Source organism: Muntiacus reevesi, chromosome 13 (genome assembly GCF_963930625.1).
Source record: "Muntiacus reevesi chromosome 13, mMunRee1.1, whole genome shotgun sequence".
Lineage (NCBI taxonomy): Eukaryota > Metazoa > Chordata > Mammalia > Artiodactyla > Cervidae > Muntiacus > Muntiacus reevesi.
Window position 1 is genome coordinate 1,226,998 of NC_089261.1, and position 121,896 is coordinate 1,348,893.

Genomic DNA, 121,896 nt, shown 5'->3' on the forward strand with positions numbered 1-121,896 from the left:
GCCTTGCCGCCCTCCCGACCCCCCCAGGGCACCCTTGGGAACGAGGGTGGGAGCAGGTGTGTCCCCCGGTCCCTGGGGCGGGGCTGGCAGAGACCGCGGCGTGAGGCGGTTGGGCCCCGGAACCACAGCAGAGCAGTTGGCAGAGACCTCCCCCCCGGGAGAGGCCCCCCCAGGGACGGGGCGGTGCTGGGGGCAGGGACAGAGGCCCTGGCAGAGGACGGGCCCTGGGACGGGGCTCGCCGGGACGGCCCCTGCCGGCAAGGGGAGGCGGGGGCACTCTCGACCCCCTCCCAGGAGGAGCCCACACCAGCGCGTCTGCCCAAGGTGCCCTGGGCCCTGGGGCACATGAGGTCCAGGCCAGGCCAGGGGGCCCGCGAGGCCCCCAGGGGTCAGCGCGGTGGCCCCAGGCAGCCCTGGCCTCTCATCCTGCTAGGCCTGGCGGTGGGCGCCCACGGCCTGCTGCCCCCCACGGCGGCGCCTCGGAACACAGCCCCCAGCATGGAAGCCCCGGCAGGAAAGAGCCCGTGGAGCCTGTGGGACAGGTAAGGGCCGGGGCAGTCATGGGGGGCGTGGGGGTCCCTGTCCCCAACCCTGGGGGTGAGGACAGAGCCGCCGTGAGGGCAGATGGCAGAGTGGGGAGACTTGGCCGGAGGGGGGGCCTGGCAGACGGAGGCTTCGTCTGCAGCCTTTGTCTGGGGTGGACTTGCTTGCATTAATTGCTTTTATTGCATTAAAACATCATTTTTCTGGATTGCTGAGTTTCTTGGCCTCCCGCACCTTTTGCACCCAACACTAGTGTCTCCCCCTCCTCGTGCGGGTCCTCCGAGTGGAATAGCATGGCGAGGCAGGGGCAGGAGGTCTCGGGGTCACTGCCCTCGTCTTGGGGTCCCCGGGGCTCCCCTAGGCTGGCGAACCACCTTCTTGCTCTTCCCCTCGCCGGGCAGGCGCTGGTCCCTGGAGCACCAGGGCGCAGGCTCTCCTGGCTGATGGGGGGACCTTCCCCGGTGTCCCCGGGCCCCCAGCCAAGGGCCACCTCCTGAGACTGGCCCCCAGGAGGCCGAGCCCACCAGGGTGCAGGCGCTTCCATGGGAAAGGTCCAGGCGAGGGTCTGGGGGTCCACAGTCTGCCCCCCGGCCGTGTGGCTCCAGTCCCCTCCTCTCTGCGTGTGGTGGGGGCCCTGGACAGAGCACTGACCACCGGGGCGGTCTGGGACCATCAGTGACGCCGCCGCACGATCGTCGTGGGCTCTGACCACGTAGGGGCACAACCTCCTTCTCAGCGGCCCCACAAGGCAGGTCCCACTGTCACCCCCAACTTACGGACGAGGACGGGGGCCCAGAGAGGTGAGGACACACAGCCGGCGCTGACTCCCAGTGCCCGAGCCTCCAGCGGCGCCGTGCGCACCCCTCTCCCCGACGCTGGCTGGGCTGACGAGTCCACTCCCCCGGGCCCCCGTTTCCCCCCTGCAAAGTGAGGGGTGAGAGCTGGACAAGAGCCTCGCAGCCTGCCGCCTGCCCCGGAGAGGCGGGGGTGGCCGCGGGAAGGGCCGGGGGCGGGACGCGCAGGGCCTGGCATCAGCAGTGCCGCCACGGGGCAGCGTCAGCGTCTGAGCGGGTCAGGTGGGGGTCGGCACCGCCACGTCCGGCGGGGACGGCAGGGTGAGGGCAGGATCCAGGCCACAGGAGGAGGGCGGGAGGAGGGACAGACCTCCGTCACGCCAGGCCTCGTGGTGGGGCCGGCAGCCCGGGGCACAGGGGCTGGGCCGGGCAACAGCCGTCACACAGTGCGATGCCCGCAGGACCCAGGGGCCCGCGGGGGTGGAGTTCAGGTGGGGGGTCAGGGGGCCCCCAGGGGTCCTCAGGACTGGAGTCGGTGGGTCTGAGAAGAGGCTGGCGGGGTGGCCAGGCCCAGACCTGAGGGCCCGTCAGGAAACGGGACCAGAGTGGGTGGTGGGAGGGGGCGGGAAATCAGAGCCGGGGGGACCTCGGGGAGGAGGGCAGAGCGGACAGAGGGCAGGAGAGAGGCAGGAGGCCAGCGAGTAAGAGGAGGAGGAGCCGGGACGCCCCCTTGGCTTTCACTGGACAGTGAAGAGAGTGCTGGGTCCTGCGTTTTAAGCGATCGGTCCAAGAGAAGGGGTGGTCTGAGAAGGGGTGGCTTGCAGGCGGTTGGTCTCCCCCAAGGGTGTCCATTCAGCCGTTGGACCACTCAGGGTCACCGAGAGGGAGGGTCTGAACCGAGGGGTCACGTCCCGGCGTGGGGCAGCCCTGTGGCCAGTTTAGGGGCAGTAGGTGGGGGGGGCCGCTGCCTGAGCGGACCTCACGGGTCCAGGGCATGGACCAGGCTAAGGGAGCGGGGGCCTGAGGCGGGCAGCGAGGGGCACAGGCCCGAGGCAGCTTCCAGAGCCGGGTGGAGGCGGTTCAGACCACGGGGGTCTTGTCCACCCTGTCCGTCACCCTGGGGCCCAGGGGGAGGCCTGAGGGACTCGAGGGCGGGGCTCTCGGAACCGCGTGAGGCCAGATTAGAGGTGGGAGAAGAGGCAGTGGAAAGGCACCCGGGAGGAGGGGCCCGGCCTTGGGGACCCGTGGAATCGGCAAGTGGATTCACAGTGACATCGTCAGAGGGCTGATGGGCAGGAACAGACCCCATCAGGCACTGTCAGTGGGAGCCTGAGATTCTGGAACAAACATCACCACATACCAAGAGTCATAACAACGTACATTCTGTTTAATCAAGCATTTCCACCTCTAGACGTGTCTCTTAGGACTTCCCTAAGACTCCGAACTTCCACTGCAGGGGGCCCAGGTGCCATCCTTGGTCAGGAATCTAAGATCCCACATGCCATGTGGTATGGCCAAAAAATTAAAATAAAAAAAGAGAAATTTATCTTGATGGTATATCAGAACTTTGACTGTATGTTCTTGGGGAAGAAGTAGAGACAACCTAGATGTCCAATGAGAAGGGAAGGTGAGATGTGAAAATGAAAGTCGCTCAGTCGTGTCCGACTCTTTGCGACCCCATGAACCGCAGCACGCCAGGCCTCCCTGTCCATCACCAACTCCTGGAGTCCACCCAAACCCATGTCCACGAGTCGGTGATGCCATCGAACCATCTCATCCTCTGTCGTCCCCTTCTCCTCCTGCCTTCAATCTTCCCCAGCATCAGGGTCTTTTCAAATGAGTCAGCTCTTTGCATCAGGGGGTCAAAGCACTGGAGTTTCAGCTTCAGAATCAGTCCTTCCAAGGAACATGTGCTAATAAAACCACAGAGTTGTGTAGCCCCCACTCCAATCAAGACACAGAACATTTCTACCAAACTCCCCAAATTTCCCCAGGCTCTTGTGTAGTCAAGTCCTCTTTCTATTCCAACCATTAAAAGCCACTGAGTTCTTTCTTTGATTTGCCATGCGGAGCGGCATGTGGTATCTTTGGTTCCCCCACCAGGGGTTGAACCTACGGCCCCTGCAGTGGAAGCTTGGAGTCTTAGCCACTGGACAGCCAGGGAAGCCTGATCTCTTTCTGACCCCATAGTTTTGCCTTTTCCAGATATCAATGGCATCACGTTGTACGTAATCTCTTTTTCAATCAGGCATTTTATTTGGGGATACTTGTAGATTCACACGCAGCTGTAAGATGTAATACAGGGGTCCCATGTACCCCTCATCTCGTTTCCCCCAATGGTGATGTCTTGTAAGATAAATCACGGCCAGGGAATGACCGGGGATGCCGTCAGGTACAGAGTATCCCCAGAGCCCTTCCTGGCCGCGCCCACTTCCTTCCCTCCCGAGCGGGGACAGACGCGATGGCAGCTACTAACCTGGTCTTATTTTCTAACTTGGTCCCCTCAAGATAATTCTATAAATGGAACTGTACTGTTTGTAACCTTTCGGGGACCAATTTTCTTTTGAAAAATTTTTTTATTGGAGTATAGTCGAGTTGCTTGTTTCTGCTTACAGCAAAGTGAATCAGTTATACATAGACATATATCTACACTTTCTTAGATTCTTTCCCCACGTAAGCCATTTCGTGACATGCTCAGTCACGCCTGGCTCTTTGAGACCCCACGAACGGTAGCCCTCCAGGCTCTTCTGTTCGTGGGATTCTCCAGGCAAGAATACTGGAGCGGGTTGCCATTTCCTTCTCCAGGGCATCTTCCCAACGCAGGGATGGAACCCATGCTTTGTAAGTCATTACAGAGCATTGCATAGGGCTCCCTGTGAGATACAGCGGGTCCTTATTAGTTGTCTGCTCTATATACTGCAGTGCGTATAAGCCAGTCCCGATTTTCCAATGGGTCCCTCCCCTCCCCCACCCTTGGTAACCACAACCATGGGAGAAGGAGGCGGCGGGTGAGGTGGTTAGACAGCATCGCCCAGGGGTCCCTGGCTGTTGGAGGGCTGGCTGCCACACCCACTCCCCCAGGACCCAGCCCCGTGTCCATCACGCCCCACAGGCTCCCGCTCCGGCCCGGCCCCCGGGCGACAGGCCCCAGGTGCTGGCCTGGCGTCTGGGCTGAGGCTCCCATGCCGTGGTTCCTCTTTGGCGGCGGGACCAAGGTCACTGTCCCAGGTAAGTGGCTCTCGCCCCTTCCCCAGCCTGTCCTACCCTCTGCTCTCTTGGGAAAGTCACTTCTCTCTGCCTCCCGAGGTCAGGGGCTCCATCAGGGATGCAGCCGCGATGACCGTCCGTCTCTCTACCACCTGCAGGTCGGCCCAAGTCCGCACCCTCGGTCACTCTGTTCCCGCCCTCCAAGGACGAGCTCAGCACCAACAAGGCCACCCTGGTGTGTCTCATCAGCGACTTCAACCCGGGCAACGTGACCGTGGCCTGGAAGGCAGACGGCACCCCCGTCACCCGGGGCGTGGTGACCAGCCCGGCCTCCAAACAGAGCAACAGCAAGTACGCGGCCAGCAGCTACCTGACTCTGACGGGCAGCGACTGGAAATCTAAAGGCAGTTACAGCTGCGAGGTCACGCACGAGGGGAGCACCGTGAAGAAGACAGTGAAGCCCTCAGAGTGCTCCTAGGGCCCTGGGCCCCCACCCTCCTGGAGCCCCGGGGTCTCCCCTCCCACCGTGGTCCCCTGCATCCCTTCCTCCTGCACCCAATCTGCTTGCAACAGAACGTCCTCATCGTCATTCAGAAATCCTGCTTGCTGCTTGTTTTTTCCTTGTCTCGTGTTTAAGCGGCAACCTCTCCAGCATTCTGGAGATTCAGGAATCCCAGGCACCAAGGAGAAAACACCCCAAGGGGAGGGAGAGGCTCACAGTGTCGGTGTGGGGGGCAGGCGTCGCCCAGAGACTGATCTGGACCCACCTCCACCCACTTCTCCTCCTCCAGCACAGGGCCGTGCCCAGCCCAGCTGCCCATGGCCGGACACAGCTGCCTGTGGCTGGTGCCATCCAGATGAGTGCTCCATCCCTGCCTGGTGGGGACCCCCACACCTGCCTGCCCCCGGCTTGTCGTTTCTCTGCGGTATGAAGGCTGTCACCGTAACTGTCCTGGGACCTTGGCTGGCATCCATCTCTCCATGTCCTGCCGGGTCTCCGGGCTGGGCCACTCCTGGGGGTCTCCCAGCCCCGGCCCCCCCTTTCTCCCTGGCCTCTGGGGGCCCCTGGCCTCCTGGGCTCACGGGGAGGGGGCTTGGACGTTAACTTCGGCTCTGGGGCACCGCCCCCCTCTACCCTAAGCGCTCCGAGCCCGCCTAGACCCAGGTCCCTGGCTCCCGGGACCCACGGCCTCAGGGTTGGAGGGGCTGGTTTCCTCACGCCCGGGAATCAGGGTCCGGGCATTCTCGGGGAGGGGCCAGGAGAGGGTGGCCTCTTCCTGGAGACTCTGCCCCAGTCCCAGTTCCAGACAGGGGGTGGGACGGGGGCAGGGGCAGGGGGGGAGCGGGACGGGGGCGGGGGGCGGGGCCCGGGGGAGGGGGCTCCCTGCGCCCTGCCACCAGAAGGGTCCCCAACCCGGCACAGGGCTCGCCTGGCCCAGCGGCAGCATCTTGAGGATAGAGTTCAAAGGCCAAGCCCCAGGACGGGTCCCTGTGGTCCCTGACCCTTCGCCAGACCCGCTTTCTGCTGCCTCTGGCCCCCCAGCGCCAGCTCCCTCCAGGCCAGCTGCTTCCACCCCCGAGGCCACAGCCTCACGCTCCCCGCACTCCGATCCTGCTGGCCCCTCCGCTGGGCTGACCGACTTGGTCCCCACCCGCCCACCGGACCCGTCGCCTCCCAGCGCCCCGAGGTCCGCTCTCCCGCCGTGACCCTCCTGGGGGGTCCTGAACCCCGGCGATCTGGACTGACTGCGCGTGTGGGGGCTGAGAGGAGCAGCTCCCCACCATGCCCCCCACTCTTGACCCCGGGTCCCCAGGGCTGCCAGAGGCGGGTTCTCACACCTCCGGTCAGGATCGGGGACGAGGCCCGGCCCCGCCAGCTGTCGGCCACTCACCCGCTCAGCACAGCTGGGAACAGGTCCTTGGCCACCGGGAGTCCAGGGCGGCTGGCTGCACCGACTCCAAGTCCCGGGGCCCCGTTGGGTGCTGGCGGGCGCCATGGAGCCCCTCGATGACGCCGGCCAGCTTCGTGCAGCACCGGCCCCTGCTCCGCCCGGCCGAGGGCTGACAGGCCCGGGCTCAGCTGCAGGCGTCATCTCTCTGCCGTGAGGATGGGGCTGGCCAGTGCCGCCCGGGGGTCCTGCCCTCCCTCCTGGGTCCCCAGGCCACCTCGGGAGAAGGGCGCTCCCCTCATGGTTGAGGACATGAGGTCCCCAGAGCCGAGGCAGACCCCTGGGACCCGCCCCGAACCACATACCCGTGGTGGGCACCCAGGGCCTCTCCCGGGGTCACCTCCATCCCCAGGAGCCAGGAGCCAGGAGCCAGGCCACGGCCCCACAGCCCCTGGATGTCAGCAGCCCCCTGAGGCTCCACGGTGTGGGGGTCCCAGGTTCCTCTATCTGTGCGGACTTGGTGCAGGGTAGGGGGGCGGGTGGGAGGGGGTCATGGACCCTCTGAGTCCATATAGCAAAGCAGGGTGGGTTCTGTGTGCCCACTTCACAGAGGAGAGAACAGGTTCAGACAGTAGGGGGGGGTTGGGACCTGCCCCGGGTCACGGGGTAGCTGCTGGCTGGCCGGCTGCACCCCCTCACCTCACCCCACCTCCCACTCTTTCCATGGCCCCTTAGCCGTGACGGGTCATTCATTCACTCACTCACTCATTCAGCAAAGCCTCAGTGGGCCCCACTGTGGGCTGGTGCTGAGGGCAAGGAATCAGGACCACCTGTTCTGGAACTGCCCGTGCACTGGGGGGATGGCCAAGGAGCCCACCGCTGACACCACCACGTCCCCCAGCCCCTAGGTCAGCTCCCTGCCCCCCCAGGGAGAATCACCCCACACATTTGGGGCCTCGAGGTGGCCAGGGGCCAGGACAGCCCTGATTCAGGGTCCCTTCCCTGAGACTGGGGCTGGGGATAATGGAACCTTACTCACTCCCTGGAGGGCCGGGAGGGCCGGTCAGGTGGAAAGTGAACGTTTGTGGCCTCTGGGGTTGACAGTTGCTGCTGCCGTTGGCGACCAGCTGCTCGGGGCCCAGCGGCCTCGGGCCAGCACCCCCAGGCTCCCCACAGGCCCTGCACCCTCACCCCCACGCAGCTGGCTACCCCTGGGAATCTCCAGGCTAAAGCTAAGTCTAACTTTGCCCTAAACAGAACTCCAGGAGACAGCAGGGAGCCGAGAGGGGAAGAGAAACCACGCCCGTGGTCGGCAGGGCATGGGACGGGGGACAGACGGCAGGGTGCAGCCCGCACGGCAGGACGGGCTAGGTTCAGGGCTGACTCGGGATGTTTGTGCAGCTCGCAGGTGGGGGTAGCGGAGACCCCTGCCTCCCCCAGTCCCCGTTCAGCCCTGGTCTGGGCCTGGCCCGCCCCACCACGTCCTCCCCATCCTGGGTCCTGGGATCCTGGAAGGCCCGACCACAGGGATTCTCACCTCCCCCTTCAAGGACCCTCACTGACAAAGGAAAAGCTGCTTCTCCTGTAAAGGCGACCCAGCTACACACGAGAAGATGCTCAAGTCATTGTTGTTCAGTCGTTCAGTCGTGTCCACTCTCTGCGACCCCATGAACTGCAGCACGCCAGGCCTCCCTGTCCATCACCACCTCCCGGAGCTTACTCAAACTCATGTCCAATGAGTCGGTGATGCCATCCAATCATCTCATCCTCTGTTGTCCCCTTCTCCTCCTGCCCTCAATCTCTCCAGCATCAGGGTCTTCTCCGATGTGTCTGCTCTTCATATCAGGTGGCCAAAGTATTGGAGCTTCAGCTTCAGCATCAGTCCTTACAATGAATATTCAGGGTTGATGTCCTTTAGGATGGACTGGTTTGATCTCCCTGCTGTCCAAGGGGCTCTCAATATCATTAGCAATTATTGAAAATGACAATTACCACCACAATGAGATGCCACATCACACACCCAATAGGATGACTGTAATGTTTAAAAAATGTAAAATCACCAGTGTTGGCAAGAATGTGAAGAAATCAGAAGTTTTGTATATTGAGGGTGGGAATAAGAAACGGTGCAACTTCTGTGGAAAACAACTCGACAGTTTCTCCAAAGGCTACGCATAGAATCACCATATAGACCAGCAATTCTACGGCTAGTCATGTACCCCAAAGAATTGAAAACAGGTGTTCAAATAAAAACTTATCATTCATGCTCACAGTAGCACTATTCACCGTTGCCAAAAGGTGAAAAGAACTCAAAAGCCCATCCCTGATGAATGGATAAACAAATGTTGATATACACGGAGAGGAATTTCATTTGTCCATTAAAAGGAATGGAGGGCTGATGCAGTACGGATGAGTCTCAAAAACACACTGCGTGCATGAAGCCAGACACAAAAGTCACCCATTATATGATTCCATTTACATGAAAGAGCCAGAATTCAGGGAAATCCAGAGAGACACACAGCAACGTTAGCGGTTGCCAGGGTCTGGAGCCAGTGGGGATGGGGAGCTAGCTGTAATGTGTTCAGGGTCTCCCTCTGGGGTGATGACAGTACTTTGGAACTAGATGCAGACGGTGGCTGCAACATACACGATGCATGTCCCAAATCCACTGAATCCACTTCAAAATGGATAATTTCATGTGATGTGAATTTTACCTCAATTAAAAAAAAGAATACCAAAAACCTCTACTGACTCTCTCCCCCAGGGGATCTTCAGTCCGCTGGTTCATGAACTTGTGCTGACAAAACCCACACCAAACAGATGGAAACGGAGTGTGTCAAGGCAGGTGTGAGCTGGTTCAGCCAAAGGACCTGCGGAAGGAAGGATCGGGCCCGGGGGCGGGGCCATCCTGTCCTGGCAGATGTTTGGGTGGCGCTGGGGCCCCAACTCCACTTTCCTTCCTTTTACTGAGCACAGGGGCCAGTGACGGTGTGAGGATGGCCCCGGGTCCGCTCAGCAGCAGCGCTGACCGACGGTCTAGTACACGTGTGGCTCCGATCTCCAAGGCCCCACCTTTGGCAGGATAGGTGGGGGTGAGGGCGGCCCCTGAGATGCTGAAACTGCGGGTCGTGATTAGTCAAAGCCATTCCGCCTGCCCGCATTAATCAAGGGCCTTTTAAGACTCGCACGTCCTCCAAGCACGAAGCCAGAACCATGAAATACCCGCCGGGCTGTTCTCTAGGAAGCCGGACTCAGCGGCGTCTAGCTGGAGCTGGGCTCTTAGGACCGGATGGACCGCTGACCCGCCCACTGGGCGTGGCCGCGAGCCCGCTCCCTGGAAGCTCCGCCCCCAGCCGCGCTGTGAGCGCAGAGGCGGGGCTCGGGTCCCCCGCGCCGGCCGCGGCCCCGGGCCTGGTCCGTCCCTTCCCCGGGCTCCCCGCGCCCCACACCGCCTGCTGCTTGCTCTTCACGCCCTGAGCACGCAGCCCGGTGCCCGCGGGGAGGCAGCTTCCAGAGCGCCCTCTGGGCTCCCTGCCTGGTCGCCTTGTGGGTGAACCCGCGCTTTGCCGCGAACCTCAGCATCTCGGTGTTTGGCTCTGCTTCTTGAAGGGGAAACAAATCAAAACTGGTTTAGTAGCAACAGTAAAACCGTTACACGTAGCACTCACCCCTCCATCCCCCACAGATCACTGACCACCCAAGCTTTTCTTTGAATCCCTTCAATAAAGAATCTTGGAGAAAGCTTCTGTCTAGCCCAGGCCTCGGTTTTCCAGATCCCTGGAGGGCAGAGGGGGGAAGATGATAATTCAAACAAAAGTCCCGGGGCCAGGTAGAACCCAATCACCATTCACTAAAGGGAGAAATCCGCGCCTCCACAACAGATGAGGCTGATTGTCTGAGGTGGCCTCTATTGAAGGTTTCCTGAGGAAACTGCCTTCCGGGGACACAGCCCAGTGTTTTGCCTCTGGCCCCTCGAGACTCCGGGGCTCACCTCCTCTCTCCACTCCCGTCCTCTGGGCTCTGACGGGCTAGGGCCCGCACCTGCAGACCGCCAGCGGCCCAGGGAACAGCAGGAGGTTGGTGGGGACCCCAGGCCCGGCCACCCACATGGGGTTAGACCAGAGGGGAAAGACCAGCTGTGAGGTCACAGGCAGCTGCTCTGGGATGGCCTTGCGGGGTGGGGAACACAGAAGGAGGCTGAAGTTCTTCCCTCCAGCCCGCGCTGTGCAGGGCAGGGTCTCCAGGATTAGTGAGCTTCACCCCCAGGACAGTGCGGCCGGAGAGGCCTGTCCAGGGGTGTGTAAGGGAATTGTGTGTTTCCCAGGGACCCAGAAGCTGGGACGGGTTGGGACCACTTGCACACGCCCTTGAAAACCCCGCAGGCACGTCAGCAAGGGGGGAGGCCAGCTTTGCTCCTCCTCACCTCTCCCAGAGGCCACGTCTGTGACAGGGAGGCTGCACACTCAGTTCTGCGTCCCCTGAACATTTCCCACTTCCGAGTGGCAGGAGGGGAGGAGACCTGGTCCTCTTCCCACACCTCTCACCACTGCTTAGAGGGCAGACGTGCTGGCTTCAGGAGTGGCCCCAATGTTACGTTTTTGAAAAATGACTATCCTTCAGTTTAGGGCTTTTCATAGAAGAAAGCTCATGGGAGGTGAGCTGACAGCGGAGGTGAGGCCTGATGTGGTCAAGTCCAACCTTCCAGGACAAACTGCCCCCAAGGAGGTCGCATTTGGCTTTTTCTAGATCCTTCATGTGTAAGTTAAGGATGATGGTCACAGAGCAGATAGTTGAGCTCCACGTGGCAGCGGGCCCAGCCCAGGAGGGCCGGTCACAACTCTGGAGTGGACGCAGGATGATGGGCTCTGGAACCGCTGGGTCACAGGCTCAGCAGAGGGCTGGGGAGCTGGGACACCTCCGATTAGATCAACTCTAGTGGCTGTCCTCTGCTGGAAGGCAGTGGGTGGGGACAGACGGGTCTGAGATGGTGGGAACCCCCACAGGAGGGGGTCAGAGCTTTAGGCCCTTAAGGTCTGATTGTAAAGCAATTGTCCCCAGAGCAGCCCCTCTTGCCGGTCACGTCACTGCTGACCCGCAAACCTGGGAGGGGGCGGTGCTGAGAGGCCCCAATACATCCTTTAGGGCGCGCCTACATCTGCGGAGACCGCTGCACAAGTCCACAACCAGGAGGGCAACGCTGGACGCTGACCTGGGAGGGACACGGGGCCAGGGACTCGAGGAGCCCATGTCTGGACAACCCACAACTGACCCGGCCCAGGGGGACGCGATGCCTGTGGGTGCCATGCAGGCTAATAGCTCGGCCCCTGAGCCGACACGCCCCAAACGTGCCTCCTGGGAAAGGACCATCATCGTCACCTGGTCACTAATAAATACCGCCAGCTGTGCGAAACACTTATCTCACACGCTAGCAAAGTAATGCTCAGAATTCTCCAAACCAGGCTTCAACGGTACATGAACTGTGGACTTCCACATGTCCAAGCTGGATTTAGAAAAGGCAGAGGAACAAGAGATCAAATTGCCAACATCAGCTGGATCATCAAAAAAGCAAGAGAGAAAAAAAAAAAAGCAAGAGAGTTCCAGAAAAACATCTACTTCTGCTTTATTGACTATGCCAAAGCCTTTGACTGTGTGGATCACAGCTGTGGAAAATTCTGAAAGAGATGGGAATACCAGACCACCTGACCTGCCTCCTGAGTATCTGTATGCAGGTCAGGAAGCAACGTTTAGAACTGGACATGGAACAACAGACTGGTTCCAAATAGGAAAACAAGTACATCAAGGCTGTATATTGTCACCCTGCTTATTTAATTTACATGAAGAGCATATCATGCGAAATGCCAGGCTGGATGAAGCACAAGCTGGAATCAAGATTGCTGTGAGAAATATCAATAACCTCAGATATGCAGATGACACCACCCTTATGGCAGAAAGTGAAGAACTAAAGAGACTCTTCTTGATGAAAGTGAAAGAGGAGAGTGAAAAAGTTGGCTTAAAGCTCAGCATTCAGGAAACTAAGATCATGGCATCTGGTCCCATCACTTCATGGCAAATAGATGGGGAAACTGTGGAAAAAGTGGCTGACTTTACTTTTTTGGGCTCCAAAATCACTGCAAATGGTGACTGCGGCCATGAAATTAAAAGATGCTTACTCCTTGGAAGAAAACTATGACCAACCTAGACAGCATATTAAAAAGCAGAGATACTACTTTGCCGACAAAAGTCTGTCTAGTCAAATCTATGGTTTTTCCAGTGGTCATGTATGGATGTGAGTTGGACTATAAAGAAAGCTGAGCACCGAAGAATCGATGCTTTTGAACTGTGATGTTGGAGAAGACTCTTGAGAGTCTCCTGGACTGTAAGGAAATCCAACCAGTCCGTCCTAAAGGAAATCAGTCCTGAATATTCATAGGAAGGACTGATGCTGAAGCTGAAGCTCCAATACTTTGGCCACCTGGTGGGAAGAACTGACTCTTTAGAAAAGACCCTGATGCTGGGAAAGATTGAGGGCAGGAGGAGAAGGGGACGACAGAGGATGAGATGGTTGGATGGCATCACTGAGTTAATGGACATGAGTTTGAGAAAACTCTGGGAGTTGGTGATGGACAGGGAGGCCTGGCTTGCTGTAGTCCATGGGGTCACAAAGAGTCGGACGCGACTGAGCGACTGAACTGAACTGAACGGGAAACACCTTTCAACGCTAGAGGGCGCGGGAGACCGTGGAATTCCTTCCAGGCTTGGGGGACGCCGCACAAAACCGGCCTGCAGGCGTGGGGGGCGCGGTGTGAGTGCTGGGCGCGGGCCGGCCCTTCGCGGTCCCCCTCGTGCACTTACGGGCACAGACAGGTCCAGCCCCAGGAGGACTGTCTGATGACTTCTCGATGTTACGGGTGCTCTTCACCGCAAAGGGTTAAAAAATTACAACGCAGAGGGACCAGGGTTTTAATCTGTAAACTGTGTGACCTGCAAAAATGAAGTAATATAAATAAATTTTAGTTTTTTTAAAAGGTGTGTTATAGAGTATGTCCCGTGCAGTGTTTGGGACATACTTATACTAAAAACTCATTCACTGGGCATCCTGCGGTCTATCTGCAGCCCTATTCATGAGCCATGAGAAAGGGAGAACTGCGGAGAGTGCAGTTCTTTTTTCTTTGCCCCTTATTGCGGGTGTATTTGCATTTATTAACCACAGTCTCTTCTTCTCAGGTTTGTTTTATATAGAGTGGTTGGAGGCTAGCACACTTACTCCGTCCAACTGTGAGTGCACTTGAGGAAGAATTAACACAGTTAATTGACTGTGATTACAATGACCCTTGGAGGCAGGCGTCCTTCCTTTTGGACGGAGGGGGCTATTTCGGGGTCAAGGGTGGGGCACCCAAACGGACACCGAGGTTTCTGTGCAGCGGATGCCATGCTCGGCTCTGCCAGCAGATGGTGATGGAGGAACGGGCAAGGCCACCGCGGCCAGAAAGCGCTTTCCCCGCTCTCCTTCCTTTTACTGAGCACAGGGGCCAGTGACGGTGTGAGGATGGCCCCGGGTCCGCTCAGCAGCAGCGCTGACCGACGGTCTAGTACACGTGTGGCTCCGATCTCCAAGGCCCCACCTTTGGCAGGATAGGTGGGGGTGAGGGCGGCCCCTGAGATGCTGAAACTGCGGGTCATGATTAGTCAAACCCATTCCACCTGCCCGCATTAATCAAGGGCCTTGATTAGATTTAATCGAGTCTTTTAAGACTCGCACGTCCTCCAAGCACGAAGCCAGAACCATGAAATACCCGCCGGGCTGTTCTCTAGGAAGCCGGACTCAGCGGCGTCTAGCTGGAGCTGGGCTCTTAGGACCGGATGGACCGCTGACCCGCCCACTGGGCGTGGCCGCGAGCCCGCTCCCTGGAAGCTCCGCCCCCAGCCGCGCTGTGAGCGCAGAGGCGGGGCCCGGGTCCCCCGCGCCGGCCGCGGCCCCGGGCCTGGTCCGTCCCTTCCCCGGGCTCCCCGCGCCCCACACCGCCTGCTGCTTGCTCTTCACGCCCTGAGCACGCAGCCCGGTGCCCGCGGGGAGGCAGCTTCCAGAGCGCTCTCTGGGCTCCCTGCCTGGTCGCCTTGTGGGTGAACCCGCGCTTTGCTGCAAACCTCTGGTGTTTCAATGTTTGGGCCTGCTGCCCATGGGGAAAAAAGATAAACCCAGGTTCCGTAACAAACGTAAAACCATTATTACATAGCACTCCATACTCCCACCCCACCCCCCCAAAGATTGCTGACCACCGAAGGTATAACGGACTTTCTGCAATAGGGAATCTTCTAAAGGCTCAGGCCTCCGTTTTCCAGATTCTGGACGGGCAGTGGGGGGAAAGGTTGTTAATCCACAAATAAATCCCCGGCTGGCTGCCGTTTCTGCCTTCCTGCTGCCGCTGCGTCCTCAGGCCCCGTATGCGCACGCGGAGCCGCTCCTGCCCAGCGGACGCCCCCACACCCCCGCGGTGGGGGCCCTTCCAGGGTCCAGGTCTGGCCCGCCCCGTGGCCAGTGGCTTCGCCCCTGGAGAGGGCGCAGTCTCAGCCTGTGTGAGTGGCTTTCCTCACCGTCCAGCCTTCCTCTCCCTGGCAGGGCTGCGTAGAGCGCGGTAGGCCTCTCAGCGCCCTCTGTTACCCTTTCAGGCGTTATCTACCCTCCATCGGGAACGTTTGGGTCTCGCATCATTAGTGTGGTTTGTTTTCTGACTCGACCCTGATTGACACGACGCAGCATCAAAAGGTGGCCTAGAAGCAGGGGTCATCTCCAGACTGTTGCTGCCATGGACCTAAAAACCAGAACTGGGGCTTCCTTGGTGGGCCAGTGGCTAAGACTCCAGCTTCCGCTACAGGGGGGTGTGGATTCGAAATAAAAATTAAAAATATGTATAAACTTGCCAAAACCAAGCATAGGACATCTTCCAGAGGGAAGTGGGAGATGGGAATGGGAGGTGGCATGAGGTTATGAGCATTCTTCACCCCAAAGGGCTCAGAAAGTTAAACTTCAAGGTAACAAGAGTGTTAGTCTATAAACTAATATGTGACCAGCAAAAATAAAAAAAATTTAAATTAAAAAAGAAGATAGGTTTGACTCACTAGGAACGTCTAACCTCAAGTCTCCCTGTTCCTTCCCAACAGTCCTTTAAGCATCCAGTTAGGGGTCCACTTTTGGAATCTCAAAAGCCCATTTGGAAGGCGCACAGTTCCCATTCTGAAACAGCATGAAGTGAACCACAGACTCACTCCCCAGCGAAAGTGGTAAAAATTATTTTTTAATTTATTATGGTGTTTAAATATATTTATTTGTATATTTAGAATTACCTGTTTATTATATACAAATAAATGTTTATAATACTATATACATTTATTTATATAGTTATATATTTACATAACGTATAAATAAAGGTTTATGGTTGTGTATGTATAACAATATATATTTGTTTGTGTTTATTATTTATATATTTTATATCTATACATACAAATTTTAAGAAATAATATGTTATTTCTATATGGAGAAGGAAATGGCAACCCACTCCAGTACTCTTGTCTGGAAAATCCCATGGATGGAGGAGCCTGGTGGGCTGCAGTCCATGGGGTCGGTAAGTCGGACATGACTGAGCTACTTCACTTTCACTTTTCACTTTCATGCATTGGAGAAGGAAATGGCAATCCACCCCCGTGTTCTTGCCTGGAGAATCCCAGGGATGGGGGAGCCTGGTGGGCTGCCGTCTATGGGGTCACACAGAGTCGGACACGACTGAAGTAACTTAGCAGCAGCAGAAGGATGTTATTTCTATGTAAATATATACCATATATAATACCAAATATATACCATATAAATATAATATACAAGTATATTTATTTGTGTTTATTATTTATATATTTAAAATTTATACATAAAAATTTTAAGAAATATTATTTCTATATAAATATATACCAATCTTTATATACATGTAATGTCTCTATATATTTAATGTCTCTGGAAATGAGCCTAAAGGCATACAGAAAATGAAATATTTATTCAAGAAAATCTACTAAAGCTTGGCAAAGGCAGTGAAAGCCTGTAACATTACAACCGTGACCTATTTCCTCCTTCCCCCCACCAGTCCCACTTGATGGCACCTCCACTCCACGAGGGTGCAGGCAAGGTCACACTCAGGGCACCCTCCCGACCCCGCTCCAGACCAAAGTGACATCTTCCTGAGAGGAGCGGTCTTCAGTGGTTTCCATCCCACCCTGCCACCCCTCGCCACCTGCTACCGAGGCTACATTCCAGGTGAGTGAGGTTTGTGATGTGGAGGTTCTGCACGCCGAAAACACCAGGACATCCGTCAGCCTAGCCCAACTCGCCTGTGAAGTGTGCATTCCACGCTGGAAGAAGTCAATCAAGCAGATCAAAGGCACTCAGGTGATGGCCACCTCCTAAAACAGGATTGTCATCCCGAGAGACGACACCACGGCTCCTGCCCCAGCCCCAGAGCGGTGGGTGGCTCTGAGGTTTTGTCCAGGGAGAGAGGAAGGACAAAACAACTGTTCTAAGCCCTCCCATAAACGGGCCGACTTTATTTGCAACAGAGTGTAAGGAAGTTCAAAACAACTGAGCTTGAGGTCAAGAGCGATTAAAAGGAGACTGTGGTGTCTGTAGGTACAGGTTGAATCACAGGCTGCTAATCTACCGGAGAAAAAGGGACAACTAAAAGGTCAGAATGAATTTCCAACACTGACCTCAGAAACGATCCTTGCAAACGAGCCCAGATTTAACTGGATCAGTCTGGGAAGTAACCCATGCCCCAGGGTTTTGTCGAGATGCTAGAGCAATCAGCTGCAATTAATGAAGCTTATTTCCAGCTCATATGTCCAACAAGGGACTTGTGTCAAGAGCATTACCATTAGCTAGAAATGGTAACAATGTGGGCAAATAGACTTCTAAGATTATTTACATCTCTTTAAAGGATAAGAAGCTGTTAAGAGAAATAGTACCATTTATAAATAAAAACGCATAACAATATATGACAAAAACATTGCAAAGCCTAGGAGGGGAGAGATGGAAGTATACTATTACAAAGTTCTTTTTCTGTAGCCGGCGTGGGATAGTATCACTTGAAGGTTCGCTTGGTTAGGTTGAAGATGTATATATACTATAAGCCCTCTTTAAAGCAACCACTGAAAACATGATGAAGAGTTATAGCTAATAAACTGGCAAAGGAAATGAAAACACACACGTGTGTGAGTGTATGCACACACACATACACATGCACACACATACATCGATTAATGAAAAAAAGAAAAAGACCGAAAACATGGGCCAAATAGAAACCAACATGATGGTATATTGAAACACCACCACATCAGTACTCACGTCAAATGCAAGTGGTCTAAACGTGCTAATTAAGAGTCTAGTTTTTCTGATTAAATAAAAAGCAGGACCCAGTTTATACTTTCTACAAGAAATCTACTTTAAATAAAACAGTACAGATAGGTTGAAAATAAACTGATAGAAAAAGACATACCATGCAACTCTAAACAAAAGAAAGCTCAGGGAGGTTATGTTAACATAACTGACTTCAGAGCAAAGAATATTGCCAGGTACAAGAGGGGTCGTTTCATAACCACAAGGGATCAATTCATCTAAAGGACACCATGTTTATGTGTCAGCGTGGCAGATCCGGACTTCCCTGGTGGCGCAGTAGGAAAGAAGCTGCCTGCAATACGGGAGACCCGGGTTTCATTCCTGCGTGGGGCAGGTCCCCTGGAGAAGGGCATGGCTACCCACTCCAGTATTCCGGCCTGGAGAAGTCCATGGACAGAGGAGCCTGGTGGGCTATAGTCCTTGGGGTCGCCAAGAATCAGACACAACTGAGTAACTAACACGTTCACTTTTTACTCTTCATGGTAGACATATTTGTTGGGTGTGTGAAAAATAAAGATAATACAGTGAACACTAACATAAAATTTTTAACAACTACATAGTGGATTTGATTTTTTTAATGTTTGCTCTGTGGTAAATATATATATATATATATATATATATATATATATAAAGTTAGTTGCCTGGAATAAAAAACAAATGTCCAAAATACATTGTGATGATTTTTAACAGAATTTGAGTTTGTAACTTTGGCCAGATTTAAAATAGCCTGGAATCTTGCACTAACAACAAAAACAATTTAGATGGAAAGATGACAAAGGGAATTGTTTCAGTTGTGGAAATTTGTTAGGAAATTATGAGGAAAATACTATTCAAAAGATATTTTACAAAAAGTGGGAGATTTTTCAATTAAAGCCTCAAAACAATTGCCCATGGAATACAAGGTCTTTCCAATAACACCAAAAATGGATTCGAAAATTTAAAATTTGCAAGTATTTCTCTTTAGTTTTAGTTGAGTCATGTGACATGAGACCCTGCCCAGTTAATATTTTGAATACCTTTTGTCTCAAAGGACATCCAGACCTATGAAGAAGTGTTGCCAACCGATGACCTAGAAGATTGAACTTTGGGAATTCCCTGGTGGTCCAGATGTTATGTCTCCCTGCTTCCACTGCCAGGAGACTTGGGTTTGATCCTTGTTTGGGGAACTAAGATCCCACAAGCTGCAGAGCAAAAAAAAAAAAAAAAAAAGATTCAATTTGTGGCTTGGATCTTTTAAACCTCTGACGTTGTCAAAGAAGAATTTCAGCTAAATCTGAAGGGAAAATAGTTGCTGTATTGTTTGTTTGCTTTCATCATGACAGACACTGTTCTACCATTGTTCAGGTTAAAACTCCAGATTTATTGGGATTATAAAATACAAAAGATAAACTGCTTTATTAAAATTTGTGATATATATTTAAAAACTTTGTGGTTTGTTTTTATAGCAGACTTTATGAAAAGCATCATAGGTAGGCACAATTGTTTAAGTCACTTGGTGTATATGTGCAACTGATGCAAGCCGTCACTGTTTATAGAGCTGTTGAGAGAAATAGAAGGCTATGAATTCGTTGATGTGCTTTTGCCAATGCTAACTGGCCGAATCTTGGAAATTTTATGAAGAATTACTGTAATGTCAATTTCAATTCAAGATTTTCTAGAAATGAAAGGAATGTTTGTTGAATATTCAATAAGCAAAGGTCCAAAAATGGCAGTCTGTGTTTATACATACTTATACTCACTAACACATACTGTATATGAATGAGATAAATTTGAATAGTCGAAAACAGGAAAAGCTTGTTTGTAAGCTAGTCTTCTGTGTCTCTCAGTCGTGTCCGACTCTTTGCAACCGCTTGGACTGTAGCTCACCAGGCTCTCTGTCCATGGGGTTCTCCAGCTAAGAATGCTGGAGCGAGTTGCCATGCCCTCCTCTCGGGGGTCTTCCCAACCCAGGAATGAAACCCTGGGTCTCCTGAATTGCAGGTGGATTCTTTACCGTCTGAGCCACCAGGGAAGCCCATAAACCAGCTGGTATACGAATTTGTTCTTGGGAAGCTTCATAATACAATCAATAATAATTATTTTACACATTCTTCTGACACAAGTCAATATGTTACAGATTTTAATTTTAACTGGCTGTGTTATGTAATTGGTAACAAAAAAATCCAAGAAAAATTTGAATGAAGAATGCTTTGTGATATTGATCAATTTAGAGATACTTTTCAAATTATATCATGCCTCTGAATTCAATGTTAAAAGATATTCAATCAACAAGAGTTAGTGAATTACTTAATTTGGAAAGAATAATTTTGAAACTGATGGGCTTTTGCATCAAAGTCAAATCAATTCATCTAAAAAGATGAACTCTTTTTGTCATCAACAAGGGAAAATGAAATTTTGGTACTATATTCAGTTACTGGAAAAGTTTCAAGTATATTTAGAACAACTTAATAAGTGAACATATTTTTTTCTTTTTTGCTTTTCTTTTTTTTTTTCCTATTTTTTTCAAATGTGAATTTTGTTAAATCTAAAGACAGATCAAGTATTTCTGATGAAAAGGTAGCATGCAAATTGAGGTGGGCTGTAACTGTAAAATATACACCAGATTTCAAAGACTTAATGTGGAAATATATACTTAAAAAATAGTCCAACAATTTTTACATTGACTGTATATTGAAATGTTAATATTTTGGCTTATTGGACATATTGGCTTAACTAAAATAACTTTATTATTTAGATTATTTTCACCTGCTTACTTTTTAAATGTAGCTACTGGAAAATTTTGATTTTTACAGCAAAGGAAACAATACACAAAGTGAAAAAACAACCTAAAGAATGGGAGAAACTACTTGCAAACAATATATCCAATAAGGGGTTAATATCCAAAATGTATAAGGAACTCATACAATCAATAGCAAGAAAAGAACAACAACAATCCAATTAAAATCTGGGCTAAGCTCCTAAGTCACAGTGAGATATCACCTCTCGCATGTTCGGATGGCTTCTAACAAAAAAGTCAAAATATAATAAGTATCAGCAAGTACTGGAAAAAGGGGAATACCAGTACACTGCTGATTGGAATATAAACTGGTACAGCCACTATGTAAAACAGCATGGAGTTTCCTCAAAATATTAAAAATGGAACTATCCTATGATCTAATAATCATATTTCTGGGTATATGTCCAAAGAAAATAAAATCACTATCTCAGAGTGATATCTATACTCCTTTGTTCACTACAGGATTATTTACAGCAGCCAAGATATGGAAAGAGCTAACTGTTCATCAACAGATGAATGGATGAAGAAATTAAAAATCCTGCCATTTGCAACGATGGAGAGGCACTTGGAGGACATTATGCTAAGTGAAATAAACCAGACACAATAAGACAAATATTGCATGATTTTACATGTGAAATCTTAAACAAAACAAACAAAACCTTCATAGTAACAGAGAATAGAAGGATGGTTGACTAGGAGCATGGAGAAGGAAATGGCAACCCACTCCACTATCCTTGCCTGGAGAATCCTATGGATGGAGGAGCCTGGAGGAGCCTGGTAGGCTACAGTCCACGGGGTTGCAAAGAGTTGGACATGACTGAGTGACTTCACTTTGACTAGGAGCAAAAGGGAGATATGGATCAAAGGATACAAACCTTCAGTTATAAGATGAATAAATTCTAGAGACCTATAGTACAGCACAGAGATTACTCTGCTGTTAATAACATATTGTATATCTAAAATTTTCTAAGAGGGATCTCAAGCGTTTGCGCTACACACAGGAAAAATGGCAACTGAGGTGATTTATATTAGTTGATCATAGTAATTATCTCACAATGTATACTTATACCAAACACTGCATCATACATCTTAAATGTACAACTTTTGTCAATCATACCTCAATCAAGCTGGAAAAAATGAAGACCCGTGCGTCACAGTTCAGTTCAGTTCAGTGGTTCGTCGTGCCTAACTCCCTTGTGACCCCATGAACCACAACACACCAGGCCTCCCTGTCCGTCACTAACTCCCGGAGTCCACCCAAACCCGTGTCCTTCAAGGTTATATATCTTTTATATATCTTTTGAATAGTGCTGATCTAAGCTAGGACACAGAGTTCTGCGCAAGAAGCTCAGGCCATAGACTTCTGACCAGCTGCAAGGCTCATGCCCTGTAGTCCTAGACACAAACTGACTGGTTTTGGGGGAGAATCAAACAGGTTAATGGGCTTCCCAGGTGGCAGCTAGCGGTAAAGAACCTGCCTGCCAATGCAAGAGACTTAAGAGATGCAGTTCCATCCCTGGGTGGGGAAGATCCCCTGGGGTAGGGCATGGCAACCCACTCCAGTATTCTTGCCTGGAAAGTCCCATGGACAGAGGACCCTGGCTGGTTAGAGTTCACGGGGTCACAAAGAATCGGACAGGACTGAAGCGACTTAGCTTGCATACAAACGGGTTAATACATATAAAGTGCATAGAAGTAAGTCTATGTGTTAGCTCTTATTATTGTTACTGTTGTTTGTATTATTGACCAAGATTTCTAGAACTTCAACTCAGCAGAGCAGCACACCAAGGACAGTGAGGCTTGGCCCAGCTTGAGAATTCGCATATCACCCATAAAAGATCAAACTGAAGAGAGCTGAGGACCCTCTGTGATCAGCTGGTCCACTAAGGGCCATGACCTGGGGGAGGCGAGCAAGGCAGTTTCCTCGAAGCAGAATTTAAGAGGAGGGGGGAGCCAAGAAAACTCAGGACTCTGGATACATAAAGTTCAAATGCAATATTTTAATAAATCCAAATCAATGTCCCAAACCCACAAGGAACAGAAGATCAAAATGGTAAATAAAGACAGGAGGGTTATTGCTGGTTTCCACCACCCCAGGCTCCATGTGGCTCGGTAGCCTTGAGCCAGCCCCACCCCACGACCAGCTCTCGGTCCAGGGGAGAGCGATTCTGGCCACTAGACAGACGGCGCTGTGCCTGGACTGGCAGTCAACGGGCTGCCCTCGAAGAGCGGCCTCCAGAAGGTAGGAATCAGGCCGCGTGGGGCCTGCCGGAACGCCCAGACTGCACCGCGGCTCTTCCCGGCGTGCCCCGCGGCCCTTCCCGGCGTGCCCCGCGGCCCTTCCCAGCGTGCCCCACGGCCAAGTCGCCAGAGTCCCACTGAGGCCGTTGCAACCTTCAGTCAGCCGGTGGTGCTCAGTCGCTGGGACGCAGCACCATGACATCCGCTGGGCAGAGCTTCGGCTGGACGGCTCAACTCTTTAGCTCCAACAGTACCCTGGACGTCCTGGTGATAGTTTCGTACTTCCTTTTGGTTCTGGGCATTGCGCTGTGGGTAAGTGGGGCTTGGAGTGGGGGGAGGGGAGGAACGAACCCCAGGCCGATTCCCGACCCTCATCTGCCTGTCATCTGGTCCCCACCTCGCCGCCCTCTTGTCCCTGCTCCTGCGCAGCCCGTTGCCGGGAACTCTCCATCCCTGTGCAGCCTCCTCCCCGCCAAGAGGGAGGACAAGTCCAAGCCCAGCTTCCCTACCCACCCCCAAATAAACAGGTCAGAGGGACCTGGGACCCACGCTGTGTGTAGTACGGAGTTGCTGTTGCGACGGTCTCAGTAGTGACCCCTGCCCAATAGTGACCACAGGCCCCTACAGGGCCGGCTCGGGTATTGAGGGCTTTAAGTGTGGCACACCCTCATAGCCAGGCTGTGGATCACAGATGAGGAGAAACAGATTGGAAGAGGCTGAGTAACCACAGGGAATGATGGAGTGCGGCTTTGAACCTAGAGCTGCCCCTTCCTGAGTCATGAGGGTAACCACGCAGAGGCCCTAGCTGGCAAAACCTCAGAGGTCACATGTATTTCAGGGCCCTGAGTGTTCCACTGAATTTGAATTGAGCACTTATATACTCTCTGGTGTAAAGTTCTCTTAATAGGTTGGATACCGGGTCTCCGGTACTGCCATCTGCCTGCTAACGCTTCGCCTGTTGCTCAGTCACTAAGTCGTGTCTGACTGTGACGCTGTGCGCTACAGCACGCCAAGCTCCTCTCCCTCGGAATTTGCTCCAGTTCTTGTCCGTTCAGTCAGTGTTGCTGACTAACCATCTCATCCTCTGCTGCCCCCTTCTCCTTTTGCCTTCAGCCTTTCCCAGCATCAAGGTCTTTTCCAGTGAGTCGGCTCTGGCTCTTCGCTTAACCTGTAAGCACTCACAGAGATGTCCCAAAGATATACCCTCAGAGCCAGACAGCAAAAGGTCAGAGGGCAGGGCAGAAGTCTTTGGCTTTGGTTATGGTGTGGCCCCTTGGCTAAGCTGTTATCGGAAGCCTCTCCCTGGCTTGCTTTATGAGCAGGATTACCTGGTGACAGTGTCACTGTTTGCTGACTGGGGGAGATTTCATTCTGGGCTGCTCCCACCCAGCTGGAGCTTTCCTGCCCCTGTGACCTTTAATCATAGTGCTTTGTGAGGTTACGAGCAGGATCTTAGTGTGCAGAATCTGGCCCTTCCAAGCAGGATCTTTGGACAGGCTCTTGAGGGCTCACCATGTAGTGTGAGTGGGCAGATAGAGTAATGGAAATATGGTCTCCATCTTCTTAAGATAATTTTTTTTTAATCTCTTCCAAGTGGAAAGAAGTCTGAGATTTATCTAGATCATTCAAATGAATGACTTTTTTTTTTTTTTCCAAATTGGCTTCCATTATGAGAAACATTCCAGGTGACACAGTGGTAAAGAATCTGCCTTGCCAGTGCAGGAGATGCAAGAGATGAGGGTTCAATCCCTGGGTTGGGAAGATCCCCTGGAGTAGGAAATGGCAATCCACTCCAGTATTCTTGCCTGGGAAACTCCCATGGACAGAGGAGCCTGGTGGGCTACAGTTCATGGGGTCACAAAGATTCGGACATAACTGAGCACACACACACAGAGGAAACATCCTTCTAGGCAGCCTAGGCTGGGCTCTAAGTAGTGGGCACTTGTTTTGGAACCCTTCCCCCAACTTCCCTTAATTAGGAAGCCCCCACCCAGTTTTCTTCTGGGCCCGTTGGGGCCTAGGTCTGGCCAAGGTCAGAGGACGTGTAAACCATCTGGATGCTTCCAAAGGAAGCTGCTGCTCCTTTTGTTCTTCTAGGAGCCAAAAAAATGCACTGTTGTCCAGAATGCTTTGATCTTTTTCCTTCTTTGTATTGTTATTTTTCCTTTGATCTTCTTTAAAAAATCATATATTGTTTTTAATCACATGTTAATTGCAAGAAGTAAAAAGATGCATTAAAAAAAAAAAAAAAAGATGCATTAACTGTCAAAAGCAGTTACTGTTCTTTCCTCATCCTTTCCCAGCCCCTGAGATCCCCAGGAGCCACGTGTCCCTCCTCCCCTTTCTCAGTGCTTACAGAGACATACCCCTGAAAGGGAAGTGGGACCCACTCTAGTATTGTGTGGAGAACCCCATGGACAGAGGAGCCTGGCGGGCTACAGTCCATGGTGTCACAAAGAGCTGGGCATGACTTAGTGACTAAACAACAACGCAGACACACAGGTAGAGTTTTTGCATTTTGTTTTTACAAAAATGTGATCATATCATACACATTACTCTGCAGCTTGCTTCTCTCCCTTACTACATGATGTGAAATCCTTCTGGGCTATGAGTAGAGATCTAGCTTGTGTTTTTATCTGCACGATAGTCAGACAAATGTGTGTGATTCAGTTCTTCCCTACTCACTGACACTGAGATTATTGCCAGGTTGTTGTGTTTAGTGTGTTGTGCTTTTAATCTGTGTAGCATCGATTCCTGAAATTGGAATTGCTACGTAGCATATGAGCACACCCTTGCCCCAAGCTCTGACTGACCTGGTGTGTTACTTCTCATTTAATTTTGGGAAGGAGACGGGGGCAGGCTGATGAGTGAATAGTGATAAGTCACCGCAGCTTTGATTTGCACTTTCTAGACTCAGCCTCCTGTGAAGCTGACCACCTCCTCACGAGCTTGTTGTCCACTGATTTTCTTCTTCTGTGAATAGCCAGGTTATGTGCCCATTTTTGAATTGGATTGTTCAACCTTGCATTTATCAGCTTGTCTGTCATTTGAGTTGCTAACTTGTTGTTCCCAAACTATCATTTTTTAAGCCAGTGGTTCTTAGCCTCAGGACTACTGATGTGTGGGACCAGATAATTCCTTGTTGTGGGGGTCTTTCCTGCATATCATAGGATGCTTAGAAGCACCCCAAGCCCTACCCCTTAACAGCCAGAAATATCTTCAGACAATGCCAGGTGTCCCCTGGAGGGTGGGGTTGAGAACCCTTGGTCTAAACTGTTACTGGCATCTTTCTGACACTTAATAAATCAAATATCTCTCCTTTCTTTTACGTCTAGATTTCATTCCTGGCTTGCTCAGGAAAGTGTTCCCCACTCCAAGGATATACAAATATTATTCTAAGTTTCTTCTAATATTTTATGGATTTTTAATTTAAATTTAAATTTAAATCTCTTGAGCATCTGGAATTTGCTTTGTATATAATGTGATGGAAGAATCGAGCTTTATTTTCTTCTGGTTATTAAGCAAACCACACTTACTCACTGATAGGAATGGCCCGCATTTGCTCCTTTCTGAAATCATTCATCAGCTTCTGTCCATGAAGCCCCACAGGGAAAGCTTGTCTTTGTTGCTGGTGTCTTGGGTCCTTTAGGATGCTTAAGGGGAAAAAACTTACATATTTGTTTGTTTGTCTCTGTTATCAGTCTCAGCCTGAGATCTTTGAGAAAGTGGTGAATGTGTCTTCTGCCCCAGCAGCCTGCCTGCCGTGGTCAGTGGATCATTCTAAAAGGAGAGCAGGGAGGAAGGAAGGGGCCGTGGTTGGTGGATAATTCTAGAAGGAGAGCAGGGAGGAAGAAAGTGTGTAACCACTTTCTTCCCAGACCTTCTCTCTCCCTCTCTGGTTCTTTGTTTAATGGAAAGAGAGTGATTTTATTCATCTTAGAACATTTTGTAAATTCCTTCTGAAAGTTCTAATGCACAAGTCCCTACATCCTGCTGATGCCTTTCTTAGGAAAGGCCAGCTCTGAGCCTCATAGGCTCTTGATTAGCACTTAGTGGATGGACGAATGAGACTGACTTCAAGTGCCTGACTTAGAGAGCTTTTCTTTGGGGATGTGAGGGGACTTGGTTATAATACAGATACTCCGATGGCTGTCATAAGTTCACTCCTTACACAGAAACGCATTTTTGTCAACCAGCGGTCATCCTTGGGTCCTGCTGTTTTAGGCAATCCAGGAAACCCCGGGATTGTCCCTTGACCGTATTGGAGTCTGAGGATCAGAGCTGAGTCCCGTAGAAGAGAGCCTCTGGGTGCGTGGGGAGGACACCATAATCTCAGTAACGTGACTGCCCTCCTAGAAGAAGTTGGGCTGTGTTCACCTCACCATTCCCAGTTGATTAAGGCATTTGCAAACCACTCATCTCCCAGATTCTGCTGGGAACCACGGCACTGGTTAACCATTTGGGGGTGGGGAAGGAAATAAAACAATATTGTTGTCACAAGAGTAAAGAAGTGGATATGCCCATGCAGTCTCACAGCTGGGAGGCACTGTGGGCCCTCCTCTAACGCAGTGGGCAAAGACTTCTGTTCCTAAAAAACAAACAAGCAAAAAAAAAAGGAAGAGGGGAATGGGATCTCTGCAAAGGACATTTTCCTGTAAATGAAGGTCATCACTGGTTACTTGGATTCCCCCCACCCCATTTTAAGGTTATCGTGTCAAGCAGTCGTGCGACAGTAGAAGACTTCTTCCTGGCTGGACGAAACCTAGTGTGGTGGCAGGTGAGCATGCCCCCGTGTGGTCCACTGTGGAACTGCGTGTGGATCTGTTTATTGCTTTCATGTAGATGCTTTTTACCGCACATAATTTAAAGTTGCTAAATCAGGAAAGTTGTCTCATTAGTAGTTCCCTTAGCTCTCAAGTAGTTTCTTACATAAGTGTTCCCTTCAGCTCAGCTTAATCCAGCAGCCATCGCCAGGTGCCTGGTAGGTACAGAACCTTGCTCTGGGTTCTGGGACCCGGACCAGGTGTAGTGCGTCCTGCTCTCTGAAGTGCGCAGTGCAGAGTGGGAGTTGGATGTGACTTCTGTTGTCATTCTTAGAATTACTGCTGGTATGGTATTATTAAAAGGGATTGAAATAAAAAAATAGTTTTGCCACGCCAGCTTGCTTTCTTCTCTACTTCTGCTTAGTCAGTGACTGTCCAGTGGGTGTGAGCTGTGCTCACCAGGGCCTCCATGGGGCTTATTCCTGGCGTGGTGCTCAGGTCTCCTCTTTCCTGGCTCCATGGTGGTGAGACTGAAACTCGGTGCCCCTCCTGCCCCGTGTTGCCTCTGGGCTTCCCACCTTTACTGCTGCTTCACCAGCCACTCACTTGAGGCCCCCTGGCTGCTTCCTCCCCATCTCCCTGGCTTCTTAACACTTCAGTTACACTCCCACACCTGGCGACTTGGCATTAAAGACCACTTGCTGGAATGCTGGCAAGCCCCGGCTCTCTCCAGTCCTGTGTGTCCCTCCGCCCACCTGACCCTTCACTTGAAAGGCCTGTCAGCTATTGCATCCGACATGTCCTCTGCACGGTTGCTCCCCCCGCTGTCTCTTGTCCCTGAACGGCAGCTTCAGCCTCTAGCTGCTCAGGCTGACTCATGGGGAGTCGCGTCAAACGCTTCATTCTCTCTTGCCCCATCTTCTAGTCCATCAGGAAGTCCTGCAACTCATTTAGAAAACAGATTTGAAATCTGACCCCTTCTCATCCTCCTCCATGCGGATTCATTGTAACAGCTTCTCTCTGGACTCCCTTCTTCCACCTGCTCGCCTCCACATCCAGCCTCAACAAGACAGCCAAGGGGTAGGACAAGCCGCCTTACTGCTTTCAGCCCTCTGGGGGCTCCTGTGTCCCCCAGAATGAAAGCCAGTCTCTCTCAGGCCACAGGTGGATGACCTGCACCTCCTTACCTCTCTGACCTTGAGAGGTTTAGCCGTGCTTCTGCCTCAGGGACTTTGACTGCTGCTCCCTGGGCCTGGAGGCCCTCCACTCTCCCAGGCACCCTGGGCTGCCTCAGCCCTCCTCAGGAAGGTCAGCCCTGCCTCGCCCTACAGCTCGGCACTTCTGTCTGCTTTCCTGCCTTCTCCTCCTCTGTAGGAACTTACTGCTTACCCCTGGCTACTGTGCTGCAGAACAGTCCCCTGTTATTTTGTTTTTACTCTTGTTCCTAACAGAATGTTAGCTTTGTGAGGGCAAGGATCTGTTCTACTCACTAATGTCTAGTTACTTGCAATGCTGTCTGGCACATAGTTCGCAGTGGACATTTATTTATAGTTAATTAATAACTGATGACTTTTTGGTCTACCTTTTCATTTAATTGGAGAAGGGAATGGCATCCCACTCTAGTGTTCTTGCCTGGAGAATCCCATGGACAAAGGAGCCTGGCGGGCTTCAGTCCATGGGGTCACAAAGAGTTGGACATGACTGTGACTAACGCTTTCATTTAATAATGTACTAAGGTCTCCGTAAGTCTGTATAAATGTTGGTAGATTGATAGACTTTTATACACAGTTGCCTAGTGATACATCATATGGACAGCCCACTATTTATGTACCATATTTTTGGGCAATTTAAACTGTATATAGTTTTTCATTATTATGATAAAGGTAGCAAGTAAAAATAACTACTCGAGTAATTATTTTGCGCCTCTCCTAAGGTTTGTTTGCCTTATATTCATTGTTGCTAACATGTTTGGTGCCTGTATATTCTCAATTGTGTCTTAACTAGTGCATTTTACATTTTGTGGTTTAAAAAAACAAATAAAACCTCTGTCATATTTAATGCTCTTGGTATTGAATGCTACTTTATCTTATGTTAATTTTGTCAGTGCTTTTTTTGTTTTTACCTAAAAGGCCTTGCTGTTTTCAGCCTCTCTTAATAATTTGGTTTTAAGTGATCTTGTGTCAAATACAGCACAGTATTTGGGTTTGGATTTTGATGGCTATCTCTACACAACTAAAAAGCTATTATTGGGTTAGGAGGGATTTTATTCATTTTAAATGCCTCTGGGATTTTTTTATTTTGAAAGTAGCAGATGCTGGTTGTAAAAAAAAAACACACACACACACAAAGTTACAATCCAATTATAGAACTTGAAATTTTCTCCCTATTCTATTTCTATAACAGTGATTCCAGTCCCCAGAAGTATTTTTTATATATGTACTACCAGAATCACACCCATCTGTATACAAACACAAATGTGCACAAGTTTACATGCACACAATAAATTTTAATAAGATTAAATTATAAATGTTGTTTACCTTATTTTCATCACTTGATAGAGCTCCTTTATTCTTTCTGTAGGCTACATTGTATTTCATCATATTTACTACCTTAGTATTTTCACCATTCTCTTATAATCAGCTCAGTTGTTAAGTATTTCTAAATAACCTCAAACAGTGATGAAATTACACTCCTGCTAATATTTCTGCAGTTACAAGTCAGTCGGGCGGCGGGGGGGGGGTGGTTTAGGGCAGCACAAGAACAGCGGCACTGCTTTTTTCACTTCATCCCTGTTTTTGCTTGGCTTCTAATTTATGGTGAGGCTTTTGTATAGAAAAAATACAAATAGGAATTCTGCCCAAAGTGTAATCTCTTTTGAGGAAATGTGAAATTCAGTTTGAGGTTACATTTGTGAAAATTAGTTTTTGGAGTTGGATAAGAGTTCTGATCTGTAATTGTCTTTTGATTTTCAGATAGGTGCTTTTCTTTTTGCCTCCAATATTGGCACTGGCCACTTTATGGGTCTGGCTGGAAAAGGGGCATCTTCAGGGATTGCTGTTGGGGCCTTCGAGTGGAACGTGAGTAGTGCCTTTGGTGGCAGCGAACCTCCACTTCTATCAGTGTCCAAATGAAATTCAGAAAGGCCTAAGTAAATGTGAAAGACTCCTTGGGAAGTCATGGAAGAAAGGAACCAAGAGTTTCATTTCTCGAAAAGATTGTGAGACAGGGAATGTTTTTATTCCAGGGACCATAGGAATACAGTTAGGAGACTGGTCAGATAGGATCATAGTAACTAATAGATACAAACGTAAACATTTGTGTATATATACCTACAGATACATGTGTATACATGTGTGTATCTTTATCTGCATGTATACATTTCCAGTGTACATCTGTATATATGTGTGTGTCTTTATCTGTGTATATGCATTTCCAGTATACATCTGTGTCTTTATCTGCATGTATACATTTCCAGTATACATCTGTATATATGAGTATACATGTGTTTATATGTGTGTCTTTATCTGTGTACAATATGCATTTCCAGTATACATCTGTATATATGTGTATACATGTGTATATATGTGTGTCTTTATCTATGTATATACATTTCCAGTATACATCTGTGTATATGTGTATTCATGTGCATATATATATATATGTGTATATATGTGTGTGTCTTTATCTGTGTATATACAGATACAGATATGTGTATGTGTATATATGTGTATATATATGTGTGTGTGTGTGTATATATATATATACACACATACAGATATGTGTATGTGTATATATGTGTATATATATGTGTATACATCTGTATATATGTGTGTGTCTTTATCTGTGTATATACATTTCCAGTATACATCTGTATATATGTGTATATATGTGTGTGTCTTTATCTGCATGTGTACACTTTCAGTATACATCTGTATATATGGGTATACATGTGTATATATGTGTGTGTCTTTATCTGCATGTGTACACTTCCAGTATACATCTGTATATATGTGTATACATGTGTTTATATGTGTGTGTCTTTATCTGTGTGCAATATGCATTTCCAGTATACATCTGTATACATGTGTTTATATGTGTGTGTCTTTATCTGCATGTGTACACTTCCAGTATACATCTGTATATATGGGTATACATGTGTATATATGTGTGTGTCTTTATCTGTGTATATACATTTCCAGTATACAGGTGACCCTTGAATAGCACACGTTTAAACTGTGCAGGTCTACGTATACACAGACTTTCTGTAAATACAGGACCTGTATTTTTATTTCACAGATCTTTACATAGACTTAAGTGGGGACAAGTTTGTGTTTGGTTAGAGATCACCGTATGTGGAATCAAAAGAACTAGGGTTTGAGTCCTGATTCTGTCCAAACTCTTTCAGCTTCGCCCTTGGGTGAGTCATTTTTCAGTTTGTTTTTGAGACAGATTTAGCATTATGCTTATTTTTTACTATATGGGAATTGGTCAAGGGTCAACTGTACATTGAGAATAGGGTCAGCAGAGTTCTTTGAGATATTCAAGTGATTACTATAAAACCTCTAATTGATCTATGAATACCTGTTTCAATTATAAAACTTATAAAATGGGTTATTTATTTTTAATCTGTGGGATATATTTGTTGTAGGATGTAGAGTTTGTTCACCGAAATTATAAGTGAATTTATAAGTTTTGGGTTAATTAACCTATATCTATATAAATCACCTGACCTTTTTTATAAATCAGAAAGCTCCCTCTTTCTGGGTCTCATCTTTCTCCTGGTAGATTACAAAAAGAAACAACACTTCTAACAGAGTCAGCTCCAAACCTAATAAGGAGCCCTGGTCTTTACCACAGTTTACCTCTTAGAATTTACTAGCATCTCCTTATATTCAGCTTATCTCTTCTTTGTAAAGAAGATTGAAGTGAAGTGTATTACTTAATTTCAATAACCTGTATAAATTTTGGTATAGTTTCTCTACTGTTTCTCTGAATGGTTTCTGATTTTTTTCAATCTGTCTTTCTTTGTTTAATGATCAGTTATCTTCGATCCTATCTGGAGCTAAGCAAACATAAATTTTAATAAATACCTTGAAAATTGGCTCAGTTAAGCACCCCCCCCCCCCGAAAAAATTAAGAATGCACCCTTATAGGCAAAGATCAAGTGCCTATAAGTTAATTTTGTTCCCCTAGAGGGTTTATTCTTGGGCTGTTGCTTGCAAGGTTCCCAGTGGTGATGCATTTATTGGGCTCAAAACAGTTAGTAACTGAGTTTGCATCTCCTTTAAGAGCCTGGTTGAGATGGGACCCTGATGTAATTGCTCTTCTCGTCTTGGTTTCAGGCTTCGTTTATCCTCTGTGTTCTTGGTTGGGTGTTTTCTCCTGTTTACATTAAGTCTGGGGTGAGTATCCATGATCAGTTAGTCCAATCTCTGCAGTATTTTTTCTTACAAATATTATAGTTGTACATAAAAACATTTTAGAGGACAATTAAACTTCTCAGTCTTCTGATCCTTGTACTGATATCCCTAAATCCTAAGAAATGGCTGAAATAATACCAGCTGACATGGATAAACAGGAGCCAGTAACTGCCAGTGTTTCATTCTGCATCTTATTCAAGGGTTCCCCTCTGAAAGCTTTTATAGAAAACATTTTAAAACTTTGTTAAAAAATAAGACCTAAATTAATGAAGGGAACAACTCTGTTAACAATTGGAAGACAATAGCCTGACAATGTTATTAGAACTAACAGTGTTCAATTCAGTTCAGTTCAGTCGCTCAGTCGTGTCTGACTCTTTTCGACCCCATGAATCGCAGCACGCCAGGCCTCCCTGTCCATCGCCAACTCCTAGAGTTTACTCAAACTCATGACCATTGAGTCGGTGATGCCATCTAGCCATCTCATCCTCTGTTGTCCCCTTCTCCTCCTGCCCCCAATCCCTCCCAGCATCAGGGACTTTTCCAATGAGTCAACTCTTCGCATGAGGTGGCCAAAGTATTGGAGTTTCAGCTTCAACATCAATCCTTCCAATGAACGCCCAGGACTGATCTCCTCTAGGATGGACTGGGTGGATCTCCTTGCAGTCCAAGGAACTCTCAAGGGTCTTCTGCAACACCACAGTTCAAAAGCATCAGTTTTTCGGCGCTCAGCTTTCTTTACAGTCCAACTCTCACATCCATACATGACTACTGGAAAAACCATAGCCTTGACTAGACGGACCTTTGTTGGCAAAGTAATGTCTCTGCTTTTTAACATGCTGTCTAGGTTGGTCATAACTTTCCTTCCAAGGAGTAAGCGTCTTTTAATTTCATGGCTGCAATCACCATCTGCAGTAATTTTGGAGCCAAAAAAATAAAATCTGACACTGTTCCACTGTCTCCCCATCTATTTCCCATGAAGTGATGGGACCAGATGCCATGATGTTAGTTCTCCCTAAATCCAAAAGAGGATGTGTGAGGAAATGACAGGAGGATTCTAAAGTGTACACAAGAGATCAGGGGACAAAGCCGTGTCAGTGCCTGGCTGAGAGGGGACAGAGAAGAGAGGGCCAGGACTAACGTCCACAGGGATGCCTGGAGTGATGTCACCAGCTTGGTAGGTAGAGCTTTCTGTCAGAGAATTCCACTTCAGACAGTAACCACAGACAGGGGGGCCTTTTTGGAAGTACAGGAGTCATGCTTTTGGAATAAAAAAGGACTGGATGCACTGAAGAGGGTGAGGGGGCAGGTCCACTTTACCCACGTCACCAACCCCCAAGGTGGCACAGTTCTTGCCAAGAGAGAGTGTCTCAGCCTGAGGTTCCTCCCATGAGGGCAGTGAGCACGTGACGGTGCTCAGCTGCGCTAGCCATGCAGTGTGCTGCCAGAAGGACCTGCTTGGCTCTCCCTCCCTCCAGAATACTGGAGTGTGCCGTGTGACCAGGGGATGGAGTGACTTGGAGAGCTGCTCCCAGGGCTCTCAGACGCACCAGAAACACAAAGACCCCTCACAGACTCTCTGTCAGGAAGGCGCCAGCGAGCTGCTGGGGGCTCCTCACCTGCAGATCTCCCCAGCTGCCCACAGACATCCCTGCCGTGCTGCACGCATCACCCACGCATGCCCCCTCCGTCAGCCAGCTGCCTTTGCTTTTCCCCAGTGGCGCCGTGCTGAGCCCCGGCAGAAAGCTAGTGGCACATGCAGAAAACCAGCCTGACCTGTGGAGCTGGGAAAGCCACAGATGAGCATTCACCCACCCTCGGGAAGGCTGTCAGCACACAGCCTGGCTTTGTGGGATCAAGGAGGGCATGAGAAGCCAGTGCGTCCATAGACAAGATCTGAGAAAGTCTCAGAACCCCTCGCAGGACTGATGGAAGGTGTCTCTCTCCAGAAGCAATCGGGGGAAAGAGCTGGTGACTGCTGCCTCAGTGCACAGAAGCAGCACAAGACTACGAGAAACATGAACAATCAAGAAAATGTGACACCACCAGAGGAACACAATAGTTTAACATTGATGAACCCCAAAGATCTACCTGATAAAGAGGTCAAGATAGCTGTCTGAAGGAAACTCAGTGACCTACAAGAAAACACAGAAGGACAATTCAACAGAATGAAGAAAACAGTACATAATGGAAATGAGTTTAACAAGAGAGAAAAATCGTAAAAATAACCAAATAGACATTCTGGACTGAAGATTACAGTGAATGAAGTGAAAACTGCAGTTGAAAGCATCTACAGCAGACTTAGCAAAGCAGAAGAAAGATTCTGTGAACTCAGTGACAGGTCATTTGAAATTACCCAGTTAAGGAGAAGCAGCTTCCCAGTGGCTTAGTGGTAAAGTATCTGCCTGCCAATGCCAGAGACACAGAAGATGTGGGTTCCATCCCTGGGTCAGGAAAATCCCCTGGAGGGGGAAATAGCAACCCACTCCAGTGTTCACGCCTGGGAAATCCCATAGACGGAGGAGCCTGGCAAGACTACAGTCCATGGGGTCGCAAAGAGTCAGACACAACTTGGCGACTCAGCACGCACACACAGTCAGAGGAGAACAAAGGAAAAGGAACGAGAAGCAGTGAAGAAAGTCCGTATGAATGACGGGGCACCATTAAAAGAAACAGTCAACACGTTCCTGGAGTCTCAGGAGAAGAGGGAGAAGCAGGCAGAAAGGTTACGTAATGATTGAGAACTTCCCAGATCTAAGCAAAGGTTTGACTCTCCAAGATCATGAAGCTCATAGGTGCCCCCCAAATTTTAACCCCAAACATTATTTGAAGAAATAATAACTGGAAATACCTCCTCTGGTGAAAATGCTAATTTGCAGATTCAGCAAGCTTAGCCAGCACCAAATAGCGTAAACACAAAGGAGACCACACACAGGCTCACATCCTGGTCAGAATGCTGAAAGCAGAGAGGAAGGAAGGTTTGAAAACGGTGAAAGAGAAGCCACACACTACACGCAGGGGAGCAGTGATGCACTTAATAGATGCCTTCTGCTCGGAACAGTGGAGGCCAGAAAACATCAGAATGATGCAGTCAGATGCTGAAAGGAAGAAAAAGCTGTCAACCAAAAAATTCCATGCCCAGCAGAAGTATTTTTTAAAATGAAGATGAGCAAATTCCCTGGCGACTCAGTGGTTGGGACTCTATGCTTTCCCTGCCCAGGGTCCAGGTTCAATCCTTAGCCTGGGAACTAAGATCCTACAAGTTGTGTGGTCAAAAAAAAAAAAAAAGAAAAGAAAAGAAGATGAAATATATGCAAATATTGAAACATTATGTTGTACACTTGAAACCAATATAAGGTTATATGTCATTTATACATCAATTTAAAAAAGAACCGTTGCAAAGATAAAAATGAAGGTTATTGGTAAGGTGTAGATTTCTTATACAAACCATAAATGGAGAAATTGATATATTGGACTTCAAAGTATAACTTTAACTCTTTGAAAGAGATTTTTAAGACAATGAGAAGTCAAGCTAGACACTGTGGAGGATTATTTGTAGAACACATTCATAATGAAATACTTATATCCTGAGTATACACATTTTTTAAAAAACTCTTTTAATTTATAACAAGATAGCATTTTCCCATACATTTCACCTTACAAATGATAGATAATGACGTGAAAGGATGTTCACTGTCACTGATTGTTAGGGAAATGCTACTTAGGATCCCACGCAGACACACTGAACCGCTGAGATAAAGAGGGCTGATGTGTCAAGAGCAGGAGACGTGGTGGTGCTTCGGGGACCCCCTGCCTTTCCAGAGCGAACTCCAGAAACAGGTTGGCAGTCTCTTGCCCAGTCACGCCTTAGGACCCAGCTGCTCTGGTCCTGGGCATGGCACTCCCCCCTCACCCCACCCCAGAGACATGAAGGTGCATGTACACACATAGACTGTACGGGAAGTTCTAGGCATGACGTCTGAACCTATAACCTGAACTGTGTGGGGGATGGACAGACAGCCCGGAGCATGGTACTCGGTAGCCCTAAGGAGTCAAGTGCCGGCATGGATGACCTACAGGGCGTGGCGGCAGGTGAAAGGAGCTGGACAGGGTTTGAGCTCCAGGGAAGGTGAGCTGGACATCCAAGGATCAGGGGTGGAGAAGGTCCCAGACCCACACCCTCGGGGGCTTTGAGGGGCGTTGGAGATGCCTTACATCTTGAGTGTGGTGGTGACCACACAACTGTGTACATTTACCCAAACTCCTCAGATTTTAAAATGGGATCATTTTACTGTGTGTAAACCATGCCTCATAAGACTTAAACATTTAAAATACTTGTGGAGAGGGCGTTAAAATTGTGGAAGGCTTGGTTTGTCTTGCAGTCTCATACTTGCAATTATGAAGTCGTAATCCCAGGAAAATCACCCTAGATTGTGACGTCTTTTGAGATAAGGTTTTTAAAGAAGTAATTGAGTTAAAATGAGGTCATGAGGGTGGGTCCTAATTTAGCATGACTTTATGAGAAGAGAACATTGGACACAGACAGGTACAGAGGGGAGGATGAGCAGACACAGGGGAGACGGCCTCCGCCAGACAAGGAGAGGGGCCTGGTCACCCTTCCTCGCGGCCCAAGGAAACTGGCCCCTGACCCTGCGCGCTTCTGGCCCCAGAGCTGCAGGACAGCATGTGTCTATCAGGCGAGCTGCTGCGGCTCACCTTGTGACGGCAGCCCTGGGGGCGAGGCGGCTTGGGGCCGACTGAGAGAGTCAGCGGAGTGTGTCAGGCGTGATTAAGGGCCGGGCGGAGCGGAAGCGAGTAGAAGCTTGGGTGTCACGTCCGCAGCCAGGACTCGCACGTGAGAGGCAGGGGGGGTGAGCGCACAGGAGCACACTCAGTTGCCGGGGGCGTCTTCACCTCCGTGACCCCTGTGCTGGAGGCCAGGCGTCTGCTGAGCGAGGGGGGTGCTCCTGCCCCTGGGCACGCGCAGCGTGAGATGGTGGAGGCAGACAGGGGCAGGACGGCTCGGGGCACCCCCACACGCACCAGGAGCGTAAGCACGGAGGACCGGGAGAGCTGTGGCGTCAGGTCGTGTATCCCCCAACAACGCGGTATGCTTTTGGTATCTGATAAAACATTTGATTTTGCTGTATGATTATTTCACGAAAGTCATTTGTTATCATAGACATCATCATTACTTCTGCTTTCCAAAGACTGGACAGGAGCTAGATTCCAAGCTTCTTGAAGACAGCGATATCGCCTCTCCCTGATTCCCCTTGTCTTAGCAGTGTTCATGTAGAGCAGCTGAGAGTCCTGGGCTGTGTCTCCGTGCCAGCCAGCACTCCGTGAGCCCTCTGCCTCATGGGGCCTCTCTTACTGTTCTTCAGGTAGTGACGCTGCCCAGATACTTGAGGAAGAGGTTTGGTGGCTACCGGATCCAGTTCCTCCTGGCTATTCTGTACTTACTCATCTATATCTTCAGTAAGATCTCGGTGAGTTGTGTAAAGGCAAGTCCATGGAAGGGAAACAGAAAAATCGATAGGCAGGACTAGATGTGCCCCAGGAGTTTACTCTGGGGCTCCCTAAGCTACGTGTTGGCCTCCATTGTTTAAACTAAAGCAGAGAAAAAGTAGCTGAGTGATACACAAGGTAAACGGCAGAGCGCCACGTTTGCCTCCCGAGCCTGTGTTCCCAGAGAGCCTTGGGCTTATTCCTGTGATGTCATCAGGAGGCGCCCCTCCCCTCCCCTCCCCTCACATCCTACCACCCTCACAGAGACCGGGACCCCCAGCTATGACCTGTGAGGCCTTCCAGCCTCTGACATGGTCTCCTTTCCGTACTGTTTTCCAGATCCTACGAGCTTATTCCCACCTGAAGCCCTTGACACCTGCTCTGTACTATGTCTGGAATGTTCTTCCCCCAGATCTTTCAAATATCGCCTCCTAGGAGAGGGCTTCCTTGGATGCACCCATTCATTCTCCATTACTCTTTCTGTTTCCTGATACACGCCACGATGTGCGAAGACTGATCTGTTTCCTTCCTTACTATCGTTCTTCACTCCAGGATGAGCTTCTTGAGCTCCCAGGCGTTGCCTGGCTTGCTCCCTGCCTCCTCAGCCAGCTTGGGGGCCAGAAGCTTGCTGAGAGCATGGTTAGCACAGAAACACTGAGAGAAGTGTTCTTTGAATGACTGAATGAGTGTCACTTATCACACTGCATGAAAATTGCCTGTCTGGTGGTCTGCCTCCCTCCTTGAGCATAAGGAGGGAGTCCTTGAAGACTGGCTGAGTTTTGGTAACCCCGGGCCCTCTGAACCCTGCCGAGTGTCTATCATGTGGTTGGTACTTGGCAAACAATCAGTGTGTGAATGGATTTGTTGGGAAGACCTCTACGATCATGCCTCTGGGCGTGGTGACCAGACGAGCAAGGCAGGAGGCTAGCCCGGAGGTGAAGCGCACGCACTGCAGGGTCGGCGTCAGCACAGCCCACGAGCAGCAGAGCTGGTCTGCAGGCCGTCAGCCTAGAGGTCCGCTTAGTACAGCGCTTGACCCAGAAATGGTCTTTACCATTCAGAGGGCCATAAAAACCAGAAACAGTCCATGTCTTGCAAAGCCCACAGCGTTCAGCACCGTCCCTTTACAGAAAAAGCTTGCCAGTCCTAGTAAGCTGTCCCCTCTGCCTGCCCCACTGGTGAGACTGTGGAAAAAGCCAGCTCTCTGAGTGCACTCCCCACTCTGAGGCTCCAAGTAGGAAGAGGCTAAGTTGCATTAACTGGATTAACCCAAGCCTTAAAAGTGCTGACCTTGGCTGAACTTATGGCCACCAGCCATGTTGCCCAGCAGGACATGGAGAGACCTCCCCTAGTGTCCACTGGGGATGGAGTGGACCTGCTGACTGAAGATGGCCTCTAGATCAGGGTCTTTCTGGGAAACGGAAGTGCAGCCCACCGCCTTTGTACTCATTTCAGGTGGAGATCTGCACGGGCGCGGTGTTTATGAGGTTGGTTCTGGGGCTGGATGTTTACCTGGCCACCGTGATCTTGCTGTCTGTTACCGGCATATATTCCATCACAGGTGAGGTCACTCTAACCCCATAGGTATTTGTGTTGCCGCAAAAGCTCTGCTTCTTAGTGGAAACCTGAAGACATTGAGATGGGTCCAGCTTTTGCATTTTCCCTGAGACTCTCAGTCACGTTGCTGAGGCCTCAAAGAGCCAAATACTGAAAACAAATGAGGGAGGGCTGCCCGAGTGGTGCCCTGCTCCTGGAAATCTCATCAGACCGGCGGGGGCTTTCCAGGGGGCTCGGCAGGGCTAGCAGTGGTTGTGTTTGGAGTGGGTCGGGCCTGACGCAGCTGGCTGTGGGGTGACTTGGTGGGGGCGCAGACGGGGGAGAAGGGACACACCTGCTTCAGGTCGTCCTGGTTGCCTGGTGACCTGGGCAGGCCATCAGAGGAGACCTTTTAGGGGGATGCTTCAGTTCTTATTATTGATTCCATCTTGGGTTAACAACACGTGACATGATGCGGTCATAGTCCTGGGTGGCAGCCACTCCCCATCAACCACAAGACCATGGGGTGAACCACCATCCTCTGCCCAGACAGCCTTCAGGATGGTCTTCAGTAAATTACCCGAGATGATCAGCATGCCATTATAAAATAGGTTCTGTTAATGATTTTGCCCAGCTGTAGGCTAGTGTGTGTGTTCTGAGCACATTTAAGGCAGTCGAGGCTAAGCTTTGATGTTCAGGGGGCGAGATACAGAAAATGCGTCTTCAGCCTAGTGATCCCTTTAACTTAGGAGTTTCTCACGATGTAACCCCATCTAAGTCAGAGAAGACCTGTGTACTTTTTTGCTTAGGAAAACTACCAGGTTTTCATCCAGGAAATGGGAGTAAAAGGAAATTGGGATACAGATGGGCAGAGTAAGAGTCCAACAGCAGATCGCAGAGGCTGTTCAAGGGAGAAAGCAGCGTGCCCCTGGGCACAGGCAGTTGTCAGGCCCAGTGCAGTGAGCATGGAGGTGTGGGTGTGGAGACGGGCACGAGTGTGCGCTGGGCGCACAGTGACTCCCCTCGGTCAGGCAGGGCTGCCCTCTCCCCCTCTCGCCCATTCAGGTGGTTTTGCAGCTGTGGTTTACACTGATGTCTTACACGCTAGCTTCGTGGTTCTGGGCTCTGTCTTGTTAATGGGCTATGGTAAGTAAATCTAGACTGCCGGGCACCGTGGTGGGGTTGGGGGCCCTGACTGCTGCCTGGGCTGCTTCAGCGCTGCCCTCTCACCCACACGGACCTGAGGCCCTCAGGACCCACGAGTGAGCGCTATCTGAGCTTATGCTGGCCACCTGGGGTGGGAACTTCTGCTCGTGGAGAAAGAGGGGTCGAGGAGCAGGGGGTGATGACAGGCTCCAGGGCTTTGAGCAGCTGTCGGGAGTGGCCTGCCAGGCCTGGCCCTGCCCTGAGCCACGCCCTTCCTCTCCATCAGAAGCCCTTCTCCTTCTGTTCATTGAGTTAAATCCATCTGTCAGGGTCAGCGGAAAACCTGCCCCCAAACCTGTGACTCCATGATTGCCACACCTCTGCATCCTTGTTCTCTGGACTTGCATCACTACCAACGCAACATGACACTTGTTTTTTTTCCAACATGACGTTTTTTGTTGGTACTTAACCTTGATCATTGATTGTGTTACATAAATAAGTCGTACCCCCAGATCCAGAGCTTCTTGAGAACCAGAGCCGTCATATCCTTCACACGATGTGTAGTCTGATGTACACAGCAGGTGCTTAGTGAGTAACACGAAGGAGAGCAACAGCTGACACGGACTGAGAACCAGGTGCCAGGCAGGGGTTTGTGCCGTCTCACTTAACCGTCACGGTCACCTTGAGGCCTCGCTGCTTTTATTTTCCTTAATTGACTGACGAGGAAGCCGAGTTACTCTGTCTAACAACTTGCTGATGAAACACCGAGAGTAGAACTCCGAGCTGCGTCCCTCAAGCCCCTGATAACGTAAATAGCCTCTAACGGTGCCTGTACCCGCCCACTAGGGGGAGCCTCTAACGGCGCCTGTACCCGCCCACTAGGGGGAGCCTCTAACGGCGCCTGTACCCACTAGCTAGGGGGAGCCTCTAACGGCGCCTGTATCCACCCTCTAGGGGGAGCCTCTTGCGGTACCTGTACCCGCCCGCTAGGGGAGCCTCTAACGGTGCCTGTACCCGCCCGCTAGGGGGAGCCTCTAACGGTGCCTGTATCCACCCTCTAGGGGGAGCCTCTTGCGGTACCTGTACCCGCCCGCTAGGGGAGCCTCTAACGGTGCCTGTACCCGCCCGCTAGGGGGAGCCTCTAACGGTGCCTGTATCCACCCTCTAGGGGGAGCCTCTTGCGGTACCTGTACCCGCCCGCTAGGGGGAGCCTCTAACGGTGCCTGTATCCACCCTCTAGGGGGAGCCTCTAACGGTGCCTGTACCCGCCCGCTAGGGGGAGCCTCTAACGGTGCCTGTATCCACCCTCTAGGGGGAGCCTCTTGCGGTACCTGTACCCGCCCGCTAGGGGGAGCCCCTTACGGCGCCTGTATCCACCCTCTAGGGGGAGCCTCTAACGGCGCCTGTACCCGCCCGCTAGGGGGAGCCCCTTACGGCGCCTGTACCCGCCCGCTAGGGGGAGCCCCTTACGGCGCCTGTACCCACTAGCTAGGGGGAGCCTCTAACGGTGCCTGTACCCGCCCGCTAGGGGAGCCTCTTAACGGTGCTTGTACCCACTAGCTAGGGGGAGCCTTACTGAGCTTGGCACTGGGTCATAGGTTTGTCTTGCAGAAACTTAGAAGGAAAAGCTCTGGGCTCAGGTACTGGAAAATTATTGAAATGATATTCAGATTGAGTTGGAGGGTCATGGCTCCGTAGAGCAGATTGTTGAGCTCCGTGGAAGGAGAACATGTAGGCCCACAGGGTCACACACCTCGGAGCTTGGAGTCCCAGCCTCCAGAACTGTGGGAAGTAAGCCACCCACTATCTGGTGTTACAGCAGCCCAAACAGACTGTGACATTTTCTGTAACGGGGTTTTTTTTTTTAATTGGGGTATCCATGCTAGTTCTTTTGATAAGTAAACTGTTGTGGGGGCTTGTTTTCTTTTTAAAATACACAAAAATTTGTAGTTAGAAATGTTGTCTTCAAACCAGTCACTGGGAACTGATGCACATACAGCTTTTTTTTATTTTTAACTTTTAATTAGTATATACACAAGATGGGCTTCCTGGGTGTCACTAGTAGTAAAGAATCTGCTTGCCAATGTAGGAGACATAAGAGATGCAGGTTCAGTCCCTGGATCGGAAAGATCCCCTGGAGGAGGGCATGGCAACTCACCCCAGTGTTCTTGCTTAGAGAATCCTACGGACAGAGGAGCCTTGTGGGTTATGTCCATAGGGTTGCAAAGAGTCAGACACGACTGAAGCAATTTAGCATGCATGTATGCGTGCATACACAAGGTAAACAAAACAAAAGGGTGCCAGGTGAAATATTTATCACTCTCATTTTCTTGGTTTGACTCCCTAGAACCAACCAGTATCCTAAGTTTTGTGTACATACTTCCAGAGATAGTGTACAGGCAGACCTTGGATAGAGTGTGGCTTGGCTCCAGATTACAGCAATGAAGCGAATACCACCACAAAGCAAGTCACACAAGTTTTTTGGTTTCCAAGTACATATGAGAGTTATGTTTATAGTGTAGCATAGTACTGTATTAAGTGTACAATATTAGTATATCTAAAAACAAGGTACATGCCTTTTTAAAAAATAACACTGTTAGAAAAATGGCACTGATAGACCCGCTCGTTGCAGGGTAGCCACAGACCTTCCATTTGTAAAACACAGGCAAACAAAAGCAACACAGTATCTACAAAGTGCAGTGAAGCAAAACACAAAATGAGGTGTGTGTGCCTGTACAAGCGTACGTCTGTGAGATATGCATCTTAATAGAATGAGAACGTTTTGCGTCTTATTTTTCACCCCTGGAACTGTATCCTAGCCAGACTTTTATATCAGTGAATAGAGATCTACTGCATCTTTTCTGTGTTTGTATTTGTTCTTAACTTCTTACTGAAAAGGGCACAGATCAAAGCAGGTAGTGAGATGAAGTGTCACAGAGTGAACACACTCTGCATCCAGCACCCAAGAAGAGAGTGGGCTTTTTGTTTCCTTTTTCAGACGTTATACCTTTTGTGTCTTTTTCTTGCCTCTTTACCCTGGCGAGTACTATGTACATACATAGTGCAAGGAAGACACTAGGCCTCCCTGTCTCTTTTCTGATTTAGCGGTAAAGTTTTGGCTATTCCATTAAATGTTAAATAGGACCATTAAATATTTGCTGTCACTGTTTTGGTAGATACTTTTTGTCATACTAACAAAGTTCCCGTCTGTTCCTAGCTTGCTAAGATGATCATGAGCAGGTTTTGAACTAAAGTGTTTTTTCCACATCTGCTTAGGTGATCAGATTATTTTTTTCCTTTTTCTGTTAACATAGCACATTAGCTTGGTTAGCTTGGTTTTGCATGTTAACCTTGCATTCCTGGATTTGTCAAGAAATCCCTCAGCTTCCTCTCCTAAGTGGCAGTTCTAACTACACTCTCAGAAATGTATGAGAATGTGTGTTTTCCACCCTCCTCTGTAACAGCTGGTGTCTTAAGACTTTTAAAACATGCCCAGGGACTCCCCTGGGCTAAGACTCTCCACTCTCAATGCAGGGGGCCTGGGCTCCATCCCCGGCCAGGGAACTAGATCCCACATGCAGCAACTAGAAAGACCACACATGCCTCAGCTAAGACCCAGTACAGCCAAAGAAATAAATAAAATTTAAAAATAATAAAAATAGGCCTAATAGGTGAAGGGGGGTGGAAGTATCTGATTTTTGTTTTAATTTGAATTCTCCGGACACTAGTGAGGTTGAGCATCCTTTTACACACTTAACGGCCATCTGTATTTCTTGCTCTGTGAATTTCACGTTCACATTCACCACCATATTTCTTTCCAATAGTTTTCCTTGGCTGTTGATGTGTGAATCCTTCATACATGGTGCAAATCTCTTCTTTTAGTCTTAACACATTTTTTATTTGGTTTCCGTCATATAAGTTTGAAAATTTAACGTCACATTTATCAACCTCTCTTTTCTTTCTTTCCGTGCTTTAAGAATGTTCTGCTTCCTCACCCAAGTTCATAAAGATACTTTCTTGTTTTCTTCTAATATTTATCTCTGTGAATTTGTAGCTCACCTTTTACAAATCCACATGGAAATTGCTTTTAGAAATGCCATGAGGGGTCTTACTCATTGTATAGTCACTCTGTATCTTTCACTGACTTGCCTTGACTCCAAATGATTCTGGATCCATTTCAAAATTCAAAGGAACTTGGTTTATTATGCCAAAGCCCTGGGTTAGGAAGGTCCTCTGGAGAAGGGAAAGGCTACCCACTCCAGTATTCTGGCCTGGAGAATCCTGTGGACTGTATAATCCATGGGGTCGCAAAGAGTCAGACCTGACTAAGTGACTTTCATTTTCACAAGGTGTTTTTTAGTTATGTAGGTGGAATTATGTGTGTTTTAGTGCCTTTTAAAAACATTTTTCTTTAATAGTAAGGTTTTACACGGGTTAGGATACTGAGGAAGAAATGCTTTGAGCATTGAGGAAAATTCCAAACATGAAGTCTCACAAACATTTTGCTGGGATTGCAGGAAAATGAATTTTAATATCTGATTTAGTCGAGCTTCTTTGAGTCACTTGTGATGAAACTTTAGTTCAAAGCTAGTTGAAGCAATAAGTACTTCCTTGACTCACAAGACTGGAAATTCCAGGGCATCTTACTTTTGAGCATAGCTTGACCCAGGCTTCCACATGAGCCAGGTGGACAGGAGGACCTCACGCTCCCTTTCTTGCTTAGCACCCCAAAGCAAGAAAGCAGGCATTCTTGGTACCTTAAGCAGAAGGCTCCTGGGCGAGTTCTGTGTAAATTAGCTGGGCCTGGGTCTCTATTCCATTCCTGACACGTCAGCCGCCCAGGGACAGGGAGCGCTGGCCAGGCCGCTGTCACATGCCAGATCAGAGTGTCCCGGGGACGGTTAGACGAGGCCCACCTGAGCCATGAGCTGGAGAGAGGGGTCTGCCCCAGGAGCAGGAGGACGGGGGGCCGGGCACACGCGCTCTGCTCTGCGCTGGCCTTGGAGGGGAGGGCCTGTCTGCCAGCACGCGCAATGTCAGCTGTCTGACATCCTGTCGTGCCTCACGTTGCTGTCTTGGCTCCTGTGCAGCTGAAGGTACTGACCGACTGTGTGGTGTTTTCAAGCCTTTCACGAGATAGGCGGATACCAGGAACTGCAGAGCAGGTACCCGGAGGCCAAGCCAGCCCTCACCTGGGAAGGGAACTGGACTGCCCCGATGGAGTGCGTCACGCCACGCGTGGATGCCTTCCATATCTTCCGAGACCCCGTCACTGGAGACATCCCCTGGCCTGGGATCGTCTTTGGCCTCTCCACCATCTCCTTGTACTATTGGTGCACCGACCAGGTAATGCGACTTGCGGCGCTGATGGGTCTATGCCGGGGGCAGGGGTCTCGAGACCTCTGCAGCCACAGGCGGGCTTCCCTCCCAGCCTTGTGCAGTGCCCAGATGCCGCAACACCACGCTGTCTAAGAGAGGCCTCTAAAGTTTAGAAAAAAAGTTTGACGTGGCACATTTTAAAAAAAGGTTGGTGGGGGGGTACTTCCTGGTGGTCCATGGTTGAGACTCTGCCTTCCAATGTAGGAGACATGAGTTCCATCCCTGGTTGGGGAACTAAGATCCCACATGCTGTGGGGTATGGCCAAAGAACTTTTTAAAATGTAGCATGTTTAAAAAATAATAATAAAATAAATTTTAAAAAAGGGGTCTCCCCCCCAGTCCCATCTGCAGCACAACACCTGTTTTCATTTTTTCTTCCCTCTCATTATCTGCAAAGCACAGTTTTTTGCTCGTGAAAAATGTCAGTTCTCCAAAACCAAGTCTAAAAATTAAATGCTGCTAATCAGTATTTCAGTTGGATTTTTTTTCAGGAGTCAAAGCTTATTCTAAAGATGACATGGTTCTATCAGTGGCCGATCACTAAATTGTGAAATAGTCATACAGTGGAAAGGCAACAAAGAAAAGGAGGTACAGCGGCACACCATGACATGAAGGAACCTTTAGAGCGTGATGCCAAATAAAAGAAGCCAGACACAGCAGGCTAGGTGCTGTGTGACACAGGCAACGTCAAGTTACGTTCAGTCCACACAATTAAGTAGCAGAAAATTATAAAGAAAAGCAAGGAGGAAATAAACGGTCATTAAAGCAGTCATTTTTGAAGCAGGGGGAAGAGTTGAGGTTAAAAAGAAGCACACGTAACAGCATTATTGACAATCGTTAAAAAGTGGAACTGGCCCAGATGTCCACCAAGGAGTGAAGGAACAAAGCGCGTGTCTGCGTGTGGGAACATATTCAGCCAGAAAAAGAGATGAAATCCTGTCACATGCTGCGCGTTTGATGAATCTAAGAGCAGTAGGCTCGGTGAGAAAGCCAGGCTCAGCAGTTCACCTGCTGTGTGATTCCTTCTACATGAAATATTCAGAACAGGCAAATCCATGGAGACAAAAGTCCAATTAGTGCCTCCCCGGGGAGAAGTGGAGGAGGAATGGAGAGTGACTCCTTTTGTGTTCCTGGGTGCTCTTCTGGGTCATGAAAAGGTTTTGACATTGGAAAGAGGTGGAGATTGTGCAACACTGGGGATGCACTAGACACTAGTGAATTGTTCACTTTAGAATGGTTCGTTACAGAGACTTCCCGGACAGGCCAGTGGCCGAGACTTCTCATTTCCAACACAGGGGGCACAGGGTTGATCCCTGGTTGGGAAACTAAGATCCCACGTGCTGCACAGCATGGCCAAAAAGTAAAAGATAAACGGATAGTTACACGTTATGTGAATTTTACCTTGATATTTAAAAAAACAATCATGGAAAGAGGCTTCTGGGGTTCCGCAGAGTTGCACCTCTTGAATTGGGTGGTGGTTCCATGGTAATGGAACTACAGCGCTCCGTAATGTGCTACAGCATACGTCCATGTGTTACCTCACAATAAAAAGGGCCTAAGCCTTTTATGAAGGGAGGTGTCACAGATAGCTAACCTGAGGTTGAAAATGAAGAACAAAGTGGGAGATATTTAAACATCGACAAAGTTGCAGTAACGCAAGCAATTTGAAATTCCCAGGAATAGATATACAGACCAGTGGAGCAGAGTAAAGAGCTCAGAGGCAGACTCACATACTTGTAGGGATTTAATGTATGCTCTGGAGGCTGCACCAATCAACAGGGGAGACTTTGGGTGAATTAAAGAATTAACTGTGAAAGGGAAACCCATACTCTAATAAGGGAAGGTAACGCTGGTGAATACTTTCTTAGTTGTGGGGAGTGTAAGTCATAGCGATTTGACCACATTGCTCGGCGGGCATTTTTAACAAAGATGCTCTAGACAGAGTTGATGGATGACGGGCTAGAGGAGACCATTAGAAATGTTTGCAATGAGCAGGAGACTAATAGCAAACGCACAAGAAAAAGGCACTCCAGCAGCCACGGGGGCAAAAGACAATGACAGGCAATTTGTAGAAAATGAAATATAGCCCAGTATTATCAGGGGAGTGCAATTTAAAACCACAATGAGACTGGCAAGAGTCAGGAGGCGTGATGACGCCAAGCCCTGGGGAGCACGTGGACGCGTGGGGATCCTCGTGCGGTTCTGGCGAGAGTGCAGACGGGCTAGCCTGCTCTGGAGACTGAGTGTTCAGTCCGGTCCAGTATGCTGTGCTCTGGGACCGAGCAGTGACGTTCCCCAGAATGCACCCCCAGTCCTCATCCAGGTTCGCGAGGGTCCACACGTGAGGCCTTGCTGACAGCATCGAGCGTGCCGGGTGCTGAGGTGGGCGGATGAGACCCGGGCGGGCGGCGGGGGGAGCGGACACTGAGGCCTGCGAGCAGCCGCGGGGCCGCCGTGCCCGGAGCAGCACTGACGAGCTCCGAGTGTGCTGAGTGGAGGGCCGGCGGCTGGAAGGGGAGGGCCGGAGGCCGGAAGGGCGCCGGGCCCGCGGGCTCGGTCAGGCGGGGCAGCCTTGTTGCTTGTATTCCTGACTTTGTGCTGATCACGTGTCTTGTTATGCTGCCTTGCCGCGAAGACAAGAAAAATCCTTCTGTAAAATTAGAAAACAGGCTGGAACCTAGCCACCACAAGCAAGAAACCTCCGCACTTCAGAAAACCGAGGTGTTAAGATACCAAACACAAAATACGCGTATAAGGAAGTAAAAGTAGACCTGAAAACATGAACACAATTCCGTCAAAAATGACCAGTTAGATTTAAAGCTCAAACTTCTGGAAATGCAAAATATCCTTGTTGAAGTGTAAAATTCAGTATCTGTTAAAATAACAGATTAAACGTACTTGAAGGAAAGAATTAGCAACCTAGGAGAGAGAACTGAAGAAATTGCCCTAACAGCACAAAAAAGTCTGAAAGAGAGCCTATGTGACATGGATAACAGAATTGAAATACTTCCTTGGATTCCAGGAGAAAAGAGGAGAAGCAATATTTGAAGAGAAAATAACTGAGAATTTTTAGTTGTTGAAAGAGCAGGACTCTTTAGATTCAGGAATCACAGTGACTCCTGTGCAAATCTGCACAGAGTCACCACTTGGGGAAGTTTCAGAACGTGAAAGACGAGGAGGCTGAGAGCCCCTGAGATAAAAGGTCACTTGTGGAGGAAGACGGGCACCCCCACAGACGCAGAAGCAGCATAGCTTGAGGGAGAGGAAGAGAGCTTTCCAAGTCCTGAGGAAGATACTCACTTTCCAGCAGGTGCCCCGCTAAGTGTTACGCAGAAGTGAGAGCAAAATAAAGTCGTAACTGGGACTATCCTGGTGGTTCGGCGGCTGAGACTCCACTCTCCCAAAGCAGGGGGCCCAGATTCAATCCCTGGTCTGGGAACTAGATCGCTCATGCTGCAACTAAGACCCGGCACAGCCAAATAAGTGAATAAATATATTAAAGATAATAAAAGTAAAGGCATAACCTTCCCTAGATACTGAACGAGGTGCATAAAGTAAAAGGAGGTCCTGGAGAGCAGGAGGGACGGTTAGAGATGCTGGCCAGCACATGCACAGATCTGAAGCAGTGCCTGAAAGTCATTGTGATTGTGCACACGAGAAGTAAAACGCAGAGCAGAGCTGAAATACGAGACCACAGTTGGAGTCAAATCTGTCTGTGCACCTGAAATTGAGGAGTGTGCGAATACTGGTTTTCTTTAGGTCTGAAGTTGTATCCATGTTAAAATGTTAAGGGTAATTATTAAAAGCTTTAAAGTAGAATCTCTAACTTCCAAACTAGTAAAGAAAATGATTTAAGAAAAAATTTTATTGAAAAAAGAGGCAAATAAACTGACAGAAGGAAAACTATTTTCCTTTGCCTACTGCTGTGGATGGTGACTGTAGCCAAGAAATCAGAAGGCTCTTGCTTCTTGGAAGGAAAGCTATGACAAACCTAGACAGTACGTTAAAAAGCAGAGACATCACTTTGCCAGCGAAGATCTGTATAGTCAAGGGTATGGTCTTTCCAGTAATCATGTACAGATGTGAGAGTTGAATCCTAAGGAAGGCAGAGCGCCAAAGAATTGATGCTTTCGAACTGTGGTGCTGGAGAAGACTCTGGAGAGTCCTTTGGACAGGAAGGAGATCCAACCAGTCCATCTTAAAGGAGATCAGTCCTGGGTGTTCATTGGAAGGACTGATGCAGAAGCTGAAGCTCCAATACTTTGTCCACCTGATGGGAAGAACTGACTCACTGGAAAAGACCCTGATGCTGGGAAAGATTGAGGGCAAGAGGAGAAGGGGATGACAGAGGATGAGGTGGTTGGATGGCATCATTGACTCAATGGACACGATTTTGAGCAAACTCCAGGAGATGGTGAAGGACAGGGAAGCCTGGTGTGCTGCAGTCCATGGGGTCGCAAAGTCAGACACAGCTTACTGGCTGAAGAACAGTGACCATCGTTTCAAACAAGAGTTCGTCCATCACCCTGCTTAGTGATACATGGCCACCTACGCGAGTGCTGACGGCTTTCTGCATGCAACGACTTCATGCCCCACGACTGTCCTGGCCTCAGCCCCCCTCCCACCCTCCCTTCGAGCCCGGCTCCTCTCTGCACAGGGCTAAGCAGGGACAGGAAATGCCGCCAGACGGCCGCCTGCTCAGCAGAGACCCCCAGGGCCCCGGGGGGCGGGCCACAGGTTGCCGCCTGGCCCCCTGGGAAGCAATGCCTGTGGCATGAGGCAGGACCACTCCGGGGTTCTTCCTCCTGTTAATAAAGTAATGCATTTGGGAAAAGCGAGAGAGCATTAGAGAGCAGGAGAGCCCTACCCGTCAGGACTGACCACCGTCGTCACGCTGGTCCCTTCCTGTGGGCTTTTTCTGAGCACAGAGTCACGGTGTCAGTGCTACTGCTGGACTCCGTGCCTCTTAGTCAGCATCTCGCTCCGAGCATTTTCCCATCATTTCAGTGCCTACAGAATACTGCCTCCGTGCAGTGGGCCACGTCTGCGTGTTCTCTCTCACGTGCTTCCCCATCTGCCCGCGTGTGCTCCTGCTCGGGCTGAGTGCACACGGCCTCTTAGAGCGCCGTGCCATGGGCCGTGACGTGCCCCCAGGAGACGTCGCGTGTCAGGGTGTACACTGGTTGGTTTCTGCTGAGGTTGGCCTTAGCTCTGAATGCCCATTTGTTGTGAGGGACACGCCTGTGCTGGGATTGATGTTGTGGACAGAGGTGCTCTGTGTCCTCTGGGAGGGAGTCTCGTCCTTGCCGGGGGCAGCTCGTAAAGCGCCGCACCGCTGTGCTGGGTGTGCGGCTCTAGCAATGAGGCCAAGGGCAGGCCGCCCCCATCCGTTCGGGCAGCCGCTCTGAGCAGGACGTGCTGCCCCGTCACACGTGTCTCCTGAGGCGCTGCATGCCGGGGGGCGCCGGGGGAGCGGGGTGAGCGGCCGGCAGGCCCCTCCTGCCCCAGGGCACCCCCTGCTGCTGCCGGGCCCAGCCGTCCTGGCCCGGCAGAGGCAGCCCAGGCTCACAGACTCTGAGAAAGCCCCCCCGCCCCCACCTGTGTCTCCTCTGCAGATTTTTGTCCAGGGCTGCCTGGCAGGGAAGAGCTTGTCCCACGTGAAAGGCGGCTGCGTCCTCTGCGGGTTCCTGAAGCTGCTGCCCATGTTCAGCATCGTCATGCCGGGAATGATCAGCCGTGTCCTGTACACAGGTGCCTCCTGCTCTGCCACGCTCACGCTGAGCGACTTCCCGGCTCTTTGGCCTCAGGAGGGCCTGGGGTTGTCAGGTCTCCCACGGCCTAGTGGTGTCAGGGTGCCCCACGTTGCTTTCTTGGGGGCCGATGGGTTTAGATGAGGGACGTGGCTGAGCAGAAATCTGGCAGAGACCGTGGAGGTAGGTGGCAAGAGAGAAATCGCAGAGGGGCAAATCAGCAGGGAGGAAGAGGCTGACCCTCCCTGCGGCCGCTGCTGTGTCTCTGTGTGGGGCTGAGGCCCAGGCCTCGGGGAGCTCACCGCGGGCATCACTGTGTGAGCGCTCCCGGGTGCCGTCACCCCCTCACAGCCCAGGGGCCACATGTGGGTGGAACCTCCAAAACAGCCCATTATTTCCTTTCAGCACTACAAAAACGTTCCCGCTTCCCTGAGCGAGCCGTCATAATTTTGCGATGTCCGTCACCCCCGTTTCAGCTCCGTTTTACTGGCCCTACTGCCTCTCGGTGCTAGATTTGTTTATCCCTTCGGCCTTTACGGGTAGACGGGCAGGGCAGCCCACTCCAGTGTCCTTGCCTGGAGAATCCCACGGACAGAGGAGCCTGGTGGGCCACAGTCCGTGGGGCCGCAAAGAGTGGGACACGACTGAGCGACGAACACGTTCTGCACCTCCATGGCACACGTGCTCTGATGGTGCGGCCACTGGGGCAGAGCGGGCCGCTCCCGTGGAGTCGTCTGCCGCGGTGTCCGCCAGGCCCGGCAGGCTAGGGGCACGTGCAGGAGACGTGGCCCGGCGTAGCCCAGCCGCCAGTCTGCCCTGGAGACGTGCTGCTCTCACTGCTGACCCCTTCCAGTCCCAGCAGAGAGGCGTGCTCCGCCTCAGCATCCCAGCTCTGCGCTCTGGCTGTGAGGTGGCTCTTTCTGGAGCCTCACGGGCGGTGCCTCCTCCGAGGTTAGCAAACAGGCCCCATGGGACTTGCCTGGTGGCCCAGTGGCTAAGATTCTGCCCTCCAGCTTGGGTTCGGTCCCTGGCCAGGGAGCTGAGATCCCCGGTGCCTCTCAGCCAGAAAACCAAAACGTAAAACCGAAGCAGTATCATAACACATTCAGTAAAGACTTAAAAAAATGATCCGCGTTAAAAAAAAAAGTCTGTAGACTGTATAAAAAAAGAAAATAGTCCCCTCCTGCGTGCTCTCCAGGCCCCCAGAGTGCCCTGGGCTTGGCGGCCCTGCCTCCGCAGCCCCCCTGCATGGCGCAGACCACCCCACCTACTGAGGAGGGAGACTGGGCAAAGTCCCGCGACTCCTGGACTCTAGAGGTGGCTGGGGTGGTGGTGGAGGGCGGCAGGACGCAGGAAGAGCCGCCCGCCCCCGCCCGCCCCCCACCTCTCCTCCCCACCAGGTGAGCAGAGCTGTGGATTGCCCTGGGGCCTGCACCAGGGTGGGGAGGCGAGGGGTCGGGACCACTTGTCCTCAGTCCTAGAAAGAGCCAGACCTCGTGATGGCATCCACACGCCTGGGATTTGAATAAAGCCAGAGAGGTGCTCAGCACAAAAGCTGGGCCTCTGCCCGCTTCCTGGGAGAGGGTGGCTTTCCAGTAAGGCAAAGGCCTCTGGCCTGGACTCTGGGTCTCAGGCGGCCTGAGCGGGGTTTGCACACCCCACGTGCTGGTCCATCAGTCTGGTCTGCTGTGGTGGCCCTGTGTTAGCTCGGGCTCCAGATTGGGAACGATGAGCGTTTTAGCTCCTTCAGGCTGGTGTTCTCGAAGTCTCTCTGCTGTGACCAGCGGAGCCAGATTTCCACCCTCCAGCCCAGAAAGCCCCGGGAAGAATGCTTCCTTTCTGCGCCTGGGCATAAATGCCAGGGGAGTCTCAGCAAGCCCACTTGAGCGGCAGGGACTGGTCCCTGTGGGGGAAGGTGTGTCCAGAATGGCCAGGGTCCTGGGGGCTCTTCTCGGACCACACCGATGGGGGCTGGGAGCCTGCTCGCCCCGGGGGGCAGGGGCTGGGCAGAGGAAAAGCTGCTCCTTGGTTTTCACATTCTCTCCCGACCTCCCTGTGAAACTGCTTGCTCTCCGAGTAAACCCAGGCCTGCCTGCCTCGTTCTAGTCCACGCTGACCCCTTGTTCCTGCTTTTCTCCCAAGTGGTGGCATTTTATCCGTCATTTAAGCTCTCGATGGCCTATCACTTTCCCCCATTTACTTGCCTCTGTCCACATCTCTCCCCAAACCCTCTGAAACAACAGTCCCTGCGAGATGAAGGGAGTCAGGTCAAGAGTGGCCCTTCAGTCAGTGTGAGGTTGAATCATAGTTTGCTTTTCCAACGCCCGACTGGGTCACCAGAAGGCTTGCTGGGGTCGCAGGACTGGCTTCGAGTTAAGCAGTGAACTGGCAGAAGCCCCGACTCCCCGACCTCCACCCCAAGCTCCTGGTGAGCCGGGGCCCCCATGCTGGTGTGACTGTGTGTCTCTTTGCAGATAAGGTGGCGTGTGTTGTGCCTTCAGAGTGTAAGAAGCACTGTGGCATCCGCGCCAGTTGCACCGCCATCGCCTACCCCCTGCTGGTGGCAGAGCTGCTGCCCAGCGGTAAGCTTTGGAGCTGCGCCCGGGCCGGGAGCGGGCGGTCCGGAGTGAGGGCCCCAGGGGAGGCGGAGGCTGTGGCAGAGGCCCTCCGCGTCGCTGGAGCCTCGGGGCCTCCTCTTGCTTCCTCACTTGAGCTCTCCGGTCTCACCAGCATTTGCACAGAGTAGGGGGTGGCCCTCTGGGAGCCTTCCCCGCTGAGCCTGTACCCTCCCCACCCCGCCACTGCGGATGGTTCGTGGAGACACAGAGGGGAGCAAGGCGGCATCCTGCTCGCAGGGAACTCGGGCCAGTGGGACGGCAGAGGGGTGGCTCTCCTCTCACCTTCTTCCCCACCTCCAGAGGAGCTGAGCCAAGAGTACAGCCTTCTTAAATTCCACAGTAGCTTTGTGTACCAGCAGGCCAACAGCAGGGAGACGTTGATTCCCCTAAAATACAATGTAGACGGACTCCCACTGAGGAAGCAGCAGCCGCCCCACGGCTCAGGACGCACATCACCTGGCTTCTCCACCTGCGCCTTTGTCTGCGCCCCGGGGCTGCGGCCTGGGCCGTGGGGCGCCGGGAGGGCTGCCTGGCCTGGCCCACGTCCCCGCTGAATCGGCGGGGGCGGGGGGTGTTACCCCCCACCCCCAGCCTCTCCTGACTGCACGAGGGCCTCGCTCACCAAAGTCCCTGCCACTGAGCAGCCTTTCCGGTCAGAAGCTGAGCTTGTCATGGTGACAGCTGGCGTTGTCGAGTACTTGCCCAGTGTTGGGCCTTGTCTTCACCTTCCCAACAGCCCTGTGTGGGAGGTGCTCTTAAACCTGCCTTGCAGATGGGAACGGTGAGGCCCGGGAGCTGTGTCACGTGCTTAATGGTCTGGTCCGCTGGGTCTCCTCTGTTAAAGGGGACAGCAGTGGTTTCTTTTCCACAGGGCTGCAGGGGGGTCGTCAGACCAATGTCCAAAGTGACCGCCCTGGTTACTACACGGGGACTCAGCAGGAGACTGCGAGGCTTGTTACGGAGCAAGGGCAGACGTCGTGCACCGATCCGTCTTAGATGGGCTGCCACCCTGAGCACAATGCAGCGCGTGGGAGTGCTCCTCAGCAGGCCTTAGGCACCTCCTGGGCGGCCGGGGGCGCTGGTGGCCCAGGACGCGTTCCTCTCTTGCAGGTGTTCGAGGCTTGGTGGTGTCTGCCCTCTGGGCCTCGCTCATGTCCTCCCTGACTGCTGTTTACAGTGGTGCCAGTGCTGTGTTCACCATGGACATCTACCCCCGTATCCGGCCGATGGCCACCGAAAAGGAGCTCATGATAACAGGAAGGTGAGGTATTCCTCTCATCTCACGAGTTTCTGCCGTCAGTGAAATGATGCCCCCAATAAGTCATTACGTGGCACATTTAGGCTCTCAGAACTGGCTCAATAGAAAAGGCCCTGATGCTGGGAAAGATTGAAGGTGGGAGGAGAAGGGGACGACGGAGGATGAGATGGCTGGATGGCATCACCGACTCAACGGACATGGGTTTGGGTAAACTCCGGGAGTTGGTGATGGGCAGGGAGGCCTGGCGTGCTGCAGTCCATGGAGTCGCCAAGAGTCGGACATGACTGAGTGACTGAACTGAACTGTGTATAGAGTTACGTTTTTACATATGGTATGGTGCTGTTTGGTTTTTGTTGCAGTTGTGCAATGAAGATGTATTGTTTTTATAATCACAAAGGAAATTGTTTCCACTTGGGAGAAAATTTAAGTGGTGAGCACAGTGATAATGAGCATAGTTTATTAACATACCCCCAAAGTAGTCCTTATGAACGAGTGTGTGTTCATTATTCCAGTATCTCTTTCAGTCCTCAGGACAGCCTTTAAAGGTAAATTTTAGTTCTTGTTCTTACTATACAAATCGGGGATAGTGACTCAGAAAAGGGAGCTGGTCTGCCTGACCACGTGGTAAGCAGAACTTACCCATCTCAGGGCTACACCATCAACCAGGAGGCCACAAATGCTGGGCATAAGACGGGTACGAACGTGTAGACCTGGGCCTTGTCACCTTGCATAGCGTGACCCACCTCGAGCCCCCACACACTGAACTTGGCCTGCGTTGAACCTCAAATGCTCTCTTCATTCTGCGCCTCTTGCTCACTGTCTTATCTGTGTGACCCCTGCAAATTGAGTTTGCTGTGACATTTTGATTTCACTCTTTAAAAAGCACTTTTGTGAGAAACTTTAAGAAACAGATATTAGTTTTATGTAAATTGTTTTGGAACATGGGGAGAAAGAGAAGACATATTCATTTTATAAAGCTCAAGATATTGATGTCAAAACCTAACAAGTACAGCACAGAAGAAATTAAAACTAAAGCCTCCTCTCACTGTTAAATACCAGTGCAAAAATAGTAAAATAGTGGACACAAATCCAACAAAATACTAAAAGAATGCTAAAAGAATGACATCTCATGCCAACTGTGATTATTTCTCAGGAGTGCAAGAGTGGTTCAATATTAGAAAATGTGGTAATATAACTGACTATATTAATAGATCAAAAGAGAAAAATCATATATATTCAGATGATGAAAAACTATTTCATAAAATAGGTACCTTTCAACCCAGTAAAATATGTCTGTATCATCCTAAAAATCAAGTCGTGTCTAGTGGAGCTAGAAAGAAACAAGGAAAGAGTGTCCCTCCTTACCACTGTTTTTATACGACCATCTGTGTAAAGTCAAATGTATCATATAAATAAAAGTAGACCTACAGGTGAAGCTAACGAAGACTTTGAAATAACCATGATTAATATGTACAAGAAAATAGATGGAAAGATGTACAAAATAGATGGAAAGAATTGGGAATTTTCCTAAAGAATTATAATTTGTAAAAATGAGAAGGTCTAGAATTGAAAAATAAGTGTCTGAAATTAGGAACTCGGTGGTGGGGACTTCCCTGCTCATCCAGTGGTTAAGAATCCCCCTCGCAATGCAGGGGAGGCAGGTTTGATCCCTGGCCAGGGAACTGAGATCCCACATGCTTCAGGGTAGCTCAGCCCATGTGCCATGAAAGGTCCTGCGTTACGCAGAGATCCTGAGTGCTGCAGCTAAAACCTGATGCAGCCAAACAAATGAATTAAAAAAAAAAAAAAAATCTGGTGGGTTAACAAGTGATTGGCTGAAGCAGAAGACACAGTAAGTGGCTTAAAAATCGACCAGTCAACAATATCCAGAATAAAGCATGCAGGAAAAAAAAGAAGATACAGGTGGAACACAGATGAATATAATATATTATGTCATTGGAATTATATATGTGTAACTGTAGAAGCAATTTTGAAAATATAACAACCAAGAATGTTCCAAATATCTGGACAACTATCCAGAGATGCAGGAAATTGCACAAATCTCAGGCAGGATGAATGCAAAGGAGACCATACCCAGACCAGAGAGTGGTGGCACTGCTGCAGGTGGAGCAGAAGAGCTTTAGAGCAGCCAGAAGGAGGTGAAGCTCATCACCTTCAAAGGAGCGGCGAAGAGACTGACAGTGGAGTTTTCAACAGAAACTGTGGGAGCCAGGAGACAGTGGAATGACATTCTCAAGTGCTAGGAAGAGACTGCCCACCTGAGATCAATACCCGTCAAAACAGCCTCCGGAGTGAAAGTGAAACCAACATGTCTCCTGGTAAATGCAAGTTGAGGGGATGTATTACATTGGAATTTCATGAGAAGAGATACCAAAGGGGAGTCTTAGGCTGCAGGAAAATAACCTGGATGGAAGAATCGACCTTCAGAGGACGATGGAGAGTGCCATAAAGGTAAGTGTATGGGGAATGAAGAGAGCGAGTGCTGACATCGGTAAGGAAAAGCGTCTGTGGGAACAGCAACACGGGAGCAGAACACGCACCATGGACTGTAAATAGTCTCAAGTTCTCTGGTACCAGACTGCGGCATGTGCGGCCTCTAGATTGAACAAAAGAAGGACAGTTCAAGGACGTGTAACAAGTTAGTAAAATATGAAGTAGCCAGTAAAATATTTGATTAGCCCAAAAGAAGTCAGAAGAGTAAAAATTAAGTGAAAGGTAGGTTGAACAGAAAACAAATAATAGAGTGACTTCCCTGGTGGTCCAGTGGTTAAGACTCTGTGCTTCCAATGCAGGGGGCTCAGGTTGAATCCCTGGCCAGGGAACTGAGATCTCACATGCCTTGAGGTGTGGGAGGAAAAAAGAAAAAAAAAGGCTGTGTACATACCACATATTCTTTATTCATTCATCTGTTGATAAACACTTAGGCTTTTTCTGTGACTTGGCTATTATAAACAGTGTAAAGTGTACAGTGATGTCTTCAAGATAGTGGTCCATGTTTCCTTTCAATATATACCCAGAAGTGGAATTGCCAGGTCATGTGGTATTTCATGCAAAGATGGGGACAATAAAGGACAGAAATGGTATGAATCTAAGAGAAGCAAACGATATTAAGAAGAGGTGGCAAGAATACTCAGAGGAACTATATAAAAAAGATCTTAATGATCCAGATAACTGCAATTGTCTGATCACTCACCCAGAGTCAGACATCCTGGAATGTGAAGTCAAGTGGGCCTTAGGAAGCATCACTATGAACAAAGCTAGTGGAGGCAATGAAATTCCAGTTCAGCTATTTCAAATCCTAAAAGATGATGCTGTTAAAGTGCTGTACTCAATGTGCCAGCAAATTTTAAAAAACTCAGCAATGGCTACATGCCTGGAAAAGGTCAGTTTTCATTCCAGTCCCAAAGAAGGGCAATGCCAAAGAATGTTCAAACTGCCATACATTTGCACTGATCTCACTCACTAGCGAAGTAATGCTCAATATTCTCCAAGCCAGGCTTCAACAGTATATGAACCGTGAACTTCCAGATGTGTAAGTGGGATATAGACAAGGCAGAGGAACCAGAGATCAGGTTGTCAATATCCGCTGGGTCGTCAAAAAAGCAAGAGAGTTCCAGAAAAGCATCTCCTTCTGCTTTATTGACTATGCCAAAGCCTTTGACTGTGTGGGTCACAATAAACTGTGGAAAATTCTGAAAGAGATGAGAATATCAGACCACCTTACCTGCCTCCTGAGAAATCTGTATGAAGGTCAAGAAGCAACAGTTAAAACTGGACATGGAACAGCAGACTGGTTCCCCGATCAGGAAAGGAGTATATCAAGGCAGTATATTGTCACCCTGCTTATTTAACTTATATGCAGAGCACATCATGTGAAATGCCAGGCTGGATGAAGCACAAGCTGGAATCAAGATTGCCGGGAGAAATATCAATCACCTCAGATATGCAGATGACACCACCCTTATGGCAGAAAGTGAAGAAGAGCCTCTTCATGAAAGTGAAAGAAGAGAGTGAAAAGCTGACTTAAAACTCAACATTCAGAAAACTAAGATCATGGCATCCGGTCCCATCACTTCGTGGCAAATAGATGGGGAAACAGTGGAAACAGTGAAAGAGTTTATTTTTCTGGGCTCCAAAATCACTGCAGACAGTGACTTCAGCCATGAAATTAAAAAACACTTGCTCCTTGGAAGAAAAGCTATGACCAACCTAGACAGCATATTAAAAAGCAGAGACATTAGTTTGATGACAAAAGTCTGTCTAGTCAAGGCTATGGTTTTTCCAGTAGTCATGTATGGATGTGAGAGTTGGACTAGAAAGAAAGCTGAGCAATGAAGAATTGATGCTTTTGAATTGTGGTGTTGGAGAAGACTCTTGAGAGTCTCTTGGACTGCAAGGAGATCAAACCGGTCAGTCCTAAAGGAAATCAGTCCTGAATATTCATTGGAAGGACTGATGTTGAAGCTGAAACTCGAATACTTTGTCCACCTGATGTGAAGAACTGACTCGTTGGAAAAGATCCTGATGCTGCGAAAAATTGAAGGCGGGAGGAGAAGGGGATGACAGAGGATGAGATGGTTGGATGGCATCACCAACTCGATGGACAAGAGTGTGAGTAAGCTCTGAGAGTTGGTGATGGACAGGGAGGCCTGGCGTGCTGCAGTCCATGGGGTCTCAAAGAGTCAGACACGACTGAGCGACTAATTGAACTAACCTGAACTGTAGTTCTGCTTTCAGTTTCTTGAGGAACCTCCATCCTGTTTTCCATAGTGGCTGCACCAGCAGTCCACGAGTGTTCCCTTTTCTCCACATCCTTACCAGCACTTGTCATCTCTTGTCTTTTTGATAACAGGCCTTCTAACAGGTATGAGATGGTATCTCATTGTAGTTTTTTGCCTTTCCCTGATTAGTGATGTTGAGCACCTTTTCATGTACCTGTTGGCCATTTGAATATCTTCTTTGGAAAAGTGTTTATCAGCTCGTTTGTCCGTTTTCAGTTCAATTTTTAGTGCTGTTAAGGGTGTCTGAGTCCCTCTTCCTTCTGATCAGAAGTCGTCTGTAATTCATAGTACTGCTCTGTGTATGTAACGCGTCTTCTTTCCTGGGCTTCCACAATTTTCTCTTCATTTTTGGTTTTCAGCACTTTTGTCATGGATGTGCTGGTTGGGTTTTGCTGACATTCTTAATCTGTAAATTAACGGCTTTCACCAGATCTGGGAGATCGTTGGCCATCATCTCTCTGCATGTTTGTCCGCTGCGCCCGGCTTCTGCTATCGCACATTAGCCCTTTTGACACTGTCCCAGAGATCACTGAGGCACTGTTTATTTTTAAACATTTTTTTTCTCCGTTCTTCAGTTTTGATTTTCTTGTCTCCCTTGAGGATATTGGCCCTTTCTTCTGCCGTTTCCAATCTACTGTTAAGGCCAATCTGTGAATTTTTCATTTCATATTTTCAACTGGAATTCTAGTTCTGGAGTATCTGTTTGTTTCCTTTTAAATTTTTTTCTAGTATTCCATGTTCTGTCTTGATTTCCCATCTGTTCACTCGCAACTATAATTTCCTCTAAATCCTTTAAGATAACTATAGTAGTTGCTTTGAAGTCCTTGTCTGCTCATTTTAATACCTGAGCCATCTTGGGGTTGATTTCTATTGACCTCTGTTTTCCTTGACTATAGCTTACATTCTCTTACTTCTCCCCATGCCTAGAAAGGTTTATTATATACCTAACATTGTAGGTAATAGTAGAAATTCTGGATCATGTTCCTCTGAAGAATATTGGCTTTTGTTCAAGTATGCGGGTAAATTCCTAGCTGATCCCCTTAAACTTATGGAGGCCTATTTTTTTAATTAATTTATTTTTTGTTGAAGGATAACCGGTTTACACAATTTTGTTGTTTTCTGTCAAACCTCAGTGAATCAGCCGTGGGTATCCATATCTCCCCTCCCTTTTGAGCCTCCCTCCCTCCTCCCTCCCCATCCCGCCCAGGTTGATGCAGAGGGGGCCTGGCTTCTGTGCTTGGTTAGTGGGACTCTGCTTCAGTTTTCTGTAGTTGTGCAGCCAGTTCTTAGTCCCGGGACGTGCTCTCGGCTTCCAAGGCATGGCTCTTCAGGGCTTTCACTGAAGAGCCCTCTGCGGTTACCTCTGCAGGCAATGAAACCTTTGCTCAGCCTTTTGTGTCTTCCACCAGTTGCTCGTTATGGACTATTGGGTAGTTTTGTCCCGCATGAGCAACCAAGGGCTTAAGGGACGCCTATACCAATCTTTAAAATCAGGTGCATTACTGTTCCATTTGAAATTTTTAGAAATGTGTTATCCCTCAAGAAAGTAGCATTTTCCATGTATTGTATATTTTAAGCATGACCACCTCAAGACACACCCTCCAAATGTGATGAAAATCTACCCACGATCCAGTCCAGAAGTTGAAGGGGTTTTAAGAACCCTCGGGTCCTGTTCGCGTTTAGGGGTATGGCTGTCTCCTCTGCCACCCTTGAGGAGCGGGCATCCGAGTGTGACCTAAGGAGTAATTAGAAGGAGCTCGTAGTTTATGCTTGGCAGATACTTTATTGGCAGGGTAAGCAGCAGCAACAGCACACATTCATGAAGTCGCCGCTGACGTGCGCTTGGCCCGCAGGTTTTTCGTCATCGTCCTACTTGCTGTCTCCATCGCCTGGGTCCCCGCCCTGCAAGTGGCCCACAGGGAGCTACTCTTCGAGTACATGCACACGGTTCTGAGCTACCTGACGCCCCCCGTGGCTGCCCTGTTCCTGCTGGCCGTGTTCTGCAAGAGGGTCACTGAGCAGGTAGGTGGCCCACCCGCGGGGGTGGGCTGGCGGGAGGCAGGCTCTGCGCGCTTCCAAGGCCATCACCCCCAGCCGTGCCACGCGCGGGGCAGAGCACGCGGGACCCTCCGGCACGCTTGTCTAGCCACAGGAGGGCCCTCTGCCGTTGCCTCTGCGTGAGGAGGCTTTCCTGCTCAGAGATGTCCGACGCTCAGGGGGATGTTCAGTCCCGGGCTCCTGCCACCTTCCCTGCACGAAGACCGTCTCTTCCATCACATGTAAAACCAGATAAAGATCCCAACTAATGGGTCAGTCATTTCACCCGTAAGACTGGAAGCACGGTTTGCCAGAACATTTTCACCTGTTAGTTGAGTCACATCTGACTTACACGAGTTCTGAGCACAGCGCCTCTGAGACCTGGCTCCTGCCTGCCCACCGGCCCTGGCCTCTCCGTGTGCAGCCCCCGGGCCCGGCCACTGCTGGTCACGTGCGGTGCTGACTGCCTGTCCCCTGCCCTTCGTGGCCCCTCTCCTTCCCCACGGACTCTTTACTTTGCCGTGAGTGTCTTTGTCCACCTGCATCTGGCTGCTGCTTCCTGCAGGCTCACGCCAGGTGTTCAGGCCTCCAGCCAGTTGGCTAGTGCTTCCTGCTCTGCTCACCTTGTGGGTGCACGCTCAGTCGCTCAGCTGTGTCTCATTCTTTGTGACCCCCGTAGACTGTAGCCCACCAGGCTCCTCTGTCCATGGGATCTTCCAGACAAGAATGCTGCACTGGGTTGCCATTTCCTACTCCAGGAGATCTTCCCGACCCAAGGATTAAACCCACATGAGACCTGAGTTTCGTGCGTTGGCAGGTGGATTCTTTACCACCAAACCATGACTCAGCTCACCAGGACACAGTTTAGCACCGAGAATAGGGTGAGGGGGCATCTGGGTTCTGGAAAGGCTCCTCCCTGTGGTCGCTTGGGAGGGGTGCGGGCAAGAGGAGCAGGCGGCCAGGACGATCTGCCTCCCACCTCTGAGTCACTCGGGGTGTTGGGGCTTGGCACCAAGGGGACCTGGGGAGCTTGTCAGTGGCTCTCCGGCTACCCTGGTGCAAGGTTACAGCGTATTATGGGCCCCTTCCTTGGCCTGGAGAACTTCTCCAGGCCTTCTCTCTCACCCTCATCTGTTCCCCGATCTTCCCTTTTCCGCACGCCTCCTTCAATAAACGGGTCCTGTGGACCACCCACCTGGCCTTTGGCTTCAGCTCTTTCTCCAAGACTCTTGCCACACACTGAATCCTCTGCCTCCCCCGACATCCAGCCGTCCCTGAGACTGGCTCCAAGCCCAGGTGTAAGGGGGAGGAGACAGATGACGCCCAGTGAGCAGATAAGATTTCTGAGAGTGGAGTAGCGCTGCTTAAAAGTAAAGAAGGGGAAGGTGGGAAGTAAAGGAGTATCATGGAGGTGAGCAGGGCAGATGCTGGCGACAGGGCGTGGGGCACCAGGACGTTAGCCACGCTAGTGGGAGAAGACTTCTCCTAAGAAAGTGACCCAGAACCTGAGTCCTGAAGGGTGAGCCAGAACCACCTAGCTCTGGGGAGAGACCGAAGCAGGAAGAAGGGCACGTGCGAAGGCCCGGCAGCAGGCAGAGGGCAGGCGTGGTGGCCGCAGTGCGCCGCCGGGGGGCGGAGCCCATGAGGTCAGCTGAGCAGGTGCGCCTTGCTCCTCAGGGCGGCCAGGAGAAGCCACAAGGGCTTCCGCAGAGGCAGGGCAATCCCTGACCCACGCTTTGAAGCGCTCACTCGGGCTCCTTGGACTGTGGGCAAGCAGAGACCGGGAAGGGAGTCCCCCCGTGTGAGAGGCGGCGGAGGTGGTCTCCATGGGAACGGCAGCATCACTTGCTGATGGATCGGTGGTAGGGCAGGCTGGAAGGAGAGGAGCCAGGGATGTCTCCTGGGGTCTGTGCCTGAGTAGCTGGGGAGATGGAGGTGCCCCTACTGCAGCAGCGAGGACTGAGGTCTTGGACACTGTGTCTGAGCTGCGTCTTCATCGTCTGACTTAGAAGTGTCTCCAGTATTCGCAGTATTCCCTGGGTTCTCCGACAGACTTGATAGAGTGTGGGCGCCTCTCGGGTCTTTGTTCAGCCCTGGGAGGTGGTGTCCCCGGTGCTGCGACGGCTCTGCGGGGTGCGTGAAGGCCTTGTTGTGCCGGGTTAGCTTCAGAGCCGGACGACTCGTCTTGGCGCCGCCGTGCTCCCGGTGACTCGGGCTCCCCCTCTGTCAGGGCGCCTTCTGGGGGCTGGCCAGCGGCCTTGTGATCGGCTCCTGTCGCATGGTGTCCGAGTTTGCCTACGGGCCCTGGACCTGCTCCGTGAACAGGAAGTGCCCCCGGATCATCTGCGGCGTGCACTACCTCTACTTCGCCATGATCCTCTTCGCCATCAGTCTTGTCACCGTCCTGGGCATCTCCATGTTCACCGTGCCGATTCCAGACAAACACGTGAGTGCCGCTCTGGGCGAGCTCCGGGGTCAGCCTGCAGCCCCCACGTCCTGGGAACAGCTTGGGACAGAAGCGGCTGAAGGTTCTGCGTAGTTTTTAGAAGCGGGAGGGCTAGGGGTGGGGGTGATGGACGGGCCAGAAAAAGGCAAGTAACTCCTTGCCTTAAATGCAGAGCTGATCTAAAAGGCTTTCTGACAATCCTCCAATGAAGTATTTACCAAGAGTGAGATGTTTGCCTTTTAAAATACAAATTTTCTGTGAAGTGCTGAGGTCGCTCACTCCAGTGTGAGTTAATATAATCAGGGTCATCCCGGCTGCTGCCCGCCTGGCGAGTGGGGGTGCAGGTGGGGGGGGGGGGGCGGGAAAGTAATGCCCGCAGAGCTATGGCCAGCGGCCTGCACGCCCCATTCTCCTTGTCCGGCCACTTGCCCTGCCCAGGAGGAGGTGTCCGCCACTCTATTTGGAACATAAAACGCCTGGGCTCAGAGGAGTGTGGTCACTTGTCCATGACTCCAAACCTAGCCGGCAGCCCCGGTGGGCCTGAGCAGACTGCCGTGTGTCACGTGCATGGGCCTGGCCGGCGGGCCCAGCAGGACTCCCCAGGGGCTTGGTGGAGTCGGAGGGCAGCAGGGAAGGTCCTGGGTGTCCAGGATGAGATTGGGGAAGGAGGCGCTCGGAGGGAGAGGGGCCTGGATGAGAGCAGGGGACGGGGAAGATGCCTCTGCTCTGGCCGACTCTGCGCTGCAGTTCTGCTTGCTCCGTTCCTCTCTCACGCCCAGAGCCCCAGGGACTGGGGCAGAGCAAGTGGAGAGGATGGCCCGCAAGCCCAGGACAGCCCGCCCCCCGCCCGCCCCCCGCCGTGCCCCTGCCTTGCTCCCTGCACGTGGAGAAGCTCAGGTGCTGGCCCGCGCTCCGGCCGGTCGCACAGGGTCTTGACGGCAGCTTGTCTGACTCTTCGCTGCTGCCCTTGTATCCGCACCTGTTTGGTCTGGCCTGTTGCTCGGGCAGCCGCACACCTGATTCCAGCCCAGCGGTGCAGGCGCTCGGGACGGCGGGGAGGGGAAGGGGGAGCTGTGCTTCCAGGCCAGCGTCTGGGTGGGTGCTTCTGGGAGAGGCGGGACGCACTCGTGCCCAGGCTCTCTCTGCCCTGTGCGCGGCCTGGGCCACAGCGCTCAGCGCATGGTTGAAAAGGCACATGTGGATGGACGGCGTCGTCAGGAAGCCACTCAGGGTGAGTGACAGGCGTCTCTGAGTCCCGTCTTGGTCCAAGATGGCAGGCTGCGTCAGTCCCATCCCTGCCGTGGTTGGGTGAGTGGGGTGCTGGTGGTGCTGAGATTCAAATATACCGAAGTCAGTATAATAGATAACAACCTATTTCAGGACAGACTTGTTGGACATGTTCACTTAGTACTGACCCCAACCCTTAAAAAAAAAAAAAAAAAGCCTGGATTTTGTTACTTCCCAAAGTTTCCACCTGTGTTTTCAGGAAGATAACAGAGTAACAGACCGGAAGAGGGGGGTCCTGCCTTTCTGCACCCGCAGACACCTGTTGACTGTGAGCAGCTGAGTCCTGCTGAGGCCAGACCATGGGGTACCCAAGATGAGGCAGGTCAAGCCTCCCCTGGGCTGCGTGTGAGCGCTTGTCTCTGACAGCCAGGAGGTTCTTCTGGCAGGAAATCAGCCCCTGGGTCCGCCCTGTGGGTGACCCAGGAGCAGCAGACCCGCGGTGAGGGGCCGCTTCTCCCAGCCTGGAGGGCACAGCTTCCTGGATCCGTCACCGGGAGGCATGCTGAACGTGTGCCTCATAGCCCCAGTGTCCAGCCCGGGACACTGAGCTCGCCCTTTGCGAGGCCAGAACTGAAACCCGGAGTTCCCGAGCACACACTTTCCCCACCCCACCCCTTCCTTCCTCCCTCATTGGAACTAATGACCACACCTCTCTTCAGTCCCTGGAGGCCCTGGTGCCCAGCGGTGACACCGTACGCCCGGACGATAGGGCCCTGGTGGTGACAGGCCCCTTCTTCCCCCTCAGCTCCACCGCCTCTGTTGGAGTTTGCGGAACAGCCGGGAGGAAAGGGTGGACCTGGACGAGGATGCAGAGGTGAAGGCCCCTGAGCCCCAGGCACAGCCAGGTGAGAAGGAGGCCGGAAGCCAGCGACAGGAGGGGCCTGCTCCCGCCCCCTCCCAGAAGTGGCTCCAGGCGGAAGCCCCGCGATGCCTCTGAGGCCTCTCTCTGGGATTCTGGGCTCGGAATGTGGAGGTGGGAGGTGTCAGCAGGTGCAGGGGGAGGAGGGGAGGGTCTGGTACAAAAGTGAGGGGCGGAGAAACAGAAGTGTCTGGCGACCTAGAAGTGTCTGCGGTGGGGCGGGAGGGATGCACGGAGCTGCACGGATTACCGTGTCTCAGGATGGGGGAGAGGGGGAGGGACAGTGGGTCATGGCACCTCTCACAGCGGTTCAAGCCAGAGGCTCCTGGGAGCGGGCGGGCATTGTCTGCAAGGAGCAGCAGGCAGCTGCCCCCGCGAGGGCTCCAGGGACACCGCTGTGGACATCTGAGTTTCAGTCCCAGCAGGAAGAGTGTCCAGGAGAGGCTTGGGTCGGGGTCTCCAGGAGGCCCCGGGGAGAGCGCTCAGCAGGGGGGTCAGAGGCGTGTGGGGCCACGGGGAGGGTGACTGCACCTCCTGAAGCACTGACGCAAGTGGGATAAAGCCTAACGGGATTAGCGCTGAGTCTGCAGCAAGGGCCCAGGGTGGGGGGTGGGGGCGGAGGGGGCGCTGTGGCGGGCGTGTCTGGGGGCCATCCTCCTGGCGCCCCGCCTACAGTCCTGCCAGGGACCGTCTCCTGACACCCGGGTCTCTGGAGGGTGCCAGGCTCTAGGAGCGCTCTCCCTGGGGGACGGGGGACGCTGCCCTTCAGGCCTCGTGTGCAGGGCGTGCCCTTGGGGCCCCTCCCAGCTCCCGTGATGACGGTGGTGCGCGCGCTGGCCGTGCGCGTGGGATGTGCCGGGCGCGGTGTGTGACAGGGGCTGCTGTTACCCCCAGTCCAGGGACGGGGAGACGGAGGCCCACCCAGGAAGTGTCTGCCCCAGCTCCCTGCAGCCCAGCAGCGGTGGGGCGGGCAGGGCAGGCACAGGCAGGCTGGCTCCCGAGCACACGCTCTTGGCCACTGGCCCGTCCCGCCTCCCTTCATACAGCCCTTGGGTTGTGGTCACATGATGGGTCAGCCCCTGTGGGCCAGGCGGCGAGGCGGCATCTGAGGGGCCGGGCCTCCCGCTACCGCGGCAGCTCTCTGTCTCGGGTCCCGGCGGCAGCCCCTCCCTCACGACACAGGCCCCTGCAGCACCGGCTGGTGAGTTCCGCGATTCCGGTGCTGCCTCCGCCTCGGGACACATCTGGTGCTGCCGCCGCCCGAGGGAATGAGACGCGAACAGGTCACTGCGCAGGGCTGCACCGAGACGGCTCGCTGTCGTCAGGGAGGGCGCCATTCCCCGCCCGCCTGTGCGCGGAGCTGGCCCTGGTGCTGACCTGAGCCTGAGCGGGCCCGCAGCGGCCAGACGCCGGAGGGACGGTTAAGCCCCAGAGGGAGGCGTTTCACTGATTTGGCCCAGAGATGTGGATGGAAATTTGCCTATTCTTGGGCCTCCCCCGCTCCTGGAGAAAACACCAGTTCCCCTTCCGAGGACCCAGAAGGCCCTTGGGTCAGGCCGTGATGCTGGTGGTGCCTAGAGAATGCGCTCCCAGGGCTGCTGAGCAGAGAGAGCAGGGCAGCGGGCTCTTCTGTCCTCCGAGGAGCAGCCTCTTGCCCCGGACCTGCAGAGCTGGGCTCGGTGTGCGCCCGCAGGGGAGGCCTGCCGCGTGCCAGCCGGGCTCTGGGCCAGCTGAAGTCTCTGCTGATGCTAGGCGAGCGTGGCCCCCCAGCCCCGCTCTCTGTGCCCCCGAGGCTGGTGGGAGGCGCTCCGCAGCCAGGGCTGAGGCTTGCTGCCCGCATCGGGAGCCGGTCCCCTGGGCTCCCTTCAGGGTTCCCCACGAGACACAAGACCCTAGGAGGACCCCCCTGTGTGCCGGCCTCCTGACCCTGCCCGTCCCCTCGGTTCCAGACGCGTTCATAGAGGCCAGGGGCTGCCTCTGGAAGGCCTGGGATGTGTTCTGTGGCCTGGAGTTGCTGCCCAGCCCCAAGCTGGCCCCGGAAGAGGTGGTCGTGCCTGAGACGGAGCAGAATGACGTGCCTGGAGGGACGGCGCGCGGTGACGCGGAGGGGACGGAGGAGCGGGAGGCGCCGCAGAAGCAGCCCTTCTGGAACAAAGTGCTCGGCCTCTGCGGGATCCTGCTGGTGTCGCTCATGGTGCTCTTCCACGTCTACTTCTACTAGCGGCCACGCGGCGGGGAGGGAGCCCGTCCCGGGGCGGCCCACGGCCCGGCGGCCCGGGTCAGCCGCTGAGCACAGGCCCTGAGCCCCAGGGCTGCGGCCGGCAGGCGGCGGGGGCAGGGATCGCGGGCGAGCGCGGCCGTCCTCCGCTCGCTGAGCCGCTCCGCCACGCAGACACTGGCTTTTTATCTCTTGACGCCTTTGGGAGCCTCGCCTGTGTTTGCGTCACCGTTCCCTTCCTGTGCCCGCCTCCCCGGGCAGCGCTTCCTCCTCCTCTGGGAAGGTGCGGCTGCTGGCAAAGATGCCCACCCACAGGGCTGAGCCCGCTGCCCAAGGCCGCACAGGCCAGCGGGCGCCAGGGCTTCCGTGGACAGAGACGCTGCACCTGGCTGGATGGTGGTGGGCTGAGCTGGTCCCTGCCCGAGGACCGGGCCTCCCTGCAGCTTCTGTCTGGCTGCACCCCTCGGGCACGGACGGAGAGGAGGCGTCCCTCCCAGGCTGCCTGCTGCTGGGAGTCGAGCCCTGGGCTGGATCCCCTTAGCAGTCAGGTAGAGGCCACTCTTGGGCTGTGTCTCTGCAGGGGCGCCCTCAGCCACCCCTTCCTCTTTCTTCCTCTCAGACCAGAATAAATGATTCGCGTCTTGAGAAAAAGTCTCAGATACATCAAAGGGATTTGGGGGAGGCCCACCAGCATTGCAAAATCACCCTCTGAAGGTGCGGTCAGAACCGGCCCGTCGTCCCCCTGTTGAGGCCTTCAGCCGACATGTCTGAGTCCTGCTGTGTGCCAGGACTGCTGGAAAACCACCGTGGACGGGACTCACGGTCTCGGGAAGCAGACTGCAGCAGTGCTGGTGGCCTCTGGTTCCCTGCCCGGGGTCACCATCGCCTTCAGGTGGCAGGACCAGGATCAGCCACACTTGACGGAGGAGGAGCCTGAGCGGTCAGGAAGCCCAGGACCCGGGGCCCTCTGCACACACTCACAGTGGCGGGAGCGCCCCAGGAAGAGGAGGTCAGCGAGCCAGCGGGGGGAGAGTGACAGCGCGCGGGAGGACAGGGCGAGGCGAGGGTGTGAGCAGGCCTGGGTGCACAGCTGGGAGGGGCCCGAGCCGCAGGCCTCAGGTGTCTGGGATCCTGAGTCGCTGGGAGCTTCAGCCATGAAGGAATAGGACCAGGTCTGCTGACTGGTGCTGGGAAGGTGAAAGGGAGGTGAGAACACCCACCAGGAGGCTGGTAGAGGAAGCCAGGCAAGTTAGCAGCAGAGAAGAAAAGACAAGGGGCCCGATTAGCACCAAGAGAAGCCAGCAAGCAGAAGTCACAGGACTCGGGTCACTGGGCTTCTGGAAGGAGGGCCCAGAAACGGCTCTCCAGCTTGAGCACAGGGGCAGAGGGCGCCCCAGTTCCAAAGCCGGGCCACGCAGGAAGGGGGCGGGGGCGGGACACAGGCGGAGCACCGTTTGGGACACGTGGACTTGGAGCGGCTTGAAGACGCTCTTTGCCATCTTGACCACGTTCGGTCTCTCTGATCGATGAACATGGGATGTCCTCCTGTTCATTTAGGTCCTCTTTCATTTCTTCCAGCAGTGTTTTGTCTTCAGCACTCACAGTTTTGCATGTCTCAGCGGATTCCTGGGTGTTTTATTCTTTCTGGCGGCACTGTAAACGAGGCTTTCTTGAAAGTTGGGATAGAGTTGATGCACAATATTACGCAAGTTACAGGTGTGCAACCTAGTGATTCTTAGTTGTTAAAGGTCGCCCTGCATTTGTGGTTGTCACTAAAACGTTGGCTTCACCTCCTGTGTTGTGCAGCATGACCTGGTAGCTTTTTTGTTTTATACACAGTGGTTTCTGTTGGTCCCCTACCCTTTAATTGCGTTTTTAGATGGGTCATTGCTCAGGTTAAGAAAAACAAAAATTGTTCCCTAATCTTGGAACCTGTAACTTTGTGGAACTTGTTTATTCTTATATTTTTAAAGTGTATTCCTTGGAATTGTTTCACATATAAAATCATGTGATCTGCAAGTACAGACAACTTCTTTCCAACCCAGATGCCTTTTATTCATTCTCTTGCCTCAGCTGCCCCAGCTAGAACCCCCTCCGGTACAGTGTCAAGTGTGAAGTAGTGAGAGTGGACACCCTTGTCTTGCCCTCGATCGTGGAGGAAAAGCATCGAGCGTCTCACGGTCGAGCATGATGCTAGCAGTGAGTTCTTGCAGATGTTATCATGTTGAGGAAATTCCACTCTGTCCCTGTGTGGCTGGGCTTTTAAAGCTTTGTTTACGTGTTTCTTTTGTTTTTGGCTGTGCCGGGCCCTCACGGCTGTGCCCGGGCGCTCTCCAGCTGCAGTGAGTGGGGGCCACGCTCGAGGCGCGCTGCGAGGGCTTCTGGTTGGGGTGGCTCCCCCTGTGAGAGCTCAGGCTCTCGGAACGCGGGCTCCAGTTCCTGCGGCAGGAGGGCTCGGGCTCTGGGAACGCGGGCTCTTCATTTGCCCTGTGGCAGGAGGCTGTCCCCAGCACTGGCAGGCGGGTTCTTGACCCCTGGGGCATCAGGGACATTTTTACTGAGAGTTTTTGTTTTAGTTTTAAGGGTTTTTTCCTTTTTTAATGAAATGGGTGTTGGATTCTGTCAAATGCTTTTTCCTGCACCTGTGAAGGTGACTGTGTGATTTCTGTTCTTTATTCTCTTTGTTGTTAACATTGGTTCGTCGTCACGCGTTGAACCCGTCTTGCATCACTGTGAGAAATGCCCACTGGTCGTGGTATACAAGGCTTTCTTCACGTGGCTGGATTTGGTTTGCTAATATTTGGTCGAGTTCTTGTATCTCTATGCGTAAAGGATGTTGGTCTATAGTTCTCTTTCCTCGTGAGGTACTTTGCCTGGTTTGGGGATGGGGGTGATACTAGCCTCATGGGATGAGTTGGGAAGTGTCTCCACCTCTTCTCTTTGTTTAAAGCGGTTGGTGAAGGGTTGGCATTAATTCCTACCTAGAGACATTTTAGGGTTGGTATTAAGTTGGAGGGGTCCGGATCCCGGGAGAGAAGCTGGCGCTAGCGACTCAGACTGCAGGGAGAGAAGACGGTGGGCCGCCCCAGCTGAGAAGGGAGCCTGGGAGAGGATGCCCGCCAGGCAGGCGAGACGGTGCGGGAGAGCGGGAGAGCGGTCAGGTTGGGAAAGGGGGTCCTTCTACAGAGGAGACGGGGGGCGCAACCGGGGCCCCGGGCGGAGGGCTGGGACAGGGGCCACAGGCAGGGAGGGGCCTGAGCACGGAGCAGGGCGGCCGGCGCCCCCGGGGAGGTGGTGAGCCGGAGCCGGAGCGGGTGCCGGAGGGGTGCCGGGGGCAGGCTGACGTGGGGCCCCTCAAGCACCTCTTTCCCTAAAGGAGGAGAGCGTCCCTCAGGGACCTTTCCTGAGAATGAGACCTAACCTGAGAGCCCCCCTGGGCCCGGCAGCCGGCCCCTCCCGGACCAAGAGGGCCTGCTTGGGGCTCATCCCTGGGAGCCCCAGGGGGGCAGGCGTCCCGGCGTCCCTTCTAGGTATGTGAAGGCCCCAGTCCCCGGAAGGACTCGTGGAAGGCACTCACTCCCCGGGGATGCTAGTTCTGTGGGAGGTTCTTCCCCACAGGAAGCGCGGCTTTTGTCTGCGGATGGAACGAGGGAAAAAAAGCTGGTGTGGGTCCTGGAGAGCAAGGCCCCGGCTCAGCCAGGCAAACGAGTGCAGCCCTGAAACGGAGCCAGACCGTCGGCCCTCCCCGTCCCCCCGAGCCCATCCAAGCAGCCTGCTTCTCCTCCCCGCGATGTCACCTCCCATCCCCGCAGATGCTCCAGCCTGCAGACAGCAGCGGGAGGGCCGGGGGAGGCTGGCCCAGGCTCAACCGGGGGACTTGGCTTTGGGGAGCTCAGCTGTTGGAGGGGAGACCTGAAGGGGCTACCCTTTGCTGAGCACTCATCCCTGGGGTGCATGTGGGGGCCTTCTTACAACGCACCGTCCCCCAGCAAGAGCCCACAGGGGTGGTACCCGTGACCCTCCTTCCTGCCACCCCACGTGGGAAGCTGGCCAACGCGGGCAGCAGAGCCGCAGTCCCAGGGCCCGTTCACCGGAGTGTCCAGCCTCCTCCTCCGCCCCTCTGCCCTCCCAGGGGCCTCGACTGCAGCGGGGGGTGCAGGGAGGCCTCCCACCCGTCCCCGGGCCCCGAGGTCAGCCTGTGACCCGGTCCTCCAAAGTTGGGCGTTCCCCTTTGGCAAGAGAGAGGAGACACGTGACCCGCTCCAGAGCCATTAGGTGCCACCATCCGGACCAAGACAAAGAGACTTGGTGCATTTATTGGGGCATAGAGTCGCGGGGCCGGGGGGCGCCGGCAGGAGACTCAGGGCTTCCACTCGATGACTTTGAGGGCGACCTGGGCGGCCCGCTGCACGGCCGGGCTGAAGTCCTCCTCCAGCACCCGGAAGGTGGCCACGTGTGACTGCAGGAGCTTGCGGCCCTCGGGCGCCTCGGCCAACATGGTGAGGGCCTTGATGGCGTTCAGGCGCACCTTGCTCAGAGACGCGCCTAGCAGCTGCAGCAGCGGGCCGGTGGCCTCCACATCCAGCGCCGCATACTTCCCTGCCGGCCACCAACGCCAGGTGTCCCTGGGGTCGGGGGAAGCCCTGCCCACCTCCCAGGGCCCCCGGCCATCCCCGCCCGCGGCCTGGGCCCCGTGAGCTCCCCAGCTGGCTTCTCCCCAACCACCAGGCGTGGCAGCCAGGCCTCACCAGGCAGCGTGAAGGATCTTTTGAAAATTAAACTCCACTCGCTGCCTCCTGGGCCCTGCCCGCCGCAATGCCACGCTTGCTCCCAGCCTCGTGCGTCAATCACTTCCCGCTGCTGTCAGACTGGCCAGCCCCCTTGGCCCAGGCGGCCCCCCTCGTCCTGTGGGTGCACCCCACACCCGCCGCCCCCAGGACACCCCGCCCCTCTGCTGTGCCTCCTGCCCCCAGGTCGCCAAGCCGCAGACCTCAGAGGCTGAGGCATCGCGTCTCCACTGCCCCCCGCCCCCTCCTGGGGCCTGGCCTGCCGCGGGGGCTCAGGGTCCCTCACGGGCACGCCAGCTCAGGGGAAGCGGCCTCACGTCCCCAGACTTCCGCGTCGCTGGGGTCCCCTGAGAGCCCCCAGCCCTCCAGGCGCCCACCCAGGATGCCCGGGCGGAAACACTGCGCGTGGCCCACAGCGGCGGGGGTGGGGGGTGGCCGGGGGGCTGCGGGGTGCTCCTCAGGGCAAATGGGCATCAGCGGGACTCCCAGCGCTGGGGGGTCTGCTGCTGACTGAGGATCAGACGCCCAGGCAGCCAGGGGGGACAGCAAGGAAACTCGGGGGACCCGGCTGGTGCAGGCAGCGGAAGGTGCTGCAGGGACCTGGCCTCCAGGCGGGGAGCCGGTCCGGGCCCCTCCGAACACCCAGGGCGCTGACTTGAGTGTGGGAGTCGGGGTGGGGGGTAACCTCAGTTCCTCTTTGCTCCCCCCCGCCGCCCGCCCCACCACACTGAAGCCAGTGGCGCTGGGCTCCATCGTCCACCGGGACCTCAGGAGGACTGGCTCCCGGGTGTGGCAAGCGAGTCAGTCCCAGAACTTTGGTTCACAAAGGCCTGGGTCAGAGGCAGGAATTCCAAGACCAGGGAACCAAGAGGATGACAGGGAGGGGCCCGGAAGAGGAGGGCGGAGCCCAGGACCGCCCGGCCAGTCGGGGCCGCAGCGACCCCCGGCAGGCGGCAGACCCCGCCCGGGCGCCTCACCTTCGGTGGTCACCGTGGCGTTCATGAGCGCCCCCGCCGCGTTGGCCTGCACCTCCTCCTCCTCGTCCTTCAGCAGGTGCACCAGGATGGGGATGACGTCATGCTGCCACACCTGGATCTTGCCCTCCAGGGGGATGCTGGGCCCGACACAGACTCTGAGCATGGTGACCCGGGTCACGAGTGCCCCGACGCCCTGGGCTCCCTGTCCTGACTGCGCAGACGGCGTCTCCTGGGCTCCCCTTCCTCACGGGAGGGGGCGGACTTGGGGCCTCCTGGGGCGCAGAACTGTCGGGGCCGCCCTCCTGGAGGGGTCCTGCTCCCCCAGGGCCCAGGCAGGAGCGGCGCGGCCAGCCGGGGCCTCACCTGATGGCAATGAGCGTGTGGGCGGCTTTACTGCGGATGTTGCTGTTGGCGCTCAGGAGCTTCTCCTTCAGGAAGGGCACCGCGCGGCTGGCCAGGGCCTCGGTGGCGTCCTCCATGAGGCAGGCGGCCAGCGTGTCCAGCAGGAGTGCCTGGATTTCTTCCTCCTCCCGCTGCAGCTTCCACACCAGCGAGGGGATCAGGCCGCTGTTGACGATGCCCAGGGCCCCTGCGGGACAGGAGCGGGCCCTGAGCGCGGGCCCGTGGCCACCCCCCACCTGTCACGTGTGATGGAAGCCGGAGGACTGGAGAGGGGGCTGCACTGTTTGACCAGATAAATGACAAATCCCACCCACCCCCGCTGCCAAGCAGGGGCCTGAAGCCACGGCTGACAAGCTGGGGTGGGAACCGTGAAGTCACGGTGGGCCCCAAAAGGTCCACTCTTTGGCCACCTGGGATTGGGGGGCACCCGCCTGGAACAGTGGCCCGAGAAGGAGCAGACGCCCCTGCGGAACCCGGGCACACAGGGGGCCTTCCCCTCCCCCAAGCACCATGCACCAGAGGGAAGCCTGGGATGGGGGTGAAGGGCAGGGGGCATCCGTCCCTCCTTCCACCCGCAACGCGACGTCTCTGTGACACCCGGCCAGCCCCGGGGATGGAAGAGAAAGCTGGCCAGGGGGTTACAGGCAGGTTTAGAGTGAAGGGCACAGTGTCACGTGAAAAGGGCTGCGCCCCCCAGCCACAGCTGGTGGGCAGTCCACAGATTCCGGCTGAGGGGTCTAAAGGGGCCCAGCGCCCAGCAGGGAGGGGGCCGCCTGGAGCCTCCTCCCTGACCCCTGTGAAAGCTGCCGCCCCACTCCTCCCAGCCGCCCCCGCCCGGGGAGTCAGCACACCGCTGGCTGCCCAGAGGAGACCCCAGAGGTGGCCAGGCAGCTCCCCGAGGGTGCTCGTGAGTGCTCAGAACTGCTGGCAGAGCAGCCCCCACAGGGCAGGGAGTGGGCCCCGAAGGAGTGTGCCCGGCAGCCCAGCCGCTCCGCGGCCTCCCCAGCAGCCCGGGCTGCCCACCGTGAAGCCGTCCACAGGCCCCTGCCGGAGCTGCCACCGGCAGACACCTCTGTCTCCTGCCTCCCCGGCTCAACCCTCTAATTTACTCCAGAGAGACAAATAAACAGGTTAATTAGCCTACAGGTCTCTGAGTGCCAATTAGCACCCAGGGATTTCCTCTTTGAAGACATCGCCCAGCCTTCCGCCCTCGGCCCTCGAGAGCATCAGGGGGCAGGTGCCTGCGGAGAGGCAGGGCGGCGTGTCCAGGGGCCCCCAGCTGCCCCCAGCTGGCTTGTTCCTGGGGCGTCAGACGGAGCCACTAGCACCGTCCGTTTATTCTCAGGGCACGCACAACACGGGAGAAGCGGTTTCCTGTTGCCTCAAGAGTACTGGGTTTTTTAAGTTGTGCGTTTTTTTTTAATATTTATTCTTGGCCGCGCTAGGTCTGCGTTGTGGCTCACGGGCTCGGGACCCGCCCCGCAGCACGCGGGGTCTTCGTTCCCTGAGTATGGCTTGAACCCACGTCCCCTGCAGTGCAAAGCAGAAGCTTAACCTCCGCACCGCCAGGGGCGTCCCGTGGTGTGATACACACGGGTTAAAGGCAGAAGGCTCAGGTGGACTCCTAAGTGTATCTGGCTGTGTGAGCTCAGACAGGCTGCTCGCCCTCGCGGACCTGGCGGCGTGGTTACTGCACAAGCCCACCTGCCAGCGGGCAGCGTGTCAGAGGAGGGGGTGGGAGGGGCCGGGGTACGGGGCTAGCACCCCCGTGCCGACACCGGGCCTGGCACAGCAAGGGTCTCAGCCCACGGAGTGTGGGCGCGGGTGAGGGGTGAAGCGGCATTCGGACAAAAGCCGCACAGTTCCTGCCCTGCGGGACCAGCTCTTGGTGGCCCCTGCCCCTCTCCTGGGCGTCTGAGCGCTCTCTCCCCCTCAGCCCTGCTCTCCGGCCCCCAGTGCCGCTCAGCCACAGCCTGGACGGCCGCTCCCCAGCCCACAGTGTGCAGGTGACAGCCTGCCCCTCCGAGGAGGACGGTGCTGGCCGACGGAGGGGTACGGTTCCTGCCTGGGGGCTGCACCACCCATCGGGGCTGGATGGGCTCTCAGTGCACCCGGGCCAGCCCGGGGGAAGGTGCTGTGGACGCACCGGGGCGGCCACAGGCTGGGGGCAGGTGAGTGGCGGGAGTCACGGCAGGAAGCTAGCTGGAGTTGATCACTTCGACTGCCCCTTCCCTCCCCGGCCCCACGCCACTGGGGAGGAAGCTGAGCCTGGAGGTGCAGCCTGAGTGCCTGGGACACACAGCAGGACTGAGAGGCAAGGCCTTCAGCCGCCCGGGGCTTTCCTTCCCAGCATTTCTGGTCCTTGAAATGCTGAGCACTGGGACCCGGCTCACTTGGAAACAGGGGGGATTTAAAAATAAAACGCGTGCCGGGTGCGCCTCTCTGCTTGCTCACTTTGCTGCTTTTCAGCTAAAAGGAGAGTTGCAGGCCTGGCTATTTATAACTAACCCAGATCTGGCTTGTTCTAGTTGGGGGGGGGTGGGCAGTGGTGGTGCACAGACCCCAAAGAAACCCATCAGAAAACCCACCAGGCACAGCCCCCCCCCCCACAGCCCAAGACCCAGCGCCAGGGTTGGGGTGACTGGGATGGGCACGTGGGGCTCAGAGAAGAGCTGGCCAGAAGGGGGCGCCCTAGGGCGGTGGGGAGGCAGGTGGGAAAGTCAGGGGATGGTCATCACCACCTGGGGCTGACCCGTGTAGCCGGGGAATTCCAGGTCCTATGGGCCCTGGAGGCCCGGGGGTAGTTGGGCCTCGTGGGGCAACAGCGTGACACCTGCGTGTGCCTGGGGAGGCCGGGGTCCGGTGCGGCTGCTGGGCCAGGAATGGCTGGAGCTGAGGGCTGTGATCCCCGGGCGTGGAGCCGCTGCGGTGGAGGTTCGGCCACTTCCTGAGGGCCGCCTCAAGGCGGGCAGCTTCTGGGCCAGCTGTCCTTGCTGGTGGCCGGGTGCTGGGTGGGCGCAGTCAGCAGGGGGCTCCGTCCCTCTTTCTCCCATGGAGCCTGAGCTGTGCTCTCCCCGGCAGTGAGGACTGGGCCCCCAGGCCTGGCAGCCGCCCCGGCGCCCAGACCTCACCAGGCCTCACGCCCACCTGCCTGTCTGGCTTCTCAGCCTCGTGCGGCCCCCGCTCCAGCCTGGCGCCCGCCCTGGCTCTTGGGGATCCGGCTCTGTCCTCAGCTTCCTCGGCCCCTCAAAAGCGCCTGACCCGCTGACCACGTCTTCCTCCCGAGATCCCCCAGCCCCACCCCGCGGCCCTGGGACGGCCCCTTGCTGCTTCCTCCTCTCCAGCGGCTCCTCCGAGGGCTTCACAAGTGCCTCCCCTGCCTCCGGCATCTGCCCCCTACTGGCTCATCTCGGCCCCAGCCTCCACTTGGCCATCCCAGACTTGCCAGGTCACCCATCATCTCCCGGCCTGGCCTGAGCCTCACGGACTGACTGTTTCTTCCCGTCCCTGGGCTGACTCGCTGATGCTTTTCTTACCTGACTCTGCTTTGTGGGACCAGGCCTACTGTAAATAAATGTGAAGACTGTAAAAAGAAATGTAGACGAGCCTTGCCATCCTCCTCCTTGAATTTTAAGACCCCAAACTCTCCCGTGATTCTTAGGCCAAGCTCCCCAGTCCCGCCCAAGGGCCGCCAGCAGCTGCTACAGTCCCCTGACCCGCCCCAGCCTGGGCGGGTGGCATCCTCGGGGCTCCAGCTGCGCTGGTCCTCTGGCTTCCTCCCGGCCGCACGCTGCTCACGCCGGCGGTCTGCCCCACCGCAGGACGTGCTTCCTCCTGCCCCAGCTCACGGGCCCCTCCATCCTGAGTGCAGAGGAGTGAGTGCTCGCTGAAAGGAGGATGACGGTCACTGCTCGAGGCGGGGGACGCGCTCACTTCCACAGTCAGGGGGCTGGGGGCGGCCGGGCAGCAGCCAGGCTCGTCCGGCCCCTCATCTCATACCCGGACTGCCCTGCTGGTCTCCCCACGCTCGCAGCTACCTGTGCCTCTGCAAACAGCTGAATTCAGACCCCTGGTCCCCCAACTGCCCCCGCCCCTCTATGAACACGTGGCAACACGCATCTCCCGTGGGAATCACCCTCTCGGGACCACCTGGCGGTGTCCCGTGATAGGAGCAGCAGCTGAGGCTCATCCGGGAGAAGTAAGTCGTCAAGGCTGCACAGGGGCTGTGCTTCACCCCCAGCGTCCTCTGCTCCACGCTCGAGCACGGCCTGTCATCTGCTGTCATGGCCACTGGGCTCCGGGTGGCCCTCTGGGCAGCAGCCCATCCTGACCCGGCCTGGCGGTGCGGGAGGGCGTGCACACACCGGAGCCCGCGACGGTCGGCCTTCCTGCCGGTCCTCAGGGGCCACCTGCAGCCAGCATGTCAGGTCTAGTCTAGGCCTCGGTGAGTCATCCACCTCGGGATGTCCATCACCGACACCCGTCCAGTCTCCGACCGTGTCTAGGTGGCACATTCAGAGGCCTGGGCTTAGCCCACCACCCCATCTCCTTCAGCCAACGTCCTGTGACCATACAAGGAGGTGGAGGGGGATAAAGAAGGGTCAGCGAGGGGCATCTGCAGGAGCAGCTGCATTTACCTGGGTGCCCCGAAATTCACGGAGCGCAGGGGACGGGGGAGCACAGACATCTTGGTTCTGGCCTGAGTCTTTTTAAGCACAGGGGCGAGGGGCTCCTGGCTCCGAGGCCCGCAGATGGGCTCCCCCTGAAACTGAAAGCAGAAGCTGGCAGACTGCCCTTCGCTGCATTTTGCTGAGCATCCGAGCAGTCTGTGAGCTTCCCAATGGCGCCCATGGGCCCCGGCCTCAACAGAGCTGGCTCCCTCCCGCCTCTCTGGTCTGGAGGCGCCGCTCCTGGGCCCCTCCCACTCTCCTGCCCTCCCTTCCAAGGCAAACCTTCTGTGGCAGGGTTGCCAGGGACCCTGATGAGCCCTAACCCTGCTGGCCCGAGCAGCAAAGACACCGAAGGCCCCCTTCCACCGGTGCAAAACGTCGCCGGCGTAAACCTCCAGGGTCCGCACGGCCCTTCCCCACGTCCTAGGCGACCGTCGCGACAACTCAGGGCAGCAGGTGCCGCTAGCCCCACTTTGCAAACCGGCCTCACAGAGGTCAACCGGGTGTCCAAGGTCGCGGAGCTCAGACTAGGCTGGGATCTGGACCGGGGACGGCGGCCGCGGCCGGGGCCACGCACCGCGCGCGCGCTCGGCCTCTCGGGGGCGGCGGCAGGGAGCAGGGTGGGCGCCGGCCTCGGCGCAGGGAGACCGCAGGGCCCTCCGGGTGCCGGCCGAGCGGGCGGCGCGCGCGTGCGGGCCGCGGAGCGCGCGGGGCCCCGGCGCCGCCCCCTCGCCCGCCGTCGCCGGGCCGCGGGCCTGTCCGTCAGCCGCTCCCGCCCAATGGGCGGCGGGCCGGCGCGCGGGGCCTCCGCCCGCGGTTGGCCTGGCAACACTGCGCGCTGGCGGCTCCGCCTCCTGCCGGCGGCGCGGCGCGGCGCGGGGCGGGCGGGCGGACCCGCGGGCGGCGGCGGCGCGGGAGAGCGGGCGGAGGGAGCGCGGCCGGCGGAGCGTGTGCGCCGCCCGCGGCCGGTCACGTCCCCGCGCGGGCGCCGCCGCCCCGCGCCGCCGGAGCAGCTCGGCCGCGGCCCTGAGGTGAGCGCGCGGCCCCCGGACCCCGCCCGGGCCTTCTGTGCGGAGCGGGGCCCCGCCCGGGCCGGGCTGGGGGCGCCGGGCTGCGGGGGCCGGGTGCGGGGCGGCGCGCCGCGGGGGCCTGCGCGCCGGGCAGGGGCGCCGCGGGCCGGCAGGTGCGGGCAGGGGCGCCCGCGCCCAGGGGCGGGGCGGGCCGGGGCCCCCGAGCGGCCGCCGGCGCGCGGCGCGGGCCGGCGAGCTGCGGGAGCGGCGGGGTCGCCCTCCCGGGGCGGTGATGGTGATGGTGAGGGGCCGGCGCGTGGCCTGGGCTGAAGCGGAAGGTGAGGGCCCCAGAGGCCTGGGCCCCCGGGGGTCGCACGAGTCGCGGTCATCGCTCTCGCAGCCTAGCAGTTTCCTCGGAGGCATTTAGAGCGAGAGGCGAATATCGACCCGCTGCGATTGCAATATGTTCCCGGCTCGATATTTTTTTCCCTTAAAAGGCGGTGGGGGCCCTGGGGTGCGGGGAGGAGAGGGGAGGGCCTTGGGCCGGGGCTGCGTGTCCTGCCGGGGACCCAAGGGTGCTTCTGGCTTCAGGGTGGCAGCTGAGCCTCCCTGGGCGTCGGTGGCAGAAATCCGCCTAGGCCGAGAATCGGGGTTCTCTGTGAGCAGAGAAAGGGGATGGGAAGGCGGCACCCAGGCCGGGAGCCCTGTGTCTGTCTGCGGACGCAGGGGCCACCTGCTAGGCGGGTTGCTGGTCTGCCTGCTCCCCCCCGCCCCCAACCGGGGATCCAGTCCTCTGCTCCCGGCTGGAGGAGGCTCCTTGGCCAAATTCAATTAAGCAAATGTTTACTGAGCTTTTGCTCCCCTAGGCCCCGGTGCTGGGGTGGGAGTGGACTGGCCCTGCCCTCCTGGGACTGACTCACCGCCCCAGGAGGGACAAGTGTCTGCTGCTCGGAGAACTCAGCCCTGAGGGTGGGTGTCGCTGGGGGCCCCTGGGTGGGACCGGACTTAGCCGGGCCCCGTGGGCAAAGTGACATTTGAACTGGAGCTTGAAGGACACAGGCGCGGCTGGGGTGGGCCTGGCAGGCACAGGGCAGGACGTGGATGGAGGCGCAGACGGGGGCACTCAGGCGGCTGGGTCTGGCAGGGGCACCAGAGGGCAGGCGCTAAAGGGCGGAGGCCGCCTGGGGCTGGAACGCGGGAGGAACAGCCGACCCCCTGCGCCCCTCAGCGGCGGCCGCTTCCGGGGAGGCTTGCGGTGTCCTCACCCGAGCACGGAGCCGCGGCGTAGCCCAGAGCCCAGCAGACCAGGGAAGAGCTCGGAAGACCCCAGGTGCTGGCGGCCTTGGCCGGCCCTTCCAAGCAGGGCTGGGCTCCTGGGTAGCCACCCCCCAGCTCCCCCCTTCCTGGCCAGCACGGAGGGTGATGGTGTTGAGCTGGTGGCTCTGTTCTTCCGGGGCGCGGACCTTCCTGAGCTGTAACCGTGGAGACGTGGGGGTCTCCGGGGAGGGGCCGATGGCCCGGGAGGGCCTGGGTTAGGCAGTGCTGTGCCTTCCGCGTGCCTCGCGCTTCAGGGATGAGATGCTGGCGTCTGGGGTAAAGCGCGTGTGTTGTACAGACGCTGACTTTCTCAGACAGGAGGTGGGCACCGGTGTGACCTTCTGCCCGCTGCCGAGGGCTCTCCGCCCTCCTCCTGAAGGGGCCGTGTGTTCCTCCTCTGTGCGGTGCGCCCCCTTCTTGCCCCCCCCACGCCCCCCAGACACACACCAGCTCTTGGCTGAGGCCCAGCTCGATGCAGGGGGAGCGGGGCCGCCTGCCTGCCCTCGTGGGGCGCGGCCTGTGCTTGGGGGCCGGCGCTGCTCGCCTGTGCACCCTCGCCTGATTCCTCTCCAGGGACCTGCCACCCGACTCCAGACAGGGGACGGGGCGTGGGGAATGAATTGTCTGCCCTGCCCCACCCCCCACCCCCTGCTTCTCAGCTCTTCTGTCTCCTCGAGTCCCGGGAGGACAGGTTCCTGGTCTCATTGTCTGGAGCTTCTCTGGCGATCCCAGGAACTTCTGGGTAACCAGGGGCACACGGCCAGGCTGCCCAGGGCCCCTGCAGGAGGCCGGGGCTGGGGGGACGCAGAGCCGAGTGGCGGGGAAGACTGGCCTCAGACTCGGGGCGTGGCCCCGGCGGCCTGGACCCCACCGCGTGCCGCGCCCTCCTGCCCGTCCGTGAGGACATGGCCTCCCTGACCGCCCTGTGCCGGCCCTCGAAGAACCTGGATTCTGTGTGGCATGCGCCCGGCTGCCAGCCGCGGCTGGCCTGGCAGGAACCCTGGAGGAGGCAGATTAGCCACCCCGCACCCCCAGGAAGGAAGCCCAGGGCGGCCGAGCTCCAGGGCCGGCTCTGTGGGCTGGCAGGGAGGCGGCCCCGGCAAGCGGACACAGGCCGGGGCGGCCACCGAGGCGGGAGCCCTGAGCTGCTCGTGCAGCCTTGGGGAGCACGGCGAGCCTCAGGGCGGCTGCAGGTCTCCCCGCGCCCTGCCCAGCCTGTCCTCGTCCCCCCCGCACGCAGATCCAGGAGGGCCCTCCCCAGCGTCCACGCTGGCAGTGGGGGTACTTCCCGGGAGGGAGCTAACGGGGACCACCCGCAGGGACCACCTGTCTCCCTGGGCTTGCTCCCGGGAGCGGAACCTCACCCGCCCGCCCGGCTCAGCCGCGGGTTCCTTTGGCTGATCTGTCGCGAGGGCTGGGGCCCTGCCCAGCGCAAGGGCAGGCACGTGGCGCACACTCAGGCCCTGAGGGCTGACAGACACCCCACCACCGGGGTCAGGCAGGACAGATGCCGTGAAGGGAACCAGCGCGGCGGGTGGGAGGGGGCATCTCTGTGGCGGGGCCGTTGATGCAGCGCCTTGGAGAGGCTCCGGGTCGAGCTCTGCGCCCCCAGGGAAGAGCGCCAGGGGAAGGGTGGCCGCTGCAAAGGCCCGGGGGTCAGGGGGCTGCCCTGGGGGGCCGGGCGGGTGGGATCGCCCTTTTAAAATAGACCCACCTGGCGGTCGGCGCGGGGGCCACCGCAGCGTTTGTGGCGAGGGACTGCTGACCCAGGGTGGGGGAATGGGTCAGACGCAGGGATCAGCTGAAAGAGAACCCGCCGATGGGGAAGCAGTAGGACGGCTCTGGAAGGACAGGGCCGGCCTCGGCGAGGAGGAGGCCGCAGAGGCTGTGTGAGATGCCGGGAGCGACGCGGGTGGGCCCAGGCGCGCGTGGTGGTCCGAGGGGAGAGCCGGCGGGCGCGGGAGCCCTGGAGTCCGCACACCAGGAGCCGGGGCAGGGGGTCGGCGAGGCTCCTCGGGGGTCGCGGACGGGTGGGACTAGGAGCTGGGACGCGGGGGGCCCGGAGGAGCGTGTTGGTGGGAGGGGTGGGGTCCCCCGCGGGGACTCAGCACTGAGAGCGGGACCAGCTGCACCGTCTGCGGGGCCCGCGTTATGCACCACTAAGCGTCTGTGAGGACCGTGATGGCAGAGCATCAGGCCGGGGGGCCCTGTGTGCGTGCCCAGCAAGGCCCGTCATGCTGGGACAGAGCCGTGGGCCAGCGCCCACCCTGTTCTTCCCTTGCCCCCCACCCCCAGCCTGTGGGCGGCTGGGCCGGAGCCAGCACAGGGCCTCTCCTGCGCTGTTCATGGGGCCCGGCCCTCAGGCAGGAGGCGCGGCCAGATGGCAGCGGCCTGGGCAGCCTGCTGGCAGGAGCGGGTGCGCGTGGCGAGCGGCCTCACACACTGGCTTCTCTGAGTTCGTCCCTTTTTCAGAGGAACCTGCACGTCGCAGAGTTTGGAGTTATTTGCTTCTAAATTGAGGCAGCGCTCTCTTGCAGAGAAGTCCCTGGAGGATCCGTGAAAGTGCTAAGGAGTGAGCCTGTTAGAGTCCTCCGCGCCGGGGTGGCGGGTGGGGGTCACAGACCGTCAGGCCCCGCCTGCGGTCCGGCAGCCGCTGGCCCGTCCGCCCTCCCCGGCTCCTCCAGCCCCCGCCTCTCCTGGTTTTGCGGTGGCCTGACCTCCTGGTCGGGGCCCAGCTGTCCCGAGGTGTGTGCGTGCCTCTGGCCTGCCCCCTGCCCCCTTTGCTTCCTGGGGCCCCTCGGAGTGACCCCCAGGACCCAGCCCTGGTCGGCCTGTGTGGGTGCGGTGGCTCTGTCCCCCGGCGTGGCCGCCCCTTCACCCTCTCCGTTACCTCTGACGTGCTGTGCAAACATATTTCTCCAGAAAACGCCGGGAAGAAAAAAATAATTAGAGTGTTGCCTCCATTATCCAATTTCTGATTAATCAAACTCTCTTTGTCCTCGGCCAGAATCTGTTCATTTCCCTGAAACACTGGGCCGGTGCCAGGCATCGATTTCCTCTGTGATAACACCAGGCACGCGTGCACATCCCCGGCCTTGCCCGGCGGGCGGCGGCGGCCAGGAGGGTCCAGGTGGGCCGCCCTGGCTTCCCAGCACCGCCCGCCGCCTCCAGGAAGGCACCACGCCCCAGGCTGGGCCCTGCCCCACGCGGCACGCTCTCCGGGTGCGTTGGCCTGCTTTTGGCCGTGCTGCGCAGACACGGGGGTCTTTGTTCCCCCGGCCAGGGATGGAACCCACAGCCCCCTGCCATGGAAGTGCAGAGGCGTGCCGGTCCTGTGGCTGGCTGTTCTGGGTGCTGCTGGGGCAGGAGATGGAGGAAGGGAAGGGCATGCACGGTGGCTGGGTGCCGAGGCCGAGGCTGGGGGTGGGCGGCTGGGGCCTGCGAGGGGCCTCAGGGTGGGGCAGGGGGCATGGGGCCTGCAGACTTCCCAACCAGAGGGCCAGCCGGGTCAGGGTGTGACTGGGCACCCACCGTGTCCATCATGGGGGAGGACGGCCCCCGGCCTTGCTGGAAGGCTTCGAGGAAGTCCCCGCCAGCCGCTCCCTGCCTGGAGCGGGCCCCTCCCTCGCTTGGTACAAAGGGCGGGGTGCGTTCATCTGGCACCTGCTTCCTGCCGGGTACCTGTGGGCCGCGGGACACCTTAGTGACAGAACCTGCCCACAGCCTCCGCCCCGCCCCGCGGAGCCAGCATCCCGTAAGCGCGAGGGAACCTGCCGCACGCGCTGGTCCAGCCACGCCGCAGGTTAGGAAGCCACGGTGTTGTGTGTGGGGGGGGGGGGTCGTAAGCAACACTGGGGCTGGCGCTGAACACAGAGCGACTCTGCCTCGTGTGAACCCGGGGAGCAGGGAGCCAGGGCCCCAGGGGCCGTCGGGGGCAGTCCGGAGCAGGGGCTGGGGCCTCGGGCTGCAGGAGGTCGGGGGTGGGGGGCGGGCAGGCCCCGGCCAGTGCCCCCAGGTCCCCCTCCCGGTGCCCCTTGCAGCTGTCAGCTCACCCCCCAGCTAGAGAGCCGCGTTCCCTGCAGGTGACAGCGCGCTGACCCCGCTCCCCGTCTGGAGGCCCCCAAGGGTCAGTGCTGGGAAGGGGCCGCGGCCGGATCCACGCCTTGGCCCAGCGCCCCCGCCCAGCCTCCCGCCATCCCCACCTCGCCCCCTGACCTCAGGTCCCACGCCCGCAGGGTCCCGCGTCAGCCCCTGCCCCTCCAGAACCCTATCAGGGGTCAAGGAGGCCGCGGGCTTGGGCACTCCCCGGGGGTGGCCCATCTCAGCAGGAGGGGCGGTGCCAGCCGCTGAGAGCCCCCTGGGGCGGCCGCCCGCCTCGGGAGGACCCCCAGGGCTGCACGGCGTGCACATCCGGGCCCCGGGGTGGGCGGAGGCCCCTGACTTTCTGGAGACGCAGACCCTGCCGCCTATGTGCATCCCGGGGGCCGGGAAGGTGGGCAGTGGGAGGGAAAGGGGGGCCAGCCGTGCGCCACTCCCAGGTGGTAAGACGGGAGGAGGGACACCGCCTGGGGGTGGGCAGGCTGGGGCTGGGGCCACGCGAAGCGGAGTCAGGCTCAGGGGGGTCCGTTCCCAGTGGAGTCAGGGCTCAGGGGGTCCATCCTCGCGGAGTCAGGGCTCAGGGGGTCCGTCCCCAGCGGAGTCAGGGCTCAGGGGGTCCGTCCTCAGCAGAGTCAGGGCTTAGGGGTCTGTCCTCAGCGGAGTCAGGGCTCAGGGGGTCCGTCCTCAGCAGAGTCAGGCTCAGGGGGTCCGTCCCCAGCGGAGTCAGGGCTTAGGGGTCCGTCCCCAGCGGAGTCAGGGCTCAGGGGGTCCGTCCTCAGCGGAGTCAGGGCTTAGGGGTCTGTCCTCAGCGGAGTCAGGGCTCAGGGGGTCTGTCCTCAGCGGAGTCAGGCTCAGGGGGTCCGTCCTCAGCAGAGTCAGGGCTTAGGGGTCCGTCCCCAGCGGAGTCAGGGCTCAGGGGGTCCGTCCTCAGCGGAGTCAGGGCTTAGGGGTCTGTCCTCAGCGGAGTCAGGGCTCAGGGGGTCTGTCCTCAGCGGAGTCAGGCTCAGGGGGTCCGTCCTCAGCAGAGTCAGGGCTTAGGGGTCTGTCCTCAGCGGAGTCAGGGCTCAGGGGGTCCGTCCTCAGCAGAGTCAGGCTCAGGGGGTCCGTCCCCAGCGGAGTCAGGGCTCAGGGGGTCCGTCCCCAGCGGAGTCAGGGCTTAGGGGGTCCGTCCTCAGCCCGCCCTCACCCAGGCCAGAGAGATGGCCACTGCCCCCCAGGCTCTCGGGGCTGGCACCTCTCTCCCCATGAGCGTGGAGCCTGCCTTTACCCCCAGCCTGGAGAAACCTCCAGCCTGGTCTCCGTTTTCCTCGGGAAATGCTGTCACGTCACATCTGGTCACCGTGGCGGCTGCGGACCGAGGAAAGGACCCCCCTACCCCCGGTCATCTTTAGCCGTCCCGAGGCTGAGGGGCCGCCCGCTGCTGGGGACGCTGCCCCCCAGGCCCCGTCATCCCTGCTGCAGCCGGCTCCAGGAGAGGCAGAGAGTGGGGGGAGGCAGACAGCGGGGAGCTGCTTCCGAGGGGGGGCACTCGCGGAGGATCCGGTGGGCAGGCTGGGGCACGGGGCCCGGCCCGTGGCGGGCCGGGGGGTTAGCTGCAGAGACGCATGAGAGTCGGGGGTCCCCAGGCCCCGAGCCGGTGGAGTCTCCCGCGCACGAGTCCCCCTTCTCCCCACGTTCGCGGACGCTGTTGTGAATGAGGAAGTGAGGGTCACTTACACATCTTTCCCGACCTCAGTACCCCCCACACCCCGTCCCCCGCAGGTCGAGCGCCCCGGGCCGCCAGTGCCTGCCCTGTCCCAGGGCCGAGGGCACGCCCACCGCCTGGTCTCCGGGAGGGCGGCCTCGCGCGTCGGGAGCATGGACGGGCCCGGATGGCAGGGGCTGCCGCGGGGAGTCCATGCCCTGGGAAGCCTGGGGAAGCTGCGGTCAGCGTGGGGCAGGACCGCGCGGGCCAGGGACCCGGGCCCAGGGCCGCACACGGCGCCGGCAGGGACAGCGCCCGCTCCCGGGAGGCCGGGCGCCCCAGCCTTGGCGAGAGAGCGCCTTTTCGGCGGGTGTTTCCTGATGACTCGCTGCTCTAGGTCACTTCCAACACCCTCCCCCCGCCCCCGGCTGGCGGGCCCGTGGTGGACGGCCACGCTGGGTCCCGGGCGGATCCCAAGTACCTAAGCCGCGGGGTTGGGTTTTCAGCCTTAGGTCGAGCAGGGGTGGGAAGAAGCCCCTTCTCGGGCCGTCCGGGGAGTCGCAGCGTGCGGGGGACAGGGGGCCGACCAGGCCCTCGGGGGGCTGGGGGGGTGGGGCCCACACTGCCCGCCCCCAGGCTCCATCTTGCTTTCAGTGGGAGGTGAAGCGGTCGTGACGGTGGGCACACAGAAGCTGGCTGGGAGAGGGCGAGGCGGGCGGGAGGGGGGCTCGAGAGGACACTTTCCTCCAGAGCGGGGCGCTGGGGGTGACAGGGCCCCCCCGAGAGTCCTCGCTGAGCCTGGCGGCCTGGGGGCTCCGCCTGCTGTTTGGGGGGTGCCCTGGGCCTTCGGGGAGGGCAGAAGTCCTAGAGGCCTGGGATGTGGGGTGTTGGGACTGGTCAGTGAGGGGACCCCCCGCCCTGGGCCCCTGGGCAAGGTCACCTGAGGGTCGGCCCCGAACTGGGTGCCCGGAGCTCCGTCTGCTCAGAGGGACGTGGAGCCAGTGCCCGGGGTGGGGGCGCGGGGTCAGGCGGGGCCGAGGAAGGGCCGTCCTGGGGGAGGCCTTGGCTCAGGGTCCCCGGGAAAGGTGTTAGGTCTCAAAGGCACTGCTGCGGCTGGGCGCTCGGGGGCAGAGTCTCCTGGACTTGGTGGGGGGTGCGGGCAGGGTGCTGTGGGCAGTGGGGGGACGCTGAGGAAGGCTGGCTTTGCCCAGGGGGCAGGTGCCGGGAGGGCGGCCTGTCCCCGTCCTGTCCAGTGTTCCTGGCGTCTGGGCACGCAGGGGTCATCTCAGAAGGTGCTGTCGTGTCTGGAAGCAGCAGAGAGTCTGGTTCTGCTGCAGTGATGTCTGCCAGGCTCCCACCCCCAGCTGGAGCCGGGGCAGGAGGGAGCCGAGGCCTGCCCTCGCCCTGAGGGCCCTTCCAGGGAAGCCCCGTGGCCAGCACGTCCCTGCCTCCGGCACAAGCGGCACCTCCCCAGGAGGGTGAGCGTCTCTGGGTGGGAGGCGTGCACTTTCTGCCCTCTGGCCCCTGGGGGTCCCTGCCAGGGAGCCCACGCTGAGCCGCCCCCTGGGGAACCGTGGGAGGGACGCTGCTGGGGTGGGCCCGCCCTTAACTGGGCCCAGCAGGTCCCCGCTGCCCGGCCGAGCCGTCTCTCCGGCAGTGTCAGCCGGGGTGTCCCCGCCCTGGCCTCCCCCACCCCTGTGAGGTGGCCTGTCTCCTCCAGGGTCAGCTCCCTGGCCCGCCCCACCACACCCCTGGGGCAGCTCCCCGACACACACCGTACTCCCATCTCCACAGCGCTGCCCTTCCCTGGTACCCCCACCAGGATACAAGCCCCTGGGTGCTCTGCCCTGGTTCCCCTACCAGAATACAAGCCGCCGGGTGCTCTTCCCTGGTTCCCCCACCAGAATACAAGCCGCCGGGTGCTCTTCCCTGGTACCCTCACCAGAATACAAGCCCCTGGGTGCTCTTCCCTGGTTCCCCTACCAGAATACAAGCCGCCGGGTGCTCTTCCCTGGTACCCTCACCAGAATACAAGCCCCTGGGTGCTCTTCCCTGGTTCCCCTACCAGAATACAAGCCGCCGGGTGCTCTTCCCCGGTACCCTCACCAGAACACAAGCCACCGGGTGCTCTTCCCTGGTACCCTCACCAGAACACAAGCCGCCGGGTGCTCTTCCCCGGTACCCCCACCAGAACACAAGCCGCCGGGTGCTCTTCCCCGGTTCCCCTACCAGAATACAAGCCCCTGGGTGCTCTTCCCCGGTTCCCCTACCAGAATACAAGCCCCTGGGTGCTCTTCCCCGGTTCCCCCACCAGAATACAAGCCGTCGGGTGCTCTTCCCCGGTACCCTCACCAGAATACAAGCCGCCAGGTGCTCTTCCCCGGTACCCTCACCAGAACACAAGCCGCCGGGTGCTCTTCCCCGGTACCCCCACCAGAATACAAGCTGCCGGGTGCTCTTCCCCAGTTCCCCTACCAGAATACAAGCCCCTGGGTGCTCTTCCGCTCTTCCCCGGTACCCTCACCAGAACACAAGCCGCCGGGTGCTCTTCCCCGGTACCCCCACCAGAACACAAGCCGCCGGGTGCTCTTCCCCAGTTCCCCTACCAGAATACAAGCCCCTGGGTGCTCTTCCGCTCTTCCCCGGTACCCTCACCAGAATACAAGCCGCCGGGTGCTCTTCCCCGGTACCCTCACCAGAACACAAGCCGCCGGGTGCTCTTCCCCGGTACCCCCACCAGAACACAAGCCGCCGGGTGCTCTTCCCCAGTTCCCCTACCAGAATACAAGCCCCTGGGTGCTCTTCCCCGGTTCCCCTACCAGAATACAAGCCCCTGGGTGCTCTTCCCTGGTTCCCCCACCAGAACACAAGCCCCCAGGTGCTCTTCCCTGGTTCCCCCACCAGAACACAAGCCCCCAGGTTCACAGACTCACCCCCGTGTCCCCGAGCCCAGAGCCGAGCCTGACACCCAGCTCAGGCCCCCGATGGCACCACAATGGTCAGACAAGCCCGAGTGGGGATGGTTGCCCATCAGGGGGCCTCAGGCTGTGGTCTGATGAAGCGGGCTGAGGGGGTCAGGGTGGAGCAGTTCTCTGAGACAGCGTCCATGCCGAACGAGGCCAAGGGAGCAGCACTGACCACCGCCCCCCCTCGTCCCAGCAGGGGGGGCTCAGCCTGGGTGTACCCTTCTGCATGCTGGGGGCTGGGTGGCCGCTGGACCATGGAGGGGGCCTGAGACCCCAGGCTGCGAGCGGTACGCTCCACCCGGATCGGCTGCCTCCCTCCGCTGTCCTTTCCCTTGAGGGGAAGCCCTCGTTTGGAGCCCGTCGCTCCCTCCCCCTGGCCTTGCTGATCCCACTGTCCAGCGGGAGCGGGCCCGTGGCCTCCCGGCAGTCCCGGGCTAGCAGCTACAACCCCACTGGTCTCATTCCTTCTGCCGGAGCTGCTATGCGGGCTTTCCGTTAGAAGCAGGAACAACAAGAGGCCAGCTGTAAAGCAGAAATGTCTCGGTGAGAAGGCAGTCAGCTTAGAGAAAACGGGGCTGCGTACCACGAGAACAGGGGACCACCAGCTGTGCCAGCGCCGGGGCTCCTGGGGAGTCTGAGGGCCCCCATCCCACAGGCAGCCCCGGGGGCGTTGCCCGTTCCCCAGACCTGAGTCCTACACCTGGGATGCCGTGCCCAGCTCCGGGCACCCCATGAGGCTGACATGGGAGCCGTGCTTGCGGGACGGCGGTGAAGGCCGCGCCCCGTGGGCCCCAGACACCGAGGGTGAAGCCAGGCCATCCCTCGGACCCCAGCGTGCTGGCTTCCCGGGGACACAGCGTCCCCAAGGCCCAGCCCACAGCTGCCCCGAGTTCGAGGATGCGAGCAGACTGCCCCACGTGTCTGCGGGCCTGGGCCGGCCGACCGGGGCCATGAGCCCTGAGGTCAAAGCCCCGTCCTGGGGCCACAGCTCGTGCTCAGCGGGTGGAGGTGGGGCCCCCGGCGGTGGGAGGGGGGCGGTCAGAACCATAGGCAGAGGGCACAGGCCTGTTGGGGGCCGCGGACGGGTCCAGGCCGAGCTCTGGCAGACCCAGCAAGGGCGCACGGGGACCCGGTGCTCAGGCACAAGTGTCCGCCGGGCGCGGGATGCAGGACCGCAGCTGACTGTGCCTGCACGGGCGGGCGGAGACCGTCCTTCCTTGGGGTGGGGTGGGGTGGGGTGAGCAGGGACGGTGGCCCAGGAGGTTGGGGCCAGAGGCCCCATCTGAGAGACGATCCCGGCCCGGAGGCAAGTGGCAGAGCTGTGTGGCCAGGCCCCAGGCACTGGGGCTCAGGCCAGCGACCCAAGAGCAGCTGCAAGGGGCTGGGGGAGCAGCCCCCACCACGCTCCCCCAGGGGCCCTGAGCCTGGGGGCCGGGCGCACGCTGGCTAAGGCGTCAGGCTGGCAGCCCGGCGCTGGGGTGGTCTTGCCTGACTGCGCCGGCCCTGGGGTTTGGGCTGCCCTCCGCCCTGGGGTCCTCCCCTGACGCCCCGCACGGCTGGCCAACACGAGCGACCTCTGCTCGGACCCCACACTCCCCCTCTAGCCCAGCCCTGCCTGGGCTCCCAGGGCTCAGCGTGGAGCGGGCTTTCCTGGGGGAGGGCCTGCCCTGTCTCATCTCTGCCTCCCTCCGAGGAAGCAGGGGCCGGACGAGGCCACCCCACCCGCTGCGTCCAGGGCTCCTCGGCCCCTAAGCCGATAAGCCACCTTCCGTCCCAGAGACCCTCTGGCTTAGGCCGGCTTGGGCACGACACCCTGGGTGACCTTGGCCCTGGGCTCCCTGCCGGCGCCAGGGGTGGCGGCCGCGGGGGGCAGCTGGGCACGCAGTTGGGGGCTGCGGTCCCACAGCTGTGCTCTAGCTCTTGACGCGGCCGCGGGGAGGGCGGCAGCAGACCCGGAGTCTCGGGGCTGGAGGTCCAGGCCAGGCCCCGGGGGGCGTCCAGGCTGCAGCGCAGCAGACGTGCAGGGCCCCGCTGAGCCCGAGACCCCCGCCTGGCCCCAGGCTGGCACCGCGCTCTGTGACTTGAGGCCTGGGAGGGCCGTGTCCTGGGAAGGGGCCAGGGCGGGGGCTGGAGGTCGGGACAGGGAGGCTCCGAGGGGAAGCGTCCCTCTCACGGCTGTGTCCCCGCGGTCCGTCCGTGTCGTGGCCGCGTCGCGGGCGTCTGCTCTTCGGAGGCTGAATCACACTCCCCGGCCCGTGTGTCCCTCCGTCTTGTCAGTGGCCGCTGGGCTGCTTCCGCCTCTTGGCCGTTCTTGGATAACACTGTTGTGATCACGGGTGAACGAGTATCTCGCTGAGACCTGGCTGCCCGTCCTTTTGGGTCTGCACCCAGGAGTGGGCTCACCGGCTCGTGGAGTAGATCTGTTTCTAGTCTCTCAAGGCCCCTCCGGGCTGTTTCCCACGGCAGCCGCACCAGTTGACTTTCCCAGCAGCAGTCCACAAGGATTTCACTTTGTTCACGCAGTAACTCTCCTCACAGCCTGTGAGGGGGTATCTTAGTGTGGTTTTGGCTTATGTTCCTCTAATAATTAGCGATTCTGAGCATCTTTTCACACGCTGTCGGCCATTCACATATCTTTAGATGAACGTCCACGCGAGTCCTTTGCCCAGTTTTGAATCCACTTGTGTTCTGTCGTCGAATTTCAGGAGTTCTGTGTACGTTCTCAGTGCTGAGCCCTTCGTAGGTACCAAGTTTGAGGATGTTTTCTGCCATTCTGTGGCTTGCCTCTTGACCTGCTGATGCCGTCGTTTGATGCACAAACTTTTTAAATTTTGATGAAATCCAGCTTGTTCTGTTGCCTGTACGTTTGGTGTTATGTCCCAGAAATGGATGCCAGGTCCAGTGTCAGACAGCTTTTGCTGTGCTTTCTGCTGAGAGTTCTATAGTTTTAGGTCTTTGGTCTTTTTTAAGTTAATTTTTGTATGTGGGGTTTGGTAGGGGTCTCAACCTGGAAGGAGAGACCTGAGAAGAGGTGGGCGTGGTGGTGGGGGGGCCCACTGGGGGTGCACGGGGGCCTGAGGGGGCCCGTGAGGGAGCAGGTGGGCCCCCCAGGGAGGCGCTGTGCGCAGCACCGCACGGACTCAGCATCGGCTCCGTCTACCCGGACGCCGCCCTGCACGCAGAGAGGGCACAGGCCCGCTGGACCCCGGGCCGCGTCCCCTGCCTGGGCTGGCCAGTGTCCCGAGGGGTGTGGGGTTCACCTCGGGGGGCCTGCTTGCCTCTGGTGGCCCCGGACGGCGGGAGGGACCTGCTCTCCTGGGTAACCTTTGTCCCTGTCGCCGAACAGCTGAGGGAGTTGGTCACTTGGGCCTGCATGTGAGACTTTATGGCTCAAAATTGAGACAATCAGAGCTGGTGACACCAGGCACCCCGAGTGTGGCTGGCATTACCTTCAGGAGGCTGGGCCCCCGGGAGCCCTGGGCGGCCGCTTGGCTGAGCCAGACATGCAGAGCCGCTGGCCAAGGCCAGGCGGGGTCAGGCACTGGGCCTCCGCCCCACACACCCCCGGCCCCGCCGAGTTCCAGGTGGGGACTCCTGTCTGTAGACCTTTCTTAGGGCGCAGTTTGTGGTGAAAGGCAGAAGTCCCTTGAACTGTCACAACCTAGAGCTCACTGCTGCCTGGAGTGACTTCACAGACCCCTTGCTCACATGTGCGTGCACACGCGCGTGGTTGCTGCCCGCATCGTGTACACACTGACCTCAGCACTCGCCCTGCGCAGCCCGCTGCGTGCCTGGCGGGGATCATCTGGGGTCTCTGCTCTAAGCAAAATGGGAGCCTCGCTGGGGCCGCTGCGCTGACTGGCCCGTGGTTCAGTCACTGCCCTCAGCAGAGGCGTCTCTAGGGCGTCTCCAGGTGCGCCGCGCGATCCGCGGGGTGAGCTCCAGGGAAGGGAGGCTCTGGTTCCTCATCCGCCCTCCCAGGCCCGTCCAGGGCTCCCCGCCCCGCTGGCCTGTGGTGGGAGGAGGCTCACGCTGTTCTCTCGTTGGCAGGTGAAGGGCGGATGACCGAGGCCTCCGGCGCTGCAGGGAGAGCCCTGGACGTCAGCGCACCTGGGAGCCCACGCCGCCCTGCAGTCGCGCCCCTGGGAGCCGCGCCCCGGCTAGCAGCAGCCGCGCCGGCCGCCCGCCACCCGGAGGACAGGGAATGACGGTGGTGGCCCCGTGGGCCGGGGGGGCGGCGGAGTGTCCCTGAGGGGGGGCTGGGCCGCCTCCCGCGGCGGAAGCGCCATGCCAGCTGGAGCGGGGGCGCCAGGGCAGGGGCTGCAGCGGGCCACGGCCTCGCGCCCCCAGGCGCGCTGAGCGCCGCCGCCCGGCACCGGCTCCTTCCTCCGGGGCGCGCGCGCGCGTGCGTGCGCCCGGCCCGAGCCTCTCGCCTCAGCGTCGTCGTTAGTCGTCGTCACCCGAGCTCCCCCCGCGGCTGGTGGGCCCCTGGTGCTGCCCGGCCGGACCATGGGATGCCGGCAAAGCTCAGAGGAGAAAGAGGCGGCCCGGCGGTCGCGGCGCATCGACCGCCACCTGCGCTCGGAGAGCCAGCGGCAGCGGCGCGAGATCAAGCTGCTGCTTCTGGGCACCAGCAACTCGGGCAAGAGCACCGTGGTGAAGCAGATGAAGATCCTGCACAGCGGCGGCTTCAACCTGGAGGCCTGCCGCGAGTACAAGCCGCTCATCGTCTACAACGCCATCGACTCGCTCACGCGCATCGTGCGCGCCCTGGCCGCGCTCAAGATCGACTTCCACAACCCCGACCGCGCCTACGACGCCGTGCAGCTGTTCGCGCTCACGGGCCCGGCCGAGAGCAAGGGCGAGATCACGCCGGAGCTGCTGGGCGTCATGCGGCGGCTGTGGGCCGACCCCGGCGCGCAGGCCTGCTTCGGCCGCTCCAGCGAGTACCACCTGGAGGACAACGCAGCCTACTACCTGAACGACCTGGAGCGCATCGCCGCCCCCGACTACGTGCCCACCGTGGAGGACATCCTGCGCTCCCGGGACATGACCACGGGCATCGTGGAGAACAAGTTCACCTTCAAGGAGCTCACCTTCAAGATGGTGGACGTGGGCGGCCAGCGGTCGGAGCGCAAAAAGTGGATCCACTGCTTCGAGGGCGTCACCGCCATCATCTTCTGCGTGGAGCTCAGCGGCTACGACCTGAAGCTCTACGAGGACAACCAGACGGTGAGTGCGTGGCGGGCTCCTCCGCGCCGCTGCGAGCACCGGCCCCGGGAAGGTGAGGCCGCCGGGGCGAGGTGGCAGCCGCCGCCGTCATTCAGGGGAAGCCTGGGCGGCTGCTGGCCCCAGCGAGGACCTCAGGGTCGCGCCTGCCGTCAGGACGTCCGCCCAGAGCGCAGCTCTTGGTGGCTGCTCCAGTCCAGGACCCCCGGCCCACTCTGACGAAGTAACTACCATACCCGCAGCCCCAGGCAGGGAGACCACCCCAGGCCACGGCGCCCTCAGGGTGCCCAGGGGGCCTGCGAGCAGGCCACACCCTGTGCCTGCTGCTCTCCAGTGCGGGGGGCCGGCTGGGGCCTGCTCCCCGGCCCTCAGAGCCCGTGGACCTCCCGGGGCGGGGAGGAAGGGGGGCTGACACCCTGAGAGGCTTCGCTGCAGGTGAGGTCGGGGGTCAGCAGGTGTGTGGGGAGGGGACCCGGCTGTGGGGCGGAGACTGGCTGCTCGGCAGGACCGGGAGCGCGGCGGCCAGTCGCGGGTCCGTGTGGCGGTTCTGTGAGCATAGCGGCTCCCCCCAGCCGAGCACGGGGCTCGGCCCTGGGAACCTGGGCCCCACGACCTGACCCCGTCCTGAGCGTCGGTCAGCCGCAGGGTGAAGAACCTCCTCTGAGGTTTCGTCCCCGGGATCGGGGACAGGCTGGGAATTCTTTCAGGCCCTCCTGCCAGGCTGAGGACCACCCTGTGGGCTGGGGGCTCAGCCTTGAGCCGTGTGGGCCAGTATTGGAGGTTGCCGAGGGACAGCTGGGCTCGGGAAGCTTGACACTTCACTCTGGGGCTTGACGGTAGATGCCGGGCAGGCTGGGAGGCGTGCCTCCAGCAAGGAGGCTGGGCAGTGGCCAGCAGGCCCAGCTAGGCAGGCGGCCCCGCCGCCGGGAGCCACAGTGCTGGAGGCCGCTCAGCTGCACGGGTGGTGTGGCTGGGCTGCCCCCCAGCATCGGATCTGAGACAGGCAGAACCCCTGGAGGGTCTGAGTCAAGCAGGAGCCCTGAGCAGAGACCTGGAGTCGGCCCTGAAGAGGTTTCCGATTTCAGCGTGGGGGGCCCGGCCAGCCCGCAGCCCCCAGGGCCAGCCCATCTCCGTCCCAGAGCTGTGCCGGCCTCTGCCCGCCCCCGCTGCTGGGTCCTGTGTGTGATTATGGGCAGCGGCGGGGCGGGGCCTTGCCACACACGGCGAGGGTGTGGGGCCACCAGCCTTTGAGGTGACGCGGGGTGCCCGCACGGGTGTGTGCCCACCCGGGCTCCGCCCCCCGGATCTCTGGCACTGGCTTGTTTCTGCTCCCCCGGGGCTGGCTGGTGGTGGCCCTGGGCCCTGAGGCCTTCTGGAGGCCCGATCTCCGGGCCGCCCCCTGTGTCCTCTCCAGGACGGGAGGCCAGGCGGGTGAATTTCCTCGGTGCCGGGCGGGGCGCCCAGGCTGTCGGCCGGCATGTCCTGCCGCGGAGCTTGAGCCCACAGGAGTGCTGGGTCAAGAGGGGCGTGGGGGTCCGGGCCCCGGGGCGTCCTGTGTTCCACGGAGGAACGCGGCCGCCCTGTCCCCTGCACTCTACCCTGTCCAGCTGGTCTCAGCTCCGGCGTCACCCCCGCCCGGCAGGCGCCCACACGCTGCCACTCCGTACACCGGGGCCCCGTCACGTGTGGACAAGTGGCAGCCAGGCTGAGCCCAGTGGACAGTTAGGTGGACAGGCGGCTTCTCCGAGGCCCGTGGGTCATCCCAGAGGCTCTGGGGCCGTCACAGTGTTTCCTGGAGCGAGAGCCCCCCCAGCCTGCCCCCGCCTGGGCGCGGCAGGCCTGGGAAGGTGACTGTTCGCCAGAAAAGGAGATTCTCAATGAGAAACTCACGCAGGGCTGGAAATTCACTGGATTCCAAGTGGTTCTGACCTTTCATGCTCCAGCAGCAGTATCTCTGGAAAACAAACACTGCCGGGCGGAGACAATGCCGCCCGTGAGTCCCGCCGCCGCTGGCCACAAGGGGGGCTGGCCGCCTTCGCCTCCAAGGGCCCTGGTGGAGGCCGGGTGGCCCCGAGAAACGAGAGGGGCCCGGGACCCAGCGCCAGGCTCCAGACGCGGCCCCGCAGAACTCCCCCCGCCCCCCGCTTGGCGTCTGCAGCCTCGTCCCCCCAGCCAGGACCCGCTCCCGCCCGCCGGCTTTTGCGTGAGCCTGTTGCCAAGGGTGACGCAAGACGGCGGGGCTCGGGGCGTGTGCAGGGCAGCCCCTGGCAGGAGCGGATTCCGGGGTGTCCGTGGACCATGGCAGCCCGCGGAGCGCAGACGTCCTGCCCAGCCTCGGCCACGATGCCGGGCCCTCGTCCCAGAAGGATTTCACGGGCCCTGAGTCGGCCTGGGCCCCGTCCCCCGTGAGATCCTGCAGCACCAGGCGGCCTGCCCCGTCCCCCGTGAGGTCCTGCAGCACCAGGCGGCCTTCCCCGTCCCCGTGTGGGACTGGCAGAGCTCAGCCCAGGGGTCGCCCGTGGACGCCGTGGGCTGGCGCTGGTGCCCGGGTCCCTGTCTCGGCATGGGCGGGACCCCAGCACCCTGCAGTCAGCCTGCTCCGGCCTCGGCCCGTGGACCCGCTGATGGACTTGGGGCCTCTGCACGGCGGGGCCCCCAGAAGGGGCGGCCGAGGTGGCTGCGAGGTGTCGGTTCTCACGGGAGCACCCTCGGTGGCTGGCCGTGCTGTGGACTGTGGCGCGCTCAGCAGGCCTGCTGTGCGCCGGCTGTATGCCTGCCGTGCGCCTGCTGTGCGCCTGCTGTGCGCCTGCTGTATACCTGCTGTGCGCCTGCTGTGTACCTGCTGTATGCCTGCTGTATACCTGCTGTGCGCCTGCTGTGTACCTGCTGTATGCCTGCTGTATACCTGCTGTGCGCCTGCTGTATACCTGCTGTGTGCCTGCTGTGTGCCTGCTGTATACCTGCCGTGCGCCTGCTGTGCGCCTGCTGTATACCTGCTGTATGCCTGCTGTATACCTGCTGTATGCCTGCTGTATACCTGCTGTGCGCCAGCTGTATGCCTGCCGTGCGCCTGCTGTATACCTGCTGTGTGCCTGCTGTGCGCCTGCTGTATACCTGCCGTGCGCCTGCTGTGCGCCTGCTGTATACCTGCTGTATGCCTGCTGTATACCTGCTGTATACCTGCTGTATACCTGCTGTGCGCCTGCTGTGTACCTGCTGTATATCTGCTGTGCGCCTGCTGTGCGCCTGCTGTATGCCTGCTGTGCACCTGCTGTATGCCTGCTGTGTGCCTGCTGTATGCCTGCTGTGCGCCTGCTGTGCGCCTGCTGTATACCTGCTGTATACCTACCTGGTGTGCGCCTGCTGTATGCCTGCTGTGCGCCTGCTGTATACCTGCTGTATGCGTGCTGTATACCTGCTGTGTGCCTGCTGCGCCTGCTGTATATCTGCCGTGTGCCTGCCGTATACCTGCCGTGCGCCCGCTGTGCACCTGCCGTGCGCCCGCTGTATACCTGCCGTGCGCCCGCTGTATGCCTGCTGTGCGCCCGCTGTACGCCTGCTGTATACCTGCTGTACACCTGCTGTGTGCCTGCTGTGCACCTGCTGTGCGCCTGCTGTGTGTCTGCTGTATGCCTGCTGTGGGCCTGCTGTATACCTGCTGTATGCCTGCTGCGCGCCTGCTGTATACCTGCTGTGCGCCTGCTGTATACCTGCTGTGCGCCTGCTGTGTGCCTGCTGTGCACCTGCTGTGCGCCTGCTGTATACCTGCTGTGTGCCTGCTGTGCACCTGCTGTGCGCCTGCTGTGTGCCTGCTGTGCACCTGCTGTGCGCCTGCTGTATACCTGCTGTGCACCTGCTGTGCGCCTGCTGTGCACCTGCTGTGCGCCTGCTGTATACCTGCTGTACACCTGCTGTGTGCCTGCTGTGTGCCTGCTGTACACCTGCTCTGTGCCTGCTGTATACCTGCTGTGTGCCTGCTGTGCACCTGCTGTGCACCTGCTGTGCGCCTGCTGTATACCTGCTGTGTGCCTGCTGTGCGCCTGCTGTATTCCTGCCGTGCGCCTGCTGTATACCTGCCATGTGTCTGCTGTATGCCTGCTGTGTGCCTGCTGTGTGCCTGCTGTATACCAGCTGTGTGCCTGCTGTTTGCTTGCCTTGCGCCTGCTGTGCACCTTTTGTGGGTATGAGGCCCAGGTGGGACCAGAGGCCATGGTGAGCCTGAACATCCAGGGTTCAGGAGCTGAGGTGGGGGCGCTCACCCCAGCACAGCTGAGCGTCATGTCTGCAGACCCTCCTGCTGCCTAGGGACTCTGCCCCTTCTCTGGGCCCTGGAGGCACGCCTCCCAGGGGTGCCTGCGCTTCCTCGCCGGACTCGTTGCAGGAGCCTGGTGTTCCCGCCGCTCCCCAGCAGTCGCTGGTCAGCCGTGTCGTCTGTGTTGAGGGTCTCGGGTGGGGACGCAGGGACATGCTTTTTAGGGCTCAGTGTGTGCCCAGCCCTGCCCAGCGGCCCCTCCTGGTCCTGGGGAGCCCCTCCCCATCCCCAGACGGTCGGCAGGGCCTGGCACACAGTGGCGGACCGCAGACGTGGCCAGGGTCTAGAAGAGCCAATGGCTGGGGCCCTGGCTTCTAGGGCGCAGCTGAGAGGGAGCCCCCGCAGGTGCCGCTAGGGGGGCCGCTCCAGGCTGTCCTACAAGTCCTGTGACCCACCACCCGAACACCACGCTTGTCCTTCAGTCACAAAAGGGCGCACATTTCAGTGCTGTGAGAGGATCATTGCAAAACAGTGCTGTCCGGGAGCGTGGCAAACCAGCCATCACCTACTGGTGACAGAGGCGGAGGACGCAGTTGGAAGGGGGAGATGCCAGGCGTGGGCAACACCCAGCTTAGATTGGAAGGGGCTTGACGCAGCCTCCAGGGCCCTTCCCAGGCAGCTCCATGAATGGGGAGGCCAAGGCCGAGGTCACTGTCGTGGACCCAGGGCTGGGAGCCAGGGTGTGGACAGCGCGCAGGCCTGGGGGGGCTTGAACGGCCACTGGGGTTTGTGCCACCCCAGCAGCACGCCGCTCGGAAGCAGGACCCCCAGGGAGCCCCAGCGGAGCACGCCCTTCCCCCCGCCTCCTGCCCCCAACCCGGCTGAGGTCACATTCGGAGGCCACCCGCCTCCCTCCCGGCTGCCGTCTCCCCGCAGCTCCTCCCGGTTTCACGGGGTGCCAGGACCACACGCAGTCTTGATCTCTGCACACCACGTTGACCTGGGGACTGCAGAGGCACCCTGGACTGGAGCCTGAAGGCAGCCCCGGGGGTCTGGGTGCCTGGCGGGGCTGTGACGGCACCTCCCGCCCCAGCTGCAGTAGGCACAGGGCTCAGCTGGCCACCCTGTCCTCCCCGCAGATGCCCCTGGCGTGCTCGGCCTGGCCCTGTCTCTCTGTGGCCCATCACCCCTCCCAAGGAGGCCCGCGGGGCCGGATGCGCACTCGCGGCCCAGAGCCGCTGCCGGCGCTCGTGGGCACTGGCTGCCTCCGCCCGGGCGCCTCCGGCCCTGGCACCGCCCGGGGCCCCTGCTCCTCCACCCGGCCCTTGGCCCAGCCCCCCTCAGCGGCGGGGGGCATCCAGTCCTCCCCTCGCGGGTCCTGGGCTTTGCGTGGGGGCAGGGGAGGGCAGGTGGAGAAGCAGCATCCACGGCGACCCTCCCCTGGCAGGTCAGCCTCCCCGGCGCCCGCAGGCAGCCCTCGATGGGCACGTGCCTGCTGACATTTCAGTCTCAGGGCGGCCCGCCCTGCCCTGCCCCCCCCAGACGCTGAGCACAAGGCCCTGCGCCCCCCGCCCCGTCACACCGCTCCCAGGGCTCCTGCTTTCTGCTCCCTTGGCCAGAGTCGGTCCTCCGCCAGCGGTCAGCCGGAGGGAAGGACAAGCCTTCCTGCAGCCCCGCTCCTCACTGTGGGTCCTTGTGGGTGCGCCCCTCCGTGGTGGCCGCCTCCTGCCGTGACCCTGGAGGCCCCCCAGGCCGTCAGTGGACACAGCAGGGCAGCCGGGACACACCACCCCCACCCCTGTCGCTCTGCCTTCGCCGCGTGACCCGGTGGACTCTGCTGGGGGTTGTCCACGTGTTCTCGGATCTGAGGCTGGGGTCCTCCACCTCAAAGACGGATCGGGGTCAGCCTCTTGCCAGGTCTTGGGCTCTGTAGGCAGGGCTGTCACCCCCCCACCGCCCACGCTGCACCCGTCCTCGTGAGGCCCGCGGCGGCTGGTGGCCATCATGTTAGCAGCTTGAGATCAGTCAGGTGAGAGCGGTGACACGGCGGACATCGGCAGATGCTACGGCACGCCCCCAGGCGGACGTTAAAGGGCCCCCAGCCGCCTCCAGGCGGTGCTGACCCCGTCCCTGCCCGGCAGGCTCACTCCTGAGTGAACAGCAGCACTCGCCGCTGGCCTCCTCGTAGAGCCACCCCCCAACCCCTCGGCGCCCCCCTGCTCTGGGCCTGCGGCTACGCGCGTCATTTCTGCCCACGTTCGCCCCGCTGGGGGACGGGCCTTTGCCAGAACGGGTCATGCTCTCCGCGGGCGGGGGAGTCGATGCTCTGTGCAGAGGGGCCGCCGGGAGCCGGGTGCGCTGCTGCGTCCATCAGCGTGTTAGCGGCCGGCCCCGGGGTCTCCCCGGGACAAGACCCCCTTCCTTCCCCGAGGTCACGCGGGGACCGCATGGCGCAGCCCCTGGAGGCTGAGACTGATTTTGTCAGGGCCCGGCCAGGAGGCAGCCCCAAGCAGCAGCCTGGAGGCCGTCCTGCCCCAGAGACCAGTGTGCGGCAGAAGGGCCCCGACACTGGGGGCAGGGCTCGGGGCAAAGCTGGGGGTGCTGGCCTGGGCTTCACCTTGCCAAGCTTGCCGGAGTCACAGGGTGGCTGGGGGCAGCCCCTCGAGGCAGGACTGAGGGGTTTGGGGGCCCCCCCGGGTGAGTCCAGCCACCAGGCCTCTGCAGCCCCCAGCTCTGTCCATATGCACCCCTAGCGCATCTGTGCTCAGCGGGACCCCAGGGCAGAGGGTCCTCCCAGCTCGCAGCCACCAGGCCCCGGGGTGATTAACCTCCCGAGCGCGTTAGCCCTGCTTCTCACACACATTCATCAGAGCGGCCCCGGATCTTAAGACGCAGGCTATTGTTGCTTTAAGGGGTTTCTGTAACCAGTGACCTGCGAGACAGCTCCTCTGCTTACCAAAAACAGGCTCCAGGGAGCAGGCTGAGAGCTCCGGGGCCGCTCGGGGACCTGGGTGCTGACAGAACGCCCCCAGGCCCCGCCGGCTCTGACAGCCCGGCGTTCGGGTTAAGATCTGAATACGGTCAGCAACGGGGAGGGAGCCCCCCCGATGGAGCAGGTGCGCCGCCCCGTTGCCCGCACCTGGCTCCCCACTGGACTTGGGTCCTCTGATCCAGAGACGAGCTCAGCTCAGCGGGCCCCGGGGGCCTGGACTGCAGCACAGCCCTCCTCGCCCCCCGCCGCCTCCCCCGTTGGAGCTCCTTGTCTGGGGCATTGGCTCTGACGTCACGAACAAAAACCAGTCACCTGGCGGTCCCGGGCTCGCGTCCCGAGGTTCCCGCTGAGGCTCGCCCAGGCCGCAGCCCCGCACATCTCTGCTGCCCTCCAGGGACCCCGGCGGTGGTCCTGACCGAGGCGGCCCAGGCCTCCCATGGCCAGCCCTGCTTTCCCCAGAAGCCACAACCTCCAGGCCTGTGTCTCAGGCTCCAAGAAACCCGGCCTGTGGCCCGCGACCAGCTGCTGAGGACGGAAGAGATGGGCACAGTGACCCAGGCAGCCCGCGCTTCGTGCGCGGCCGCCCCCTCCAGCTCACCCACAGGAGGACGGGCCCCGGGAGGCAGGAGGGCAGGCCTCGGCCACACGCGGGTCCAGCCTTCCAGGGACAGGACCCAGTTTTGACGTCGGCCATTCCCGGTGCCTGCGGGGCCCGGGGCTCTGGGGCTGGCGCTCGGACGGAGGGCCAACGCCAGGCAGTGCAGTGTAGACCCTGCGTGGCCGCCGCGGCCTCCCCCGGCCCGGCCTGCTGGCTGCGAAGGCTGTGGGAACCTCAGGACGCCTCCTTTCCTCTCTCACACTGGACACTCGGGTGGGCTGGGCCCCCACACAGCACAAAGCGCCCCCAAGGCCAAGGCCAGCCCATCCCAGCGTGACCGAGCTGACCCAGGGAGCCTGGTGGTGGCCATCCTGCCCTCCGACCCCCGCAGTCCGGCTCAGACCTGCCAGGGTCAGGCTGCAAGTGCCCCTTGGTACGGCAGCGCCAAGGCCAGGGGCCACCCCGGCAGGGATGGAGGTGGTGCCGGGCTGCGTGGCCGCTGGGCGCGCCCCTGACGCCCAGGCCTAGCAGGCTGGGCGCTCTGCTGGACAGCCGGGAGCCTGTGGGGGCCCAGAGGCCAGCACCCTCCCTCTCTGGGCCCGACTCTGGGTGTGGCGGGGAGCAGGGCATGGGGGCGCTGTGCCCGTCAGAGCAGGTGCTCCATGCGTGGCCTTGGGAGTCGATGCTAACTCGCTCCCCGCCTGCGCCCCTGAAGTGACAGGCCGCCCCCGAACCCGTGCCCCCTGCCCGGGCTCTGCCGGCCACCCGTGGGCTCAGCAGCCGCCGTTTCTGGCTGAGATCCCGTCGGCCTCTGAGGCTCAGTGAGAGCAGGGCATTGATGCACGTGTCTGGGGCCTGGGCGCTGGCTGGTCTCGCCGACTCCTGGCTCACCGCTGGGCCGGACGGGCAGGGCCCCCGCATTCGTCCTGAGAGCGGGGTGGCAGCCTGCCCGTGTAGCTGCGGGCTGTCCCCGCCCGGCCCCCGGGGACGCAGGGCGCCCCCAGGCCAGCGTGGCCGTGGGGGGTTGAGCATGCCTGTCTTGAGGCGCCCCGCTGGGACCCGGGCCGCAGTCCCTGGGAGGACCAGGGCGCCTCTGTGCAGACCTCTAAGTGCCCTGACGCAGATGGCTCGCCGAGCCTCCCCGTGGGGGACCCGGGACCTGCTCCTGGAGAGGGGGCGCTGGGCGGGGCGGCGGGGGCGTCCGGCGAGCCGCCCCAGGCCGAGCTTCCGCTGCTCCCGGCACGATTGGGGTGGCTTTCAGGCCACTAGGGCCTGAGCACAGCTTCCCTGCAGCCTGTTATCTTGTTTAAACAGCGCTGCTGTTTGAAGGGGTAGGCCTGGCCATGCGGTTACCACGAGCCTCACAGTTGTCCCTGCAGGGCGGGCAGGGGACGGGCCTCCAGCACCCCCGCCCCCCACGAAGCCCCATCTGTCGCCGGCCCCAGGGCTGTGGGGCCCAGCCCCGCCCCCGCCCGCCGGGATGCAGGGGCCTCCCCCTGGGGTGGGGTGAGGCTGGCCTTTTGCTGAGCCCCCTTCTGGTCCCAGGGGCTGGGGTCCGAGTGCCGTGAGTACGCGGGAGGTGAGGGTGAGACGCACCCCCCACCCGAGTGTTAATCCCAGTGCTGCTCACTGATCTCCACTCTGACCCCTGACCCCTGACCCGAACCAGGGCTGCCTGTCTGCAGGGGGCGGCAGGCGCTGCGGAAGGTCAGGGCCCCGACGGGGGCCACATGGAGTCGTGGAGTCGGGTCCTGGGGCCACAGCACCGACCCCGCGCAGGACCGCGCCCGTCCGTCTCGGCCCGGGGCGGGGGGGCAAGGGGTCGAGGGCCAGGGCAGGAGAAGCGGCGGGCGGCCCCGCTGCCCCCGTGCTGACCGCGGCTCCAGGCCGTCCCCGCAGAGCAGCCCCTGGCAGCACGGGGCTTCCGCGCCCATCAGCCTCACTAACCCAGTCCTGGGTCCAGGGCAGCCGGCGCCCGGCCCCACGAGAGGAGGAAGTGGGCATCGCTGACTCGATTGGTCTGGATGTAACCCCAGTCACCCAGCTCTTTTCCCCGGCCGCCTGCCCTCTTCCCAATGCCGCTGGGAGCAGGGTTTAGGGTGGGGGCTGGTGGGGACCGCGGGTGGTTCCGGCCATCAGAGGCTCTCCCTGGGGCCGAGGGGTCCTCAGCCCACGTGGTGTACACGGGGGACTCGGGAAGGAGTGAGGCCCAGAGCCAGTGGGGCGGCCATCCAGGCCGACATGGCCACAGGGCATCCTGCGGTCACCACCCTGCCCCGCCCCCAGGAGGCCCACCCACCAGCAGCAGGTCCCCAGAAGAACCACCCCCTTCCCTGCCCCATGCCCCACCCCTGGGGGCCGTGAGGCCTGCCGAACCCCCAGGGGCCTCCTCCGCTGCAGCACGTAGCCGGCAGTGGATGGTGCCGCCTGGCCCAGCCTGAGGGTCTGGGTCTGCGACGCTGTGGGCAGGGGCTGCCTCCCCAGTTGCTGTGGAAACGGCAGGACTGCGTTCAGCCACGCTGGTGGCACAGACTTGGCGGTGGGAAGGGCCCGAGGGGCCGCGGGCGTTCCCAGGCCCCCTGTGGGCAGCCCCCCCGGGACCGTGCCTGCCCCCGTGTCTGCACAGGCAGCGGTGACTGCACGCTGCCTGGGGTGAGCCAGGCTCACGGGCCTGTCCTCCCGGGGACTCGTCCATGTCCACCCCCAGGATCCGCCTGGGAGCAGAGGTCTGAGTTGTCGCCCCAGGCCTCCAGCCTCTGCCTCTAGCCACCTCTTCCCTGTCCCCAGGGGGCCCTCCTGCCTGCGCCCCTCAGCCCGAGGGCTATAGCCACAAGCCGGCCCTGCACCCCACCCCTGACTCATGACAAGCTGGAGCCCAAAGGGACAGGCACGGGGGAGGATGAGGACCTTTAGTGGATGCTGGGGGCGGGCGGGGGATGGGTAGGGCGGACCCTGGGGCTTCATACCCCGGGCAGCCTGCGATCCGGGCCGGTCCCTTTCCCGTGGAGCCCAGGGCCAGGGGCGCCCCAAGTGCAGCCTCCCAGCAGGGCTCCCTGGCATCCCCAGGCTGTACTAGACTTCTCCGCAGCTTTGCACGAACGCGACACCGCCCTCTCTCAGCCACAGGCCGCAGCCCCACCTCGGGCGGCAAGCGTATCTGCGCAACTGCTGGGACCTCGGGACAGATGGGGTGCGAGGCTGGGGTCCACTCGCCCTGTCCTCAGCGGAGGAGACCCGCCCAGCTGGGCTCAGGGTGGACCAGGGAGGTCCCGGGGGCTCCTCCCGCCCGGGGCACAGGGCTGGGCGTCAGCTGCTTTCCCGGCCGTGGAGGAGGGGGCGGTCAGTGCCACACTGAGGCTGGCTCCCCCGACGGGCCTGCGGCTCCCTCACAGCCCGCGGGCCGCCCCCCACAGCCAGGCACAGGCTCCACGGGTCTTGTTTATGTGGCACCGCCTCGGCGTCCAGCCCCGATGGACCCTCCCCGCTCGGTCCAGTGAGCCAGGTGCCGCCAGGCGTCCCTGCCGCCCGGCCCCCACTCTCGGCGCCCGCAGAGCCTGGCACTGTGGTGAACGGAGCTCATTCATGCCCGCAGCCCAGCCTCCCTGCCTGAGAGCCGGGATTCACAGCTCCCAAGAACAAATACCCCAGGCTGGTCCTGCAGCAGGCAGACCGGGCCCTCCTGGACCAAGGCCTCGTGCTGGGCCGCGCTCTGGGCCCCACGGAGCCGAGTGAGCGTCCAGGCCTCACCCTGCTGCAGCGTCCCCTCAGGCTGCCCGCCGCCCCGTCCTGGCCTCACAGGGCCCCCCGCCCCAGGACACCTGGCCTTGGGTCTCTGAGTCAGCGCGTGTTGGCTGCTACGGGCCCTGGTGCCCGGCGTGGGGCCTCTCAGCTTCCCACGGGGGGCCCGTTCCACCCCCAGCCCCTGGAGGAGGACGGCTGACAGAGCCCCCTTTCCCCGGGGGGGCAGCAGGCCCGACACACAGCTGGAGGCTGGCAGAGTGGGGTGCCGGCTGCCCGGGGAGGCAGGGGGGGTGTGAGGCTCAAGCGGCACAGGGTGCTGAGATGCTGACAGGCTGGGGTTTCCGGGGGCCCCTGGAGGGGCTGTCGGGGTGGGAGTAGGCGCTGGGGACCCCCACGCCCTGGTCCTCCTCCAGGTCGCCCCCTGCCTACCCACCAGAGGCCAGAGACGACGTGAGCTGATAAGGGAGGTACCCTCCCTGTGGGGGTGGGCGGACCCCGTTCCCTCCTGCCCAGGGGCCAGTCAGACTGCACTCGTGCCAACGGGGTTCCGCCCCCCACCACTGCAGGGCAGACCGGTAGAGCCCCGTGTGACCCCTCGGCAGGCGAGCACCGTTTCGACAGGGGCCGCCGGGCTGGACGCAGGAGCTGCCTGGCTCCCCGCCCAGTGATCCAGCAGGGCCCAGATGCCCGGATATCCTAACACCTGCCGTCCCCCGCCCCGCGCTGGCCCACCCACCCCGGAAGCCCGCCACACGCAGGACCGCGCCCCCGGCCACTCGGTCTCTGGTCTCTGGGCTCCGGCACCCGCCTGAAACCGGAAACCTGCTCCACAGTTAGTGAATACGTGCTCACAGCTGCGTCTCACTCATCTTCCATGTGAAATCTGGGGTCGGGAGCACCCTGATTAAGACATCACTCCCGTGAAATGACAGCTCCGCCGCTGGTCCTTTCCACGCAGCTTCCAGGAACCATTAGCACTCATTACCACCCAGTGGCAGGCGGTGCTTCTGGACCACCAGTTACGGCCTGTGGGACCTCATCCTGCTCTCAGACACGGCTGGGGGCCAGCATCCTGCTTCTGTCTGCAGAAGGATTACCCCCGCCAACACATATGCACACATGATCACCCCCCAATACACACATACAGACACACACACACACACGATCACCCCCCAACACACATGATCACTCCATCAACACAGACACACAGGATCACCCCCCAACACACAGGATCACCCCATCAACAAAGACACACAGGCTCACCCCCCAACACACAGGATCACCCCATCAACACAGACACACAGGATCACCCCCCAACACCCATAATCACCCCCCAAATACACACACACGATCACTCCCCAACACACACCCCCGCCAAGACCTGAGACCAGGCTCTCTCTAACGAAGGCACAGGAAGGGTTTGGGAGACCAGCCCTCCTAGGTGGAGCGCAGGGCCTGGAGGCCGTGTCTCAGCGGTGGGGTGGGGGGGAATCTTCTCAGCCCCAAAGCCGTCAAACCCTGTACTTCTGAGAGGGCCAGGCCTCTGGGAGATGCGGGCTTCGCGGGCGCCCCCGGGCTCCCCATCCTGGGGCCAGCAGCACTGCGCGTCTGCCCCGGAGGGTCTGCGAGCCTCATGCTCCTGGCCGGGGGGCTTGGAGCACATTTCTGGGCCCTCCAGGCCTCGGTTTCTTCGTCTGCAGAATGGGGACAATAAGGTCGAGGGTGGAGCGGGTGCCCACTGTCAGCAGCAGCTGCAGCTTCCCTGTTTATTGCCGCGTGCTCAGAGCAGTCCTTCATCTGACATCTCAGCTCTAGACTGGCCCTGCCCGTGGGACACTCATCTCGTTCATCTTAAAACACAGGGCAGCTCACCACCCACAGGCGTCCCTTAGAAGCAAGGTGATCAGTCCAGTCGTGGGGGGCGGGAGGGGGAGCAGCTGAGGGCCCTGGGCTCCTCGGGAGCCTGCAGGCTGCACAGCATATCCTTGGTCCTCTTGGGGAGGTGGAAGGGGCCGCCGGGGCCACTGCAGTCATGGGGCCTCCTGGGGGCCGTCCTCACCTCCTGGGGGGCCAGCGGGGGGTCCCGTGTGGCCCCAGGTGAGCACTCGGCCAGCAGGGGAGCCTTGCTTTGGGAACACAGGCCTCCCCGCAAGTCACGGGCTCCCGTGAGGCCTGATGCCTGGCGGGATGGAGGCTCCCGGCCGGCCCACCCCCAGCAGGTGGGGCTGACCACATGCTGGCTACAGAGAGGTGGGGCAAGGATGGTCCTCCGTGAGAGCTGGGGGCTGGCCTGCAGCGGGGGGAGGGGGGCCCCTGGGCGGCAGCCCTGAAGGCACGTGTGGTCAGTGACCCCTGGGGGGGGCTGTGCGGGGCATGGGGCCTGCTGGGGCCCGGCTGTGCTGACCGCCCCCCTGCCCCGCTCCACCCCCAGAGCCGGATGGCCGAGAGCCTGCGCCTCTTCGACTCCATCTGCAACAACAACTGGTTCGTGAGCACGTCGCTCATCCTCTTCCTCAACAAGAAGGACCTGCTGGCACAGAAGATCCGCCGCATCCCACTCACCGTGTGCTTCCCCGAGTACAGCGGCCAGAACACCTATGAGGAGGCCGCCGTCTACATCCAGCGGCAGTTTGAGGACCTGAACCGCAACAAGGAGACCAAGGAGATCTACTCACACTTCACCTGCGCTACTGACACCAGTAACATCCAGTTCGTGTTCGACGCCGTGACCGACGTCATCATCCAGAACAACCTCAAGTACATCGGCCTCTGCTGAGGGGGCCGGCAGGGCTGCGGTGAGACGGGGGGACCCAGCCCGGGGGGCAGAAGATGGGGGTGGGGGCCGGAGCGTGTCCCCAGTCCACCCCGTCGGCCCCCTCGTCTCTGCAAACACGACTGTATACAGATAGGTTGCTAGGTAGGTAGACACTTCCACGCGTGCACACACACACACACACACATTCTCTCTCTCTCTGCAGACAGGCAGGCTCCCCGCCTGGCCGAGGCCCCGTGAAGGCTTGAGGAGCTGTCGCCAAGTCCTTCCCCCAACCCCCAGACCCTCCCGCCACGTCACTCTGCCTTCCCGACACGGCCCCGCTCCGCCTGGGGGACCACGGGGCTGGGTGGCCGGCTCCCCGGGAGGAGACCTGGAGCCGGGGCCGTGCCGCCCCCCCCCCCCGGGCACACACGGGCGCCAGGCCGGCCACAGCACTGACCAGCCGCCCGGCCACTCGCTGCCCTTTTTAATGCGCCTGGGGATACACACAGCAGAGCCGCACCGAGACCCGCGCGCTCGGCTCGTCTGGACCCGGCCCCGCCGGGCTCCAGCTGTTCTCCCACGAGTCGGACGTTTTATAAAACCAGACCCTGGTTTTTCTCCTCTGATGTCCTTTTTTTTTTTTGGGCCAAATCTCGTGGTGTTTCGCAGAGATACAGAAAATTTCCAATGCAGTGGAGTCTTCTTTTTTAAACGCAGATTTTCAAAACCTGTTTTTTCTCCCCACCCCCGGGTGGCCCTTCTCGTGTCTTGGCTTGCTGAGTGTCAGAGTTGTCACCGGATGCGTCTGTCCGTCTGCCGGCGGTAGCCTGGGGGCCGCGTTGTACATAGGCCCGTGCCGCGTCCCCGTCCCTGGTGCGGCCTCCGCTTCATTTTTCTTTCAGAAAATAAACCTGCCGTGTTCGCAGAAGGCCCTCCACCGCGGGAGCGGATGAACAGTAGCTTGGCGTCTCGGTGTTTAAAACAGCACACGACCTGTGGCTTCTCCGCACGTGAAGGGAGGGAGGCCAGAGGGGCAGCCGCGCCTCCTGTGAAGGCTCGGCCGCCTGAGGGGGGCCCTTCCTGCCCGCAGAGCCCTCGCCGGGCAGACCCCCTCTGGGCCGTCATCTGGGACCCTGAGTCAGAGGTCGGTGCCCAGAGTCACAGATGAGGACTCTCGAGGGACGTCGTCGAGAGGGGAGTGAGGAGCTGGGGGATGGCGTGAAAGTCCGAGATCGTCTCCTTTACGAAAATAAAACACCCTGAATGAGCCAGGCCTCGTCCCGAGTGCTCTGTATGCGGCGCGGGGCCGGGGGGGGTCGGGGGGATGGCGGCTGTGCCCAGGTCCCTTTTCTCTGCCCGCTTCCTGCACACCTTTAGAAAAACCGTCTGGAGGTGAACGTCAAGAACCATCAAGCCCACAGAGATAGAGGCTGCCCGCCAGCCCGCGTGTCCCGGGTGGTCGCGGTTGGGGACGACGGGGGCTCCAGCCCAAGCTGCTCAGTCACCTGGGCCCCCTCTGCCCTGAAGCTGCCGCGGCCGGGGTCAGTCATCCCTGCAGGGCGGCCGGCGATGGGGAGCAGGGTCCACAGCCCGCGCCGGCCGACTTGCCGGGGTGGGCCGTGGCATCGCCGAGGGCGGGAAACGCTCCTCAGGGAGGTTCGTCCTCACTGCGCGGGGTCCTCTGGGGTCAGTGGTGACCCATTTGACAGAGGACGGGAACGTGCCCAAGGTCGGGGCGGGGACGGCGGAGCCATCCTCTCCAGGAGGAGCAGAGAGGGGGCCGGGGGCCAGTGCCTCCCCAGGCCTGGGTCTTCGCTCAGCTCTGCACCCGAACGGCCGCGGCAGGAGCCCAGGGGTGGGGGCCACGGAGCCACCCAAGCTCCATCTCAAAGCCAGGACCCGGCCCGAAGCCCGGAGGGAGGGACGCAGACACAGCGCGTGTAGGGAGCTGCGGGCACTCAGCCCCGGCTCTGCCCACGTGGTTCCCTGCTCAGCCCCAGCAGCGGAAACCGCCGGGGGAGGGCTTTTGTGTGAGGAGAACCTGTGAGTTAAACCCTTTGAGGCTTATTCTGTGCTTCCGTGCCAGCTGGGACAAGAGCTGTAACCCACCTCACTGTGAGCATCTTTAACTAAAAGCACACAACTGGAGGCAAAGAGAGGCGTCTGCCTCCTGCCCTGATGCTTCGAGGAGGGGAGAGGATTCCCTGCGACAGTCCCCTGGCCCCGCTCCGCCTTGTGTCTGCTCAGTCCCTCCTCTGACCAGCTGAGCCCTCTGCTGAGGGGGCCCACGACCCGCCGTCCCTCAGGGGCCCAGCACCCACCCCCGCCACCTCCCGGGGCCTCGGAGGTCCCCTCTGCGGGCAGACGGGGCCGGGGCGCTTGCGCGGATGGAGCCGCCCCCTTCCGGGAAGGCACGTGCTGAGCTGCGGGCCGAGAGGCCCACACTTAGCGGTGTGGGGCCTGGGGCTGAAGGAGGGCCGCCCCGAGCGGGAGAGGGTCCCCTGGGCCCGGGGCGCCTGCCTGCAGCCCCGCGGCGCCCAGCGCTCGGGACCCGCCAGAGGAGAGGGCCCGAGGGGCGGGAGCGCTTCCGGGGCTGTGTCTGCACGGGGGGCGGCCGGCCGGTCACTCGGGCCGGCGAAGCGGAGCCGCCCCGCGCGGCGGCGGCCGGTCCTGCGGCGCCCCCTGCCGGCCACTGCGGGGAGGGGGTACCGGAAGCAGCAGCTCTCGCCGCTCAGATCCCCTCCACCCGCTGGCCCCAGCGAGGACACCCCCCGGGCCGGCGCAGGAGCCTCTGCGCTCAGCGCACCTCAGGTGTCCCTCCTCCCTCTCTCCATCAAGCCGCCCACCACCTGCCGCCAACCCCTCCCCAGGGGGTCCCGGGCCTCCCTCTGGGCGGGTCACAGCAGCGCCCAGGAAATCCTGAGATGAAGGGTGAAACTCTGGCCTCCCTGCTCCCCGGGTGGGCCTAGCGCTTGTGAATTTCAGAAAAATTTGCAGGAGGCCATAGAGCGCTCGCGTATTGAAGGTAGGAAGACAGTGTTGGCCTGGAAAGGGCCAAACAGGAAGGCTTCAGAACAAACAGAAATCCACCCCAGCTCCCTTCTCTAGCTGAGCGTGAAAAGCAAAACTCTTTCAGCTTTTAGAAGAAAATGTGACAGAGGGCCTCCATGAGCTCTTAGCACCAAAGTCTTAAATGGCACCCCCCAGCAAAAGCCACGAAGAAAAAGATTGATGGGAGCTCACTACCATTCAAATGAAAAACTGCCGTTTTATTAAATAAAAAGTAACTGTTTATTCAAATGAACAAAGGGTGAAAAGCTACCAGACCGCCTGGAACATGGTGTTTGCATTGCGTGTGACCATCTAAAGGTAGAACCTGGGATAAATGGAACATTCCCTGGAATCGATGAGACATGGAGCAAACAACTCGACAGAATGGACTCAGGCTCCCGAGAGGCTCTGGGTGGAGAGGAGACGCCCCTCTGCCAGCCTCGGGACCGGAGAGCCACAGACAGCGACAGCTAAGGCTATGCAGCCAGCACCCTGCAATACGCCCAGCCCTCCCGGCCGGCACAGGAACGCTGAGAAGCGATTATATCTGCAGCCCCACAGCACCATCCCCAGGGAAAACCAGCACACACAAGGTCAGCCGGGTGGGGTGAGTTTGCTGAATGTAACGGTACATCCAACACGGGATGGGCAGGCGGAGGTTATAATCAGGAAATAGAGCCCGTGACACACACAGATGCATCCCTAGTCATGGCATTCAGTGTTTAAAGTAGATCCACCTATATACAGCTTTTAAAACAGACGAGGAGTGGGTAGCCGTTTCCTTCCCCAACCCAGGGATCGAACCCAGGTCTCGCACATTGCAGGTGGATTCTTTACCAGCTGAGCCACAAGGGAAGGCCAAGAACACTGGAGTGGGTAGCCTTTCCCTTCTACAGTGGATCTTCCGAACCCAGGGATCAAAACCAGGTCTCCCGCGCTGCAGGCAGATTCTTTACCAGCTGAGCCACAAGGGGAGCCCAATATATATAATTACGCCCGTGGTAATATGCAGAGACATGTGTTGCAGGTATAGTAATCCACTCTTGGTGGTTCCAGGGAGGGCAGAAGGGAGGATGCTGGTGGGCGGGGGTGGGGGGTGGGTATTGCGGTTCACAGGGGACTATTTTTTTTTTCAGCAGAACTCTCAAGCAAATGTGAAGGGTGGTTGAATGCTAAGATTCAGCAAAGCTGGTGGTGGTTCCTGATGTTCGTTATCATCGCCTCTCTGTTCCCCCAAATGCTCACCGAGGTCACAGTAATTTTAAGAGTCCCGGGTGAGAACGGCAAGTCCCCTGTCTCCACACCCCAAGCAGGGGTGCTCCGGCACGGTGAACAAAGGTGACGCTCAGCCCCACAACTGGTCCCTCCTGGAGACGCCCCGATCTCCCAGAGGCCCTCGAGCATGGCCGCCCAGGAGAAGCTAGCCAAGGGGTGTTTCAGGAAGAGGTAGGCAGGGCCCACCCTGGGAGACGTGGGACAGGGTCGGGGGCAGGGTGGTCTTTGATTTGTGTGTTTATTCAGCTGTGTGGGGCGGTAGTTGTGGCGCGCAGAAGCTAGTTACACGCGTGGGCTTCACTGCTGCCCGGCCAGGCACGGAAACAAAAGTCGCCTGCATTGCACGGCGGGTTCTTAACCACTGGAACCCCAGGGCCATCCCAGAGCGGACTTTTTAAAAAGACCCCCCGGGGTTGTGCCGTCTGGCCTGGCGCACCCAGCCTGGCCCAGCTGTGGGAGGGCGTGGTCCCCCCGGCCACAGCCCCGGGGCTCTGCTCCGTTCTGCCGGCCCCTCTGTACTGACTGGTTCCCTTGGCCGTTCGTCTCTGGGCCTGGATTCAGGGAGCGCCCCACCAGGTCCTCACTGCAGGCATCTGAGGCGGGGACGGGTCCCATCAGCCTCCCTTCCCGTCGAGGAGACAGCCTGTCCCGGGGCGCGGGGCACCAGGGGAGAGCAGATGGACCCGGCCCGTCTGACTCCTGGTGCCTGACATCTTAAGGCCTGGGTCAGGCTTAGGGCCCTCCCCTCCCTTCAAGGCCTGGTCTCCTGCCTCTTGGAATGAGCCCCTCATTTACAAATGCTCACTGCGTCATGCGACAGGACGAGTGTCACTCTGACACGAATCCCCAGCCTCTAGTCGTGGCCAGCCAGCAGGTGGTGGTGACCCTGGACTCGCATCAGATTAGCAGAAGTGGTCAGCTGGAGGGATGGTCATCCAGGGGGTGGGGTCTTCCATCCTTAAAAACGCGCTCTGCTGCTTCCCAGAAGAGGGTGTTTACGGGGCTCTCGTCGCCAGGGAGATACAAGTGAAAACCAAAGTGAGACCCAACCAGGCACCCCCCAGCACAGCTGAAAGATCCGCGTGTGTGCGACGCAGAACGCCTGGGCTCTCCCACGACTGTGGGAGCGCGAATTGGCGAAGCTCTTTTCGGAAATCACTCCAAGGACCTTCTGAAGCTGGATGTACAGTCGTCCTGTACTCAGCAGTTCTCTGCAAGGTGTATCCCCAAAGAAACTCATACGCCTGTCCATCGAAAGACAGCTAAGATTGGTAGCGGCCGCTGTATTCTCGGCTGCCACACTCCAGAAACAATTCATACATTCTCAACGAAAATCCACGCGGGCAACAGAAGCGATGAATTAACGGTAGTCTCCTCATATAGTGTGCATACCACACTGCGGCGCAAATTGGCAGAAACCAGTCATACACAACCACACGACGGAGACAAAATATTGCAGACTGTGCGCCCACTTACTCCAGGCCAGGATACTGGCGTGGGCAGCCATTCCCTCCTCCAGGGATCTTCCCGACCCAGGGATCGAACCTGAGTCTCCCACATTGCAGGCAGACGCTTTACCGTCTGAGCCACCAGGGAAGTCCCATTTAACGGGCATGTTGTGTCTCAATAAAAGCATGACGTGCTCTAAACTGTGGTCGGCACAGCAGGTGCCCACTGGGGAGAAGGCCGCCCAGGCCGCCCGTGTGCCCATGCCGAGCCTACCTGCCGGCACCTGGGCCAGGTGCTTGAAAGCCGTGTAGAGGTTCTCCCGGCAGGCCGAGTGGGGGTCGCTCAGCAGGAAGGATAGGGCTTGGATGACATTGTGCTCCAGAAAGCCCTCTCTGGGGAAGAGAAGTCAGATTTAGACACGACCATGGCATGAAATTAACAGCTGCTTGCTCCTTGGAAGAAAAGTTATGACCAACTTAGACAGCTTATTAAAAAGCAGAGACATTACTTTGCCAACAAAGGTCCGCTAGTCAAGGCTATGGTTTTTCCAGTGGTCATGTATGGATGTGAGAGTTGGACTATAAAGAAAGCTGAGCGCCGAAGAATTGATGCTTTTGTACTGTGATGTTGGAGAAGACTCTTGAGAGTCCCTTGGACTGCAAGGAGATCCAACCAATCCATCCTAAAGGAGATCAGTCCTGAATGTTCATTGGAAGGACTGATGCTGAAGCTGAAACTCCAATACTTTGACCACCTGATGCAAATAGCTGACTCATTTGAAAAGACCCTGATGTTGGGAAAGATTCAAAGCAGGAGGAGAAGGGGACGACAGAGGATGAGATGGTTGGATGACATCACCGACTCGATGGACATGGGTTTGGGTGGACTCTGGGAGGTGGTGATGGACGGGGAGGCCTGGCGTGCCGCGATTCATGGGGTCGCAGAGAGTCGGACACGACTGAGCGACTGAACTGAACTGAACTGAAGGCTGTGCCAGGAGAGGATCCAATAAGAACCTAGAGGCAGGGGGTCTCCCCGCCCCCCGCCCCCCTGGAACCTGAGCCCCGGCGGCTGGGACAGACTGCATCTGTGCAGCCTCTGGCAGAGTCTGCGGGAGCCCTGGAATCGGCTATGCCTGAGTGGCGGTGGACGACTCCGGGCGACAGAAGCCAGAGGCCGACCTCACTGAGCACCGGACTGGGCTGACCGAGCCCCTCTCCCCCTGCCGGACACGCACCTGTGCTCCGTCCAGGGCAGGCCTCCAAACCCAGGTAAGCCTGTTGTGCTTGTCGTTATAATGACATACGTTCATTAACTATCAGGTAAGCCCATTCAAGGGCTTCCCCAGCAGCTCAGCGGCAAAGAACCCACCTGCAATGCAGGAGTCACAGGAGGTGCAGTTTCAGTCCCTCGGTGGGAAAGATGGGGAGATTCCCCTGGAGGAGGGCATGGCGCCCCACTGCAGGAGTCTTGCCTGGAGAATCCCCATGAACAGAGGAGCCTGTGGGCTACAGTTCATGGGGTCGCAAAGAGTCAGACACGACTGAAGCAACTCAGCATGCATATAAGTCAATTCGATGAGAGAAGAGTTGTTAGTTTCTGGGTGGTTTTTTTTTTTTTTTAATTTCCTTATGAAAACAAAGTTGAATGCTTTGGAAAGACTTAAAAATGAGCATCTGAAACAGTAGGGAGATAACTGTAAAGATTCTAGAAGGGTCTGGCCTGCAGATTACCTCATTAACGTCTGAGTTCTTGCTCAGCTTTAAAGAAGCGAAGCTACTGATTCATGATGTTCCAGGCATGGTTTAAGCAGAAAAGATGACGGGAAACAGCTGGTGGGCACAGGGGTTGGCGACTGCCTAATCGTTTAGGGGTTTGGGCTTAAGATGAACTGTCTGGAAATCCCCTGACGGGTCAGGGGTCGGGACGCCGAGCTTTCACTGCCGAGGGCACAGGTTGGATCCGTGGTGGTTGGGCTTCCCAGATGGCTCCGCAGTAAAGAACCCGCCTGCCAGGAGACGCAGGAGACGCAGGCTCGATCCCTGGGTCAGGAAGGCCCCTTGGAGTAGGCAATGGCAACCCAGCCCAGTGTTCTTGCCTGGGAAATCTCATGGGCAGAGGAGCCTGGTGGGCTCCCGTCCACGGGGTCGCCAAGAGTCGGGCACAGCGGCGCTCACAGACACTGCTGCAGGGAACGGAGACCCCACAAGCCGCGCGGTCGCAGGAGTGGAGAGGAGGTGTCTGAAGGGAGTGCAGTTCCCTTCCTGGCTTTCTTTTTTTGATGTGGACCATTTTAAAAATCTTGGTTGGATTTGTTACGATATGATTTGTGCTTTATGTCTCGGTGTTTTGGACACCAGGCATGTGGGGTCTTGGCCGCCCGACCAGGGTTCAAACCCGCGCGCACTGCATTGGAAGGTGAAGGCCGGAACGCTGGGCCACCACGAAGCCCCTCTTTCCTGGCTTTTCCCCCCTTCTGGCTTTTTAGCCATTCCATCTGATTAACCGCCTAACTGCTGGGCCCGATCGCGTCTGGTGAGGGCTTCCAGGCTTCGGTCGGGCCCAGGAGAGAACTCGGTGTGAGGCCTGGCCCGGGGCTGGCACGCAGAAAGCGCCCAGCTGTGCCCTGCTTGAGGTCAGCCTCGTTCTGGGAGGAGGAGGTCACGGGGGCCCTTCCCTGAGCCCCGAAGGAGGTGTCCAGGCCTCTTCTCTCAGCGCCTGGGCGCCCACCCCGAGTCTCCCCGACGGTAGGTCAGCTCCGTAAGCTGTAACTCTCCACAGCGACCGGAGGCCAGGGACCCCGCACTCATCTGCTCGCCTCGTGTGGATCCGAGAGGGCGGCAGGTTCAGCTTGGGCAGGGACCCGGGGCTCGAGGGCTCACCTGCCCACGTTGTGGGTGGCCATGATGTACAGCACCTCGGTGGTCTTGATGCGCACCAGGTCGTTGGTGTCCCTTAGCAAGGCTTTCAGGCTCTCCAGGCAGCCTGTGGGGCAGAGGGATCGATGAGTGTCCTCCAGGCTCAGAAACTAGCTGACCTGGAAGTTGACAGATGTGCCGATGTCGGGGTCAAGAGCACCAGGGCTCCGCTGTTTTCGGGCGTGGGGACACCGTGTGTGGCGGATGCTTCAGGGTCACTGTTGGGGCCTCTGGGTGCCAGAAAGGCTCATCCCAGGCTCATCCCTGTCTCCACACCCCCCCACTGATTTCTGTGCATGCCTCCTGCTGGTACCACCCCTCCCGGTCCTCCACGGGGTTCAAAAATACCCCTTTTATTTGGAGAGACCGGAAGTCAAATTCCAACCTTGTCACCAGCTGTTGTGTACCCTTACACGTGACACGCCAGATTGAGCATCTAGAAATCCTGCCTTTTTGTGGGGCCCCGCTGGCCTCACAGTCCTTCTTGCTGAGACTTTGTTTCTTCTCTGTTGGGTGGAGGAGTTTCCTTCCCTCGCCGGACCAGTGCCACGAGGACAGAGATAAACACAGGCATGCATGCGCTCATCGTGGTTCCGGCCTGGAGTTGGGCTCATTAATTAGCAATCTTTATTAGTGAAGCTCCATCCAGCCTCTGAGCCCAGGTCGGGACCACTGCTGACACCTCTGGGATTAAACTGGCCCTTCGGATAAGTAAGGCCAGTGGGAGAAGCAGCAGATCACTCACTGTGGACCTGATCTGGAGTAGGTGTGACCAGACCACTCATGGCAACTCAGCTCTTATGTGGTTAATTGTTGTTTCATCACTAAGTGGGGTCCAGCTCTTTGCAACCCCATGGACTGCAGCCCACCAGGCTCCTCTGTCCATGGGATTTCCCAGGCAAGAACACTGAGTGGGTTGCTATTTCCTTCTCCAGGGATCAAACCCACATCTCCTGCATTGGCAGGCGGATTCTTTACCACTGAGCCTCCAGAGAAGCCCACTATATATGGGTAATTAGGAACGTAGGAGAAAACAGACAGAGGTCCTCACCTCCGTGTGGTTTCAGTAGGGCTAGCGCCTAGCTTCTCTGACAGCCTTGTGAATGAGACAGATAAACAGGCCTCGTTGGAGAATGTGTGGCCACTGGGCTGAGTCCTGGCAAGAGGGGCTGACCACTGGTGGCGTCGGCTGAGGACCGACTGACCGCTCGGGGGCGGGGGCTGCTGTGAGGGGCCAGGTCAGCTCCCCTCCCCACCCCCCACCCCCAGCTGCTCTGCGTCTCCGTCCAGACCCCAGTCACGGTCCCTTGGGCTGCGACCTGCTCACCGATCCTAATGGCCGTGTAGACGTGCTCGGGGTCGTGCATGAGGTCACAGAGGGCCATGAGGGCTTTCTGCCTCGTCAGCAGGTCGTCGGCCTGCAGCTCCTCGTTCAGCTTGGGCAGCGCGCGGCAGCCGTAGGCGATGGCCGCCTGGGCGGGGTTGACGTTGGGGGGCAGGTACGTGGAGATCCTGGCGTCCGCCATCGTCCCACACCAGCTCGGGGCGACTCGGGAGCTTTCAGAGCGAAGCTCGCAGGGGACCGCTGGTTAAGAGAACCCAGACGTCGTCATCATTGCTACCGTGGCCTGGCATTTTTTTACTTCCATTTTACAGATGAGCAAACTGAGACCAGGAGCAGTGAAGGAGTTGGTTCAAGGTCACAGCGAAGGTGACTGGCAGCCCAGACCACCAACGCAGGAGCTCTCCCGATTACTGTATAGACTGGGCCGCAGGACAAAGGCATTGAAAAAGGCAAACTGGTGGGCGGGGGGGGGCAG

The 121,896-nt window shown here is 57.7% G+C and overlaps 3 protein-coding genes, 1 non-coding gene and 1 gene segment (V, D, J or C); 4 read left to right on the plus strand and 1 right to left on the minus strand.

The window, feature by feature from the left end:
- Positions 1-283: 283 nt before the first annotated feature.
- On the plus strand, positions 284-5,034 carry LOC136145856 (immunoglobulin lambda constant 7-like). The segment is given in 3 exon segments: positions 284-542; positions 4,450-4,565; positions 4,703-5,034. Coding segments are annotated over 3 exon segments (633 nt in total).
- An 18,060-nt stretch (positions 5,035-23,094) lies between these two features.
- Positions 23,095-69,905, plus strand: LOC136146025 (sodium/glucose cotransporter 1-like; the record flags this gene model as incomplete). The annotated part of the gene is made up of 15 exons (XM_065904846.1): positions 23,095-23,190; positions 27,584-27,655; positions 30,614-30,718; positions 32,984-33,043; positions 38,443-38,547; positions 40,022-40,127; positions 41,168-41,248; positions 46,374-46,594; positions 52,243-52,378; positions 54,852-54,959; positions 56,106-56,256; positions 62,909-63,077; positions 65,323-65,538; positions 67,571-67,670; positions 69,634-69,905. Coding segments are annotated over 15 exons (1,998 nt in total), but the record flags the coding sequence as incomplete, so codon positions are not given.
- Positions 59,024-59,096, plus strand: TRNAG-UCC (transfer RNA glycine (anticodon UCC)). The gene has a single exon. It is a non-coding gene; the product is annotated as a tRNA-Gly (tRNA).
- Positions 69,906-74,262: 4,357 nt separating the features above from the next.
- RSPH14 (radial spoke head 14 homolog) lies at positions 74,263-121,602 on the minus strand. Its single transcript, XM_065904467.1, has 6 exons — positions 121,404-121,602; positions 120,041-120,143; positions 117,432-117,550; positions 76,030-76,255; positions 75,667-75,803; positions 74,263-74,501 (listed from the first exon to the last, which is right to left on the minus strand). The coding sequence occupies exons 1-6, from the start codon at positions 121,600-121,602 to the stop codon at positions 74,263-74,265; spliced, it is 1,023 nt and encodes a 340-aa protein (XP_065760539.1).
- On the plus strand, positions 81,626-112,646 carry GNAZ (G protein subunit alpha z). Its single transcript, XM_065904466.1, has 4 exons — positions 81,626-81,769; positions 95,864-97,045; positions 111,057-111,438; positions 111,608-112,646. Exons 2-3 carry the CDS (start codon positions 96,323-96,325, stop codon positions 111,399-111,401), a joined length of 1,068 nt encoding a protein of 355 aa, XP_065760538.1. The 5' UTR covers positions 81,626-81,769; positions 95,864-96,322; the 3' UTR covers positions 111,402-111,438; positions 111,608-112,646.
- Positions 121,603-121,896: the final 294 nt, after the last annotated feature.

What these genes read in the sequence shown, in the direction of transcription:
- GNAZ (XM_065904466.1), top strand. Translation starts at nt 96,323, where the DNA reads ATGGGATGCCGGCAAAGCTCAGAGGAGAAAGAGGCGGCCCGGCGGTCG. An exon ending in TCTACGAGGACAACCAGACG is followed by an intron (nt 97,046 to 111,056) that starts GTGAGTGCGTGG and finishes CTCCACCCCCAG; the next exon opens with AGCCGGATGGCCGAGAGCCT.
- RSPH14 (XM_065904467.1), bottom strand. Translation starts at nt 121,602, where the DNA reads ATGGCGGACGCCAGGATCTCCACGTACCTGCCCCCCAACGTCAACCCC. An exon ending in CTACACGGCCATTAGGATCG is followed by an intron (nt 120,144 to 121,403) that starts GTGAGCAGGTCG and finishes TCTGCCCCACAG; the next exon opens with GCTGCCTGGAGAGCCTGAAA. An exon ending in CACACGCTCATTGCCATCAG is followed by an intron (nt 75,804 to 76,029) that starts GTGAGGCCCCGG and finishes TGTCGGGCCCAG; the next exon opens with CATCCCCCTGGAGGGCAAGA.